Here is a 121896-nt window from a genome sequence, read left to right as displayed (position 1 = left end):
CCCCACACTGCAAAAGACAAACTAGAAACAAAAAATCAAAATAAGCAAGAGAATGGTAAGAGAACACCTATCTGGCCTTGAAGAATATAAATCACTGGGACCCGACAGATGACATCCCAGAGTTCTGAAAGAGCTGTATTTTACTTTTGAGGGTGGTGTAAAAACAAAAATGCACAGTCAAAAATAAACAGTCCAAGTCATAAACAATAGCAACAGTCCAAGGAGTAATCCAAACTACAAAGTCTTCTTACCAGTCCAGAGGTCAATACACAGTTCAGGTTTACAACAGTAGTAAACCAACAGCAGAGCAAAAACAGTAGTAGAGATCAGTGAATTCAGAGAGAGAGAGAGAAGCTACGTTCCTAGCTTCCTCTTATGGCCATGAGAACACTTACACACCCATAGGCCAATTACTGAAGCTAAAACTCAAATACTTTGGCCACCTAATGAGAAGGAAGGACTCACTGGAGAAGAGCCTAATGCTGGGAAAGATTGAGGGCAATAGAAGAAGGGGACGACAGAGAATGAGGTGGCTGGATGGAGTCACTGAAGCAGTAGGCGTGAGCTTAGATGGACTCCAGAAGATGGTAGAGGACAGGAAGGCCTGGAGGAATGTTGTCCATAGGGTTGCGATGGGTCGGACACGACTTCGCAACTAACAACAACAACAACAACAGGCCAATTAACTTCTTAAAGACATAGCATTATGGTTAATATATTTTCAACCCAACATTGTAGGCTAACACCATATGCCTAACACAGAGGTTATCTCAGAACCGTTGCACCACATCCTCCATAAATCCTGGAGCACCAGGGAAGTGCCCGAGGATTGGAAAAGGGCTGATGTGGTCCCCATCTTCAAGAAAGGGGGGGGGAAACAACCCAGGAAATACAGACCAATCAGTTTAACATCAATACCTGGAAAGATCCAAGAAAAGATCATCAAAAAACAGATCTGCGAGCAACTAGAAGCAAAGAACGTTATAACTAGCAGCCAGCACGGGTTTGTTAAAAACAGACCGGGCCAGACCAATCTGATCTCATTCTTCGATAAAGGGACTAAACTAGTAGACCAGTGAAACGTAGTATACCTAGATTTCAGTAAGGCATTTGACAAAGTAGACCACAACCTACTCCTTGGTAAGCTAGGAAAAGGTGGAATAGACAACATCACCACCAGGTGGATCTGTAGCTGGCTGACAAACCGTACTCAACGAGTAGTCCTCAATGGCACTACATCCACATGGAGAGAAGTAAGCAGTGGGGTACCACAAGGATCCGTCTTAGGCCCAGTAAACTCTTCAATATCTTCATAAATGATTTAGATGAGGGAATTGAAGGAGAACTCATCAAATTCGCAGATGGCACCCACCTGTCAGGAGTAGCCAACACCCCAGAAGACCAACCCGGGATCCAAAAAGATCTTCACAAACTTGAACAATGGGCCCTGTCCAACAAAACGAGTTTCAACGTGGAGAAATGCAAAGTCTTACACTTAGGCAGGAAAAACCAAAGGCACAAATACAGATTGGGCGAGACCTGACTCAAAAACATCAACTGTGGGAGGGACCGTGGAGTCCTAGTGGACCATCACTTGACCGTGAGCCAGCCGTGTGCAGCAGCAGCCCAAAAAGCCAATACAATCCTGGCTTGTATAAACAGAGACATAGAATCAAGAACATGTAAAGTATTAGTACCGCTTTACAAAGCCCTATAGTAAGGCCACACCTGGAATACTGCAGCCAATTTTGGTCACCATATCACAAAAAAGATGTTGAGAGTTTGGGAAAAAGTTTAGAAAAGAGCAACTAAGATGATCCAAGGCCTGGAGGCTAAAATATACAAAGAACGGCTGCAGGACTTGGGTCTGGCTAGTCCAGGGGTCAGCAACCTGAAACAGTGAAAGAGCCACTCGGAACTGGCTCCCTCACAAAAGGAAAAACTGGGAGCCGCAAAAAATGTGTGCACATGCGCGTACATGCGCAGAACAGGGTTTGACTGAAGAGTGGAGCCAAGGCGAGATATGCACCTACCCTGCATATTTGAATTGATTGGTTGAACTTTTTTAGTCCCACTTTTTTTTTTTTTTGGACTGCACATGGCAGAGGACTGGGAGCCGCAGGAGACGGCTGAAAGAGCTGCATGCGGCTCTGGAGCCGCGGGTTGCAGACCTGTGGGCTAGTCTAAAGAAAAGAAGAAATAAGGGAGACATGATAGCAGCGTTCCAGTATCTGAGGGGCTGGAAGCTGATCAAGGAGAGAAGCAACCTGGAATTAAGGAGAAACTTTCTGACAGTGAGGACAATGAACCAGTGGAAGAGCTAGCCACCAGAAATCGTGGGCGCTGCATCACTGAAAGTTTTTATAAAGAGACTGGACAATCTTGTGACTGAGACAGTATAGGTTCTCCTGCTTGAGCAGGGGGCTGGACTAGAAGACCTCCAGGGTCCCTTCCAGCTCTATTCTGTTCTGTTCTGTTCTAGTCCAGTTGCCTCGTGAAAAAAGCCCCTTTGGGATAACCAGTTTCAAAATGATAGAATACCTAACAATCTGTTGGGTCTTTTTCCTTACCTGATTCAACTTTTTTGTAACCCAAAAGTGGTGGTTACAACTTTGTAGGAATGTGAACTTCTTCTTCTTTTTATTTATTTCACTTATGTAACTTCCAGCATGGATGTTCTGGCATAGATACAGAGGTTCTTTCCAAGTGAACTTTTGGCCAATCAATGCTCAAGGCTAAATTCTGACTGGTTCACTCTGGAACATCTATGTTCTGCAAAGTTTACCCGGATTCTACATCTTGGTTAATCCCAAGATTCTGGTGCAAAACCAGAGCTTGAAAGGCCACAACACATCTGTGCTGATAACCCAGATGGAAGACGTCCAACAGTATCTCTAAGATATGCCCTATCCCTTTGTACATCACACCTGCTTTTGAAGTTAAAGAAGGAGAGAAGCAACCTAGAACTGAGGAGAATTTTCCTAACGGTGTCAGCAATCAACCGGTGGAACCGCTTGCCTCCAGAAGTTGTGGCTGCTCCATCACTGAAGACTTTCAAGGAGAGATTGGACAACCATTTGTCTGAAATGGTATAGATCAACAAAATTACTCGACAGTAAGTTTTAGAATCAGAGAAAATGCATTGTAACGTTACTGTCAGAGGGAGCAATTTTTCTGCTTTATGTTCCCCATTTTAATTCACATTTGGCGGGGGGGGGGATTTCAGAAGTACGTCAAATTGGACTCCCAAGTCCTTTCAGGACTGTTTCTATGAGGTTTTTCTGCCAGCAGTATTGAAAGTTGTCTGAAATGGGGTGTCAAACTGCCGGCCCACGGGCTGGATGCGTCGTGCTGAAACCGCGCCCACCCCGTTGCCGATAATGAGGGAAAAGTCACGATAGGTCATGACACATCAGGTGACGTTGCGAGTTTGACACCCCTGGTATACGGTTTCCCGCTTAAGCAGGGGGTTGGACTAGAAGACCTCTGGTGTCCCTTCCCACTCTGTTATTCTATGTATTATGTTCTAAGTTTCATCAACCTTCCAGAACTAATTTTGAAGGCTGCAAGAGAAACGCCAGCTGATTTGCGTTCTCAATGGAAACAGAACCTTAGATTATGTCCAGAATTTTCGCTTTTAATTCGGTTATTTTTTTCCTTCTTTTCACTATCAGCTATGTGCCTAAAATATAAAGTTTCTTCTACGTGGCTCATTTTATTAAAACCCATTTATGGCCAATTGAAAATATGTCCAACTTCTAATTATTCTGATAAGCATGTAAAGGCTATTCACCATGACATGACATGTTCTTGGAGAACAGTTTTCAAAAGTGTAGCTGTGTCATTTGGAACCAAAAGACAAGTACAACCTGGATCCCAGAAGGTAAATAATTTTTAAAATAAATGTATTTGTCTTTAAAGTATTTTCAGATTTCTCTATTGTTCTATATATGGGCTGACTCAAGAGGCTGATCCTAATACCAGCCCAGGATTAAATAAAACTTCTACTCCATTTATTAACATGGTTATATTTTTATAAAATGCAAGAAATTACAAGAAAAGGCCATACATTAAAAACCCAAATACATGTTTATTCTATAAATAATTTGTATGCAATAAACATACCACTAAAAAGTTAGATAGCATTCCAGGAAAATCTTTTAAGCAATGAAGACAGGGCTGATTACAAAAGCTTACTCTTTTAATGATGAAGTTTTCTCCCGCTTTCAAAGTTGATGAGGCTTCCTGGTTGCTAATCGCTTTTATCTTCATTTTGATAATGCCTGTATTCCGGCTTAAGTTCCCAAGTACTTTTGTGTGGCCCCTTAAAATTGTAGATGCCTATTTCTCTCAAAATTTCCTTTAAATAGATCTGAAAGAAAGCAGAGAGACTGACTGAACGTGGTATGAACACGGGACGTCATTACGTTGAAGCCAACCGATCCCCTATTCCAGACCAAGGACAATCTCCCTTCAGAGAATACATTTACACCAAGTTGAAGGAGGAGGTTAATTCATTTTTCTTCTCCCTCAGAATTCAATGTTGAGCAATGTGGTTTTCAAAACACCAGAGGGCAGGACAAGAAGCAAAGGATGGAAACTAATCAAGGAGGAAAACAACCTGGAACTAAGGAGAAATTTCCTGACAGTGAGAACAATTAAACAGTGGAACAAACTGCCTCCAGAAGCTGTGAATGCTCCATCACTGGAGGCTTTTAAGAAGACAGGCATTTGTCTGAAATGGTACAGGGTTACCTGCCTGAGCAGGGGGTTGGACTAGAAGACCTCCAAGGTCACTTTCAACTCTGTTATTCTAAATTCTATCTATCATCACTATCCTATCTAACATATCTATCATCTATCTATCTATCTATCTATCTATCTATCTATCTATCTATCTATCTATCTATCTATCTATCTATCATCACTATCCTATCTATCTGTCACCTATATCTATCTATCCATCCATCTATCTATCTCTGCATTAGAAATTGCAGAATAACATAGTTGGAAGGGACCTTGGAGGTCATCTAGTCCAACCCCCCAGCCCAAGCAGGAGACCCTATACCATTTCAGACAGGTGACGGTCCAGTCTTTTCTTAAAAACCTCCACGGATGAAGCACCCACAGCTTCTGGAGGAAGGCTGTTCCAATGGTTAATTGTTCTCACTCTCAGAAAATTTCTCCTTATTAATAGGTTGCTTCTCTTTTCAAATTAAAACCGACAAAATTAAAAATATCTCTTTAATTTTTTAAAGAAAAAAAATAACAATAAACCCATCACGTTTGCCCAATTTTTAATGGGAACCAGCTCTATTTTTCTAAAAAATAATAATGAGAATAGAATTGTTGCTACGAAGCCAGAGGCCTTCATCCTACAGTGGATAGACAATGGCTAAAATGATGATGATGGTGGTGATGATTAAGCCAGAGATAAATCTCTTTAATATCTGGCTTCATGGAAGATAGTTGGATCTTCCTTGCAAGCATTCCCTCTACTGGCTGAGGAATTCTGGGAGTTGAAGTCCACAAGTTGTGAAAAGGCCACGTTTGAAGACCCCTGTTCTACACGTTTCCAAAATAGCTGTAGATTCAAAGCAGCTAACGCTTAAGATGGGGGATTCTGGGTGTCAGCTCCCCAAATATTAATCATACAGTAGAGCATCAACTCCCCACAAGGGGGCAGCAACTTACCACATCAGTCCAAAACAATACATTTGTTGGTCAAGAACCAGCAACTGGACTTTCTTATTATGCTTTGAAGACGTCTCGCTTCTCATCCCAGAAGCTTCTTCAGCTCTGACCGGATGGTGGGGAAGGGAAGGATTTATACTCCTTGCAGACCGCTGGTCATTTGCAATTTTTTAGAGAGTCGTTGAGGCCACTTGGAGGATTGATTACCTGTGTCCTCAGGGGTCACCTAAGTGGTGCAAGTGGGGGTGGAGCCTTCTGGGGACTGTTGCAAGAAGGCTCCACACCCATTTGCACCATTCAGGTGACCTCTGAGGACGCAGATAAACCTCCAAGTGGCCTCAATGACTCTCTAAAAGGAGGCAAATGACCAGCGGTCTGCAAGGAGTATAAATCCTTCCCTTCCCCACCCTCCGGTCAGAGCTGAAGAAGCTTCTTGGATGAGAAAGGAAGCATCTTTGAAGGAAAAACAAAGTCCTGAAAAAAAGCACTTTTGGGATAACTGTGACCTGGATGACTGAGGATCTTCTCAAAGGAGATTGGACCTGTCCGGGCATCCTTGTCCTTTTCCAACTTGGAATGTTTAATTGGGTTTTTTCCTGAGTGGAGCAAGGCCAAACTGGGCTATGATACTCAAAGCAAAACCTACGGCCAAGAGAATACTACAGCTAGTCCACCACAAAGAAGGGGGGGGTCTACCTATTCTCCAAAGCACCCGAAGGCAGGAGAAGAAGCAACGCATGGAAACTAGTCAAGGAGAGAAGCAACCTGGAACTAAGGAGGAACTTCCTGACAGTTAGAACAATTAACCAGTGGAACTACCTGCCTTCAGAAGCTGTGGATGCTCCAACACTGGAGGTTTTCAAGAACAGACTGGACATTTGTCCCATCATTTGTCCATGATGGAATAACAGGACAGGACTTCCAACCCCATGTTTCTATGACTCTATGATATTCCCAAAGCAACTCCATTGCAGGAAGCTCTACTATTTTCTCCATTTTTTAAAAAAAAGAAGGCTAATAAGGTCTTTAAGAAGAGACTGGACAGCCAGAGTGCTCGAGGGTCTCCTGCATGGGGGTGGGGTGGGGGGGTTGGACCAGAAGGCCTCCTCGGTCCCTCCCAACTCTGCTATCCTGTTATTCTGATTTCAGCACAGCTGGGAACGACTGATTCTCATAGATTCTTGGCCTGGAAATAGACTCTCCCTCTTTCTTCCTCCCTCCCTCCCTCCCTCTCTTTCTCTCTCTCTCTCCCTTTTCCTCCCTCCCTCTCTCTTCTTTCTCTTCCTCTTCCTCCTTCCCTCTCTCTCTTTCCCCCTCCCTCTCCCTGCATCCCTTTTTTCTTTCTCTCTTTCTCCCTCTTCCTATCTCCCTCCTTCTCTTCTTTCCCTCTCCCTCCCTCCCTCTCTTTCCCCCTCCCTCTCCCTCTGTCCCTCTTTCTCTCTCCCCCCCCCACCCCCCCTCTCTCTCTAGTGCTCTGTAATGACTGCCTTCCTCCAGTTCGGTTTTCTTCTGCAGTCAAACAGGCTTTTGCCATTAGGGAAGAAAAGGAAAGACAGAAACAATGTGACGAAACCAGTAATTAAGAGGAACTGATTAATTAAAGGACATTAATTAAAGGACATTTCACTTGCCTGGTCTCGCCAAGCAGGAAAAAAAATTATAGTTAGAAGAAAATGTACTTTCCAGAGGAGGAACGTTCCAATTTCAAGATGTTGGGAGCTGCAACTGGGTGCTTTAAGTAAGAGAGATACTTAACAAGTAGGCCTGTGCTTATCGCTTGTTTAGATGTACGCCACCTTCCAACTAATGGGTCAAGGCTCAGTTGACTTAGAAAGAAAAAAAGAGGATGGGCTGCCTTTGTGGGAAGAGGAGAATGTGGGGCCCTCCGTGTGCTATGAGTCTGGTGGTTTCCTTGCAAATGTTTCGTGACCCAACTAGGGAACATCATCAGGAGGAGGAGGAGGAGGAGGAGGAGACATCCATGATCTCAAAGACCACGGATGATGAAGGCAGAAGAACATGGAAGGATGAAGGAACGGTCTCGCACGGGTTCCTATCAAAAGCGTGGAGAATCTAGGATGGCAATTCCAGACTGCACAGCTCATGCAGGGACATCAGAAGCCTGATGAGAAGGTCCTCAAGTGCAACAAGTAACACTCCCCCCCCCCGGCCAAACAATCCAAGGTTACACCAGCGACACAACTTCAGTGTGATCCTTCTTGCCTTCAACCGCCCCGCGCAAACTGCCTTCTCAGCATCCTTCATCAGTTACTACAGATATTAGAAGGGACGGTGCCTGCCGCAGAGGGACAAGAGCAGGACAGCAATGTCCTCCGCCCCGGAAGCCAAACAGCGGGGTGTGTGTGTGTGTGTGTGTGTGTGTGTGTGTGTGTTTGGGTGTATTTTGGAGGGTTTTAGCAGGCAGGAGCTATTTCTATCCAGGGGTTGGGGGTCACGCAGATCATACTGTTATAGTCCAAGATTTCTCGCAGCTCGGCTTCTCTCACGCAACCCCACGGAAAGAAGCGTTGAGCATTTCCGACAACGCAGCCACACCTTAAACTCAACTCCTGGCTGAAGGGCGGACCCTAAGAACCTCTGAAGACGTCCGCTGGATACTGCATGCAAGCAGTCCTCGGCTTACAACGGTTCGTTTAGTGACCAAAGTTACAACGGCACCCCTTTTTGCACTTACGACCGCTGCAGCACCCCCAGGGTGATTGACCTTTGGGCGCTTGACAACCGATTCACATTGGTGACGGTCACAGTGTCCTGGGGTGTGTGTGTGTGTGCGTGTGCGCACGCGCAGGTGTGTGTGGCGTGATCCCCTTTTTGCGACCTTCTGACGAGCAAAGTCCACGGGGCAAACTGGATCCGCTTAACAACCGGGTTACTAACTTAACAACTGCAGCAATTCGCTTTAACAACAGCGGCCAAAAAGGTCGTAAAATGGGGCGAAACCCAAGGCAACAAATTCTGTTCGCTTAGCAACTGGGCCCAACTGTGGCCGTAAGCTGGGGGGATTACCCCCACTACACAACGCGTAAAATTCTGCCTGCCAAGCCCCGCAAGGTGCCGGCGACGGCTCGCGTCCTTCCGAAGCGTCAGTTGGAAAGAGAGACAGGTGGGAAATTGGGCAGACTTTGATTAGTTTTTGTCTCTGTTTATCCTTCGAAATGAATGTTCGGCTTTCTCTATCCATTAGAAGCCTCCCACACCGGCTCCTGGGTGGATCTTCTCCTATTTTTCTTGCCTTTCTAACGAGAGGAGCAAAATCAATATCTGTCACGGAGAAACAAAACAATTAGTCAGCTACTTATTTTGTAGGAGGCGAAGGAGTTAGAACAGCAGCCGCCAGAGGCGAGGCGGCATGGAGGAATAAAACAAGTATCTACAATTTGCCTTCTCTACAGCAGGGGTCCCCAACCCCCGGTCCGGGCTGCGGCATGCCAGCAACCGGTCCGCACAAACAAGCAAATCCCCATCCTTGGGATGCAGACAGCACACAAAACCACGCACCCTCCGGTCCGCGGAAAAACCTCTCCCCACGGAACCGGCCCCTGGTGCCCAAAAGGTTGGGGACCTCTGTCCTAAGCGATCATCTAGTCCAGGGGTCCCCAAAACCCCGGGCCGTGGACCAGTACCGGGCCTCGACATGCCAGCAACCAGTCCGCACAAACACACAAAGTAACACCTGCGAGATGCATGCAGCACACAAAACCACGCACCTTCCAGTCCACAGAAAAAAACCTCTCTCCACGGAACCAAAGGGTCCCTGGTGCCCAAAAGGTTGGAGTCCTCTGTTCTAGAGCAACTGGCTCACCGCTGCAGGGGAAACATTTCAATTTATGGCAACGGGTTCCTCAACAGCCACAACTCCGGACCCTTCGACGTGGGAGAATCAAGGGGGCTGATTCAAAATACACAGCGTAATTAAGCCTACTCCACTGAAGGTAACTGCAGAATAACTCGCCGTAGAGATCTCTTTGTTCCAACTGTTTTAAGTGGTGGTGATGAAATTTAGCACGACAACAATATTACGTGGGGAACTGTCATCTACAGATGCTTCCAAATTGGGGAGTGGGCAAAGGCTCTTGAGAGTCTGCAAGAAGGCCCAGTCGGTCAGCCCCAAAGGAAACCAATCCTGAGCGTCCTTTGGAAGGACGGAGACCAAAGCTGAAGCTCAAATACTTTGGCCACCAAATGAGAAGAGAGGATTCAATGGAGAAGAGCCAGGTGTTGGGAAAGATGGAAGGCTGAAGGAGAAGGAAGACGACGGAGGAGGAGAGATGGTTAGATGGTGTAACTGACACGGTGAACGTGAAGTTGGGCAAACTCCAGAAGACAGCGGAGGTCGAGGGGAGGCCCGGCATGCTGTGGTCCATGGGGTTGTGTAGAGTCAGGCATGGCCCAGCAACTGAACCACAACCATGTATAGCTGAGAGAGCTGGACCGCGAGGAAAGCTGAGCACCAAAGAATTGTGGTGCTGGAGAAGACTCTGAAGAGTCCCTTGGGCTGCAAGGAGGTCCAATTGGTCAACCTTGAAGGAAACCAACCCTGACCATCCTTTGTAAGGACAGGGACTGAAGGTGAAGCTCAAACACTTTGGCCACCAGAGGAGGACTCCTTGGAGAGGACCCTGATGTTGGGAAAGATGGAAGGCCGAAGGAGAAGGAGATGGCAGAGGAGGAGAAGATGGTTAGATGGTGTCATCAGTGCAACGAACGTGAATTTGGGCACACTCTGGGAGACAGTGGAGGTCAGGGTGGGGACAGGGGTGGCTCAGGAATTCTGGGAGTTGAAGTCCACGAATCATAAAAGAGCCAAAGTTCCCCACCCCTGTCCTAGACCCGTGGCTCCTGCTTAAAAAGCAAGTACTGGGGGTGGGGAGGTTGGTTTGCACAGATTTGTCTTGTGTGCCAGTTGTGTTTGATCCTGGACTGGCCAGCTCAGCTCAACTGGATTACTGCAATATGCTTTTACACGAGGCCTGGAGGCTAAAAGACACGAAGAACGGCTGCAGGAACTGAGTTTGTCTAGTCTAGAGAAGAGAAGGGTGAGGGGTGACATGATAGAGGTGTTCTGATACGTGAGGGGCTACCACAAAGAAGAGGGGGGTCGCCCTATTCTCCAAAGCGCCCGAAGGCAGGACAAGAAGCAACGGATGGAAACTCATCCAGGAGAGAAGCAACCTGGAACTAAGGAGAAACTTCCTGACAGTTAGAACAATTAACCAGTGGAACAACCTGCCTCCAGAGGTGGTGAATGCTCCAACACTGGGAGGCTTTCCAGAAGAGACTGGAAACAGTTGGAATAAAGTCTTCTGACTTGGGCAGGGGGGTGGGGTGGACTAGAAGACTTCAGAGGTCCCATCCAGCCCAAGGTTTCTATGCAACTCTACGATTCCTCTTTTCCAACACTGTGCATAATTTGTTCTCGCAACTGTCAGCACAAACCGTGATGCTTTTCCTTTATGTCTTCTGGGACTGTACCCAATAAAGCTATTTGTGGTTTCAGCTCACATTTTATTTTTAGGATTGACTTACCACGGGCTGTTTAGTTATATCCACCAAGTCTTTAATATTGTAATACTGGTGTTTCTCAAAAGCGGAGAAGAGCATGTCCAACACCTGCTGCTTTTCAGCCCGGGCCCGCTTCCCGTCCTCTTTTTTCTTCTTTTCGTAGTCAATCTATTCATTGAAATGACAGCAACAACAAAAATACGTATTTTCAAACTAGTTGGGGAGCGTTGCGTTTAACAGCGGAGAGAGAAATAATCAAGCTCCCTTTCGTTTTTATGGTAGCGCGAAGAGGGATTTTTAGGGTATTTTGATAGAACTGGGTTTAATTTTTTAAAAAAAAGGTTTTTATTTATCCCATAAAGCAATTCAACGCAATGAATTGATGTGACATTCAAAAGCACTCTTCAGCCAACAAACCAATTTTAATGTGGCAACAGAGGGGAATATATCTGTAGCTCGGGGTTCAACTGTGGGGTCCTTGATGCTCTCTGAGCTCAGCTGTTTCTTGCAGACGTTTCATTACCCAACTAGGTAACATCATCAGTGCTAGAAAGGAGTTGAGGAGGAGGAGAACTGTGGGGTCTTTGGTGCTCTCCAAGCTCGGTTGTTTTTTTTGCAACTCCCCTCCCTTCCCTCTCCCCATGTCTCTTTGGCTGTAAGGTTTCATTTCAACATTTTATGTTTTAACTAAGATGTAACCGTAAGCCGCCCAGAGTTACTCTATGGTAAGATGAGCGGCCAATAAATTTAACATCCAGACATATATTATACACACACACATATATTACACACACACACACACACACACACACACACACTCACTCACACACCAGCAGCTCCCAACCTTTTCTATACGCCGCACCCCTAGAGCGCTTCTGATAGATTCTCACACCCCTTACAAAAGTTCGAAATAACGGCAACGAGTTATGCATATACGCTATAATTTTGAAAACTCTAGTTTTTGCACCGCCTGGAATATCGCCTCTCGCGCCCCCGGTTGGGCACCCCTGACGTCCATCCATACAACACCCTTACTAAGTGGTGTGCGATGCTGAACGATCATATCCGGCAACCTGTCTGAGTTGAAGAGCCAGAGTAAAAAAGGTGAAAAGCGACTCACGTTGTACTGATGATTAGACACGGGCTTGTAATTGGTGGTCACCGCCTTGTCCAGCTGCACCGTCCAGCTAACTGGTTTAGAGGATTCTTCTATCTGCAGCCTGAAGAAGGAAATGGAAAAAAATCAGAGAGGAGATCAAGAATTAATTAAGGACTACGCTGCATCCTTCCGTTTGTGATTAGTTAAAAATCGTCTGTGAAAGGATGCGGATAAAGAGCAAGTTTGTCAAAGTAAAGTAACTTTTTTGGATTAGACCTCGGAGGCCTTTGTCTGGGGAGAAGGCATCACGAAACAAATCTGAGGCAGTTATTAGACAGGAAGATTAATTTCTTACTGATGAACAATTCAGTGGAAGCAACAGAGAAACGTGTGGGACAAAATCTCTCTTCGAGACATAGGGAACAAAGTGGTGGTCACTTTACAGTGTGGAAATTGTTAAGAATCATTCAGATTCAAGGAGAGAATCAACCTGGAACTAAGGAGAAACTTCCTGATAGTGAGAACAATGAACCAGTGGAACAACCTGCCTCCGGAAGCTGTGAATCCTCCAACACTGGGAGGCTTTCCAGAAGAGACTGGACAGCCATTTGTCTGAAATGGTATAAGTTTCCTGCCTGAGCAGGGGGTTGGACTAGATGACCTCCAAGGTCCCTTCCAACATCATCTTCTCTTGCACTGTCAACATGGGGACACGGGGACTGCGAGCTCCCCTAGTATGTCTTAGTGCCGTATTTCCCAAAGGTGTTTTTTCAAAAGGCACTGAAGAAGCTTCTTGGCTGGACGAGAAGCGAAAATGTCTTCAGTCCTGACGAAGCTTCTTGGGCGAGAAGCGAAACGTCTTCAAGGAAAAAAGCAAAGGAAGTCCAGCTGCTTTTTCAAAAAGCATCTTTGGGACAACTCGATGTGGAGGACTTGAGAATCTCCAGAGGTATACAGCATTTCTTCCTTCTAGTCAACTCTTAGATGACAGATGTTGCCACAGAAATTGTGGCAACGCTGCAATGGTGGACTGCTGCTCACTCACGTTGTTAATGACAGTGGCAAAGGAAAAGCTGAAGGGGCTAGTTTGGTCTAGCGCAGGGGAAGGCCACCTTGCCTCTTTTACGACTCGTGGACTTCAACTCCCAGAATTCCTAAGCCAGCGTGGCTCAGCTTTGGAAACCTCTCCCTTTTCCCTCAGCATGGCTGGCTCAGGAATTCTGGGAGTTGAAGTCCACCAGTCATGAAGGGGCCATAGTTCCCCCACGCTGGCTCAGGAATTCTGGGAGTTGAAGTCTATTGCCCTAATTCAGGGGTAGGCAACCTTGGCTCTTTTACGACTCGTGGACTTCAACTCCCAGAATTCCTGAGCCAGGCGCGCTGAGGGGAAAGGGAGACTTTCCAAGCTGAGCCATGCTGGCTCAGGAATTCTGGGAGTTGAAGTCCACGAGTCATAAAAGAGCCCAGGTTGCCTACCCCTGGTCTAGTGGTTTAGGCATCAGACTGGAAACTGGGCGAGGGCGAGTTCTAGTTCTGCCTTAGGCGCAAAGCCATCTGGATGACCTCCAGCCAGTCATTACTCTTAGCCGGTCAGGCCCAAGCCAAGAGAGGAGGTCCACTCAAGACCGGTCCTTTCTTTGCTCGCGCCTAAGAGACAGAATTCCCCACCATCCCGTCAAAGCTGAAGAAGCTTCTGGGGTGAGAAGCGAAACCTCTTCAAAGAAAAAAAACAGAAAGTCCAGTTGCCTCCTGAAAAAAGGCACCTTTGGGACGACCGTGACCTGGAGGACGGAGAAGCTCCACAGACGTTTCAGAGACAAAATCTTGCCAAACTAAAGCAATAACTTTCTAACCTACTAGATTGTCAGGTGCAAAGCAGCCAGATCCACACTTGGGAGAGTTTTCAAGCTAACTACTTTATTGCATTCCACCTATAATACGAGAATCTTCCCAGGCTGCTCGCCTCCTCTTGGGAATGGAAAGATAAGGCTCTGTGGAGCTGGTGGTGTGTGTGTGTGTGGGGGGGGTGTCAGTTCTGGACGTCTTGTAGCTGCACAAGGATGCAAGGCTAATTCCCTGCTTAAGACCGCCTGCCTACCTGTCTCGGTGTTTCCCAATTTAGATATATCCCGAAAGAGTCCAGGGTGTGGCTAGCCTAATCCTCTTCTTCCCCTCTCCCCATCCAGCAGGAACTGCACAATCTTTTAATTCAGGGCTCCTTATGAAAAGGCTCTCTAAGTTGGCCAAATCCAACACACACACACACACACACAGAGAGAGAGAGAGAGAGAGAGAGAGAGAGAGAGAGAGAGAGAGAGAGAGAGAGAGACAGGTGCACATTCCATCACACATCCCTAGGAAGGAGACCAGGGCAAACCACCTCTAAAAAGCTTGCCAAAAATCCTGCAGGGATTTGTCCAGGCAAGTAGACGTGTCGAGGACTTGTCCAAGAATTGGACATGCTTGAGCAGAAGAAGGGGGGAAAATTGCTTGGTTTTGGTAGAGTAAGGTCATCAAGACATTTAGGAGTATTGATAGCAGTCTTCCACTATCTGAGGGTCTGCCACAAGGCAGAAGGGGTCAGGTTGTCCACCAGAGCACCAGAGGGAAGGACGAGAAAGAACGGTTGGAAGCTGATCAAAGAGAGAAGCAACCTGGAATTAAGGAGAAACTTCCTGACAGTGAGGACAATTAGCCAGTGGAACAGCTTGCCACCAGAAATGGTGGGCGCTCCGTCACTGGAGGTTTTGAAGAAGAGGCTAGATGGTCACTTGTCTGAGACGATATAGGTTCTCCTGCCTGAGTAGGGGGCTGGACTAGAAGACCTCCAGGCTCCCTTCCAGCTCTATTCTATTCTATAACAAACCTTAGCTACCAACATGGGGGGGGTTCCCCCTCATTTTTGTATACACAAACCTGCCTAAGGAAACTCTTCCCGCCCCGCACTCATCCGACATAATGTTGTCAAACAAGCCATATGTGAGTCCCAGCAAAGCTAGTTCGGAAAAGTTAAGTTCTTGGGGGGTGGGGAGGAAATGTCCCAGTTTCTGTGCAGAAAAACAAACATTAAAAGAATTTAAGATGTAAAAGAATCTTTTCCCCCACCCCACCCGAACCTGCCACTGTGTACCACAACGGATGGATCATGAAAGACAGCTCAGAAAGAAGCCGCCGAGAAAAACAATCAGGTGTTTTCTGAAGGGCGAAGGTAAATTCTTGGAAAAATGATTCAGGTTTTCAAAGGAGAGAATTAGCTGTCTCCAATGCCTCCTCCGCTTCTTCAAATTGCCGGTTAGACTGTTTTGCTCAGCCACCGAGAAAGTTGTGGAAAGGCCTGGTTGGGTCCCTGCAAGGCGGTTCGAATGAAGGTCCCCAAATTTCAGAAGTAACAAACTCCGGGATTTTGGACCCCATTCTGTAAGTCAGCCCGTTGCAGGTAGACCTGGGTTCAAAAACTAATAATAATAAAGTTGGAAAGGACCTTGGAGGTCATCTAGTCCAACCCCCTGCTCAGGCAGGAAACCCTACATCATTTCAGACAAATGGCTGTCCAGTCTCTTCTTAAAAACTTCCAGCGTTGGAGCAGTCACCGCTTCTGGAGGCAGGTTGTTCCACTGGTTAATTGTTCTAACTGTCAGGAAGTTTCTCCTTAATTCCAGGTTGCTTCTGTCCTTGACTAGTTTCCATCCGTTGCTTCTTGTCCTGCCTTCAGGCGCTTTGGAGAATAGCTTGACTCCCTCTACTTTGGGGCAGCCCCTGAGATATTGGAAGGCTGCTATCATGTCACTTTTAGTCCTTCTCTTCATCAAACTAGACATACCCAATTCCAGCAATTGTTCTTTATACGTTTTAGCCTCCAGTCCCCTGATCATCTTTGTTGCTCTTCTCTGGACTCTTTCTAGAGTCTCAACATCTTTTTTACATCCTGGTGACCAAAATTGAGTGCAGGATTCCAGGTGTGGCCTTACCAAGGCACTGTTGCCCTATGAAATACCATCAGGCCTAGTTAAAAGTCACAGCAACACAAGTAAGAATACAGGTAAGTCCTCCCACTTACGACCACAATGTAGCCCCAAATTTATGCTGCTGAGACATTTGGTTTGCCCCGTTTTACGATCTTTCTTGCCGCAGTCGAGAAGCGAATGGTTGTTAAGCGAGATATTTGTTAAGCGAAATTTCTCCTTTTCTTTGCAACCTTCCTTGCCTTCCTGTCACTAAGCGAATCACTGCCATTCTTAAGTTAGTAGCACCCTGTTAAGTGAGTCTGGCTTCCCCACTGACTTTGCTTGTCAGAAAGTCATAAAAAGCATGGCTGGGGAATTCTGGGAGTTGAAGTCCACCAGTCTTAAAGTGGCCACGTTTGAGGACCCCTGGTCCAGACCATGGAAATGTTTAAACACGTTGATTTAGCTGCATTAAAAAAATATTTTGGAAGAGATCAAAATGCACCCCCCCCCCAAAAAAAAAACAGTTTTAAAATTCAATCCAGGGACATTCTGTTCTGGAAATTACTAGGCAATACGCATTGATAAACTGATTTTTTTTTTAAAAAAAAAAAGTCTTCACCCCCAGATTGTTGGGGGCAATAAGCTGACTTTGTAATAATGCCGCTTGGGGGGGGGGCGAAAGCCCTAATAAGCAGGCATATACATAGAATGAAGGCTACTGCTAAGCACATTGGTTTGTGCTTCTTAGATCGTAAGCCGCCCTGAGTCTTCGGAGAAGGGCGGGATATAAATGGGATTAAAAATAAAAATAAAATAAAATAAAATATTTAATAAGCAAGAACTGAAGCTTCAGTCCCCTGACGAGTCTCGGTTCGTCTTTTCTGCTTTCAAATCAGTTCACGCTGATTTAACTTGGGGAATGGGATCCTTGAAGTCAACGAGCCTGCAATTATATGGGCTGGTTGGTGTGGAGGTGTTGCAATTTCCTGATATCTGACTTGTAGCCGGTTATTTATTTTATTTATTTATTTATTTATTTTCATGTAGGTGAGTGGGTGGATGCACAGCTTGTTGCAGCGCTGCTCTCTCAAGTTGAGGGAGTACTGAAGGATGAGTTAAACCTGTGCAATTCACACAATGATCACAAGCAGAAAGACCCAATCCCCTGGCAGACCCAGACTTCAACTTGTGTCTCATCAACTCTGTAATCAGAACAACAGAGCTGGGAGGGACCTTGGAGGTCATCCAGTCCAACCCAAGCAGGAGGCCCTACACCATTTTGGAGAAATATTTTGTCCAATCTCTCCTTAACAACTTCCAGTGTTGGAGCATTCACAACTTCTGGAGGGAAGGCGTTCCGCTGGTTAATTTTTCTCGCTCCTGGCAAACTTCTAGGTTGCTTCTCTCCTTGGTAAGTTTCATAATCACAGAGTGGGAAGGGACCTCAGCGGTCTTCTAGTCCACCCCCTGCCCAAGCAGGAGACCAGCCTTGGTGGAGCAGTGGGCTAATGCCTCCTTAAGTAACAGCAGCTGCCTGCAATTAGTGCAGGTTCGAGTCCCACCAGGCTCAAGGTTGACTCAGCCTTCCATCCTTCCCAGGTAGGTAAAATGAGGACCCAGATTGTTGGGGGCAATAAGCTGACTTTGTAATAATGCCGCTTGGGTGTGTGTGTGAAAGCCCTAATAAGCAGGCATATACATAGAATGAAGGCTACTGCTAAGCGTGTAAGCCGCCCTGAGTCTTCGGAGAAGGGCGGGATATAAATGGAATTAAAAAAAAAAGTTACAACAGCACCTATGACCATTTCTCAGAGTTACGACCTTTGCAGCCTCCTCAGGGCCACGTGAGCAGAATTCACTCGTAGTTATGACGGCTGCAGCGCCCACAAAGTCAGGGGAACCCCTTACGCGACTTTCTGACAAGTCAACGGGGAAGCTTAACGGCCGTGTGGCTAACTTATCAACGGCAGCGATTAGTTTACCAGCTACGGCAAGAAAGGTTGTGCAAACGGGGCAAGACGCACTGCACAAAAGTCTCGCTCAACGACAGAAAACGGTCGTTAAGTGGAGGACTACCTGCCTGTGCATGGTTTTTGCCAATTCTGGACCGAGCTTCCAATGAAGCATTCAAAAGTGCGATGCAGGCGTTTTAACTATCCCCTAAGGGACCTTCTTAGCCCATAAAATCTGGAATATTTCTTCCTCGGGAGAAGCACAAAAGGGACTTATTTATGTCATAAAGCACCAGGCTTCTAAAAGCATGATGTCCTTTACACCTCCTCCAAGAGAGAGGCTTCTAAGCCAGCGTCTCACGCACCGTCCAGATTGAGCGGTGAGTCATTAAACGCTCATATTTTCCTGACTTTCATTAAAATGATAACAGACATCTGCTAGCACGGCATGAGGCATAAAGCTAGAATAGGATTGAACAATGCTAGGAGTGTGTTTTGGTGTGTGTGTGGGGGGGGGGGGAAAGAACCCAATTAAATCTCCACCTGAAAAACTTCGAAGAACACCTAATTTTGCACTAGGAACTAGCAACAGCATCCGTCCAAATTAAAAAAAAAATTATTAAAAAATCGAGAATAATATTGATGTTAGCTGATGTAAAAATAGCGGTGTAGGGATAAAAAAAAACGTTGCATCAGCTACAGGAAGATGACAGTTTTTAATTAAGGAACGATAAATCTTGCAGCATTAACTCTTCCAAGATGCAATAAGGCTAGGGTTGAGAAATATCTATTTTGCCGAACGGGGAATGGAATCGCAACGTGTTGCGGTATCTCGTGGGCTCCTTGTCCAAGCTAGCTAGCGAGAAGAGAAAAGCAGCAAACCTTTTGCTGCCTTCCAGCACGGATGATGTTACCTAGTTTGGTAATGAAACGTCTGCAAGAAAGCCACCTTCAGGAATTGCTTGGAAATTTACTTCCTGTCTGCAGTCTTAAAATGGGTCCTTGGTGATCTCTGAGCTTGGCTGCTTTCTTGCAGGTGTCTCGTTACTCAAAGCACCGATGATGTTGCCTAGTTGGGTCATGAAAGGTCTGCAAAAAGGCCACCAAGCTCAGAGAGCAACAAGGACCCCACATTTCAACTCTGGGCTACAAATATATTCTCCTTTGTTGGTAATCTTAAAACGACAACTAGTGTTCTGATTTTCCTGCTAGGGAAAGTAAAAAGGGGGTTTTTTTGGGGGGAAAGGAAGACAAAGATACAAACATGCCACCAGGAGAAAAAGTCCAAAGGAAGACACAATGGGTGCCCCAACAATGCCCCGAAGGTGTTAACCGTGTTTCGTTAACACTACCATTAAAGATATGTGTACAAACTACCAGCATTTGTTCGATGCTGCTCTGCATTGTCTAACTTGTTTACGACTATCTCTCCCCAAATCCATCTTTGCTGCTGCTTGGGTGGGAGGCTGCAAATTCAGGCATTCAGCATAAATCAAGCCCCTTTCCCTGCAATACACACACACACACACACACACACACACACACACACACAGAGTCCATTCAATCCATCCCCATCTGCCACTCTCCCTGCTCCCTCTGCCTTCTCAAAGCACGAAGCTGGCGGGCTCGTGAATTCTCAACAGCCTGAGACGGTGTGTAGAGTCCTTCCACGGGTTTTAGGAAGACTAGTTACGTTTTCTCACAACTGGGGTGGGGTGTCCATAAATCCCTCACAACAGGAGAGGGAAGGGCTGCCAGGTTCCTAGTGCGCGATAAGGGAGGGAAATGGAAGGAGGGAGGAAATATAGAAAAAGAGAGAAAGGAAGGAAGGAGGAAGGAAGGAAGGTGAGAGAGGAGGCAAGAAGCAAGGAAAGAGAAAGAAAAAGAAAGAAAGAAAGAAAGAAAGAAAGAAAGAAAGAAAGAAAGAAAGAAAGAAAGAAAGAAAGAAAGAAAGAAAGAGAAAGAAAGAAAGAAAGAAAGAAAGAAAGAAAGAAAGAAAGAAAGAAAGAAAGAAAGAAGAGAAAAAGGAAGGGAGGGAGGGGGAGAGAGGAAGGAAGGAAGGAAGGAAGGAAGGAAGGAAGGAAGGAAGGAAGGAAGGAAGGAAGGAAGGAAGGAAGGAAGGAAGGAAAAAAGGAAGGGAGGGAGGGAGGGAGGGAGGAAGGAAGGAAGGAAAAGAAAGAAAGGAAGGAAGGAAGGAAGGAAGGAAGGAAGGGAGAAAAGAAGAGAAAAAGGAAGGGAGGGAGGGAGAGAGAAAGAGGAAGGAAGGGAGAAAAGAAGAGAAAAAGGGAGGGAGGGAGAAAGAAAGAAGAAGGAAGGAAGGAAGGGAGAGAGGGAGGGAGGGAGGGAGGGAGGGAGGGAAGGAGAGACAGAGAGAGAGAGAGGAAGAGGAAGAGGAAGGAAGGAAAAGAGAGAGAGAGAAATGGACCAGGGCCACAAAGAGCGTGCTACAGACCCTGAAAAGCGTCTCGTTCAGGGAAAAGGAGAGGGAGGGAGGCAGCACCTGGCTCTCTCTGATTTCCCACGGAACCCTGGAGCTACCAGCAGCGGGACTCCTTCTGAAGCTGAGGATTTCCCGGTTCTTCTTCGGTGGAAGTTGGAACTGCTCCCTCTTCCCCTTTCAGAAATGCCAGAACTGGGTGAGTTGGCGCCAGGAGATGTCCCGACATCTCGCCCAATCCTTCCCCTTCTCCATCCACGGACCTTGCCCGAGGCTCATGAGGACTAGCCTTCCGCTCACCCAGCAGGTCAAGAAAAGACGGCAGCCTCGATTTAAAGTGGACTGAACTAGCAGAGGTGGCCAAATTAACTGTCTTGGTTAGCGACAATGGACTAGTCCAGGGGTCTTCCAACTTGGCCCTTCGATGACTTGTGGACTTCAAACCCTCTAGTAGTTCAGAGGAAGAAACTAGGCAGAAGCCAAATGAAAACAGTAGGATTTGGTCACACCGATGGAGGAGGAGAAGATCTGTAGCTCAGGGCTGAACCGTGGGGTCCCGGGTGCTCTCTGAGCTGGGTGGTTTCCCTGCAGAAGCTTCGTGACCCAAGTAGGGAACATCATCAGGGCTACAAGGGAGAGGAGTTTGCAGAGAGGAGGAGAAGGGGGGAGGGGGAGAGGAGGAGGAGGAGGAGGAGGAGGAGGAAGAAGAGGAGGAGGAGGAGGAGGAAGAGGACTGTGGGGTCCTTGGTGCTCTCTGAGCTTGTTGATTTCTTGCAGACGTTTCATGACCCAACTAGGGAACATCATCAGTGCTAGAAGGGAGGAGGAGGAGGAGGAGGAGGAGGAGGAAGGGCTGTGGGGTCCTTGGTGCTCTCTGAGCCGGGCAGTCTCCTTGCAGACATTTCATGACCCAACTACGGAACATCATCAGTGCTGGAATGGAGTTTGCAGAGAGGAGGAGGAGGAGGAGGAGGAGGAGGAGGAGGAGGAGGAGGAGGAGGAGGAGGAGGAGGAGGAGGAGGATTGAAGGTCCTTGGTGCTCTCTGAGCTTGGTGGTTTTCTTGCAGGCATTTCATGACCCAACTAGGTAGCATCATTAGTACTAGAATGGAGAGGAGTTTGCAGAGAGGAGGAGGAGGAGGACTGTGGGGTCCTTGGTGCTCTCTGAGCTTGGGGGTTTCCTGGCAGACATTTCACGTCCCAACTAGGGACCATCATCAGTGTTGGGAGGGGGTGAGGTTTGTGGAAAGAGGGAGGGAGCTCTGTGCTCTCTGAGCTTGGGGGTTTCGCTTCTCATCCCAAAACCTCTAAGTGGCCTCCACAACTCTCAGAGGGAGTGCAAACAAGAAGAGGACTGCAAGGAATCTAAACCCTTCCATTCTTCAGTCAGAAGCGAAGAATCATCTCGGATGAGAAGCAAAACCTCTTTGAGGAAAAACAAAGTCCGGTTGCCTTTGGGATAACTCCAGAGAATACGGGCAGAGGCCAGCCGTTGCTCCATCTTCAACCGAGAAGCCCGGGGATCCGAGTTAGATTTTGGAAGGCGTATCGGTGGTTGTGGACTGGAGAAGACAACACGAAGGTTCCTGGGGACGAATAAAAATTCCTCTCTGCAATCGCTCCAGGTGCTCTGATTTAAAGGAAAGCCAATCGTTTTATTTTGCAGCACCTCTACCGCTAGGAGTTCACGTGGAGAAATCTGCTAAAATGAGTCTTCTCCAGGGTTTTTTTTTTAAATTTTCTTTCATGCTCAGATGAAAAGGATCTTTACCTCCTCGGAAGAACTTTGAAGTAAGTGGTTCCTGGTATAGGGCAGCTTGGAAAAAGGACTAATGAATTCCACGTCTTTCGTGAAGCTCTCACGATCGAACTACAAAGCTTCTGGAGCCTTTAATTTTCAGACCTTTCTTCTTGAAAATATAACTTTTAAATGGAAATCTCTTTTAAAAAACCAGACACTCGAAAATGGAGCTTTAAACTTTAAACAGCAAGATTCTCCTTTTTTTCTCTATTTCTTTTCAGAAACAATATAAGGACTTCTAACAATAAGTCCTCAACTTATAACCGCAATGGAGCCCCAAATTTTTGTGGTTAAGTGAGACACTGGTTAAGTGGAGTTTTGCCCCATTTTATGGCCTTTCTTGCCACCGTTGTTAAAGTGAATCCCCCTTGAGGGGGCTTTTGGTCTTGTGGGATACATTAGCCCTGCAAGGTCAGGATCAGGCCCATGCGGAGTCTCCTCACGTCGTCCCGTTGAGTGACAGGCAGTCCTCCACTTATCACCATTCGTTTAGCAACCTTTTGACCGTGCGCACGCTGCTTATATGTAAGGCTGTAGGTCTATACGTATGTTGTATATAGTACGTTTAAATGTGCGTTATATATGTGTACACTTTGAGAGCAAGCAACTAAATTTCATTTTTAATGGGTGCCACTGTGCCCACAGTAAAAAAATGACAATAAAGGTCTATCTGTCTGTCTGTCTGTCTGTCTATCTATCTATCTATCTATCTATCTATCTATCTATCTATCTATCTATCTATCTATCTATCTATCTATCTATATCTATCTATCTATCTATCTATCCACCCATCCACCTATTCTCTCTATTCTCTTTCTATCTATCTTATCTATCCTATCTCTATCTATCTTTCTATCCATCCACCCACCCATCCATCCACCTATCCTCTCTATTCTATCTATCCTATCTATTTATCCACCCATCCACTTATTCTCTGTTCTTTCTATCTATCCTATCCTCTCTATCTATCCATCCACCCATCCTCTCTATTCTATCTATCCTCTATTCTATCTATCTATCTATCTATCTATCTATCTATCTATCTATCTATCTATCTATCTATCTATCATCTATCTATCTCAATCCATCCATCCACCCATCCACCTATTCTCTCTTCTCTCCATTTCTCTTTCTCTCATCTGTCTGTCTGTCTGTCTGTCTGTCTATCTATCTGTCTGTCTGTCTGTCTGTCTGTCTGTCTATCTATCTATCTATCTATCTATCTATCTATCTATCTATCTATCTATCTATCTATCTATCTATCTATCTATCTATCTATCTCAATCCATCCACCCATCCACCTATTCTCTCTCCTCTCCATTTCTCTCTCTCTCTCTCTCTCTCTCTCTCATCTCTCCATCTCTCTATCTACCCTCTGCCTGCCCATCCACCCATCCTCTCTGTTCTATCTCTATCGATCCATCCACCCACCCACCCATCGCGCCATCCCCAAAAAGGGGAGCCTCACCTTTTCAGTTTCATGTAACTTTCGTTGGCTGCCGGTCGGCATTCTGCCCGCTGGACCACGATTCCTTCCAGGGAGAGTTTTTCTAGAACAGAAGGAGACCCAAATTAGCACCAAGTCCCACAAAAAAAGAGAGAGTTTTTTGGTTCTGCAAAATACAGGCAGTCCTCGACTTAGCAGCAGTTCGTTCAGTGACCGTTTGAAGTTAAATCGGCACTGAAAAAAATTAGCAACTCAAGACCCTTGTTCAAACTTACGACCACTGCACCATCCTCGTGGTCATGGGATCAAAATTCACTGTCACGACCCACCCCAATCCACATCTTAGGAAAACAAAAACTCTTGGAGTCAGTTCTAGTCCAAAAGGAATTTTTACTAGGACATGTTTGGTTGTGGAAATACAAGACAGGACCTGGTATTGTTTTACAGATTGAAACTTTATAAACAGTTCCTGGTTCAACCCCCCCTTCCCTCAACCCCATTTGGTCAGCCCCCCATCATTTTACTTCATGTCATCCCTTTCGTGGGAAAAAGGGAACTTCAGATCTTTATGGTTATTGCCTTCTTCCTTTACAGATTCAAATGGAGACACAGGCCAGATGCCTCCTTCCCTAACCCTCCCCTTTGTTCCCCCAGTTCAAAAGGTTTCCCTTGGTCTTTGAAATAACCTAAGGCAGGCTGAATCCACATCCGCTCCTCCTTCCTCGGGAGATGGCAGAATCCAGGGGGGGATAATGTTTTAAACATACATTTATGAATGTGATATAAATGGATTCTGATATTCGGACAGTTGGCAACTGACTCACATGTATGACGGTCGCAGAGTCCCAGAGGGATCACGTGACCCCCTTTTGTGACCTTCGAACAAGCAAAGTCCATGGGGGAAAGCCGGATCCGCTTAACATCTGTGTTATGAACTAAACAGCTGCAGTGATTCCTGAAACAATTGTGGCAAGGAAGGTCGTAACAAAAGGGGGGAAATTTCCCTTAACAAATGTCTCGCTTAGCAACAGAAATTTTGGGCTGAACTGTGGTTATAAGTCAAGGACTACCTGTATGTATCCTGAAGTACTCTTCTCAAGACTTCGCAGAATTATTATTTTTTTTGGGGGGGGAGGGATGCTACAGAACCAGTTGATTCAACGATTCTAGTGACATAAACCCATTAATAAATACAGAAGACATTCCCCGACGTTATGAAAAGAATCAATCTGTCTTCTCTCGCACAGGTGTGCCAAATACACAATTCCGTGTTTTCGTCCAAGTCATATCAGCACATGGCTTTGTTCCACCGGAAACGCAGGACTAAGCGGCACACAAATAACTTCGCTGTTAATACAGCAGCTATTTTATAAGGTAGCTGAATAATATTTGCAGGGAAAGGAGTCTACGTTCTTTAAATCTGCTAATTTAATATGCCAATCAGCACGCACCTTCCTTACAGCAGGCTAACGACTAAAACCCGTGGCAGGAATTCACACGACTGAGGGCAAAAGCTTGGAAACCGGAAGCGTTGCGCGTGAACATTCCTTTAGCGTCATGTGTTTGCTTGTATATATTTAGTTTTGCGCAGTTTGTAGACCAAAGTAAGTGAAAAGAGACTGGGAGAAAACCAAGAGGAGAAACAGCCGACGATGGGAAAGGAAGCCCGTGAATGAATTTGTTACTATATACTTAAAAGCTAGCTAGAAAGCCCGTTTGGGGGTGGGGGGTGGATTGGATTGGATTTTAGAGTCTAAATTTTAAAAAAAATTAAATTTTAGAATGTATTTATTGGTTAGGGCTATTGATTTAACCTTATTTTAATATACCTTGTGTGTTGTTAGCGTTTTAATTGCCCTGTACACCGCCCCGAGTCCTTGGAGAGGGGCGGTATATAAATCTAATAAAATAAAATAAAATAAAATAAAATAAAATAAAATAAAATAAAATAAAATAAAATAAAATAAAATAAAATAAAATTAAAATAAAATAAAATAAAATAAAATAAAATAAATAAAATAAAATAAAATAAAATAATAAAATAATAAAATAATAAAATAAAATAAAATAAAATAAAATAAAATAAAATAAAATAAAATAAAATAATAAAATAAAATAAAATAAAATAAAATAAATATAAAGAGGAGATTCTAGTTGTCTCCTAGGCATGGAACTGGCCAGGTGACTTTGAGTCGGCCACTCTCAGCCCAATACTGGGAAGTCAAAAAAACAGAACAAAACACAAAAACACAACCAACACCATCCATCTACCAATCCGCACTGTGCAGTACGGTCAAATGTGGCCCATGATCTTCAGCAAAGGTCTCAGACTGCAGTGGATTGGTGTATGAGTGTGTGTGTGTGTGTGTGTGTGTGTGTCTGTGTGTCTGTGAGTGTGTGTGTGAGAGAGAGAAGAAATAGCAAGAGAGAATGAGAGAAAGTATGAGAGAGAGAGAAAGGGGAGAAAGAAAATAGGGACAGAGTAAGAGAAAGAGAGAAAAAAGAAAAAGAGAGAGACAGAGACAGAAAGAGAGAGAGAGAGAGGGAGAGAGAAAGAGAGAAAAAGAAAGAGAAAAAAGAGTAAGAGAGAGAAAGAGAATAGGGACAGAACAAGAGAGAGAGAAAAAGAGAGACAGAAAAAAAGACAAAGAGAGAGAAAGAGAGAGGGGGACAGAGGGAGAGAGAAAGAGAGGGGGAGAGAAAGAAAGAAAAGAAAAAGAAAAAGAAAAAGTGTGTGTGAGAAAGACAAAGAAAAGAGAGAGAGAGAGAAAGATTAAGAGAGAGAGAGAAAAAGAGAGCAAGAGAGAGCGAGAAAGACACGGAGTGCTTTTTAACAAATCTGATTGTATCCACCTGTTAGAGACGGCTGACCTCCGCAGCGTCTCAGGTCTAACTTCATTTCCAAGGGCTGCTTTAAACTCCACAGGTGGGGGGTGGGGAAGGCGCCCCCCCCATGACTAACTGCAGAACGCTCCCATCTTGCCTTGTGTGGCTGCTATGCATGGTTGCGGGGGGTGGGGGTGGGGGGGAGAAAGACGCGGCTGCTTTAAAGCGTGGGGCTCGGAGACGCCGCTTGGAGACCCCCTCCGGAGGGCTGCGCTGCTTCCGTCAGGAACGGTCCAGCCAACGGAAGGCTCCGTGCGGGAAACAGTTGTGGGTTGTCGCGCCTCTGTGACACCACAGACCCTCTTGCAACCCAGAGGGAAGCATTAAAACACCTGAAAAAGTCTGACCCAACACAGGCGGTCCCCAACCTCAGCGACCGTTTGAACTAACAACGCCATCAAAAGGGACCCCCTGGTGTCTGTTTCACGCTTACGACCGTCGCAGCATCCCCAGGCTATTCGGATTAAAATTTAGAAGCTCCTATTTAGGGACGGTTGCCGTGTCCCGGGAGGGGGGTGGGGGGTCCTTCTGACCAGCAAAGTCAAGGGGGGGGGGAAGGAAGTCGGGTTCATTTAACCAACGGGTTGCTAACTTAACCCCTGCAGTGATTCGCTTAACAACTGTGGCAAGAAAGGTGTAAGATGGGGCAACCTTCGCTTAACAAATGTCTCGCTTAGCAATGGAAATGTTGGGCCCAGCTGTGGTCCTAAGCCGAGGAACGCCTGCAGCTGGAAAGCCCACCTTGACTCCTGGTTCTCCGATTCTGACAAATACAACCCCAGCTCCTCCTACCTTCCTTTCGAAGGCTGCCTCCCGGGAATCGGAATCTGCGCTGCTTCTGGTCTGGCACGGAGACCTGCCCGTTTCGATTCCCCTACTCTTCAAGGGATCTCAGCCGTCTCTTTTCCTGCTGACACCTTGGTGCAAATGTTTGCCTTTTTCAAAACTCAGCCTCACAGCAGCTACAAACCGAAGGAAGCCAGTGGCTTCCCTCGCCTTTCTCCAAACCTGAAAGGGTTACTAAGGGACTGTGCTATTGGCATGCCAAGCTTTGACCAGCCAAAATCCTCTTATCCACAGAGAACAGGAATCCCATTTTTGCTGGAAAGAAACCGATCAGTCGAATAGACCTCCCCATGAATCCAATTTTCAACAAGTCCTCTTTTCTGTTGCAATTTGCAGGCGAAGCGTGGCTTTCTATCCTAAATCACACACACACACACACACACACACACACACACACACACAGAGAGAGAGAGAGAGAGAGACACAGAGAGAGACACACAATGCAGTCCTGTCTCTCAGGCTCTTTGAAAGCAAATTTCACCCCAGCAGCCCTACGTAAGTAAATCCACACTTCTTGGTGAGGATTTCAAAGCGGAGCTGCGGGATTTTTTAATGTTTTAATTGCTGCCTTTGTCTACAAAGATGCCCCCAGCTGACAAGGCAGATACAAAGCTCTCAAAAAAAACAAACCCCGAGTCTGCCGTCTTAAACGGAACGGGGTTGTTGTTCTTGTTCTTGTTATTATATTATTATTATTATTATTATTATTATTATTATTATTATTATTATTATTATTATTATTATTATTATTATTATTATTTTTATTAAAAGAACGCTTACGAATCCCTCAAAAAGGTATCTCGAGAAGCTGTTGCACAAAAGCACGGAATGAAATAAAGGCGTGCTCTTTGATTTCACCGTTTGCCCAAATCTAGCTTTCTGCCTGAAGGTTTCCCCCAGGCGGGCATTCACTTTCTTACTTTCCGCATCCCAGAAAAAGGAAAAGGAAAAGAAAAAAAATCTCCCTTAATAATGTCAGTTCTGGGGACTTCAAAGGGAAAAGAAAAGCCACTTTTTCCCTCTCCCTCCCCCCCCCTCCCCGCCTCAAGCATCCTCTTACCCTCACACGGTTAAATGCAAATTCAGCTTTCCAGACCTGCGCCTAGGAACGCGCAGCGCACACAGTTCCTACGCCACCTACTGCAAAGCTGAGCTGACAAGCTCATGCAAAGCTTAGGGCACTTCCTTCCAAGCCTCGCTTCCCGGGTTTTCGGAAGGAAATCTGGCCAAAGCAGAAAAGAGGGGCAAGGCGAGGCGGCCAGCCGGCCAGGAGGGCGATCCTAGCCATCACCGGAGCATCCCAGGCCGACAAGCCCTCCGGCGTGAAATGGAGAACGGGAAAAAAGGCAGCCAGTCGGAAGGCAGCGATCAAGGCAAGAATTCTAACACGTCTCCGGTGACTCTCAACGTGGGGGGCTACCTCTACGTTACCCAGAGGCAAACTCTGGTCAAATACGCCGACTCCTTCCTGGAGAGACTGGTGAACGGCAAAACGCTCTGCCCCTTCGACGCGGAGGGCCATTTCTTCATCGACAGAGACGGTCTCCTATTCAGGCACGTCTTGAACTTCCTCAGGAACGGGGAACTACTCCTCCCCGAGGGCTTCAAGGAAAACCAACTCCTGGCCCAAGAGGCCGAATTCTTCCAGCTCCACCTCTTGACCGAGGCGGTGAAATCCAGGTGGCAGAAGGAGCAGCTGGCATCCCGGGAGGCCACCTTCCTGGAAATCACCGACAGCCACGACCGTGCCCAGGGCCTGCGGATTTTCTGCAACGCGCCCGACTTCATCGCCAAGATCAAATCCCGCATCGTTTTGGTCTCAAAAAGCAGGCTGGACGGCTTCCCCGAAGAGTTTACGGTCTCTTCCAACATCATTCAGTTTAAGTACTTCATCAAGTCGGAAAACGGGACCCGGCTGGTTTTGAAGGAGGACAACACCTTCGTCTGCACCTTGGAAACGCTCAAGTTTGAGGCCATCATGATGGCCCTCAAGTGCGGCTTCAGACTGCTGACCAGCCTGGATTGCTCGAAAGGGTCGATTGTCCACAGTGACGCGCTTCATTTCATCAAGTAATGTCCCTGGCACCAAAGGCCTCAAAGCATGCAGCCGGTCGGCCTCCTTAAAACTTCCAAACATCGCCCGGCGGTTTACCCGGCGCTGCCAATCCCGGAGCCCGGCAGCTAATCAATTCATGAGAACTTGCGGTATGTAACATTTGTAAAAATCCACCTGCCAAGGTTCATTCATTGTGTCCGTTTTAATAACCGCCACCGTAATAAATAAGTAAATAAAAAGGTGTCTGTTAGATGTGATCAACAGCCAAAGCGAACGCTGAAGCCGTCTCCATCTGTGTTTGCTGGCTTTTGCTTTTCTCACGCAGATGCCAGGGGACGAACAGGCTGGTCTGCAATTCAGCGTGGACAGAATGCGCGGCTTCTTCCTCCGCTGGAGAACGATCAAAAAATGCTTCCTCGTCCTGACTGTTATTTATCTTTCTGGGCCGATCCTGGTTCAAGAGGGGGAAAACTGTGTGTCTCTCTAATGGTTGATGTTCAAATATGCAGCGCGGGTGCAGGAATTGGGCAGGTCTAGTTTAATGGACAGAAGGAGCAGGGGTGACATGATAGCAGTCTTCCAACATTTGAGGGGCTGCCACGAAGAAGAGGGGTGGGGTCCACCTCTTCTCCAGAGCCCCTGAAGGCAGGACGAGAAGCAACAGATGGAAACTCATCAAGGAGAGAAGCAACCTAGAACTGAGGGGAAACTTCCTGACAGTTAGAACAAATTAACCGGTGGAACGGCTTGCCTCCAGATGTTGTGGGTGCTCTGACACTGGAGGTTTTCAACAAGTGACTGGGCAGCCATTTGTCTGGAATGGTAATAGGGCAGGGGTCTTCAAACTTGGCCCTTTTATGACTTGTGGACTTCAACTCCCAGAATTCCTCAGCCAGCCAAGCTGGCTGAGGAATTCTGGGAGTTGAAGTCCGCAAGTCATAAAAGGGCCAAGTTTGAAGACCCCTGTAATAGGGTCTTCTGTCTGAGCAGGGGGTTGGACTAGATGGCCTCTGTGGTCCCTTCCCACTCTGCTATTCTGTAAATCATGCTGCGAGGTCTAAGAGATAGTGGGATTTGAAACCGTACACAGGCATCCACTTTATTTAAACTAGCCATACGGAAGATGCTAGACCATGTATAGTTCGGGATGTCATCCTTTTAACTATCCAAAGAATAGGAGGAAAGGAAAGGTGGGGAAAAATATCTAATCTAATCTCCTATTAACTTTGGTCCTTTAGAGAACAATAATTTAGAGAGTACACTGAGACAAAACAGTTCATGGTCCCAGAAAAGACTTTGATGTTATCTTTTTACATTTAAAAAAAAAATCCCCCCTTTTTTTTTAGAAAAGACAGGTAGTTCTGGACCACGATGGAGTCCAACATTTTCTGTTGCTAAGTGAGACATTGGTTGAGTTTTGCCCCATTTTATGGCCTTTCTTGCCACAGTCATTAAGGGGATCACCGCGGCTGTTAAGTGAGTAACATGGTTGTTAAGTGAATCTGGCTTCCCCTGCCTGACAGAAGGTCGTAAAAGGGGATCGCACAGACCGTCATAAATACAAACCAGTTGCCAAGCATCTGAATTAACCAGTGGAACTACTTGCCACCAGAAGCTGTGAATGTTCCAACACTGGAAGTTTTTAAGAAGAGACTGGCCAGCCATTTGTCTGAAACGGTATAGGGTTTCCTGACTGAGCAGGGGGCTGGACTAGGTGACCTCCAAGGTCCCTTCCAACTTCTTCTTCTTCTTCTTCTTCTTCTTATTATTATTATTATTATTATTATTATTATTATTATTATTATTATTATTATTATTATTATTATTATTCTTATTATTATTATTATTATTAATTATTATTATTATTATTATTATTATTATTATTATTATTATTATTATTATTATTATTATTATTATTATTATTATTATTATTATTATTTTTCATTACCTGATCATGGGGATGGTTAGAAGTTGTAACTGGGGGGGGGAAAGGTCACAAAAACACTTTTCCCAGTGCCGTTGTAACTTTGAACGGTCATTAAACGAACCATCCAGGACTACTTGTACACATTTGTGCCAAAATAAGAGGGGGCGGGGGAATCTAGTTAACCCGGCAGAGGAGAAGGCTACACATGGTGAAATGTGAGGTGCATACCACAACTCAACGCTAACACTGTCGAACAAGACAACCAGGTTTTCAATTGTTTCCCTTCTTAAAAACTCAAGGTTTTCCATCCAAACTACAGCAATGAAGTCTTCTGTTTTTTGTTCTTTTGTTTTGTTTTATCAGCAGGGAAACACGAAGCTTAAGCGCGTTGTAGTCGGGCGCTGATTCCCATTTACTACGACTTCCAATTATTTCTGCCGTTATCTTTGAGAGTTGACTTCGCTCCAGGGCAGCTTAGAGTAACCTGCTAACATATTAATCCGCTCACATTTTAAGCCGTTTAAAAACATCTGGATTATTTCCCACGGGGGGGGGGGGCTGACTGGTGTGTGTGTGTGTGTGTGTGTGTGTGTGTGTGTGTGTAGACAGGGGCAGGTCCCAAATTATTTTCTCACCTGTCTCCTCTTCCTACAATCCCCATCTCAGAACAAGGAACAACAGCAGCAGCCTCTATTACGTCGTCTCGAGACGAGAAGCCGATGCCGCAACAGGTGTGTTTGTGCACTCTTTGCTGAAAGGGAGGAGTCAGCATGGCTTTCCCTCTGGAAGCTTCCCACCGGGTCAAGCTGGCATTTATGGCCCTGTTGTACTGGTGGTCCTCAACCTACGACCGCGGCGGAGCCCAAAATTTTCATCGCTAAGCGAGACAGTTGTTAAGTGCCCCATGTTCAGAGAATCCCTGCAGTTGTTAAGTTAGTCACCCGGTTGTTAAAGTGAATCTGGCTTCTCCCGTTGCCTGTCAGAAGGTCGCAAAAGGGGTTCATGTGACACACATACACACACACCACGGACACTGCGACCGTCGTAAATAGGAGTCGGTCGCGAAACGTCTGGATTTTGATCACGTGACCCATGGGGATCCTGCAGGGGTCGTAAGTGTGAAAAAATGGTCATAAGTCACTTTTTCCCGCGCCACTCCTAACTGAACGGTCCCTAAACGAAAATGGTTGTTAAGTGGAGGGCTTATTGTGGTGGACCAGGACAACTCCACACTTTATAAGGCCTCCTGACGTAGTGCTTAGTCCCCAAACTCAATTGTGAAATTCAACTTTCATTTAAAGATTCATTAACCAGCCCAGTTCTTGAAGCTAATAAGCCTCTCTCCTTTCAGTCCCGGAATTTGGTTTTATCATAAACTTCCTAAAACAATCACACTAATGGGCACTAAGCGGGGTTCTTTTGCTTGCTTACATTGTGCCTTTGTTACTTTTACAAACAACCCAAGGCCGCAAACGTATACAACACAACGTCCTCCTCCAGGTTTCCTCACAGCAACAACCCTGTGAGGACTAGAACTCCCCGTCTCCCGGTGATTGGTCCAAAGTCACCCAGCTGCCTTTCACGGCTAAGGCGGGACTAGAACTCCCCGTCTCCCAGTGATTGGTCCAAAGTCACCCAGCTGCCTTTCACGGCTAAGGCGGGACTAGAACTCCCCGTCTCCCGGTGATTGGTCCAAAGTCACCCAGCTGCCTTTCACGGCTAAGGCGGGACTAGAACTCCCCGTCTCCCGGTGATTGGTCCAAAGTCACCCAGCTGCCTTTCACGGCTAAGGCGGGACTAGAACTCCCCGTCTCCCGGTGATTGGTCCAAAGTCACCCAGCTGCCTTTCACGGCTAAGGCGGGACTAGAACTCCCCGTCTCCCGGTGATTGGTCCAAAGTCACCCAGCTGCCTTTCACGGCTAAGGCGGGACTAGAACTCCTCGTCTCCCGGTGATTGGTCCAAAGTCACCCAGCTGCCTTTCACGGCTAAGGCGAGACTAGAACTCCCAGTCTCCCGGTGATTGGTCCAAAGTCACCCAGCTGTCTTTCACGGCTAAGGCAGGACTAGAACTCCCCATCTCCCGGTGATTGGTCCAAAGTCACCCAGCTGCCTTTCACGGCTAAGGCGAGACTAGAACTCCCAGTCTCCCGGTGATTGGTCCAAAGTCACCCAGCTGCCTTTCACGGCTAAGGCGGGACTAGAACTCCTCGTCTCCCGGTGATTGGTCCAAAGTCACCAAGCTGCTTTTCATGGCTAAGGCAGGACTTGAACTCATGCCCCCCCCCGGCCTTAACCACGAGACGAAAGTAGCTCTCTTAACTCTGCAGGGATGAAAAAAGAGACATTTCTTCCACCAATGCTTTGTAAAGATTCCAGTCTAGAGAAGCCGCGCTCTCTTAGCACTCTGGCGTTTCTGTCGTCAAAAAACCTAAACGGCGAAAGAAGACAAAAGTTTGGGGTAGAGTAAAGGGATCCACTACATTTCTCAAAAAAACGTCTTTGTCGCCTGCTTCTGTCCAGGATCCTAGGTCAGTGGGCAGCTCTATTTCCTGTCTCTAGAACACATTTGACACACAATAGTGTGATTTACATCCGAGGAGCGAAAAAAGAATGGGTGTTTTAAGTTTTACGTTTTATAGGGTGTGATGCTGGACCCCCCCCTTTCCGAAACTCAGAACACATTCTGTTAAATTCGCAGATGGCACCAACCTGTCAGGAGTAGCCAACACCCTAGAAGACCAACCCAGGATCCAAAAAGATCTTCACAAACTTGAACAATGGGCCCTGTCCAACAAAACGAGTTTCAACGTGGAGAAATGCAAAGTCCTACACTTAGGCAGGAAAAACCAAAGGCACAAATACAGACTGGGCAAGACCTGACTCAAAAACAGCCACTGTGAGAGGGACCGTGGAGTCCTAGTGGACCATCACTTGACCATGAGCCAGCCGTGTGCAGCAGCAGCCAAAAAAGCCAATAAAATCCTGGCTTGTATAAACAGAGACATAGAATCAAGAACATGCAAAGTATTAGTACCGCTTTACAAAGCCGTAGTAAGACCACACCTGGAATACTGCAGCCAATTTTGGCCACCACGTCACAAAAAAAGATGTTGAGAGTTTGGGGAAAAATTCAGAGAAGAGCAACTAAGATGATCCAAGGCCTGGAGACTAAAACATACGAAGGACGGCTGCGGGACTTGGGTTTGGCTAGTCTAAAGAAAAGAAGAAAGAGGGGTGATATGATGTAGCGGTATTCCAGTACTTGAGGGGCTGCCACGAGGCAGAGGGGGTCACATTATTCTCCAAAGCACCAGAGGGAAGGACAAGAAACAATGGTTGGAAACTGACCAAAGAGAGAAGCAACCTGGAAGTAAGGAGAAACTTCCTGACAGTGAGGACAATTAACCAGTGGAACAGCTTGCCACCAGAAATCGTGGGTGCTCCATCACTGGATATTTTTAAGAAGAGACTGGACAATCATCTGTCAGAGATGGTATAGGTTCTCCTGCTTGAGCAGGGGGCTGGACTAGAAGACCTCCAGGGTCCCTTCCAGCTCTATTCTATTCCAAATTATGCTTTGGCCTTACACCCTGGGCCACGATTACAGCTAAGCAAGTATTTTATCCTACAGGAGGAAGGCAGCAGCCACCGCTAAAAGCGACTTCTGTTTTGCAAGCTACACAGCGCAAAACGTAAAGAACTGTGAGCAAACAGTACAGAAAAGGCATTGTAATTAACAGGTCTGCCTTCTCTGCTATTAGTAATTTCCTGATTTAAGGAGCGAATAGAGTGTTCAAATAAAGCAGTTTCCCACTTTTTTTAAAAAAAATTAAAACACAAGGAAAAATTGGGTCCTGCTGGTGCACCATCTGCTGTCATCTCACTTCTAATACGGCAAGCTTCTGGGACTAACTGCCACGCCAGAGATACAGATCCCAAGGGAATGTGTGGTGAAGGGTTGGGAGTCTCCAAGGCAGTTGGCCCTTTTATGACTTGTCGTGGTGTTGTTGTTGTTGTTAGTTGCAAAGTCGTGTCCGACCCATCGCGACCCCATGGACAATGTTCCTCCAGGCCTTCCTGTCCTCTACCATCTTCTGGAGTCCTTTTAAGCACGTGTTTTATTCTATTCTGTTCTGTTCCATTCCATTCCACTCCATTCCATTCCAATATTCTATTCTATTCTATTCTATTCCATATTTTCTATTCTATTCCATTCCATTCCATTCCATATTTTCTATTCTATTCTATTCTATTCTATTCTATTCTATTCTATTCTATTCTATTCTATTCTATTCTATTCTATTCTATTCTATTCTATTTTCCATTCCATATTTTCTATTCTATTCCATTCCATTCCATATTTTCTATTCTATTCTATCCCATTCCATTCCATTCCATTTCTATTCAATTCAATTCTATTCCATTCCATTCCATTCCATTTTTTCTATTCTATTCTATTCTATTCTATTCTATTCTATTCTATTCTATTCTTCTATTCTATTCTATTTTCTATTCTAATTCCATTCCATTCCATTCCATTCTTAGCACAATGCCTCACGAGGTCAGTACCCCAAAGAGTGGTTTTAGGAAGGATGGAGGGACTTGGAGTCCCATCTGCCTTTAGAAATAATATGTCACGGTATCCAAATAGCGAAATCTGCTTAACCCTTTCTCCAAAAAAACAAACAAAAAAAAACCCAGGATCTGAAACCAGTGGATCCTTTGGTTTTTAATTTGAGGCCAATTACAGCTGTCATAGAGAAGCCATTGCAGAGGGAAATTGCGTTAGGAAAGAAGTGGAGTGCTTGAGGCTTATTTGACAATAATTACTCAATTCAGTAATTAGTGGAGGGAAATGCACAATTCTGGTAAATTGAGGGCAGAGAGTAAGCACAGCCTCTCTTCCAACAAAAGAGACAAGCTTTCCCTGCCAACATAACTCCATCTACCCAATTTTCAACTCCTGAATGCAGGTATCTGAAAAACACATCACTGCTGAGAAAATAGGAGTGGAATAAAAATCGAGAAACAAGATTTCTTAAAAATATAAGAGTGTCAGAATGTTAATTCTCATCGCACGTCTGGATTGAGGTTCGTGAGAAGTGGTCAGGAGAAGCTTCCAAGTGCCAACTCAAAATAGATTAACAGCCTGAATATAGAATAACAAGAGATAGAAGGGACCTTGGAGGTCATCTAGTCCAACCCCCCGCTCAGGCAGGGAACCCTGTACCATTTCAGACAAATGGCTGTCCAGTCTCTTCTTAAAAACTTCCAGTGTTGGAGCATTCACCGCTTCTGGAGGCAGGTTGTTAACAATAATAATAATAAAGTCGGAAGGGACCTTGAAGATCATCTAGTCCAACCCCGGCTCAGACAGGAAACCCTACACCATTTCAGGCAAGTGGCTGTCCAGTCTCTTCTTAAAAACTTCCAGTGTTGGAACATTCACAGCTTCTGGAGGCAGGTTGTTAATAATAATAATAAAGTTGGAAGGGACCTTGAAGATCATCTAGTCCAACCCCCTGCTCAGACAGGAAACCCTACACCATTTCAGGCAAGTGGCTGTCCAGTCTCTTCTTAAAAACTTCCAGTGATGGAGCATTCACCGCTTCTGGAGGCAGGTTGTTAATAATAATAATAAAGTCGGAAGGGACCTTGAAGATCATCTAGTCCAACCCCGGCTCAGACAGGAAACCCTACACCATTTCAGGCAAGTGGCTGTCCAGTCTCTTCTTAAAAACTTCCAGTGATGGAGCATTCACCGCTTCTGGAGGCAGGTTGTTAATAATAATAATAAAGTCGGAAGGGACCTTGAAGATCATCTAGTCCAACCCCCTGCTCAGACAGGAAACCCTACACCATTTCAGGCAAGTGGCTGTCCAGTCTCTTCTTAAAAACTTCCAGTGATGGAGCATTCACCGCTTCTGGAGGCAGGTTGTTAATAATAATAATAAAGTCGGAAGGGACCTTGAAGATCATCTAGTCCAACCCCGGCTCAGACAGGAAACCCTACACCATTTCAGGCAAGTGGCTGTCCAGTCTCTTCTTAAAAACTTCCAGTGTTGGAACATTCACAGCTTCTGGAGGCAGGTTGTTAATAATAATAATAAAGTCGGAAGGGACCTTGAAGATCATCTAGTCCAACCCCCTGCTCAGACAGGAAACCCTACACCATTTCAGGCAAGTGGCTGTCCAGTCTCTTCTTAAAAACTTCCAGTGATGGAGCATTCACCGCTTCTGGAGGCAGGTTGTTAATAATAATAATAAAGTCGGAAGGGACCTTGAAGATCATCTAGTCCAACCCCGGCTCAGACAGGAAACCCTACACCATTTCAGGCAAGTGGCTGTCCAGTCTCTTCTTAAAAACTTCCAGTGTTGGAACATTCACAGCTTCTGGAGGCAGGTTGTTAATAATAATAATAAAGTCGGAAGGGACCTTGGAGGTCTTCTAGTCCAACCCCCTGCTCAGGCAGGAAACCCTACACCATTTCAGGCAAGTGGCTGTCCAGTCTCTTCTTAAAAACTTCCAGTGTTGGAACATTCACAGCTTCTGGAGGCAGGTTGTTAATAATAATAATAATGTTGGAAGGGACTTTGGAGGTCATCTAGTCCAACCCCCTGCTCAGGCAGGAAACCCTACACCATTTCAGGCAAATGGTTGTCCAGTCTCTTCTTAAAAACTTCCAGTGTTGGAGCATTCACAGCTTCTGGAGGCAGCTGTGTTGTTCCACTGGTTAATTGAAGACCAGCACCATCATGGTCCATGTTCTGAAAGGTCACCATCATGCTGGAACTGGAGATACCTTAAAAAATTCCTACAGGATTTAGACCCCAAAGGTGGACTTTCTTGTTTTCCTTTGAAGAGGTTTCGCTTCTCATCCCAGAAGCTTCTTCAGCTCTGACCGGAGGGTGGGGAAATGGCAGGATTTATGCTCCTTGCAGACGGCTGGCCATTTGCATCCTTTGAGAGTCCTTGGAGATTTAGCTGTGCCCTCAGGGCCACCTGACCCCTGTCCTCTGCAAAGGGCACGGCTAAATGTCTACGGGTTGTCCCAAAGGTGCTTTTTTTTTCAAGGAGGCAACTGGACTTTCTCACTTTTTTCCTTGAAAACATTTCGTCTCTCATCCAAGAAGCTTCTTCAGTTCGGAAGCTTCTTGCATGAGAAGCGAAACATCTTCCAGCCGAACAAGAAAGTCCAGTTGCCTTTGGGGGCAACTATGACATGGATGACTGGAGAATCTCCACAGACACGCTCTTTAAATATTAGTTCTTCCATCTGAAGCAGCATCTTCATCAACCCACACTGGAGGGCTCGCACGGACATTAGTAAAGAACATCGGAAGGAAAATGCAGGATATCTAACAGAAGGCAATCATCATGCATCACATTTGCTGAACGTAACTATTCTTTCTAAAACCCGCTAAGGTTTCCAAAAAGCATTTTCACCTATAGGTTGACTTGGGAAATAGCCCATTGTGAAAATGTCACTTTAAATCTGCTCAGCCTGGCACTTTAGGAGAGAAAGGCAGGCCTATTCATCTGACATTAAGCTTCTTTTCCTGTGGAACAAATGCCTTACAAAGCTCTTTGAAGGGACTTAAGTAAGAGATGCACTTGTAATTATCGCTATGAATTAAGTTCTCTCGAACGTGTCGAGAAAACTAGGCCAACGTTAGGTTCAAAAACGTGACGACGTTTTAACCAAATCAATTCTCAGGCTTGGGGGGGGGGGGAGAAAAATCAGGATCTAAGCAAGAAAATGGAAAGGACTTTGCTCCATAACCATTGGTTAAGTAAAATTTCAGTGGTTCCACCAACAAAACGTGACACATGGGATAGAATTGAGAATTCTACTTACGAAGCCAGGAAGAGGAGATTTGGGCAAACAGGAGCCAAGAACATGACTTCAACTTTTTTGGACTCTGAGATATTTAATTCTACTATCTAGGATCTTCCTGTGGAATTCTGGAGCCAACAAATTAAGACAATGGGTGTCTACTGGCAACATTGAGGGACGTGCTGAAGTGGACGTCTTGTCCTCAAATCAGTTAGAATAAATGAAGAAGGATAGGATAGGATAGGATAGGATAGGATAGGATAGGATAGGATAGGATAGGATAGGATAGGATAGGATAGGATTGGATTACGATTAGAATTAGAATTAGAATTAGAATTAGAATTAGAATTAGAAATAGAATAGAATAGAATAGAATAGAATAGAATAGAATAGAATAGAATAGAATAGAATAGAATAGAATAGAATAGAATAGAATAGAATAGAATAGAATAGAATAGAATAGAATAGAATAACAGAGTTGGAAGGGACCTTGGAGGTCATCTAGTCCAACCCCCTGCTCAGGCAAGAAACCGTATACTCTTTCAGACAAATGGTCATCCAGTCTCTTCTTTAAAACTTCCGGTTTTTAAGAATCACTACCTCCAAGGTCCCTTCCAGCTTTTTATTATTGTTGTTGTTGTTGTTATCTTATTCTTTAAAGAATAACAAAAGTTGGAAGGGACCTTGGAAGTTCTCTAGTCCAGCCCCTTTGCTCAAGCAGGAGATCCTATATACCATTTTAGACAAATGGTTGTCCAATCTCTATTTTTACCTCCAGTGCTGGAGCACCCACAGCTTCTGGAGGCAGGTTGTTCCACTGATTAACTGTTCCCACTGTCTGGAAATTTCTCCTTGGTTCTAGGTTGCTTCCCTCCTTGGTTATCTCTTTTTCCCAAAAGGCTTTCCTTTCCTTCCTATCTAGGATTATTTTCACTTAGCCAGGCATGTTGGCATGACGGGCATGCAAAAAGGGGCAAAACTGCCATCATACCTTTGTGGCCGCCACAACGATCTCTTTCCAGGGACCCCTCTGGAGCTGGCCATTTTTACAGAACAGCCGAGCTGTTCTATAGTTCCACAGGATTTTGTAGCCGTTGGCTGCCTCGTTTGGGAATTATCTACGGAAGAGGCTGCCTCTGCCGTGGGAAACCCTGAAAGCCGGTCACAACGAGGCTCAACCTGTCACAATAAAACCTTCCGTCTCGTTCCCAGAGAGTAGGAAAGCCAAAGCTGTCTCCTTTTTAGCAAAATGAATAATGACAGGAGAAGAGAACAAAACAACGAGCTGGGATCCAAAAAAGCATCTCTGGTGCTCAGAAACATGAGGTGTCAAACAAGCAACGAGGGTAATTGATGGTCCTGGACAACCCCAGCCGAAGAAGACAACTAGCCAAGGACACTTTGCTCAGTTCTGCAGGAACCTCACGACATTGAAATGGAACATCTCGGTAATAGGGAAGTCCGTTTGTGTAGCAGCTCCACACAGATGGCCAATTCGCCATGGGCGGTCAGGCAAACGGGACCACCTCCCCTCCACGCGTCCACAAATATTTATGCAGACACGTGATCCTTCGCAAAATCTAACTCACGATAAAAGCCCCTCCCAAAAAAAACAGCTTCTCGTTAGGAATTTAATATGTATTGTTCAATAAAACAAATAGACCCAGACAACACGTTGTTTACGAAGCACCTATGAATTGTAAACTCAGAAAACTAATAAAATGTTGAATAGGGAAGAAGATGACGTTTAGGCCACCACTATATTGTTAGTTACGTTTTCACAAAAAGAAATGTGCAGAGACTCAATTAGGGAATAAGCTATGTAAAGTAAGATTTCAAGTAAAGGTTAGGGCACAATGCTGGAAGGAGGGCTGTAGAGCAGAAGTATCCCTACATCTGTGTGCTTACTCCTAGAGGTATGCTAGCAAACCACAGAGTGTATTTAGTAGCAAAGGTTGCAATGATCGCTTGGAGGTGGGAGGTACTCCTAATGTAATCTACCGGATCCCCTGAATAGATTGCCCCTATGACTAGGTAGGACTATGTAGGGGAGGAAGCTAACTACCAGACTGCAAGAATGCAAGCGAGTGATCAGACAAGGAGAGCCAAACTCGTTGGTCACCTCACATTGCAATGAACAAGGACATACATTCAATTTCGCACTGACTAAGATTGTTGGACAAGCAGGTACAAAAACAGCCAGGGAAGAAATTGAAGCCTGGGAAACAGGAGTGCTGATTTACCACCAGCTTATTAAATATTTAGGAGGTGAGGGCTTGGCAGCACAAGGAAACAACAACCAACGACTTACTAGTCAGCCATCAACACCCCAATCAACCAATAAGAAACCACACTCAAATAGACACCACGTAAATATGACACATAGAATAACCCAAAGCACACATTCCAGTAGAGAGAGGTTTCCTGAAGATGGCCTCAAGCAGGAGTACCAAAACTCAGAAGACTAAGCCACTGGTCCTAGTGACCAACCTGATTAGATCTTGTATTTAGTAGCTATCGGGGGGGGGGGGGAATAGGGGATATCAGGACTATCTGTGGCCCCAAACTGCTAGGCCCCCCAATTACTTCAAAAGAGATAATAAATATGCACAATGGCTAACCACATGTAAACAATACAACTCAACCTGTTCCATGTAATGTAACATTGATAACCACCATATTCACCTATGACACAACCGGTTGTTGTTGTTGTTAGTTGCGAAGTCGTGTCCGACTCATCGTGACCCTATGGACTATGTTCCTTCAGGCCTTCCTGTCCTCTACCATCTTCTGGAGTCCATTTAGGCTCATGCCTACTGCTTCAGGGACTCCATCCACCTCATTCTCTGTCGTCCCCTTCTTCTATTGCCCTCAACCTTTCCCAGCATTAGGCTCTTCTCCAGTGAGTCCTTCCTTCTCATTAGGTGGCCAAAGTATCTGAGTTTCAACTTCAGGATCTGGCCTTCTAAAGAGCAGTCAGGGTTGATCTCCTCTAGGACTGACCGGTTTGATCGCCTTGCAGTCCAAGGGACTCGCAGGAGTCTTCTCCAGCACCAGAGTTCAAAGGCCTCAATTCTTTGGCGCTCAGCCTTTCTTATGGTCCAACTTTCACTGCCATACATTGCAACTGGGAAGACCATAGCCTTGACTATACGCACTTTTGTTGACAGGGTGATGTCTCTGCTTTTTAGTGTGCTGTCTAGATTTGCCATGGCTTTCCTCCCCAGGAGCAAGCGTCTTTTAATTTCTTGGCTACAGTCCCCGTCTGCAATGATCTTGGAGCCCAGGAAAATATAATCTGTCACTACCTCCATTTCTTCCCCATCTATTTACCAGGAATTGAGAGGGCCGGATGCCATGATCTTGGTTTTCTTAATGTTTAGTTTCAACCCAAGTTTTGCACTCTCCTTCTTCACCCGCAACAAGAGGCTCTTTAGTTCCTCTTCACTTTCTGCCATTAGAGTGGTATCATCTGCGTATCTTAGGTTGTTGATATTTCTTCCGGCAATCTTAATTCTAACTTTTGATTCATCTAGCCCTGCCTTTCTCATGATGTGCTCTGTATATAAGTTAAACAGGCAGGGTGACAGTATACAGCCTTGCCAGACTCCTTTTCCCAATTTTGAACCAATCAGTGGTTCCGTGTCCAGTTCTCACTGTTGCTTCTTGCACAACCAGTACAAAAGCACAAATACTTGAAAAGCAGAATCAGCAAGGACAACAGAAAGTGATTTTGTTGAATTATGTAGCGCAACATAGCACAACCAAATGGCAGATGTTGAACGGTAGCAGCCATGCATATTCAAAAAGGACATTTCCAAAGCGTATTTCAAGACCTAAACCTCAAAACAATGAAACACTACAGAGTAAAAGCTACAGCTGTTCTTTCTTTCCCAAGAAATAATTTAGAGACAGAGATTGCACTAGACAATAAAAAAAATTATGTCTTGACTCTAGAAACACAAAGAATTGGGAAGTATCAGCGGTATCCTTTGGAACATTAAATTTGGTTTCAGCCTCCTCTAATGCTGATGAGGCTAGTCCACAGGTCTGCAACCCGCAGCTCCGGAGCCGCATGCGGCTCTTTCAGCCGTCTCCTGCGGCTCCCAGTCCTCTGCCATGTGCAGTCCAAAAAAAAAAAAGTGGGACTAAAAAACTTCAACCAATCAATTCAAATATGCAGGGTAGGTGCATATCTCGCCTTGGCTCCACTCTTCAGTCAAACCCTGTTCTGCACATGCGCGCATGTACGCGCATGCACGCACATTTTTTGCGGCTCCCAGTTTTTCCTTTTGTGAGGGAACTGGTTCTGAGTGGCTCTTTCACTGTTTCAGGTTCCTGACCCCTGGGCTAGTCAAACAGAGAAATCTCAAATGAAATAGTAATATTAACAAGACAGCAACTGAGTTTTTTTAAAAAAGTTGTGAGTCGCTCCTTACTTAAAAAAAAAACAGCAGAAAAACCTTCCTTTCACCTGAAACCCACCAGTTATTCTCAGATGCGATACCTGATTGATGGATGAGTTTATTGAAAAACAGAAATCTGGCAACAAATGGCCATTTGCAGTGTGAAATGAAAACGCTGGCTGAGGAATTCTGGGAGTTGAAGTCCACAAGTCATAAAAGGGCCAAGCTTGAAGACCCCTGATCTATAAGAACAACTTACAGTAGCTTTTCTCAACTTTGGCAGCGTTGATGATGTGTGGACCAACTCCCAGAATCCCCCAGCCAGCATGCTGGCTGGGGAATTCTGGGAGTTGAAGTCCACACATCGTCAAGCAGTCAAGGTGGAGAGACACTGCCTTGCAGATCCTATGCTTAAAAGGATATTTGGTTTGCAAAACGATAGTTAAAAACTGTACTTATTGTCTCTGGCGTTCCCTTAACTTTCCCCCGAAGGTAAGCAAATTGCTTATTAACATTTAAATGAAAGGAACGAAGGACATTTTCTTCCCATGCCTTAAACGCCAGCAAATGCACTTGGTGTAAGCTTTCATTAAGTTTCAGAAATCGTTTAAAAGATGCTAAGGAATTCTTCTCTCTTTCAGAAACACCGCATTTTAACAATTTAAGCAATTTAGAGCAATGAAGGCATTTGAATTCATACTTTCGCCCCAGCGGTTCTCCTTATGCTCTGGATGAAGCTTGAAGAGGTAGCCTAACGCCAACATTAAAATTGAAGAATTGTTATGAATATCGTTAGCCTCATAATCCAAGAGGTTGGAGGCACTACTTACCGTTATTGCTGCTGTCTGATTTTTCATCTGTCTGGCTCTCTAGAAAGAAGGATAAAAACAAGAGTGAGGATTTTTTTCAGCTTCATTGTTATTAGCTATTAGCACTAGTTACTAACTGTTATAAGTTAGTGTCGGCTCACAGACTGTAACTATAGGGTCCTTGGTACTCGCTCAGCTCAATGGTTTTCTTGCATCACCTTTGTAAGACTGCAGTTATTTTTAATCTAAGTCTATACTATATTATGGCTGTCAGCTCATCATGCCTCAGTAGAAAAATTCAGTGTATTCCTATGATAGAAAATCAATTTCCTGCCTTTCTGCAACCGATTCAACGTCCCTTGGAAGTCTATCCTGATTCTCTTCCCATACTATAAACAATGGACACGTTTGCCCAAAATGTTGCCATAAACCAAGGGGTATGATGAGAGGAAATGGTTGATGGCTTAAAAACGATTGGAAAAATCAAAAATAAGGGGGGCGGGGGGTGTCGTAGCTCACAAAAGGAAAACAATGGAGGTTGCAAAGAGGTTTAATGACATATTTCAAAAGCGAGGATAACGGCTGGGTATATTAACAAACTGCAAGCTATAAAGTACAGAGAAAGAGTAGAAAAATAAACAAAAGTGATACATCTGTTCCTGCAGGTTTTGCAATGTGTAGGGTTTTTTTTTTAAAAAAAATTGGGTGCCCAACGTCATCTGCTTCACAAAGTTAAAATATTTTTCATGGCTGCTCCTTAGACCCTGAGAAAACGCAGTTTAGAACATATTGCTGAAGCTAAAAAGCCATGACTACAAAAACAAGGAAGAACTCAACAGTTCTACTGCGTTTTATTGCCAAAAATGTCTAAAATTGTATGATCAATTATTTTAATCAACATAATGGATTTTATATATTGTTATGCTTGAAGAAGTCTCTGGGTGTTGGTTAGCCTATTCAATAAAGAAATTGGCCTTCTCCAACCCAGCGGTATCCAACTGGGATTAAAATTTGGACTCACCGGCCGTGCTGGTTTAATTACAGAAACGGGAATGACATTCCCATTAAATCTGGAAGGCTGAAACAGAGCAATGAAGGCTTCACGTAAAAGGGAAACATGACTGCTTCTCAAAGGAAGTCACTTTAAAATCGGAGGCTTATCACTGGATTTATTGTTTTCCTTTATTGTTGGTATATATTATATATCGCACATACTTCTTCTGCCGTGTATTTGTGTGTATGAAAAAGGAAGTGCCACAGAGCCACCCAAATAGGCCTATAAACAGAAGGCTTATCCTGGAAGATTTCGTATCGTGCAGCATAAAGAAACAACATTAAGACCAGACTCCTAAGATGACTCAATAAGAGATGGTTCTCAAAATGCCAAGTGGTTAACAAGTCAGATAACTGGACATGGTCCTTGTTCAGTCACTAAGACATGTTGTGTTTGACTCTTCGCAACCATCATGGACCCCAGCATGCCCGGCCTTCCCTCTGGCCTCCACTCTCTCCTGGAGTTTGCCCAAATTCATCTTCATCGCGTCAAGGACACCATCTAACCGTCTCCTCCTCCGCCGTCCCCTTCTCCTTCGGCCTTCCATCTTTCTCAACATCGGTCTTCTCCAAAAGTTCCTCTCTTCTCATCTGGCAGCCAAAATATTTGAGCTTCAGCTTTGGTCTCTGTTCTTCCGAAGGACGGTCAGGGTTGGTTTCCTTTAGGATCGACCGACTGGATCTCCTTGCAGCCCAGGGGACTCTGAAGAGTCTTCTCCAACACCACAGTTCGAAAGCCTCAATTTTTCGGCGCTCAAACTTCTTTATGGTCCAACTCTCGCAATCAAGTGGATAAGGTTAAGGGCGTTCAAATGGAAACTTAAGAGATGTGAGATGATGTTATCTCAGCTTTGCCAAAAGCTCTGAGAGGGTGTGAACTAACAAAGGAGAACATTTGTAGCTCAGGGTTGAAATGAGGGGTCCTTGGTGCTCTCTGAGCTTGGTTATTTTTTGCAGACGTTTCATTAGCCAAACTAGGTAACATCATCAGTGCTACAAGGAAGTGGGGTTTGTGGAGAGGAGGAGGGGGAGAGAGGAGGAGGAGGAGGAGGAGGAGGAGGAGGAGGAGGAGGAGGAGGAAGGGGAGATCCTTGGTATTGAGCTTGTTTTCTTGCAGATGTTTCATGACCCAACTAGGTGACATCATCAGCGTTAGAAGGAAGTACAGTTTGTAGAGGAGGAGGAGGAGGAGGAGGAGGAGGATTATTATGGGATCCTTGGTGCTCTCTGATCTTATTTTCTTGCAGACGTTTTCATGACCCAACTAGGTAACATCATCAATGCTAGCACTGATACTACGTGAACTTTCAGGGCCATGACACAGAAGACGATAAGAGTGCAAGATAGGAGTTCTGGTCTCAGATCATTAGGCTCTCCAACCATGTTTTGCCAGCTAGATTTTGAATCGGAGACGGGTGCGTGAGTCAAGCTTTTAGTTCAGAAAGTGAATTATGAAAGCTGTAAACCTGTCTTTATTTCAATGTGTCTTGAGCCAAGAAGAAGCCCTGGAGATATTGCAATATCTTTCATGGGGAGGTTTTGAGCATCACTTCTCCCACCCTTAGCTGGGCCCATCCATTTCTTCTTAAGCAGGTCGAGGATCGTCTGGGTCTCTTTTGATAAAACAATGCACCATTTCCTTTTAAGTTGTTGTGATTCAGGGTCAGCCTGTGGGTTCGGCAGTTGGGTCGGACGATTCAGAGGAGGAGGGGGGTGTTGGAGAGGTTGCTGAGGGGGTTGGAGAGCTTGCTGATGAGAGCCCTCAGCCAGGCCCCTCCCACCTGGTCACGACGCAGACCCAGCTGTGTGAGCCTGACAGCGTGGATGAAGATGACCCACAGCTGGCCCTGTTCAAGGACGCCCGACGCAGGAGGCAGTCAATCAGGAGTAAACAGAGGAAGGCAATGGGGCACCTCGGAAGGAGGCAGAGAGAAGCCACGCCCTGAACTGTATAAAAGGGGAATGCGTGGGAGGGCTGGTTTGCTGAAGGCAACCGCTTGAATAGCTCCTGTTTCATGGTTCGTGTCTTGTTCTGTTTGCTTTTGTGTCCATAAATTTGGCAGGCTTACTTCCAGCCTCTTGCCTTCTTGTAAAAGGGGTTGTCCCTGCCTTTTCTGCAGGGCCGGTAGCAGGCTGATACAGAACAGGTTCTTTTTTCCAACCATTTATAAAATAAATTCCAGCTTTCATAATATTCTGATTCTTCTTTGTCTTTTAGTCTCATAGTTAGGTCTGTCCATCTCTGCGCATTCCAGTATGTTCTTGATTACCTCTTCTTCTGACGGTACTAGTTCATTTTTCCAGCATTGTGCATAGTTTATTCTTGCTATGGTTATGAATGTGAAATAATTTTATAAACTTTATGTATGATTGACTTGCGAGGCCGGTGTGTGGTGCAATTAGCTCACATGGTGTAATAAGATGGTGGTGTTGTGATTCAGGGTCAGCCTGTGGGTTCGGCAGTTGGGTCGGACGACTCAGAGGAGGAGGGGTGTTGAAGACCTTCCTGAGGGGGTTGAAGACCTTGCTGAGGGGGTTGAAGATCTTGCTGATGAGAGCCCTCAGCCAGGCCCCTCCCACCTGGTCACGACGCATACCCAGCTGTGTGAGCCTGACAGCGTGGATGAAGATGACCCACAGCTGGCCCTGTTCAAGGACGCCCAACGCAGGAGGCAGTCAATCAGGAGTAAACAGAGGAAGGCAATGGGGCACCTCGGAAGGAGGCAGAGAGAAGCCACGCCCTGAACTGTATAAAAGGGGAATGCGTGGGAGGGCTGGTTTGCTGAAGGCAACCGCTTGAAAAGCTCCTGTTTCTTGGTACGTGTCTTGTTTTTGCTCTGTTTGCTTTTGTGTCCATAAATTTGGCAGGCTTAGTTCCAGCCTCTTGCTTCTTGTAAAGGGGTTGTCCCTGCCTTATCTGCAGGGCCGGTAGTAGGCTGGTACAGAACATAAGTATTAGGGAGAACACCTGTCCTTGCAAGAGAAAAGGTCTTAATGGTGGTGTCGTAGCTTTAACAAGTCACATTATATCCAAGCTCTTGTGGGAGCAATTATCGCCACGACCACTTCTGAATCCTTAACTCGCTTCCTTTTTAAAAGTCACAGCCATCCTATCATGACATTTACAAATAGATTGCTGAAATTAAGAGTGTGCCTCAACCACAAAGACATCCGTAACACAACCGTAACGTGAACCAGGTCACTTAGCCCTCTTTCACTTATTCATGCAGAACACAAGCCGTGACAACTTCACTGTCGGCTGGAAGACAGTCCGCAGGGGAGCACCAGCAGCCAAATGCAGAATGGGTTTAAAACTGGAGCCCAGAACAGGCGGCCAAAAAAAGATATGGCAAGAGTAGCCACATCACCAACTATCAACGTTGCTCCGATCAATAGGAGTTAAGTTAGATTAGCAGGTAGAAGAGATAAATTATTGATGAAATATACAACGGAATTACAAAAATACTTCCCATCAGAATTGTGATCTTAGTACAAGTTTTTTTTTTAAAGAAAAGATAGGTTAGTGGAGTATATAACCATCAGATAGATAGGTAGGTAGGTAGATATAGATGATACCGGTAGATGTTTGATAGATGATAAGAGATGATAGATGATTGATAAAGATGATATAGATATAGATATAGATAGATGATTAATAGATGATAGAGATGGGCTCCAAGATCACTGCAGATGGGGACTGTAGCCAAGAAATTAAAAGACGCTTGCTCCTGGCGAGGAAAGCCATGGCAAATCTAGACAGCACACTAAAAAGCAGAGACATCACCCTGTCAACAAAAATCCGTATAGTCAAGGCTATGGTCTTCCCAGTTGCAATGTATGGCTGTGAAAGTTGGACCATAAGACAGGCTGAGCGCCAAAGAATTGAGGCCTTTGAACTATGGTGCTGGAGAAGACTCCTGCGAGTCCCTTGGACTGCAAGGCGATCAAACCGGTCAGTCCTAGAGGAGATCAACCCTGACTGTTCTTTAGAAGGCCAGATCCTGAAGCTAAAACTCAAATACTTTGGCCACCTAATGAGAAGGAAGGACTCACTGGAGAAGAGCCTAATGGTGGGAAAGATTGAGGGCAAGAGAAGAAGGGGACGACAGAGAAGGATGTGGCTGGATGGAGTCACTGAAGCAGTAGGCGTGAGCTTAAATAGACTCCAGAAGATGGTAGAGGACAGGAAGGCCTGGAGGAACGTTGTCCAAAGGGTCGCGATGGGTCGGACACGACTTCGCAACTAACAACAACAAAGAGATGATAGATGATTGATAGTAGGTAGGGAGGGAGAGAGAGAGAGAGAGAAGAGAGAGAGAGAAAGAGAGAGAGAGACAGACAGACAGACAACCTTGTCATTTTTTCCTGTGGGCACAATGGCACACATTAAAAATGAAATTTAGTTGCTTCCACTCACAAGTGTACAACATACATTTGTTTTCATCCACAGGGTGTCCGTCTCTTATGATAACTGCGCCCAAAATTTCTCTTGCTACGGCAGCGGAGTGAGTTTCACGGCATTTTACGACCTTCCTTGCCGCAGTTGCAAAGTGAACCTCTGCAGCTGTTAAGCCAGCCGCATGGTTGTTAAGTGAACCGGGCTTCCCCATTGACTTTGCTTGTCAAAAGGTCACAAAAAAGGGGATCGCATGACCCACAGGGACGACACTGCAACCATCGTAAATGCGAGTCAGTCGCCAAGCGTCTGAGTGTTGATCACGTGACCCATGGGGGATGCTGCAACGGTCATTAAAAGTGTGGGAAACGGCCATAGGTCGCTTTTTTTCCAGTTGCCATGGTAACTTCGAACCATCACTAAATGAACTGTTGAAAGTGGAGGACCAGCTGAGCTGCAGAAATATTTTCCCCTCTCTCTGGAGGAAAAAGAGAGAGAGAGAAAGACACGACTTCTCCAATCGTTTCTGCAGCTGCTGGAGAGGCTGAGAAACAAAATAGTCCGCCGGATGGGCAATTAAATCATCTCACATTGTGTGTTGTCAACCCACAAAGGTGAGCCAAGCGAGAAGGGAGAGGGAGGGTGGAAGGAAAGCATGCCAATAAACAAGCAGATAAATCACATTTCCAACACACGGGCTCCGGCTGCACAGTAGGCAAGAGATGTGGGCAAGGGCTAGAGGTTGTGGCTATGTTATTTTTAAACACGTAGTAGGTGTGTATTTTTCTCCAAGATTTCAATCTCTGCTGCTAATACAGCAGGAAAGCAGCGCAGGAGGTTTGCAGAGGAAATGTGAGCGCGTAAGTACACATAAAAGACTATTAATTGGGCCAGCGTCAGCTGCGAAAGACTGGGTACTGCACGGGAAGGTCCAATCAAACTGATTTATTGCCGAGATATTTATGCAGAGGAATCTTCTCAACTAATGGTTAGCACCTGCTAGGAGTTAGGTAAGGAGCAACTGAAATCACGGGAGGTAGGACTTAGTTTTTGCTTGTGGCTACGTAGGGATTCTAGGCTGAGCCCTTTTTTGACTCCACCCGCCCCCACGTTCAGCCAGCCCTTCTCCTACAGCTAGTCCATTACAACCAGACTTTTTCTAAGATTGCAAGTGGAGTCTTTTGAATTACCCTTTTTCCTTCTTTCAATATTTTATTAATTTTTTTTGTAATCACATATCCTTAATATTTTATCTGGGTTCCAATGTTTAGTTTACTAATACATGTTAAGCTCCTTTCTCTCTACCTCGTTTTTTTCTAGCCACCAATAAAATGTATCCCGTGTTCTAAAGTAATCTGAATCTTCTTTCTCTTTCATTTTTTGTGCTAAGTCTGTCCATTTCTGCACAATTTAAAATTTTCTTCATTTATCTCTTCCTCCACCGGCAATTCTTCATCCTTCCAATGTTGAGCAAAGGCAATTCTCACCGCAGTTAATACACGTAACATTAAGCAGACACACTCCTTCTCATAATTTCCTACAATTATACCTAAGAAAAATAATCTTGGCTTAAAATCCATGTGTTTTTTTAGTCATTTTCTCTAACCATGTGTGCGTTCTTGACCAAAATCTTTTGGCTTTAGGGCACGTCCACCAAAGATGAGAGTATGGGCCGGGTTTTTGTTGAACTACCTGTTAACTGGAGCTTCCCAACTGTGGGAAGTAGTAGTCTCAGGGTGGGTGAAGAAAGACAAGAGTGGGAAAGTTCTGGAAACAGGCAGAATCGGTACTCTATTTATAAAGAGGACCCAGATTGTTGGTGGCAATATAGGCTGACTCTGTAAACCGTTTAGAGTGGGCTGGGAAGCACTGGGAAGTGGGATATAAGTCTAAGTGCTGAAAGTTATACCTACATGCTTTTAGCTTCCATCCAGAACATATGGACGGCCATTTGTCTGAAATGGTATATAGGGTTTCCTGCCTGAGCAAGGGGTTGGACTAGATGACCTCCAGGGTCCCTTCCATCATCATCATCATCATCATCATCAACATATTATAAAACTTTCATTCATAAAACATCAAACTCAGTCAACCGAACACTCAAACTGACTGGCACTCATGGTTGACACGGGCTGCTGCCAGCGTCCTAGGTATCGACCAGGTATCTCCTTAAAATGTAAGATGTTCTGAGTAGCGCAGTTTTTTCTACAATTGCAGCTTCCTGCAATAACTCCAGCAAAGCTACAAAAAACTGCGCTACTCGGAACTAGATGACCTCCAAGGTCCCTTCCATCATCATCATCATCATCACATTATTATTATTATTATTATTATTATAAAACTTTTATTCATAAAACATGAAACTCAGTCAACTGAACACTCAAATTGACTGGCACTAATGGTTGACACGGGTTGCTGCTAGCATCCTAGGTATCAACCAGGTATCTCTTTAAATTATTATTATTATTATTATTATTATTATTATTATTATTATTATTATTATTATTTATTTCTACAGTCAGACTCTGTGCTGCTTTATAGGCTTGTCAACACAGCAGCCCTGGTGACTCAGAAAAGCTGATTTTGGGCTGTCAGAGTGGAAAGGCCTTGGGGAAAAGGAAGGAGAGCCACTATCAAAGGTCAGATAAGAAGAGGTCTGAGTCTGGAACAAGAAGACAGCGTGAGTAAACATCTCAGATAAGGCCTCTCTAAAAGGAAAGAGGGGAGAAGCCGGTCCAGATTTGTAAAGGTCTGCTCCTACCGCTTTACTATAACATAACATTGATTTACATGCCATTGGTTTGCTAGTCTGGCCTCTCCGGAAGGGCTGGCCATCATAGGCTAACACAGCTCTCCTCCAACCAGTCACAGGTAGTCCTCGGCTTAAGACCACAGTTGAGTCCCAAATGTCTCTGTTGCTAAGGGAGACATTTGTTAAGGGAATATGGAATATGGAAAATAGAGTAGAGTAGAGTAGAGTAGAGTAGAGTAGAGTAGAGTAGAGTAGAGTAGAGTAGAGTAGAGTAGAGTGGGATAGGATAGGATAGGATAGGATAGGATAGGATAGGATAGGATAGGATAGGATAGGATAGGATAGGATAGGATAGGATAGGGTAGGGTAGGATAGGATAGGGTAGGGTAGGGTAGGGTAGGGTAGGGTAGGGTAGGGTAGGGTAGGGTAGGGTAAACAGAGTTGGAAGGACCTTGCAGGTCATCTAGTCCAACCCCCTGCTTAAGGAGAAGACCCTATACCATTTCTGACAGATGGCTTCCAGTCTTTCTTGAAAGCTTCCAGTGATGAAGCTCCCAGAACCTCTGAAAGCAACAGAACAGAACAGAAAATATGAATGGAATGGAATGGAATGGAATAGAATAGAATAGAATAGACATAGACATAGAAATAATAGAAAAGAATAAAATAGGAATAGAATAGAATAGAATAGAATAGAATAGAATAGAATAGAATAGAATAGAATAGAATAGAATAGAATTAGAAATAGAAATAGAAATAGAACAGATTGTAGAATAGAATAGAATAGAATAGAATAGAATAGAATAGAATAGAATAGAATAGAATAGAATAGAATAGAATAGAATAGAATAGAAAAAGAACAGATTGTAGAATAGAACAGAGCAGAGCAGAGCAGAACAGAACAGAATAGAATCTGGAAGGGACCTTGGAGGTCTTCTAGTCCAGCCCCCTGCTTGAGCAGGAGACCCTACTAAACCATAACAGACAAACGGCTGTCCAGTCTCTTCTTAAAAGCCTCCAGTGATGGAGCACCCACAACTTCTGGAGGCAAAGCTGTTCCACTGGTTAATTGTCGTCACTGTCAGGAAGTTTCTCCTTAGTTCCAGGTTGCTTCTCTCCTTGATTAGTTTCCCTCCATTGCTTCTCGTCCTGCCCTCAGGTGCTTTGGAGAATAGCTTGACTCCCTCTTCTTTGGGGCAGCCCCTCAAATGCTGGAGCCCTGCTATCCTGTCTCCCCTATTTCTTCCCGCAGCCGTTCTTTGTAGGTTTTAGTCTCCAGTGAATTTGGCCCTGTTTTACGACTTTTCTTGCCACTGTCGCTAAGTGAACCTCTGCAGCTGATAAGTTAGCCACACAGTTGTAAAGTGAGCCTAGCTTCCCCATTGACTTTGCGTGCTGGAAGGTCGCAAAAGGGGCTCGCGTGACACCCACCGGGACGCTGCAACCCTCGTCAATACGAGTCAGCTGCCGAGCGTCTGAATTTTGATCGCGTGACCACGGGGAGACTGCAACGGTCGTAAATGTGAAAAATGGTCACGAGTCCCTTTTTTTTCAGTGCCTTGGTAACTTTGAATGGTGACTAAACAAACTGTTGTAAGCCGAGGACTAACCTGTACTCTAAACCTTTTGACTCGTCAACAGGGCAGGTCTACTGCTAAGCAGCTAAACGTGTCGGTTTTATTGCAGATTAAATACCCTTGTTCACCAGATTATACTGTGACTCTCTATTTGTGTGTGTGTGGGGGGGGGGATGCACAATTTGCCCAGCCTGTCTGGTTAATATTGAAATATATTCCCAAAAATCTAGAAATGGAGCAGCCTTAAAGGCAAACTAAATGGGTAGCAAAAATTGGACTGTTGCATGGCAACCGGTGATGTACATATGGTGATTTTCGCAGAACAAAAACATGGTTTATATTTCATGCACAAACAGCAAAACAGCCCAGCAAAGATAATAACTGGGTCTTCCCCTCCACCAGCTAACACTCTGGTCTTTTTTTTAAAAAAAAAAGAAATTGCATTCCGCTATTGCAAAATATTAAACTGCTCCTTAATCTTTTTTTACCACGCTTTGCCTACCGAGAAAGCTGACCTAAATGATAATGGATTAAAACCGTTAACGTACATAAAACAAGTTCAATCATTGACAGCCCTGAAACACTGACCATCCAAACACAGAGAGGAACAAAGAGAGGGGTGGGGAAGGGAAATGCAGAATTCCTTACGGAAAAGATGTTACGAGCAGCTTAAAGTTTGGGGAGCTTCTGCAAGGCGGGAGAACTCTCAGCAAATCCCACCCAGCCTCCTCCTCCTCCTCCTCCTCCTCCTCCTCCTTCCTCCTCACTAATTGAGTTACATGAAGGACTGGTGACCCAGGAGGCTTTTGCTTCATCGTGAGCTTGCCTGTGCCAAGGGTGCTATGATTTCAACTCCCCAGAGAAAGCAGACAAATCAAAATACATTTTCTCAGAACTTCACACAGAACTCAGATTTGGTTTCCATAAGCCCAGAAAATATCTGCCAGGCATTCTGAACTAGACGCATCACGGCAGCCTCCCAGCTTAGGCGAAAGTCAAGCTGGGTTTTAAAGAGGACAAGGTTTCAAAGGATTTCCAAGGGAGGGAGGGAGGGAGGGAGGGAGGGAGGAAGGAAGGTAGGTTATGGAAGGAAGGTTATGGAAGGAAGGATAAGGAAGGTAGGAAGGAAGGAAGGAGGGAGGGAGGTTATGGAAAGAAGGAAGGAAGGAAGGAAGGAAGGAAGGAAGGAAGGAAGGAAGGAAGGAAGGAAGGAAGGAAGGGAGGGAGGGAGGGAGGGAGGGAGGTAGGTTATGGAAGAAAGGATAAGGAAGGAGGGAAGGTAGGAAGGAAGGAAGGAGGGAGGGAGGGAGGTTATGTAAAGAAGGAAGGAAGGAAGGAAGGAAGGAAGGAAGGAAGGAAGGAAGGAAGGAAGGAAGGAAGGAGGGAGGGAGGGAGGGAGGGAGGGAGGGAGGAAGAAAGGAAGGAAGGAAGGAAGGGGAATATAACCTTGAGAGCAGCTCAATAAGCTAGGTTTTCTAGCCGAATTATATCGGATGAACCCTAATCAAGCTAAGATTATCAATGTAGGGTATTTGGACAGCTTTAGACCACAGTGCGAGAGCACCAGCTGAATAAGTGTGAGAGAAACTACAGGTTTGAGCATGAAACCTTCTGCTTAAGACGAACTCATGCCTAGAATAGGAATAGAGAGTAGAGTAGGGTAGGGTAGGGTAAAGGAGAGAGGAGTTGGAAGGGACCTTAGAGGTCTTCTAGTCCAACCCACTGCTCAAGCAGGAGACCCTATACCATGAGGGTGAAGGTTTGTTCATGAAGCTTGTGGGTTCATAAACTAACCCATAAGCTCAGACAACAAACCTTCGCCCTCATCCTACACCCGAGCTGCAGATATTCACCACTATTGCAAGCCCTAGACCAGGGGTAGGCAACCTCGGCTCTTTTATGACTCATGGACTTCAACTCCCAGAATTCCTGAGCCAGCCAAGCTGGCTCAGGAATTCTGGGAGTTGAAGTCCATGAGTCATAAAAGAGCCGAGGTTGCCTACCCCTGCCCTAGACCCATGTTGGCGAACCTATGGCACGCATGCCATAGATTGCACGCAGAGCCCTCTCTGTGGGCAGGCGCGCCGTCGCCCCAGTCCTAGGCCTTCAGCTGGCTTTTATAAACCCTTTTCGCTTTAGGCCTCCACCTCCGTGTCGGGGGGGGGGGAAGGTTTAATCAATGTCAACTTCTCGCGGGGGAAAAAAAAAAGATCTCGCAAAGTCGGAATTGGTTGATGGAACCTTTCAGTCCCACCCAGTCGGCCATTACCACCGCAGCCACGCCCACCCAGTGAGCCAGGCCCACCCGGCACCCGACGATGCCTAAGTGGGTTTTGGGTTGCAGTTTGGGCACTCGGTCTCTCAAAGGTTCGCCATCACTGCCCTAGACCACTTCAGACAAACGGCTGGCCGGTCTCTTCTTGAAAACCTCCAGTGTTGGGAGCATCCACGGTTGGTCAGGACCGACCCAAAGGCGCTTTTCAAAAGGCAATTAGACGGCTTGGGTTTTTTTCCTTCAAAAACATCTCGCTTCTCAGAACTGAAGCTTCAATTCCGAGAAGCGAAATGTTCTCAAGGGAAGAAAAACAAACTCGGAAAGTCCAGTTTTCTTTTGAAAAGCACCTTTGGGTGAAGGAACTGGATGAGGTTGTCGGCAGGCCCAGAGGAAGAGAGAGAGGCTTTTGGAGGAGCTGGTGGCGGCGGCGGCAGCAGCGTGCTCCAGGGGCAAAAAGAAGCAAGGAAAAGGTGGAAGAGACAGGATCAGAAAAAGGAAAGGAGGAGAGGTTGTCGTGCAGGAATACAAGCTAATTTCAGGGCTTGTCCACATGGAGCTCCGTTTCCACCTGTCCTGTTTGCCATCGTTCGCTCCCTAGAGACTAAAATGGACTATCTGAAACTTGAGCTGGCCACGAACAAGGAGTGTATACCACCAGAGGTGGTGACCCTTTGAGAGCTGTATGTAACAAAATTTCATTTTGATGTATGCCGATTGGTGTACATTCAAAGTGACAATAAAGTTGTTGTTGTTGTTGGGTCATGCCTAGAAACGACACAGAACGCTGTGAGGTTTTAGGCTTTAATCCGTCTTAGATCTCCACCTGCTCCAGCTTATAGCAAACTAGATCCCAACTTATTCATCATCATGTTCATCCTCTAGTCTAGAATTTCAGTTCGGATTCAGGCTAGCTGACTCTTTTACCTTTCACGGTGATTCCCTACAGCCCAGGATGCTTCAAAGAAGGTTGCAAAATCAAATTAACCTGCGGCTGGAAAGACATTATCTACTATAAAGAATCTATGGGTGGTGCAGACGGTTTTTCCCAAAGCAAAAGAACTCAATTGGTAAACTATGAACTGTGGGTGGCCTGGAGGGGGAAAAGGGGGGGGTTACCTATGTGGATTTTCACAGGGGGAAAAAAACCAGAATTCTTTTTGCTTCCGCTGTGCCTAGATGGATCTTTCAAAAAAAAAGCTACACTCTTGGTCAATCTAAAGATCCAGGAGTTTCTTTTTGTTGAATGTGCCAAACGAGACGGTCGATATATATCATCTGCAATTTTGCCAGTTTAGGGATGATCGAGAGCATCCAGTCATAGGGCATCGCGGTCTGGTTTGGAAGCATCCCTGCTTCGGACAGGAAGGCGGTGCAGAGAGTGGTGAGGATGGCAGAAAAGATCATTGGCAGTTCCCTCCCTCCCATCCAGGATGTGGCATACAAGCATTGCTTGAGCAAGGTCCACAGGATTGTCTGGGACGCTACACACCTTCTTCACGACCTGTTTTCCTTGTTACCTTCTGGGAGGTGGGGGCTTCGGGGTATCCGAAGCAGAACATCCAGATTCTGCCAGTTTTGTTCCACAGACCATCAACCCTGTGAACTCTCCTCTTTCCGTTATGTATTCAAGATGGGCAGTGATTAATATTTGTATGTATTTATATGTAAGGGTGTAGGTATATACATATGTAGGTATACAGGTGTGGTGTATGTGTACACTTTTGGAAGCAGGCAACAGAATTTCATTTTTTATGTGTGCCAGTGTGCCCACAGTAAAAAATGTCAATAAAGTCTATCTATCTATCCATCCATCCATCTATCTAATCATATCTATATCTATCATATCATATAGTTTCACTTTGAGAGCGGGCAACTAAATTTCATTTTTGATGTGTGCCGTTGTGCCCACAGTAAAAAAAAATGACAATAAAGGTTATCTTATCTATCCATCCATCTTATCTATCCATCTTATCTATCATATCTAGCTATCGGTCTATATCTATCATCTATCAAATCTTATCTATCATCTGTCTCATATCTATCTATATCTATCATATCCAGCTATCTATGTATCTATCATATCTAGCTATATCTATCATCTATCTATAACTATATCTTATCATCTGTTGTGATTCAGGGTCAGCCTGTGGGTTCGGCAGTTGGGTCGGATGACTCAGATGAGGGGGAGGAGGGGGGTGTTGAAGAACTTGCTGATGATGGCTTTGAGGCTCCGCAGAGCCCCCAGCCAGGCCCCTCTCACCTGGTGGAGACCCAGCTGTGTGAGCCTGACAGCGTGGATGAAGATGACCCACAGCTGGCCCTGTTCAAGGACACCCGACGCAGGAGGCAGTCAAGTAGGAGTAAACAGAGGAAGGCAATGGGGCTTCTCGGAAGGAGGGAGAGAGAAGCCACGCCCTGAACTCTTTATAAAGGACTTGTGTGGGGAGGGCTGGTTTGCTGAAAGCAACCGCTCAGATAGTGTTTCAAAGCTCCGGTATCTTGGTTCGTGTTTTGTTTGTTTTTGTAATAAATTTGGCAGACGTATTCCAGCCTCTTGCCGTCTGTAAAGGAGTTGCCTTTTCTGCAAGGCCGGTAGCAGGCTGGTACAGAACATCATCTATCATATCTATCTTATTTATCTAACATCTATCTATCTCATATCTATCTATATCTATCATATCTATCTATCCATCCATTCATCCATCCATCCATCCGTCCGTCCATCCATCCCATCCCGCTTACCTCCAGAGCTCTCGGTAAAGACGGTTAGGGTCTGTCCTCCCACATTTTGTAAAAGAAAGGGGTGGTCTCTGGGCGCACTGATGGACGTTGCCTTCCCCCCAATACCGTCGATGTTTGCGAGGTCTTCGTTCAAGGTGAAAGATACCTGACAACAGAAAACAACGTTTCGCGTTTATGAAGAGGCTCGGTGGGTGCTTGCAAGATCTGGAGGCGGGTGGGTGGACCATTTGGCTGCCTCCCACCACAGGGGAGTCCTAATCTTAACAGCCTTTCATCCAATCAACCCCTGGGGGCAAATGGATCAGGGTCACCATGCAGTACAGCGAATCCTTGATTTATCACCCTTCATTTAAGTGCCCGTTTGAAGTTACAACGGCACAGAAAAAAAATGTTTTTCAGACTTACCACCGTTGCAGCAGCATCCCCCAGGGTCCCGTGATCAAACTTTGGATGCTTGGCAATGGCATATGGAGGCAGTCCTCGACTTACAACTGCCCCTTTAGTGACCAAAGTTACAATGGCATTGGAAAAATGGACTCGGGACCGTTTTTCACACTTAACGAACTTTATGGCATCCCTGTGGTCACGTGACCAAAATCCAGATGCTTAGCAACTGACTCATACCGTGGCTGTGTTCCAAGATCAGTTGACCCCCTTTGGCAACCTTCGGACAAGCCAGGTTCACCTAAAAACCAGGTTACTAATTTATCAACTGCAGTGATTCGCTCAAGAAGCGTGGCGGGGAAAGCCATAAAAACGGGACAAAATTTGCTTAACAACTGCCTTCCTTAGCAACATGAATCCGGAGGTCCCACTGTGGTCGTAAGTCGGAAACTACCCATACCATCTTCTCTAAGACAGGGAGAAAATGCGTCTGGACGAGGGCATGAACTGTCCCACACAATTTAAAGGATAATCCGTTGCTTTGTCAGATGCAGCCGGTAGGGAGACGTGACTGGAATTTCAAGTCCGGCCTCCCCAAAAGACGATCCCTTTGTTTTATGGCTAAAAAGCCACTTCGAGAGCCCTTCAAAAATGCATGTTATATATTTAATACATCATTACACCGTTGCTGCGTAGGAGAAGGGCAGAATTTGATTGCCGGGTATAATTCATTCTGATTTATTTCAGTCCAGAGTGACAGCTTGGAGACGGCCTGCTGGGTAAGGAGTTAATATGTATGGAAATTCAGTTTTTCCATCTCTGCGTGATCATTTAGTCTCTCGGCCCTATTAGCCTTCAGAGCCCCCTTCTGAATTAAACCTTGGCTTCAAAATTACTCTCTCTCTCTCTCTCTTTGGCTTAGCTCTTCCTTTCCCTCCATTTCCCTATCCAGAAAAAAAGTAGAGGGCTGAGCTGAAGAAAGCATCATTTTATTCTGTTTGCTATTTTGCAAAGGCTCTTCCTAGCCCATCCCTTAAGCCCTTCCTTGGGAAACGGTGAGTAATCAAATTACTACGTTCAATGGGGCAGCCTATGATCACTCCATCGTTACTCAGAAATAGATCGGATTCCTTCATAAAGAAAGCATCTGTTTATTTATTTTTTTGCTTCCAACATTTAGAAAATTGGCTTTCATCTTTTTTTTTCTTTTTTTTCAGAGTGCCTTTCACGTTGTTAAAAGGCGTTTTAGGAAAGTTCTGGGTTCAAAACACAACGAACCTAGCATGGGCCTGGATTTGTATGAGAGACCACTAAGAGGCTATGCAAAAAAAAAAATTCTAAGGGAAAAAAAGGGCTGTGATGATTTGGCATAGCTCTGTATCAAAATACAGGCACGCATAAGGATAATCGTTCATCTATTACTTACTTCTGTTCTTCCTTGATTTCTGTAAAAGAAACAAACAAGGTTATTTTAGGGCTAATCTGTCTAGTAATGAGAACACAAAGCAATACATCCCCAAAAAACCTGTTTAAATTTCTAGGCAGTTTGGTAACATTTTTACGGAGGTGTCAGCTCCTCCTCTTCGTGTTATTGTGGTGTGCTTTTGTCAGATTGTGAAGCAAAACAGTTGCCTCACATTTTGCAGCCGCTCGGCTATCATTTCAAGCCTTAACATTCTGAAACTCCCTAAGGCTGCCCCCTTCCTGGAATATATAAAATATAAACTTTCTTACTTGGCAATTCTTAGCTTTCCTACTTCGCCTCTTCCTAAAGCTTTATTCCACTGCTGAGACAAGTATTTTGGGACCTAAAAGAAACGGGGGGGGGGGGGGGGGAGAGAAATAATCAAGAAAAATCTGCAACAAAGAGCAATAAATTGCAAATAAATCAGCACCCGGGTGGATGGGTTCCGTTACAGTGGCGACAAATGCACGGGGGGTGGGGAGACCTGAAACAGGACAGGTACAAATCATCATGGAGAAAAATCTTTCTATATGATCACTAGGACTTGAAGATGACTTTGCTAGGACACGATCGATCCAGGAGCCTCTCGCAGCCTCGTCACTAACAGAAAAATAAGTAGTTTTCAAGCAGGGCAATTTACACGTTATACCATTTCAGAATTTTAAAAGCAGCTTTGGGAAGCAAAATGCCTACAATAAAAACTATTAGTAAACACCTAGATACACGTCCAGAGAGATAAGTCTTCTTCCAAGCAGTCACTTAGCAACAGTTCGAAGTTACAAGAGGACCCCAAAAAGGGATTACACAACCCAGATTCAAAGTCCCGATGGCTAGCCACGGCCCCTGCAGTCACGCGATCACGTTTTAGGCGCTCCGCAAACAGCCTGCATTTATTGCCATTTGCGGCATCCTGCGATAACATGACTGCAATATACATGTGTTTTTTTGTTTTTAGCAGAAACTAACATATATTTCTGGTTTTTATAAAAAAAATGTCCAGTGCAGAAAATGTCTTCGCTTAATGACCGCTGCATGTGGCTTAACCATCGCTGCGAAAAATAAGTAAATAAATAAAAAGTCATAAAACTGGGCCAGGAAATGTGCGTGTCTTGATTTAGGGTCATCGTGACATAGGAAGGAAATTCTAGGCTCCATTAAGGTTGTTAAGTCAAGGACTGCCTAAACTATATATTATATCCTCCTTACCCTAACCTTTCACCACAAATTCCTTGATCTGTTCCACTTTGCCCTTGCAAATAAGAATACATATATTTGAAAAATTTGCTGTCCGATAACCATAGCTATATGTGGACAATCCCTTAAAGAGGAGCCAGCTGTGTGCTGCAGCTGCCAAAAAAGCCAACACAGTGCTAGGCTGCATGAACAGAGGGATAGAATCAAGATCACTTGAAGGGTTAATACCACTTTACAAGGCCTTGGTAAGGCCACACTTGGAATACTGCATCCAGTTTTGATCACCACGATGTAAAAAAGATGTTGAGAGAGCAGAGAAGAGCAACAAAGATGATCAGGGAACTGGAGGCTAAAACATATAAGGAACGGTTGATGCAATTGGGTATGTCTAGTTTAATGAAGAAAAGGACGAAGGGGGACATGATAGCAGCCTTCCCATATCTCAGGGGCTGCCCCAGAGAAGAGGGAGTCAAGCTATTCTCCAAAGCACCTGAAGGCAGGAGAAGAAGCAACGGATGGAAACTCATCCAGGAGAGAAGCAACCTGGAACTAAGGAGAAATTTCCTGACAGTGAGAACAATTAAGCAGTGGAACAACCTGCCTCCAGAAGTTGTGAATGCTCCAGCACTGGAGGCTTTTAAGAACAGACTGGACATTCATTTGTCTGAAATGGTATAGGGTTTCCTACCTGAGCAGGAGATTGGACTAGATGACCTCCAAGGTCCCTTCCAATATTATTATTATTATTATTATTATTATTATTATTATTATTATTATTATTATTATTATTATTATTATTATTATTATTATTATTATTATTACTATTACTATATTATTATTATTATTATTATTATTATTATTATTATTATTATTATTATTATTATTATTATTATTTTTCCACTAATCTCATTGAATGTGTGTCTGTGCACACACACACACACACACACACACATATATATTCCACAGCTACTGAGCCCAACATTTCTGTTAAGTAAGACAATTGTTCATGTGGGTTTTGCCCCGTTCTACGACCTTTCTTCCCACAATTGTTAAGCGAATCACAGCGGTTATTAAGCTAGTAACACAATTGTTGAGTGGATCTGGCTTTCCCCATCGACTTTCCTTGCTGAAAGGCCGCAAAAGGGGAACAGATAATCCCGGAACACGGCGACCGTCATAAATACGAGTCAGTTGCCAAGCGTTTTGAATTTTGATCACGTGACCTTGGGGAAACGCTGCGATGGCCGTAAGGGTGAAAAACGGTCCTGCGTCGCTATTTTCAGGGCGGCTGTAACTTTGAACGGTCACGAAATGAACCGTTGTGAGTTGAGGACTGCCTGTAGCCTTCTCCAGTGCGTGTTAAAATGTTTTTCTCCCTGTCTGATTGCAAAAAAAATATATTCTGACAACTTCTCCAGAGGGAACACAGCTCGCTCCTCCAGTTACTTGCTGAGGTTTGTCTGTGCCTGAATCACCATCTTAAGACCAAAGCACGTTATTTTTCGGTAAAGGGAAAATGTCTCCTGAAAAATTATCTTCCCCACTGCTACCTAAAAGCGCTCGATCCGCTTTTAAGTTGCAAACGTCACAGCACCGTAGAGAGAAGTGCATCAAGCAGAAGGTTTTGGGCAGGTGGAATCCAAAATCCAGACGATTGTGTCAGTCCCCAGTTGGGCCAAGAAAAGAGTCTCGTTTCTGACCGGCTGATGCCCCTGGCTCTTCCTTCCTCTCTCTTCCAGTCTCCCCAGAATATTTCCAACACATTTCTTGCTGGCTTGGCCTTGGCAAAGTCCACCAAAGGCTATCTCGTGCTAAGATAGGGGGGAAAAAAATCAGATTTCTGATAGCAGCGCAGGCCAGCGTTCAGACAGCAGCAACGAAGTGATAACAGGATTATTTCAGGCTAATACTATATCCCCTTCTCTACAGCAAGTTTATAAAGCACACTTGTCTTCATTGGGGCAAATAAAGCAGCATGTTTGGCTGCTGTATTAGGTTAACATTGATTTCTGCTCTGGCTTGTAAGGCAGTCTTTTCTCTTGCACTAGGAACGTTTACATCCAAGGGCTTAGACTTATTATTTATTTGTTTATTTTAATTCCATTTATATCCCGCCCTTCTCCGAAGACTCAGGGCGGCTTACAAGCTTAGCAGTAGCCTTCATTCTGTGTATATTTTTATTTTATTTATTTATTTATTTTTATTCCATTTATATCCCGCCCTTCTCCGAAGACTCAGGGCGGCTTACAAGCTTAGCAGTAGCCTTCATTCTATGTATATGCCTGCTTATTAGGGCTTTCACACACACACCCCAAGCGGCATTATTACAAAGTCAGCTTAATTGCCCCCAACAACCTGGGTCCTCATTTTACCTACCTGGGAAGGATGGAAGGCTGAGTCAACCTTGAGCCTGGTGGGACTCGAACCTGCACTAATTGCAGGCAGCTGGTGTTACTTAAGGAGGCATTAGCCCACTGCTCCACCAACAATTGCTAAATGAATGCTGGAAGCCAAGGCATGCCTGTATATCTGCAAGTAAATCTAATGCGAGTCACCCAAGAAAAATGTCATTAATAAGACCACAGATCCAAACCTCTGGCTGGATCACGCCGATACCAAAGAACAGCAAGCTGCTGGACTCAACTTACAACGGTTCCTTTAGTGACCCTTCAAAGTTACAGCAGCAGTGCGAAAGGTGACTTACGACCAGTTTTCACACTTACAACCGTTGCAGTGTCCCCCCCCCCAGGGTCGTGTGACCAAAATTCAGCCACTTGGCAACTGACTCCTACTTACGACGGTTGCAATGCGTCCTGGCGGGTCACGTGATCCCCTTTTGTGACCTCCTGACAAAGTCGACGGGAGAAAGCTGGATTCACTTAATAACTTGGGTTTTATAAATTGATCTTAACTTTTTAATCTGTATTGATTTATTACGGGCATTGCTGTTTAATTACTTTTTAATTTTTGTATCTTGTTTTTTATTATGTATTGCCCTGTTCACCGCCCTGAGTCCTTCGGGAGAAGGGCGGTATATAAATTAAATAAATAAATAAATAAATAAATAAATAAATAAATAAATAAATAAATAAATAAACTGTGTTACTCGTTTTAAAAATTGCAGCTTAACCACCGTGGCAAGCTGGGTCGTCCAATGGGGCAAAACGCAACAGCTTTCTTGCTTAGCAACGGAAATCTCGGGCTCGGTTTTAAATCGAGGACTACCTTGTACAGTAATGACAACCAAGAGAAGATTCTTTTTTTTTCCTCCCCCAGATTTTGAAGGAGACAAAAGAGCAGCGGAGGAGTGGAATCCCCCACTGAGAAACTGACAGAATAAGAAGCTCTTGGCCGTTAAAGCAAACAGAAAGAAAAAAAATCAGCCTCTTTCTGGGTTTTGCCCCCAGCTGTAAAAAACAGTTTAATAGTTCCCTGGTTGTAGAATTTGAAACTCTGAATCTATCAATATTATAAAACTGTCACCCATATTATTCATCTGCGTAGGTTCTTCCTTCTGAGGGCCCCCCCCCCAATGATAGCTAAAAGGAAAACCATTACAACAATCTATCAAACAAACAAGGAGACCAAAAAAACAGAACAAAAAAACCGACCACAGAGAAAGCTGTGGAGTCTTCAGAGAAATTTGCTGGAAAAGCAGGATGAGACGAGAGGCCGCAGTTGACTCACAAATGCCTACAGCCTGTGAACAAACACATCCGTTGGCTGGGCAAATCTCCCCACCCTTATCCAAGTGATTAGCTTCCGTAATTAGGATGGAGCCGCCATGAAACTGGGCTACAAGCAAGCCCCCCCCCCGGGACTCGTGTTAATAGAACAGTTATTGCAGCGACGATATTGGTTGTTGGAGGACGTCTGGGTTGGTTTAGCTCCTGGCCTGCTTAGAGCTTTATAAACTAATAGAAACACTGTGGTAAGTTACTCTCAGGAAGCCGAAGCGTTAACGTTTGGGATTAGGGAATTTCTTATCGCTGCTCCACATTTCTCCTCCTCCTCCTCCTCCCTTCTAGCACTGATGACATTCCCTAGTTGGGTCATGAAACGTCTGCAAGAAAACCACCAAGCTCAGAGAACACCAAGGACCCCACAGTCCTCCTCCTCCTCCTTCTAGCACTGATGACGTTCCCTAGTTGGGTCATGAAACGTCTGCAAGAAAACCACCAAGCTCAGAGAGTAACAAGGACCCCACAGTCGTCCTCCTCCTCCTTCTAGCACTGATGACGTTCCCTAGTTGGGTAATGAAACGTCTGCAAGAAAACCACCAAGCTCAGAGAGCACCAAAGACCCCACAGTTATCTTCCTCCCCCTCCCCCTCCATTCCCTTCTAGCATTGATGACATTACCTAGTTGGGTCATGAAACGTCTGCAAGAAAACCACCAAGCTCAGAGAACAGTCGTCGTCCTCCTCCTCCTCCTCCTCCTCCTCCTCCTCTTCCTCCTCCCCTTCCTTCCTTCTAGCCCTGATGCTGTTACCTAGTTTGGGTCATGAAACCTCTGCAAGAAAACAACCAAGCTCAGAGAGTAACAAGGGCCCCTCATGTCCACCTAAGCTTGGCTAAGATCTCCTTGCCAAGGAAGACGCCAGAAGCTTGGAAGCCTCCAAGGATTATCTCAACCATAAAAAAAACCAGTTTCCCAGTTCTCAAACCTGGGAGCTGTGTAATTTTGACCTGTTCAAGTTTTACTAAGTATCCTACGATGTCATCGGGTCAACCACATCAGGACAGAAACACAATTCGTCAGCTTTGCACACGACTGTAGCGGAGATGAAAAAAAAAAGCTACTGACTGCTGCATTTGCCATCTGACTCGGCTACTTTTTTTTATGCCTACTTACTTCCTCCTGACTGCAAAGTGAAACATACTGAAAAAGAGGAAGGAGGAAGGGCATCCTTTTAAAAGCTAAAAGTCAAAATGAATCAGTGAGGCCTGCCAGATCGAAAGCGGCCCTCAGCTCCTGGAGGAAAGTGCTTTTTCGAACTGCGACTGTTGAAAATTAATGTGCAGTTCCTCAGCACTGCAGCCAGGAATCACACGGGCCATGACAAGTTTTATAATAAGATTAAAGCATCTGGGGGAAAAAAATCCAAAGAAATCCTAACCCCGCGTCTTTTATCATCTTAAAAAACAATCCTGTGAGAAAGAAAGAAATCTCAATTCTGTCCACATGAGGGACACATCCTTCCCAATCCTGAATCCCAAACACTTATTCAATTTGTATCTCTTCCTCCAGAAACCCCCAAGCATTAAATGTGATACTTAGTGGCCAAAATATTTTTTTCCCCTGTTTTATTTACATCTTTGTTTTCCTGCAAACCTAATAATAGTACTTCTGTTAAGGCTTGTCTGCTTTTTTTTTTTTACTCTTTTATGAACTACTCTATAAAGAATAATACATTATACAAGAAGAAACACAAATACAAGAAGAAACACTGAAAAAAGATTTGTGTGCGCATGTATAACAGATAAATAAACCAGAGATTTAAAATACGAAAACAGCTTTCTAGATTATTTTGTTATATTTAATACTTAAATATTATTAATTCATTAGAAGTACTGATTAATGCGTACAATTATGAATTATTAGTGCACATAACTTCGCGCTAGGACGCTAAACATAAGCTAAAAATGAAAGGCTGCACCCAATGAACTAGAAATCAAATGAAATTCAACTATTCTGATTTAGATGTTTCACAAAAGTGGAAATGCAGATTTTACGCACTGAAAAAGACTATATATAGCTGTGAAATCTCGTTTCAGAAAAGGATTTTTCCTCATCTGAAAAGGAGCTCTACAATTTCAGATTTCAATCTCCTGCAGCTGCTACCTAATTAAGCTTAATTGGAGTTAGTGAAGCACCCAAAGATTACTTTCCAGCTTGAATGTTCCAGCCCAGACCATTTCTTCTTTATGGTATGTTCCCCCGTCCTACTTGATGAAAATTGCTAGTAATTTAGATTGGTTATATTATTTTTTTATTATTTTTTTAATTCCATTTATATCCCGCCCTTCTCCGAAGACTCAGGGCGGCTTACAAGCTTAGCAGTAGCCTTCATTCTATGTATGTGCCTGCTTATTAGGGCTTTCACACACACCCCAAGCGGCATTATTACAAAGTCAGCTTATTGCCCCCAACAATCTGGGTCCTCATTTTACCTACCTGGGAAGGATGGAAGGCTGAGTCAACCTTGAGCCTGGTGGGACTCGAACCTGCACTAATTGCAGGCAGCTGGTGTTACTTGAGGAGGCATTAGCCCACTGCTCCACCATATGTGTGTATGTATGTGTGATGTTCTGGACAATCAGGTCAATGAAACAATAACAGGATAACAGAGCTGGAAGGGACTTTGGAGGTCTTCTAGTCCAACCCCCTACTCAAACAGGAGACTTTCTCCCATTCTGGACAAACGGCTGTCCAATCTCATCAAATCCTTTGCTGAAATCAAGTCGATATTAGGACTATTGCACTCCCACTATTAAGAAAGCTATCCTTACAAAAAAGTAAAATAAGGTGAAAGAGACAAACCTACGCTGATTTCTTGTAATTACTTTGGAGGTAAGCTGAGAACTATACTACTATGCCTTGCAAAAGGATGCTATTTATCCCTGCTCTGATATTCACCTTTTAGAAGTCTTACAGCATTGAGAATGCAGAGTTTCACTCTTCCTTTGCAGAACGCTAAACAGAAGCTGGTTACTACAACACCATGGCTAAAAAAATGCAAAGCAGAAATAAAAGGACCTTATGAGGCTTTAATGTGGGGTCTGATCCATCATGGTTTACCCAGTATTCAGTGAAGCCCAGAATAAATAAATTCCCTCCCCTCTCTCAATATATAGTGCAAAACACTATAGGACAGTTTATGGAGTTTACAAGTAGTCCTTGACTTACAACGATGGATGGATGGAATGACAGAGATGACAGATGATAGAGCTCACAGATGATAGATGATTGATATAGATGATAAGATGATAGATGATATAGAGATGATAGATGATTGATAGATGATAGATGATATATATAATCATATAGAAGATAGATAGATAGATAGATAGATAGATAGATAGATAGATAGATAATATAGATAGATAATATAGATAGATGATAGACAGACAGATAGACAGACAGACCTTTATTGTCATTTTTTACTGTGGGCACGGTGGCACCCATTAAAAATGAAATTTAGTTGCTTGCTCTCAAAGTGTACACATACATAACACACATTTGAACATCCTATACACAATATATGTATAGACCTACAGCCTGACATATAAGCAACATATAAATATTAATCACTGACCACCTTCAATATGTAACCGAAGGACGCCGCTAAAAGAAATGACTTATGACCATTTTTTCACACTTACAACGGTTGCAACAGTCCCCATGGTCACGTGATCAAAACTGAGACCCATAAAGGGTAGTTTACCTTTCATTTAGTGACCATTTGAAGTTGCAACGACACTGAAAGAATTGACGTATGAACATTTTTCACACTTACAACCATTGCAGGATCCCCCACGGTTACGTGATCAAAATTTAGGCACCTGTCAACTGACTCATATTTATGATGGTCGCAGCATCATCCCAGGGTCACATCATCCCCTTTGGTGATCTTTTGACAAGTCAATGGGGAAGCCAGATTCGCTTAACAACCATGTCGCTAACTTAACAACTGTAGTGATTTACTTAATAACTGTGGCAAAAAGATCGTAAAATGGACCAAAATTCACTCAACAAACGTCTCACTGAGCAACAGAAAATTTTGGGTTCAAATCTGGTCGTAAATTGAAGACTACCCGTATAGGCTAAGTTTACCTTTCATTTAGTGACTATTTGAGGTTTCAAGGCCTGATGACCGTTTTTCACACTTACGACCACTGCAGCATCCCTGGTGTCACATGATCGAAACTGAGACGCAGCTGACTCGTATTTAGGACGGTCGCAGCGTCCTTGGGGGGGTGGCATCACGTGATCCCCTTTTGTGTGACCTTTTGACAAGCCGAGTCAAGGGGGAAGGGGAGGTTCACTTAAGACACCACAACTGCACTGATCCGCTTAACAACGGCGGGAAAGAAAGATCGCAAGAGGGGGCAGAATTCACTTAGCCGCTGTCTCGCTTAGTGACAGAAATTTCGGGCTCCATCGCGGTCCCATGCCGAGGACCAACCGCCCCCTCCCCCCGCATTTTGGCGGGCTTCACCCCAACCCCATGCCAAAGGGCTGCCCAGTCCTTGATGTCAGCACTGGATAGGCCCGCTGCTCCTGGCCATGGAGGCTCCACTGCCCGCCTTGCTGAGCCCAACGCTCCTCCTGGGGAGCCGCTTCCTCACCCACCGGCCACCCTCAAACCGCGTCTCGTGGCGGGGAGTTCCGCAGATTAACTGTCTGCCCCCCCCGCCCCCCGCCCCCAAATCGTGGGCGCTCCACCGCTGGAGATTCTTAAGAGGCCAGACAATCACCTGTCTGAGACGGTGTGGGGTGGACTAGATTCCAACCTTGGCAATGTTTAGACGGCTGGACTTCATCTCCCAGAATTCCCCAGCCAGCATGGCTGGCTGGGGAATTCTGGGAGTTGAAGTCCAGTTGTCTTAACATTGCCAAGGTTGGGAAACTCTGGACTAGAAGACCTCCAAGGTCCCTCCCGGCTCTATTCTATTCTATTCTCCCGGCAGGACCTGGCTGGGAAGAGGGGTAGGGAAGCCTCTCCGGCCTCTTCTCCCGCCGGAAGGCCACCTTCCCCCGGGCAAGGACGCCCTCCCCGCTCCCGGCCCCCGAGGCTCACCTTGACCAGCCACATCCCCGTGTTCTGCTTAGCGCCCGTCAGATCCAGCTCCCCCTTGTCGCTCATGGCGGCGGCGGCGGCGGCGGCGGCGCCGGACTCTTCCTATCCGCCCGGAGTCGCGGCAGCCACCCGGACAGCAATCGGCGACGGACCGGCGGCGACGGATCCTCGCCGGGGCCAAAAAAACCCAAAACCTTTCACGCCCGAGCGCGTAGCCGGCTCCTCGCGCCCGGGCGGCGTTCGATGGGGGCGTGGCTCCGAGGAGGGCCGGGCTAGGGGGAGGGGGGAGGAGCCGAGGGTGGGCGTGGCAGAAGGGGCGGGGACGGAACTTTCTGCCAAGAGTCTGTCATTCCAATAAATAGATTTACAATTGCTGCGGTAGGTATAAAAAGTGCTGGAGCAGGCAGCTTCGCGTTAGTCCCATCTAGAGTGAGTGAGTGTGTTTTGCTTTGCTTTAATAGAATTTAATTTATATTTTTATATATTTATTTATACATTGATTAATATTTATATGTTAGTTGCATGTAAGGGTAGGTCTATACATATGTTGTCTATAGTTTGTTTAAATGAATGTTATGTATGTGTACACTTTGAGAGCAACTAAATTTCATTTTTAATGTGTGCCATTGTGCTCACAGTAAAAAATGACAATAAAGGTTATCTATATCTATCTATCTATCTATCTCCATCTCTATCTATCTATATCTATCTATATCTCTATATCTATCTATATCTCTCTATATATCTATTTCTTATTTGGCTAATTTTGCTCACTTGCTCTAATAGAACAATTTTCTTTAATTAAAATACATTAATCAAACATATTAAACAATACATTAATTAAGCTGCCGTTTTATTCCATTGCAGGCCACCCACAGTTGGGTTTCGTGAGATGGACGACCATATCAATGTGATTAAATTACTAATTTTATTTATTTGGTGGCTTAGCAACTTCAGTACTCCCAACTCACTTGGCTGGGGATGCAAAACCATGTGTAAAGTCAGAAAAAGGGTGAATCCAATTAGCAAATTATGTTTCTCAGTTGCCCCCCCCCACAAAGCCTTACCCCAACATCCTAGAATTTAGTTATTGGCTATTTCAAATCGAATTTGAGATGGAGACGCATTGATTTAGATACTTTCTGTGGCCTGAATCTTATTGTTTATTAATTAGGTTGCTTTTTTTCATGAGGCAACTGGGCTTTGTTTTTCTCTGAGAATGTTTCGCTTCTCCTCCAAGAAGCTTCTTCAACTCTGAATGGACTGTGGGGAATGGGAATAAAAAACAGCATTTGTCATTACAGTGAACTAAAACTAAACCAGCCTAACTATTGATCCCTTTCTCATTAATACTGTACAGCAGGGGTGTCAAACTCAATTTCATTGAGGGCAGCATCAGCATTGCAGTTGCCCTCAGGGGGCCGGGTGGGTGTGGCCAGGGTGGGCGTGGCCTACTGGGAGGGCGTGGACAGCTCTACATCGTTCGCATCAAGGGTGCCTATGGGGGCCTGGGCAGGAGTGGGACAGATCTGAGGGTCTCTGGCAGGAGGAGGGTCTCTGGGCCAGGGCCAAGGCAGTGGGGGTCGTTCCCTCACTGTTTCCAGGATGGCTTCGCGGGCCCCATGAAACCACTTCGCGGGCTGGATCTGGCCCCCGGGCCTTGTGTTTGACATGTCTGCTGTACAGCAATGCAACATCTTTGGAACAAGTATAGTTGTTCTGAGTATTAGAAAATCGAATAATAGAGCACCCAGTTCTAATTTTGGAATTTCCTTCCCTCTTTCCTTTCCCCTTTGATTTTGTTCTTTTAAAAAGTCAGGGAAGATTTGAAAGGGCTTTTCGGAACCTGAAACACTCGGCAGCTTCTGTTTCTGGACCTTCTTTGAAGGACCGACACGACTGAAAGAACGGCCCAGAATTTGCCCTTTTGGTGAAAGGGATCCTCCACCATGTGACTGATGACCTTATCTGTGAGCAAACCTACTTTTGACATTTTTGCCCTGAGTAAAGCAATGAAATGTCAGGGCAAAAGCCACTTTTCTGGAAGGATTAGAAAAAATTGAGTTTTAGAAAAAACGCCTAGCATAAGCAAAGCCACTTCAGAAGATATAAAGTGGTTGGTACCAAAAGCAAAACCTGCCAAGCATAACCAAGATTACAATTTAGTTGGTTGGTTAGTTAAAATAATAATAATTAATAATAATAATAATAATAATAATAATAATAATAATAATAATAATAATAGTAGTAGTAGTAGTAATAGTAATAGTAATAGTAGTAATAAAAAGTTGGAAGGGACCTTCGAGGTCATCTAGTCCAACCCCCTGCTCAGGCAGGAAACCCTATACCATTTCAGACAAATGGCTGTCCAGTCTCTTCTTAAAAACTTCCAGAGCATTCACCGCTTCTGGAGGCAGGTTGTTTCACTGATTAATTGTTCTAACTGTCAGGAAGTTTCTCCTTAGTTCTAGGTTGCTTCTCTCCTTGAATAGTTTCCATCCATTGCTTCTTGTCCTGCCTTCAGGCGCTTTGGAGAATAGCTTGGCTCCCTCTTCTTTGGGGCAGCCCTTGAGATATTGGAAGACTGCTATCGTGTCCCCACTCGCCCTTCTCTTCGTTAAACTAGACATGCCCAATTCCAGCAACTGTTCTTTGTATGTTTTAGCCTCCAGTCCCCTGATCATCTCTTTGTTAAGATTTCCCCCCCACACACACACCTCCATTTCTCGTTCAGGGGAAATATTCTATCCTGCCTCTTTTAATATTCCCCAAAATATTTCATTCTTGTGGTGGGAGAGGTTTGCTGACTTCCTGCATTACTCAACTATGCATACCAAATAGATAAATATTGATCTTTCCAAGAATTTCAGACAAGCAAAGTCAGTGGGGAAGCCAGATTCATCTAACAGTTGCATGATTCAATTAACAATGGCAGCGATCTGCTTAACAAATATTGTAAAAAAAATAATTATAAAATCAGGCCTGACTTACTTAAAAACCCGCCTTCCTGAGCCACAGAAATTCTGGTCACAGTTGTGATTGTTAAGTCAAGGACTATCCGTCTATAAAAATCAGTATTGTCTTCCATTGTTTCTCTCTGGGAGCAACACAGCAGAAGAATTGAACTAAATTTCAAGGAGCAGGAAAACTACTGACCATATGGAAATGTAATCACAATCCACAGGAAACCCTATATAAGGAATCCTTCCAGAATATTGTTTGCTGCAGAAATCCATAAGAATTCAAGGAGTTTCTAAATTAAATGGGTTTAAGATTAGGGAAAAAAAGTCTCGTCTACTCCCTTCTCTAGGGACGCGGTGGCTCAGTGGGTTAGGATGCTGAGCTTGTCGATCAGAAGGTTGGCAGTTTGGCCGGTCGAATCCCGAGTGCCGCGTGACAGAGTGAGCGCCTGTTACTCGTCCCAGCTTCTGCCAACCTAGCAGTTCGAAAGCACGTAAAAATGCAAGTAGAAAAATAGGGACCACTACGGTGGGAAGATAACATCGTTCCGTGCGCCTTTGGCGTCTAGTCATGCCGGCCACATGACCACGGAGATGTCCTCGGACAAGCGCTGGCTCTTCGGCTTTGAAACGGAGATGAGCACCGGCCCCTAGAGTTGGAAACGACTAGCACGCATGTGCGGGGGAACCTTTACCTTTACCTTTACTCCCTTCTAATTACTTATTCAACCGTGATCTTCTTGATTTGCTAGCAAATAATCAACTTGGTAACAGGAAAGCTGTGTTGGTCCTGTGTTAGGATTTGGCATCACATTTTCAGATTAACCCATTTTATGGAAAGGCATTGTGTATGCCTTTGAATAACTGTTCATCCCAAAAAGTTGATACAAGATTTCTGATGTTTAGCAAATAATAATAAGAAACTTCTGGATCCAGGTAGTACTTTGTCTCTTTTCTTGCACTTTCGGGTCCAAAAAGGTGGTTTTTTTTCTCAAGAGGTAACTGGACTTCCTTGTTTTCCTTTGAAGACATTTTACTTCTCATCCAAGAAGCTTCTTCAGTTCTGACTGGATGGTGGGGAATGGAAGGATCCATTCAGAGCTGAAGAAGCTTCTTGGATGAGAAGCAAAACATCTTCAAAGAAAAACAAGAAAATCTAAATTGCCTCTTGAAAAAATACCTTTGGGATAACCATGACCTGGATGCCTGAGAATTTCCAGAGACACTTGTAGGCTGTGCACAATTAAGCAAATGGTAAACTAGTTCAACCATTAGGATTTAAACAGTACACCAACACGCACAAATGGACTAAGCTTAAAAGTTAACCTTGCTTGTCCTGCAAAAGTCAAGATTTGTTAACTGTCTGGGTTAACCATGTTGTAGAAATCTAACTAGCTTTATTGCCAAAGGAAGGAGAAATGATTTGGCTTTTAGTACCGGATGCTTTGAAGCAGGCACATGGACATCTAATAGAAATCTCACTGTTGGGAGCTTAAAATATTACTTTTGCGACCCAAGGCTAACACAACTCGCTTCAACTGTTCTGCCTTCTTCCATGCTGGTTTTTTTTCTTTCCAAAAACGCCTTCACCAATGTCTCTGTGATTTTTAATTGCTTGCGAGCGATTCGAGCAGCATCTGACCCCTGCAATGGGATGCATTCACAGCTCTCCAGATGCTCTCTGCTAGCAAGAATTCCCTCCGCCCGGATGGTTGCCAGGGAGACCGTGCGCTTGTCTCCTACAGCCTGACATCAGCTTTTGCAGCCTTGACTGTTTGTTCCCTCTGGGCTGACTGACATTCCAGCCGAGGCTTCAATACTTTTGAAAGAGTTGAACTCTTTGTGATCGTGCTCGGTATGTTAATCGGGAAATGAGAAGGCGACAACAGAAACGCAGCGTCTCCTCCTCCTTGATTCCAGCGTTGTTCGTTCCCGTTGATAAACCGTTCAGAGTTACAACAGCACGGAACAAAAAAGTGACTTATCACCGTTTTTTCCACACTTAATGACCTTTGCTTGGCAACTGACTTGTACTTAACGACCGTGTCCGTGTCCCGGAGGGGGGCGATGGGATCCACCTTTTGCAACCATCTGACGAGCCAAGTCAGCGGGGAAACCCAGATTCACTTAACAGCCGTCTTACTGACTTATCCACTGCGCGATTCGCTTAGCAACGGTGGCCAGAAAGATGGTAAAATGGGGCAAATCCTGCTTAACAAATGTCTGGCTTAACAACAGAGATTTTGAGCTCAACTGCAATTAACGGTTTAGTGATCCCAACGGGGTGTTACATTGACACGCAAGGTTTTGTAGCATGTGTGTTGAGTGTGTCTACACTGAGGGTGTTGCTGATTCAGCAACTTGGAAGATAGCGGAAATCTCAAAGATTATTTGAGATGGCGAAACTGGGAAGCCTCTTCGTTTGACAACTCGCAAAGCTAACAGAATCCTAAAGGAAAGTTCTAGACTTCCACAGATAGTCCTCCCCTTAGCGACCATAATTCAGCCGAAGAGAATGAGGTGGGTTTTGCCCCGTTTTACAACCTTACTTGCCACAGTTGTTAAGTGAATCACTGCGGTTGCTGAGATATTAGCACCGTTGTTAAGTTTAACCTGGCTTCGCCCGTCGACTTTGCTTGTCAGAAGGTCGCAAAAGGGGATCATGTGACCCCGGGACATGGCAATTGTCATTAAGTACATGCCAGTTGCCAAGCCTCTGAATTTTGATCATGTGACCATAGAGGATGCTGCAACAGTCAGAAGTATGGAAAGGCGTCGTAAGTGCTATTGTAACTTCAGTGCTATTGTAACTTCGAAGAGTCATTAAATGGATGATGTAAGTCGAGCACTAGCTGTATTTCTTTTACTTGTTCCTCTTCCATCTTTAAGCTTAACACGTTTGTAAAGTTTTTAAATCAGTTTTTTCATCTGTTTTCAGCAGTATCTGGTTAAAAAATTCTGTTCTTTGTAAAAATCCCATTGTTTTAACAGATTTTTCGTATCTTGTTTGAATTTGCAAATATGGCCACCATGATAGATCAATAGGGCTCTTCTAAATCTTGTCTATATTTCAATTTCCCTTCATTATCCAGAATATCTTTATAGGTCACCACTTTCCCATAATTGATCAAGTTTGGGCCAGCAGACGCTTCCATTGTTGAAAGCCATCCAGGTATTCTAATATAAATTTTTGCTTTTATTTTTTTTCCCATTCTAAGAAAAGTGCATTTCTGACACAACGATTTTGAAAATATCTTTTATTCTTCCCATACCACAGAAAGGCATGCCATCCAGGTTGTAGGTCATGCCCCTCTAGGTATAATAATCTTTTGTCTCTAAGTGTTATCCACTCTTTGATCCATGTTAATATAGTTGCTTGGTGGTATAGCGTCCAGTCCGGTAATCCAAATCCTCCATTTTCTTGCAGCCTTTTCAGTCTTAATTCAGTCTGTATTATGGGGAGGGGGATTATTCTTACGCTACTTCTGTTTCCCCCAGAATGACTAATCGATGCATCAAGCCAGAATTTAGAAGCAAGATTTATAAATTAGATAACCAATTCATTGCTCAAAGCATGAGTCAGATTGACCCTCACATGGTATCCCAGCAGGGAGAAAATTAACAAGCTTAGATAATCAAAACATGATCTAGTTTCGCTCCATTCCGCCACCTCCACCTCCTTTCCTAAACGCTACCTACTACCAAGAGAAAATAGGAGAAGTGATGCAACATGGTCTTCCTTTACTACTTTGGACTTGAGAGTTTGATCAAAGCAGACCCAACTTTCTGGGGACAAGGAATTAAGACCAGGAACAGGTGATTTCTGTTGCTAAAAATTGGGAGAAACGGAAGGAACACACACTGGCTGAGTTCAGCTGTTCTCTAGACCAGCGTTTCTCAACCTTGCCCCCCTGGAAGAGGTGTGGACTTCCATTCCCAGAATTCCCCAACTCAGTAGGCTGGCTGGAGAATTCTGGGAGTGGCCTCCAAATGGCCCAAGTTGAGACAGACACACTGGTCTAAACCAGGGGTCTTCCAACTTGGCCCTTTGATGACTTGGGGACTAACTCCCAGAATTCCTGGAATTCTGGGAGTTGAAGTCCACATCATCAAAGAGCCAAGTTGGAAGAACCCTGGTCTAAACCAACGTTTTTCAACCATGGCAACTTGGAGAGATGTGGACTTCCACTCCCAGAATTCCTCAGCCAGCTGGCTGGGGCATGCTGGGAGTGGAAGCCCACCCATCTTCACCCACTATCCACTGAAATCCAGGAAGCCTCTTTGGTTGTCTTTAGACATCCATTGAAAACTCAACTCCAGGCAAGCTTCACATCCGCCTGGCTGTAAATCTAAATTCAAATAATATCTCTTATTTGAGATGTTGAGATGTATCGGAATGGCAAAAATACAAGGCACAAGACTTGAGATCTTTATTGAGGACAAGCATGAAGTCATACACAGATTTTGCAGGACGCTTCAGCAAGCCGATACAGCACTAACTTCCAGGGGTTAAAATCCACGTATATTGTGCCTACTTTTCCTAGTCCCCGGCTGTTTGGCTATCATCAAAGCAGATAGATCCGTTTTTGCTACTCCCGTCCATTCTATCTTTTCACCCAGGACTTCCTGCCAAGGACACAGGAAGCACGTCTGCCCGCTCCACCTCTTCCCATCCCCTTTTTAATGAATTATGTTTTGGGTTTAATGTTTTACTTCATTCAGCGTATTTTTTATTATGGATGCTGGTGCTGTTTTCATTCTGAAGCGCTTCGAGATGCTCTGCGATAGGATGGGCTTTTAGAAATAAATAATAAAATCTATTCCACCAGAGATTTTCAGAGAAATCTAGGGGAAAACCTTAGGAGCCGAAACCTTTTAAACGAATTGCAATTCAGTTTATCGACGGCTCCTGTCCGTCAACTTGAAAAAAGCAGAAGAGAGAGAACTGGGGGGGGGGGGGAGAGAAAAAAAGACCATTTGGGACCATTTTAACAGAGATGGTTATGCTTTATTCATCACCGTGTCAAATGCACAGGTAAAGTTAATAATCTTCCCTGTGGTGATAATCACGATCGGATCCCAAGCTGTTTGCAGCAGCCATCTGATTTTCTCTCTCTCTCTCTCATCGACTCCACAAAATGCCAAGTGACACGCCTAGCATTCCAACCTTTGAAATCCCAAAATAATCCGAGCTGAAGACATGTGCACACCTACAGGTTATTTGAAACTTAAAAAAAATATTTCAAACGGGCTTCGTTTTCAGAAAAATGTAAAGGAAATCCCCTCCAGGAAAGGGTGACAACTCAGCCTTCCGCCATTCTTGGGGAAGGAATCTATACAGCAAAAATCACCGGAACAAGCATAGCAATTATTATTTCTACGTTTGTGACAGCTGAAGGGGAACAGAAGTCCTTTGTGGGGGGGGGGCAAATTCTACTGTTAGGTTCTCCCCTGACATCAACAGCTGGACTCGTGCACCCCAAATTCAGCCACCCGCGCAACAGAACGTAGGGCTCCAATTTAAAGGAACGTTAATCTTTCACCTGCGTGTTGCGCGTACACAGAAAATGTTTTTATTTGGCGCGCTTGCTATTTCGGTAGGCACCCAGTTATAAAAACGTATTGCATTTGCCATGGGAAAACCTAGTGTTCAAGTCCCTAGACTGTTTTATGATGGCTTTCTTTCGGGCTTCGTCAATCTGATGGACGTGAAGGTCCTGATCACGGTCAAAGGGCCTTCTCTCCTGGGGTTTATTCTTGTCTTCAGCGGTTTTACTCTTTAGCTTCTTCCGATGGATGTCCAGCAGAGATTCGGATCGCTGAGTGTCCTGGGATTTAAAAACATTTGCCAATAAAGGGTGAAACGGTGCAAGAGTTAGAATACCGGAAGACAGACGCAGCGGGACAGAGAGCTGTCATCCAAATACTCTTAAAAGTCCTTTGAACTCAGTGACGTTACCGTTGCTCATCACCTGATCAAAAGTGAATGAAATTTAAGACTAGCCCCAAATGAAAACGAAGTTGCTTACATATCTGTATGTGACAAGGGGAAGTAAGCCCCAGGAGCAGGTGAAACCACTTCTTATACCGCTTCTCTGTGCTTCTATAAGTGAATTGTTAAGTGAATCACTGCAATTCTTAAGCTGGTCACACGGCTGTTCAGTGAATCTGGCTTCCCCCATTGACTTTGCTTGTCAGGAGGTCGCCAAAGGGGATCACGTTGGGGAGGGGGGGGCAGGCAAACCACGACCTGGTCAGCCACTACAATGGACTAAAGGTAAAGGTAAAGGTTCCCCCGCACGTGCGTGCTAGTCGTTTCCGACTCTAGGGGCCGGTGCTCATCTCCGTTTCAAAGCCGAAGAGCCAGCGCTTGTCCGAGGACATCTCCGTGGTCATGTGGCTGGCATGACTAGACGCCAAAGGCGCACGGAACGCTGTTACCTTCCCACCGGAGTGGTCCCTATTTTTCTACTTGCATTTTTACGTGCTTTTGAACTGCTAGGTTGGCAGAAGCTGGGACGAGTAACAGGCGCTCACTCTGTTATGCGGCACTCGGGATTCGACCCGCCAAACTGCCGACCTTCTGATCGACAAGCTCAGCGTCCTAACCCACTGAGCCACCGCGTCCCTCAATGGACTACATCATGCCAAAACTGAAGTTGTGACTGAAGACAAAGTCCAGTGACCAGCGTTGACCGATCAAGTGGCCAGCTCATCAAATGAAACCTTTCTTCCCCCTTGGCAGGTATTCCCATTATATTTAAGAAGCGAGCATCTTCCAAATATACGGATTTCAGCTCTCAGAACCCCCCTGCCAGCAAAAGCCCTGGCTAAGAATTCAGACCTGGAGCTGCCATCTTGGAGGAAAATGCTTCCCCCCCCCAAAAAAAAACAAACCAAGATGCTGTCAATTCTCATCAAGTAAAAGTAGGGTTTGTACTACTACTACTACCGTCGTGGCTTGTGTCTGGGTAATAATTTGCTAGAATGCCTTGTATGAATATGTTTCCATAGAAACACAGAAAAAAGAAATTCTCGTTCAGTCTTGGCATTTCTGAAACCAACCAAGAGTTTTCTGAAAAGACAGAAAGAGAAACACAGAAAGCGGCATCGCCAGATGAAAGGACACCTACATTGTGCGAGGATATCTGCTCAGCCAGCCGTCTGTCTCTCTCGGAGAAGAAGCCTTCCGCATTGTCCTTAGCGATGGGCTTTTTGGCTTCCTGAAAGACCAGAAAAAAAAACAAAAAACCAGAATGGTTAGCAGGTGCACGAAGAAATGCACAAGTCAAAAGAGAATCTTGGTTAATCGAGGTCTACTTTAGGCACCCAAATCATCAGATCTAAGGGCGATTTTGCTTCTCCTGGCAGAAAAACCGGGACTGCCCAGCCTAGGCACGCATTGTTTTAGTTAGGACAAAGAAAATTTTATTTATTCTGTGCTGAGAATTTTCATCTATTCACGCTGAGGATGTACCCTGTAGAGCATAGAAATAGGATTGACTCAAAGGTTCCAGCTGAGAACCGTTTTTAACCTCTCCAGGATCAACCCTCAGAAGCAGACTGGGAGGCAGGCTTTAAAATGCCCATTTCTACCTCGTCCTTCCACAGGGAACGAGTCCTTGCTTGCTGAAGGCCAGTGAGGTCCTGCAACTTGCATTTGGGGTGGGGGTGGGCGACGTTTGTTTCTACAGCCGTGCCGAGCTGCTCCGATGCGACTGGAATCCTTAAGCAGGATTTCCGCTGGCGTCTCAAAAAGCTTTAATTGGTAAGACAATTCAGTTTGACCTTTCTATCAATTTGAAGAGTCGTTATTGACCGGATCCAGTTTTTCACCCCGGCTCAGGGAAAAACAGCCATCGAATCCAACCCGGAGCTTCAATTCGGTGGGGCTTATTCGATGGGAGAAATTGAATTGGCACCTGATTTCCAAAGCGAAGCTTTCTACGGCCCTATTCACCCCAAATCTATTTCCTTCCAGAATTCAAATTATTTGCCTTGTGATTCTCCAGAATTTCATAGGCTCTTTCCCACTTTTTTCCCCCCTAGCTCTGAAGTTCCTTCACCAGTCAGATCTCTGCTTTGCTGAACCGAGATAAATCGTTTCCCCTGCATATGTATCTATTCTACGTTTGGGGCCTGCCGTTCTGCTGGGTAAGAGGGGGCGGAGCATGGGATAACTTTCGCTTTCTGTTTTCCCTCATCCGCCTCTATCCCCTTGAGCAGGGGTCTTCCTGGCTGAGGAATTCTGGGATCTGAAGTCCAAAAGTCATAAGATGGCCAAGTTGGAAGACCCCCTGCACTTGAGAAAGGAATGTGTCTCCCTCATCAGGGAGACGGTTGCAGAGAAACGAAGGCTGGAGAAGACCTTGAGATGCGTGCCAACGGTGCCAGTTACCCACACAGGTGCCACCTACCGCCTGTGGATTGGCTGGATTTCAAATGGACATTATGACTTCGGCGGGAGGAGGTAACGATTGCTAGCTCAGCTATACCATTTCCGTGGATTTCCCCCCAGATCTCGCCTTGACTTGCCTACTGTCACTGACCTCCAGTGATAAAAGTTTCCTTTTGAGACAACGCCTGTTCCAAGGGTTCCGCTTTCTTGGGTGGTTAGCTGAGGCGGGTCCTTACGCTTCTATTGGGCCAGGCGTGGCGGGAAAGTCGGACAGCTGTACGCACAGGAGGCGTTGCTTTTCACGAATTAAGTCAGCTTAAAATCTTGGGGAAGGAGAATCGTGACACACCCTCAAAAGTTCTTGGATCAGCTGTCTCGGCAACGAAACCGCACGGCTAATCAGAGGAATTAATTGGAGAGTTGGCACAGAACCAGACTCTAAGGGACGGCAAAACTAGCGACAGAAAAAAAGACAAATGTTGCAGGATCCAATCTGGGTCGGTCCCCGGGATCCGAGGTTTAGTCTTCCGAGCTTTTGGATTGGTGCTGGAAACCACCTCTCTCCGGCAGAGAAAAGTTCCCCGACGACGAGCTCCAGCAGGAATCCGAAAACTTGTTAAGACCAAACCTCTGGTCCCAGTGGCTGGCCCAGACTGGATCCTGCCACATCATCCTGGGACATGTAGATTTGCCTTCGTTCATAAAAGACCACATTCTTGAAATAAAGCAAGGAAAGATGTTAATCAAATCAAATCTGCCTGCCTGACGAGTGGCGGTAGCAAAGGATTTGTTCTGGGTCCTCATTTTCTGGGACATGGAGGTGAACATTTGCTTCTGGGTTGCTTCTATGAGGGGGAATGCCCGCGTCCCCCCCCCGGTCTGTGCCCTCCCCCTTGATCTTCAGAAAGTTTCTGAGGCTATTTCGAAGAGCGTTTGAAGACATAAGAGATATTGTTGATTGTACTTGGAATGGCTGACATTGTATGGAAACTAATCAAGGAGAGAATCTAGAACTAAGGAGTAATTTCCTGACGCTGAGAACAATTAAACAGTGCAACGACCTGCCTCCAGAAGCCGTGAATGCTCCAACCCTGGAGGTTTTTAAGAACGAGACTGGACAGCCATTTGTCTGAAAATGTATAGGGTTTCCTGTCTGAGTGGGGGGCTGGACTAGATGACCTCCAAGGTCCCTTCCAACTCTGTCGTTCTATGATTCTGTAAGGGTCTCCTGCTTGAGCAGGGGGCTGGACTAGAAGACCTCCAAGGTCCCTTCCAGCTTATTATTATTATTTATGATCTTCATTATTTGGCTTTATCACGATTAGATTTACTAATGTTGCATTGGTTGGTTTTCTTGCTTGGGAACCGTTTAAGAATCAGGAAGACTGATGGTCATAAAAGCATTTCTGCTGAGCAAGAAATCACAATCCAAAGGAAAGTTTGAGAAGCTAAAAGGCACGCCAGTAGCTTGAACTTTAAACTTTTCAAACTTTTCCTTGGCTTATTGCTAGATAAGTAACCGGATCTGCCAACCCACAACTATGAGCGAAGGGTATTTTTCACTGACAAAGCACGTGGCACGGCAGGCTTACCTTAGCTTTCTTTTCTCTGTCGGCCGGAGTATCTGTCCAAATTGACCTGTCTCCAGAATCATCGTTGGCTCGTCTCTTGAACGTTCGTGGGCCGAGCCCAAAGTTTTTGAGTTCCGGGGGAAGATCGATCATCCAGGACTCTCTTTTGGATTCTTTGGACCCATCCTTTTAACAGGAAACAAAATTGGGAAGACTCCGTTAAGGACCGGCCAGCGAATGCCTTCACAATGCTGCTGATGTTTTGAGAAAAAAGCAATGCAAATGAGGGACCGAACTCACGTCGTCATGTCCCAGGAGTCTCTCTTTCATTCTCCGAGCCCGATCCTCAATCTCAGCACCTGGGTTGGATTCCACCGATCCCCTGGCTGGCATAGGGCCAAATATGTCTTCCTCTTCCTCACTACTATCGCTCGCCTTTAGCACAACACGGAATAAAGACAAAAGCCCGCCGATTCAGCACGATGGAGATTTTTTAAATAATACGAAAATGTTTATGCAGCCCTTTGGCCTCTAAAGCTTTGTGTGCATCACAGTCCTTACCAGACTACTGCAAGAGAAGGGTGTTCTTGCCCTTCATAGCACTCCTACATGCAGTTTTCTGATTTACATTTGTAAAAAAAAACTGTGTGTCTTTTCAAGTGGAGAAACTGACTCTTGTTGTAAGAGACGTAAGGTTCAAACACACGTTATGCTGAGAGAGCAGTTCCCTCAGGATGGGCTCCAGCATGGGTCTAAAACCTCAGAAGAGTAAACCTCCGATCCCGGTGACCGATCCAGATTGGATGCTGCAATATTACCCTGGGACACGTATATTCGCCTCCGTTCATAAGGTACAAACTGTTCTTGTATCCTTGCTTAAAATCATCCTCTTCCACAGCTGTTGCCAAGGTCTAAACTCAAGAGCCATCTCATATATTTTTTTTAGAGAGAGAATTAAGCAAAGGCGTTAATCTATCACGACGATTGCTTGTGATTACATTGCTTTAATTGAGATTCACAATTGTCTATGTCAGGGGTAGGCCACCTTGGCTCTTTTGTGACTCGTGGACTTCAACTCCCAGAATTCCTCAGCCAGCATGGCTCAGCATGGAAACCTCTCCCTTTCCCCTCGGCGTGGCTGGCTCAGAAATTCTGGGAGTTGAAGTCGATTGCCCTAATTCAGGGGTAGGCCACCTTGGCTCTTTTATGACTCGTGGACTTCAACTCCCAGAATTCCTGAGCCAGCCTGGCTCAGCATGGAAACCTCTCCCTTTCCCCTCAGCGTGGCTGGCTCAGGAATTCCGGGAGTTGAAGTCCACGAGTCATAAAAGAGCCAAGGTGGCCTACCCCTGGTCTATGTTCATCCTTTTGGATCCTAAATTCCAAATAGTTGTATCGTCAGACACCTGCTGAGGTTCCATGTCTCCGTGAGAGCTATTGGGGTTGTGAAGGTAGCCAGCGACAGGCTCAGTTAAGAGAACAATCAAAAAGAAACTATAAAGTATTAAAAGCTAATTCAATCCGTTAGATGGCCAACCGGAAGAGGAGGATTTTCAGTGACACAGCATGGTTCTCTTGGCCCTGACAGAGTGACGCGTCACAAAAAGAAAAGGCGGTATGTTTGGGATTCAGAGAAAGAGCTAAGAGAAAATAGGCAGGTATAATCATAACTGCCTTTCTTCAAACAAAGGTCGCATTTTATCAAAGTTTGCCTCACATTTCTGATTTTTTTTTCAGCCGTTCTATTACTATCATAAGACATGAAAGGATGCAGAGATATTCTTCGCATACACAGGGATCTCCTGCATATTTTAACGTCCGTGAAATAGAACAGTGAACTGAGAACACACATCATTTGACGAACCGCTAGTTGTATCTGAAGCCGTTGCTTGATTGTTCACCCAGTTCTTTCAAAGCTAGCAACTGAATCGCACCAAAGAATGTGGGTCAAAATGTTTTGTTACACACACACACACCACCAGCAAATGTTGTATTTGCTGTGTTATTTCTCATACCTGGCTTTTGTAGCATGGTTTTTCTTCAGCATCTTCTGACAATTTCTTAAAGCCTGGTGGTAAAGCTGGGCCTATAATAGGTCTCAAGAATAGAATTAGATTTTAATAACATTCCTCTCTGCAGCACACCAAGAATGGCTATTAAAAATTGCTGTCAAGCTAACTTTGCAAGCATACCCTACTTACACAGATCTGGCCCTGCATTCTTCCTGTGACATTAATGTTACAGAAGAATTTGGCCTGCTTACAAGAATCATGGGTTCCTTGCTTGCCCCTTCAGTCCAGGGGGGTCTTCAAACTCGGCTCTTTTATGACTCATGGTCTTTAACTCCCAGAATTCCTTAGCCGGTGTGCCTGACTGAGGAATTCTGGGAGTTGAAGTCCATGACTCATAAAAGGGCTGGGTTTGAAGACCCCCCTGGGTGAAACCGTCGGTGGGGTTCTAACATCCTTGTCTGAGTTACCTTTCCGGTGATTCGTCTTGCTTTTTAAATCCAGGAGGAAGAGCAGGCCCAAAAAACCCATCGTCATCCTCTTCCTGACATCTTCTCTGTTTCCTTGGAAGGCAGAAATAAAGATGATTGAAAGACCAATAGCAGTTTGCCTGCATCTCAAAGAAAATCCAACAGCTGGAACTTTTTACACAGGGAATCTTCCAAGGGGAGTACCTCCAGGTTGTGCTAACTGAGAGATGAACTGAAGGGAAAGTTTTGAGGTGCGGCAGTTTGGCAAAACCAAGAGGATCGAGCAGGGCAAAGGTTGGAAGAACAACCAAATGCATACCAGCTTGGGGTTAGAGGAACTTCAGTCATAGCATAGTGAGTCAGAATCCTGAAGCAGAAATTTTGAGCAGGAAGTTATAGAGAGAGAAAACAGTCTTGCCTCTCCTCACAAATTCTTCTTGTGAATCTGCTCTACCAAAAGCCTGTGTGAATTCAACGTTCTCTGGTCTATGCTATCTCAGGGGCTGCCACAAACAAGAGGGGATCAAACTATTCTCCAAAGTGCCTGAAGGCAGGACAAGAAGCAATGGATGAAAACTAATCAAGGAGAGAAGCAACCTGGAACTAAGGAGAAACTTTCTGACAGGGAAAACAATTAACCAGTGGAACAACCTGCCTCCAGAAGCGGTGAATGCTCCAACACTGGAAGTTTTTAAGAAGAGACCGGACAGCCATTTCTCTGAAATGGTATAGAGTTTCCTACCTGAGCAGGGGATTGGACTAGATGACCTCCAAGGTCCCTTCCAACTTTATTACTATTATGATAAGAGTTTGTGCTTTGTACAATTTTTTAATTTAATCAGTTCTATTCCCAAATGGGATAAAATTACTTGCTGGCCACTGAACATTCAATAGGGGGGATTCTGAGCAATAAAAGCCCTGATCCATGCTTGTTCATTTAGGCCTTTTACTGTTAAGCATACAGCAGCATTACAGGCCCAAGTGAGTCACTTGGTAAAAAAATACGAAGGGCAAGTGATATTTCTTATATGTCTAAATGATTCCAGCTCCTGTCATTTAATCACTGCCATGTATCTACTAATTATTCACGCTTGCATCATTACACTTTGGCTCGAGTTGATCCATATCCCTTGGGATGAATGGCATCAGATAATTATTGTCCTGGATGCCTTTTTTCATACTTTTATGCCTGGGAAGATGTCATGTCTCTCTGTTCAGGAAGAATCTTTGAGAGAAGCCTGTTCTGAGTTCTCAACTGAGACCAGGACCTGTTCTGAAAATTGTGCCTCCTTGTTGTGAGAACATCAATTTACGACGTGAGAGAGTATGCTCACTGGCAGTGTGTACTTGACTCGTTCTGCACAATAATCCAGAAGCATCTACTTCACTTTCCATCCTGTTGCTTTCCCAACTTTAACATCTGTTGCCAGATGTTGTGTGTCAGGTAGATGTGTTTGTGGGAGAGGTTTTTTTTCTTCCAACAGATTGCATCCCTTTGCTGGAAGAAGGAAAAGAAAGAAAGTGCCCTAATTTTTATGTTTCTGTTCGAGAAAGAGACAGGCCAATAAAGAAGAGGCTGCATGTATCTGTGGGAACAGGTGCCATAATTGTGCAAAGTTTGTAGGTGTTGAGGGTCCCCCTAAGGCACACTGGCATCAGGAGCAACAGAACACAAAACCTAACTATCACTCACATACTGACATCAACTGCCCCTTAAAACAATTCCAAACTTTCGAGCCAGTTCACTGACCTGGGAACTGGACTCGGATCTTTATCCTCTTCAGAATCCAAATCTGTTTCTTTGCGCATCTGAGCAGAGACATATTTCTCCCCGCTATCAAAGTATTTAGAGTTTTCCTTGTAGCCAGGAGGCAATGCCGGTCCTGCAACTAAACATTTTTGTATCACAATATATGTCGTGTGAATGTTGCTTTCTTTGTTTTTGCGTTAACTTATTCAACTATTTGTTTTTCTAGGAAAAGATTAGATTGTTTTAAGTCAGTGCTGATCTATAATCTATTCTTATCTTTGGCTAACTGATTTGTTAAAGTACAATTTAAAGTACCACAATTTGGGTTTTGTTTTTGTTTTTTTTGCTTTTTGGTACAATAGATTGACATAGACTCCTAAAAATTAATCAAATGCAGTTAAGAGATACAGGGTAAAAAAAAAGTCAAATTTGCCCCCGACACATATTTGTTGTCTGCTATTTGTTTCTAGGATATTGTGTTGAGAAAGCGACTCTACACTGCAGTTGCATTTAGATATTTCCTGCTACTTGTCTTTTATTGTTTCCAAAGTTCTAATAAAAAGGAATTTTTTTCCAGATATAGTGTTAACTTTTGTACCAGATCCCTCAAAACTGAGTTGAGTGCCTGTTTGGTATAACAGTTAGGGTGCTGACCTACAAACTAGGAGACAGTGAGTTCTAATCCCCTCTTAGGTATGCAAACCAGCTGATTGGCTTTGGGGATCCCCCTCTCTAAGCCTAGCCCGCCCTCACAGGGTTGTTGTGAGGAGGAGGAAAGGAAGAGATTTTAACAGAAAAGGTTTGACACTACTTTCCCTTTTTTCTTCCAGACTAGCCTGGATTTCCTGACAATCTCCCACCCGGCCACTTGGGTGTAGTGGTGAAAATGTTAGGCCTTAAAACCAGGAGACGGAGAGTTCTAGTCCCGCCTTAACCATGAAAGCCAGCTGGGTGACTTTGGGCCAATCCCCAGGAGACGGGGAGTTCTAGTCGCACCTTAGCCGTGAAAGCCAGCTGGGTGACTTTGGGCCAATCCCCAGGAGACGGGGAGTTCTAGTCCCGCCTTAGCCGTGAAAGCCAGCTGGGTGACTTTGGGCCAATCACCGGGAGACGGTGAGTTCTAGTCCAGCCTTAGCCGCCAGCTAGGTGACTTTGGGCCAGTGCGTCCCACCTCACTGGGTTGTTGTGGTGGGGAAAAAGAAGTAAAGGGACATTAGATGCGCTCGCCTTAAATTTCATTTTTGATGTGTGCCCTTTTTGATGTGCGCCACAGTAAAAAAAATGACCATAAAGATTACCTTATCTAATGACATATAAAGTAACCCAAACACCGACTAAGCCACTCGGGCAAGCCGGCCTGGCCCGCATTGTCGGGACCAGCCCAGGGGAGCCTTTTATCCTCCCCATTTACCCTCCGGCCCCAGCGCTCCTCCGACCCCCTCCCTCCCAGATTAGGTCAGCCGGGCGCCAAGAGGGGTCCCGGGCGGGCTCTTTGGCCCTCCGGAGCGACGGACTCGTCCTTCTTCTTACCCGGCCCGGAGTCCACCGAGGCGGCGGCGGAGGCGGCTAAATGCGGGGGCAGCGCCGGCCCGATAAGATCTCGGGACGCCATGATGCCAACGAGAGCGCCGCCGCGCCTGCGCAGTACGCTCCCCGCGCGCCCTTCCGGCCTGTGTGCTTCCGGCGTTTTCCGCCAACGTCGCACTTGGAGCGCCGGACGTGACGCCATCGCCGGGGCGACGCGCGCGCCGAGCGTCCCACGTGCGGCCCAGCCGAGCCATGGATCTCTGGTACCCTCCGCCTGCCCCGCCGCCTCCCTTCCCAGCCTGGGGCGCCGCCGGGCCCTGGCCGCCGGGACCGCCCGGGCCCTGGCACTGGGCCTCGCCGCCGCCGCCGCCGCCACGCCCAGGTCGGTTCCAGCCCCGGGAGAGCCGCTGAGCGCTCAGCTGGGCCGGCCTACCTCACAGGGTGGTTGTTGTCGCAGCGGAGGGAAATGAGGGGAAGCCGGCCGAAGGGAGCCGGAATCCACGCACGGGACCTTGCTGTTAATAACTGCAACAATAGTTGTAATAGCTGTGGATGGGCTTTTATCCCATCTCCCCCGTCTGGATATTCTGCTCCCTGCCTGGTATTGTACTGTGATTGGGGTGTGTGTGTGTGTCTGTGTCTATGTACGTGTATGTGTGTGTGTGTATGTATATGTACGTAGGGGTGTGTGTATATGCGTGTCTATGTATATACACATATATACATATTTATATACATACACACACACATACATACATACATACATATATATATATATATATATATATATATATATATGCATTTGTGTGTGTGTGTGTAGTGTATGTATGTATGTATGTGTATACGCACGCACACATATACACACACATACATACACACACACACACACACACACACACACGGGGTTCACGGTTCTTTCCTGAATAGAACTGCATTTAGATTTCTATTTTGTTTCCGTTTATTTATTTTGTAACGCTTAATTCCGGATTCTGATTGAAGGCAGGCATCATCATTTTGGGGAAGACTGGCAGGTGAAACCAACTGGACTGCCACAAGCTGGAGTCTGTCAAGGCAGGAAGCACAAACAGAAGGTATTGCAACTTGAGAGTAAATTGCATGGTGCCACTTTTCTTTGTATTTCCGATTTCCACAAAAGGAACAGAGGCGTTTTCATAACTAGGCGTTTTCATGCTAGTAATGGCGTTCAAAGCCCTCCATGGCATGGGGCCGGAGTACCTCAGGGAACATCTGCTGCCGGCATCAAGCTCCCTGCGCCCTGTGCGTTCCCACAGAGAGGGCCTCCTCAGGGTGCCACCGGTCAGAGAATGCCGTCTGGTGGCCCCCAGGGGGAGATCCTTCTCTGTGGGCGCCCCGGAGCTATGGAACCAGTTACCGGTTGAGCTCCGGACGGCGCCCGATCTGCGCTCCTTTCGCCGCGATCTGAAAACATACTTGTTCGAGCAAGCCGGCCTGGCCTGAGGGGGGATTGGTGGGGTTTTTATCATTTTTATTGGGGTTTTTATTATGTATCAATTGTATTTTAATCGGGCATGCATTTAATTATTTTTTAATTTTTGTAAATTTCTGTGTTTTATTCTTGCCCTGTACACCGCCCTGAGTCCTTCGGGAGAAGGGCGGTATAGAAATGATAATAAATTAAATTAAATTAAATAAGCATGCAGTAGAGAGAAAGAGATGGACTGGTGCAGTGGTTAGAATGCAGCATTGCAGGCTAATTCTGCTGACTGCCAGCAATTCAATCCTGACCAGCTCAAGGCTGACTCGGCCTCCCATCTTTCCGAGGTCGATAAAGTGAGAACCCAGATTGTTGGGGGGCTGACTCTGTAAACCGCTTGGAGAGGGCTGTAAAGCATTGCGAACCGGTATATATGACTTAGTGCAGCTGCTGCTGCTATTATTATTATTATTATTATTATTGTTATTATTGTTATTATTGTTATTATTGTTATTATTGTTATTATTATTTATTAAATTTATATGCCGCCCTTCTCCCTAAGGACTCAGGGCAGCTCACAACAATAAAAAATAAAAAAACATAGAATACAAAGTTTAAAAAAGAATTAAACAATAAATACAAAAATAAAGGACAATTTAAGCCGATAAAAAACCATGATCAGTCCAGGCCCGCTTGTTGGAACAACCATGTCTTCAGGTCACGGCGGAAGGACTGAAGGTCAGGGGCCATCCGCAGCTCCGGAGGCAGTTCATTCCAGAGGGTTGGTGCGCCCACAGAGCAGGCTCTCCCCCTGGGGGTCGCCAGCCGGCATTGCCTGGCCGACGGCACCCTGAGGAGGCTGACTCTGTTACTGCTGAGCTGTTTGGTACTATTACTATCCTTACATATTTATCCCAATTTTATAGTTGTTAGCATTGTGGACATAGGAACATACCATGTGTGGTAAATGCTCTTTTGTTATGAAAAAGAGAACTTGACTTCTCCCTTTGTAACTGCTGGGCTTGTTTCCCTGCTACTGAGGAAGAATAAAAATAATGCCATAGTAATGGTGATTCAGTAGCCTATCATGATGTCATGTTAAGCTGTCATTTAATTCTAATTGCACAAAAAGTACAGAACCTGGGTGAAATAGAGTTCTCTCCCAAGAGGAAATCAACAAGAATCTAGGGCAGGGGTCTTCAAACATGGCCCTTTTATGAGTTGTGGACTTCCAACTCCCAGAATTCCTCAGCCAATATGCCTGGCTGAGGAATTCTGGGAGTTGAAGTCCACAAGTCATAATAAAAGGTCCACGTTTGAAGACCCCTCATCTAGGGATTCACTGGATTTGGTATTGATTGATTGATTGATTGATTGATTGAATTCATTTGCTACCCATCTTGTATCAAATGACTCTGGGCAGCTTCCGGCTTCTTTGGCTTATAATTGATGTAAAAAAGGATTTAATTCGTCAATTAATTGGATTGCTTGATTTATATATAACACCAGTGCGATGGAGAAGAATATTCAAGATTCAATTTTAAAACCACAAATATTAGCGGAGACGTGTAAAGTATTAAATGTCACTGAGAAAGACAACTGGCTCCTGTGAACGACCCAGTAGTGAATTCTTTTTCGATTGTGATTCTTGGTTTACAGGTAACACCAACAGTTTATTAAAGTGAAACCAGCTTTAATTCTCCTCCTGGCTACAGAGATGGGCGTGGATAATCCTAGAAGCATAAATGAACCTCATTCTGTTTGTACATCTGGGACTGAACTATTTGTTGTTGTGTTTAGTTGTTTTGATAAGTCACCTATTCATCACAAAAGGAACAAACTGCACGCATAACACACCCTTCCCTTTCCTTCAAGGATGGCTGCAATAAGATTGAAGCTTTTTCTTTATGCTTTGATTAACTGCAGATAAGCACTTTGTCCAAAGGCTAAACCGTGTCTAATTTTAACAATGGATTCTTTAAAACAAACTAGCTTCACAGGCCATAATTTGAAGTTGTTTTGTTTCGCTAAAACGGTTCAGATTGGGGGCACTTTTATTATTTTGGCAAGCAAAGCAGGAAAGGAAGCAAAGACGAGAGTCATTTTGGTCAAGTGGTTAAGGCGCCAGACTAGAAAATGGGAGACAGAGAGTTCTAGTCCCACTTTAGCCATGAAAGCCTAAAGAGGAGGGAGAAACTATTTTGAATATGTTCGTCACCTTGAGTTATTTGTAAAAATAATAAAGACAGGATACAAATAAATAAAATATTCTAGACTCTGTCATTTGCCATGGCTTTCCTCCCTAGGGAGGAAAGCCATGGCAAATCTAGACAGCACACTAAAAAGCAGAGACATCACCCTGTCAACAAAAGTGCGTATAGTCAAGGCTATGGTCTTCCCAGTTGCAATGTATGGCAGTGAAAGCTGGACCATAAGAAAGGCTGAGCGCCAAAGAATTGAAGCCTTTGAACTATGGTGCTGGAGAAGACTCCTGTGAGTCCCTTGGACTGCAAGGCGATCAAACCGGTCAGTCTTAGAGGAGATCAACCCTGACTGCTCTTTAGAAGGCCAGATCCTGAAGCTAAAACTCAAATACTTTGGCCACCTAATGAGAAGGAAGGACTCACTGGAGAAGAGCCTAATGCTGGGAAAGTTGGAGGGCAAGAGAAGAAGGGGACGACAGAGAAGGAGGTGGCTGGATGGAGTCACTGAAGCAGTAGGCGTGAGCCTAAATGGACTCCAGAAGATGGTAGAGGACAGGAAGGCCTGGAGGAACGTTGTCCATGGGGTCGCAATGGGTCGGACACGACTTCGCAGATAACAACAACAACAAGACTCTATCATTTTGCTGGAGACATGTTAAGCAGAGTGATCCTGGTCTCATTTTGTCCACCTATTTGCTCTGATTGTTTTCAAAGACCACCTGAAATTACTCATTCTTGGAATAAACCATGGTTGGTCGTGATGACCGAATGTCACCTTCGTAAGCTTATATTTAAAGGTTGATAACATTGCTTCAGCACCAGCACGAGGCATCCTTTGGGATGGTTTGTGATGCCAGCGATGGCATGTTGTTTTGCATTCGTTGTAAGGCCCTTTGAATAGGGCCAGTCCCCCAACTTGCCATTAATGCCTCTTTTCTTTTTTTATAGAACAAGAAGAGAAAGGAACCTGTGTTTACCCATTATTGTGATACCTGTGATCGTGGCTTTAAAAACAAGGAGAAATATGAGGAACACACCTCTCAGCACAAGCAGGTGTGTTATAATAGCTGTAGGCAGCCATTGCACAAATTGGAACAAATTATTGAGTTGAATAATCGTCTAACCTTTCAAAGCTGGTGTGGAAGCTTGAAACAGGAGCCTGTTTCACACATAAGCACTGCAAGGCAGGATTTTGGTTTGTTCCACCTTGGGTGATAATTTTCCTTCCAGCTGGAAGAGAAGCCCCTTTTCCAGAAATGACATTTGGTGTCCTAGGTAACACCAGACTTAGTGTCCGTAGATTTACAACTACATTCTGTAGAATTCCAGCTATAAATAGCAGAGGTTACTGAAGTGACCCACGCCTATGTAGTTTGAAAATTTAAATTTATTTCAGTCTTTGATGTCAAGATTTGGAATAATGATTATCACAGGTTGCTCAGGTAAGCTAGAATTAAGTAGCAAACTTCCCTGGAATTAAGAGTATAAATGCATTTTGAAATAAGAGGAGAACGAGTAGCGATGAGGATGCAGAAGAAGTAAAGGGAGAGGGGGGGAAAAAGGCAGAAATCAAATTGTAATTTCAATATGTACTGCCCCTTTTTTAGCTTGCTAAACTGATTTTAACGTCTTTATTCTTTCAGTGTACTGAAGATGGCTGTAACTTTAGAGCGCATGAGAAACTGGTTCAGATCCATTGGAAAAATGTACGTATTTGCCTGGTTCAGATTAATAACTCTTTTCTAGGAATTTTTCTTGTGAGTTTTCTTATCTTATACATCTTGGAGGGTTTTGGGGGGAATTTGCCCGATGTATCTGCAAGTGTTTGTCAAACAGTTACAGTGAATAAACAGGAGAACAACTTTGTGGAGCTGTTTTGAAGGCTGAGCAGTGAGCTTTGGCCATGGTGTTTTTTTTAATCCCATTTATATCCCGCCCTTCTCCGAAGACTCAGGGCGGCTTACAATCTAAAGCACAAACTAATGTGCTTAGCAATAGCCTTCATTCTATGTATATGCCTGCTTGTTAGGGCTTCCCCCCCCCCCCGCAAGCGGCATTATTACAAAGTCAGCTTATTGCCCCCAACAATCTGGGTCCTCATTTTACCTACCTCGGAAGGATGGAAGGCTGAGTCAACCTTGAGCCTGGTGGGACTCGAACCTGCACTAATTGCAGGCAGCTGGTGTTACTTAAGGAGGCATTAGCCCACTGCTCCACCAAGGCTGTGTTGTGATACTGCTTTAAAAAAAACCTTCAGTAATGCAACCAACTAACCCCTCTAATGGCAGAAAGCGAAGAGGAACTAAAGAGCCTCTTGTTGCGGGTGAAGAAGGAGAGTGCAAAAGTTGGGTTGAAACTGAACATTAAGAAAACCAAGATCATGGCATCCGGCCCTCTCAATTCCTGGCAAACAGATGGGGAAGAAATGGAGGTAGTGACAGATTTTATTTTCCTGGGCTCCAAGATCACTGCAGATGGGGACTGTAGCCAAGAAATTAAAAGACGCATGCTCCTGGGGAGGAAAGCCATGTCAAATCTAGACAGCAGAGACATCACCCTGTCAACAAAAGTGTGTACAGTCAAGGCTACGGTCTTCCCAGTTGCAATGTATGGCTGTGAAAGCTGGACCGTAAGAAAGGCTGAGCGCCAAAGAATGGAGGCCTTTGAACTTTGGTGCTGGAGAAGGCTCCTGCGAGTCCCTTGGACTGCAAGGCGATCAAACCGGTCATTGAAGCAGTAGGCGTGAGCTTAGATGGACTCCAGAAAATGGTAGAGGACAGGAAGGCCTGGAGGAACATGGTCCATGGGGTCGCGATGGGTCGGACACGACTTCGCAGCTAACAACAACAATGCAACCAATGAAAATTGCCTTGAATCTTGGAAAAGGGAAGGGAAGGAAGGAAGCAAGCTGTAGAGAAGCAGTTCAGAGATTTGATTTAGTACTGTTGATAATATCCACCAATCTATAATCTCATTTCCTATGCATATTCATGTCAGATATTCCAGAACCTGATCACTGAGGTAAGAGAAGCCAATAACAAGATCTTCTTGATCATCAAATATTTAAAACACAAAGCAAGCATGATATTAACTAAGGAAAGGAGCGTACGTTGATCTCTTAATGATAATTTAACCCATCGCTCCTTTGATACTTTCACCTTTCGGTCACATTCATTCCCAACTGTTAGGATCCCTCGCTTATTCTTGTGACCCTTGAACTTTGAGAGAATTGTTCTTCCTCCAGCAAACATGAAACCTTTCAGTTTAATGGAGATTGCCTTCCTGGGTCTCTCCTTCACCGTTTCTGTTTTTCCCCTCCCTTTCCTTTTTGAGCAAATATATTCCAGAAAGCGAATTCTCTCTCGCTTCCTGCCAAGCCATACCTGTATAGAACAGACATGGGCAGGGGTGGCTTTTATGCTCCGGATTCTCAAGGGAGACATTTTTATTTATTTATTTATTTAAATTTTTATACCGCCCTATTCCTGAAGGACTCAGGGCGGTTTACAGGGCAGCATAAAATACAATATAAAAATAGTATAAATTAAAATAGATTAAATTACATAAGCCCAACAATTAAAACAATATTAAAAGCTAAAACCCCTTCAGTCCAGGCCTGATAGATCGAAAAACCAGGTTTTCAGATCCCGGCGAAATGAATGCAGATCGGGGGCGGTCCGAAGTTCCACCGGTAAATCATTCCAAAGGGCAGGCGCGCCCACAGAGAATGCCCTCCCCCTGGGGATCACCCGTTTTGCCCTCCTCCTCTTGCGAATCACACAGGTTTTAAAACCCAGCAGCCTTCCCTCCAAAGAGTTACACCTATTTTGCTTCAGAAAGGCTTTGGAAGAGATTGCACTGCCTTCCACTACTGTCCACAAGAGAAATACAGTAGAAAAAGGAGCCATTGTGGCTGTTTTCTCCAATCTTATTTTGCTTTTTTTTAACAAATTATTTTAAAGAGAGCTGCACGTTTCCTCTTGCACTGAGATGTTTCCGTGTCTTCCTCCTCAGATGCACTCTCCCGGTGCCAAGCGGATCAAGTTAGATACCCCAGATGAAATTGCTAGATGGAGGGAAGAAAGGAGAAAGTAAGTATGTTCTGTACCAGCCTGCTACCGGCCCTGCAGAAAAGGCAACCCCTTTATAAATGGCAAGAGGCTGGAATGACGTCTGCCAAATTTATTACTACAAAAAACAAACAAGACACGTACCAAGATACCGGAGCTTTGAAACACTATCGGAGCGGTTGCTTTCAGCAAACCAGCCCTCCCCACACATTCCCTTTATAAAGAGTTCAGGGCGTGGCCTCTCTCTGCCTCCTTCCGAGAAGCCCCATTGCCTTCCTCTGTTTACTCCTACTTGACTGCCTCCTGCGTCGGGCATCCTTGAACAGGGCCAGCTGTGGGTCATCTTCATCCACACTGTCAGGCTCACACAGCTGGGTCTCCATGGTGACCAAGTGGGAGGGGCCTGCCTGAGGGCTATCATCAGCAAGATCTTCAACCCCCTCAGCAAGGTCTTCAAGACCCCCCTCCTCCTCTGAGTCGTCCGAACCAACTGCCGAACCCACAGGCTGACCCTGAATCACAACAAAGTAGGACTTAATTGGTAACGATACAAATGCCGGTTTATTAATGGCAGAAGAGGAAGTGGGCGCTTTTTCCCTTGCTTTTTTCTCTCCCCCAAACTACTCTCGGTTCTCTCTCTCTGATTTGCAGAATGTAAATTTAATTTGCAGGATTTTTTATTTTTATTTTTCCTGGAGCAATTCTCAACTTGCCACCACAACCGAGCCCAGAATTTACGTTGCTAAGCAAGACAGTTGTGAAGAGAATTTTGCCCCATTTTATGACCTCTCTTGCCACGCTTCTTAAGCGGGTCACTGCAGTTGTTAAGTTAGTCACATCGTTGTTAAGTGGATCCGGCTTCCCCCTTGACTTTGCTCATCAGAAAGTCGCAAAAGGGGATCACGTGACACCCCCCCCTCTGGGACTCTGCAACCGTCATGAGTCCATGCCAGTTGCCAAGCATCCAAATTTTGATCACGTGACCCTGGGGATGCTGCAACGGTCCTAAGTGTGAAAAACGGTCCTAGGTCCCTTTTTTCGGTGCCGTTGTGAGTTCAAACGGACGCTAAACAGTCGGCTGCAAGTTGAGGACTATCTGTAATAGAGGAAAGCTGATTTAAGGTTGTGAAGAGCCGCCCAAAATGAATGAATGTAGCAGTCTGATTGATGGTGAGGCCCAATGGTCAATTTTTTTTTTTAAATTCCATTTATATCCCGCCCTTCTCCGAAGACTCAGGGCGGCTTACAAGCTTAGCAGTAGCCTTCATTCTATGTCTATGCCTGCTTATTAGGGCTTTCACACACACACACCCCAAGCGGCATTATTACAAAGTCAGCTTAATTGCTCCCAACAATCTGGGTCCTCATTTTACCTACCTCGGAAGGATGGAAGGCTGAGTCAACCTTGAGCCTGGTGGGACTCGAACCTGCACTAATTGCAGGCAGCTGGTGTTACTTAAGGAGGCATTAGCCCACTGCTACTGAGCATTTTATTGCCCTAAATGGATTGCTTAACTAAGCATCTTCTGCATCTTCTGGCTGTAGAAATTTCCCAACTTTGGCAAATATCGAAAAGAAGAAAGCTTTGAAGGTGGAAAAAGAATGTCGGGGAGAAGTGCTGACAACGCTACAATTTGGGTAAGTTTTGTTACAACCTCTTGGGTCTTCTTAGTAAACTGGGAATGCAACCAGCCAGTCTGTTCCCCCCTGCTTTAAAAAAATAATAATAATCCAATTTTTTGACCTTTCGTGGCCTACGTCGAACTCTTAGGTAATGCTGGAAGCATCATCTTAAAATGGCTGCTGTTTGGGGTGTGTGGCTGTTCTCTGGATGGGTGCAGATTTAAAACCCGCGTCAAGAACCACCACTTCCACTTTTAAAGATTCAGAGGCAGTGCCCTCTTGCCAGAAATTGGCTAAAGGAGAACAGAGTCTCACTCTTCACGCTGGGACAGAGAAATCTTCCGTTGTTCTTCTGGATTGAGATTTCACGTTTGTCGGGGTTTTTTTTTCAGATTCTTGGCTAGAACTGTGAACGGTGCAGAAGGTCTTGCGAAAAGAATCAGGGATTTGGGGCCTATGTGGAAGATGGTGCTTACTCATCTCACAACTAATCCGGAAGCGGTCTAGAACCTAAATGTTTTGTCTTTCAGCAAGATGAAGGGAATGTGGAAGCCTCCAAATGGAGGTTCTATGCAACCAGGGAACACACAGAGAAGAACAAATCGGCGCTGGAATAAATCCAGGCATGCTGCTAACAACAAAGGCGTCCCGTCGAACACTTTGACGGGGACCACTTCCGACAGCCCTGAAGCTGAGGAGAAGGTTACAAGAGAACCTTGTGGAGTTGCAGAAGACCCCATGACACAGAAAGACCCCCTGAGCATCCTGGCCAGTAGCGATCCTGGTAAGATAACTTCTTTTGGTTTAGTTCACACTTCGTTAAGCAACGATGGAAGAAATTGTGTTTGCGTTTCACCAATAAAGTAAACCCCCGTGCCATTATTTTTTGGGCTCAGAGTTTAAGAGAAATTCAGTTTGAAGGAGAGGGAGAAGAGATTTGGGACTTGAGGCAACCATGTGAAATTGGCAGCATTCGCAATCGCGTAAGGAAAAGAAGTAATCCGTCTGAATGAACCTCTTCAGCGTCTAAAGAGGGATTGAAATAGCTCATGATGTTGGTTAACTAAGACTCTAGAAGGAGACCATGTGAATAAACTAACCTATTACTGTAAGAAAGCTTGTTTGGCTTAAGCCAGGGCTCTTCCAACGTGGCCCTTGGATGACTTGTGGACTTCAACTCCCAGAATTCCTCAGCCAGGCAAGTGTGCCTGGCTGAGGAATTCTGGGAGTTGAAGTCCACAAGTCATCCAAGGAGGGCCAAGTTGGAAGACCCCTGGCTTAAGATAAGAATAATTGGTTTGATAAACCAGGAGAACTGTTTGACAGCTAAAAGAAAACCAGACGAACACCGGTGCAGAAGAAAAAATTTCACAGCTGCATTTAAGGAAATCTAAAGGAAAGATATTAAATAAGCTAATAAAGCAAGGCTTTACTTTTTTAAAGAATGATTTATTTAACAATATCGATAAGCGAAGCCAAAGGGATGGTTGCCTTGTAGGTAAAGAGAAGTTATTCCACGCTCTTCTCTTTTTTTTTTCTTGGTAGTCGTTTAGAAATCTTTTACCGTAGAGCGTATAAGACTACTTTTTAACCCATGAAAATCTTCTCAAAAGTCAGGGGTCTTATACGGGTGCTGAAACTTTTAGGGACAGGGCTGGCTGGAAAACCTGGAGCGGATCTTCCATTTAGTCTGCGCAGGGAAAGCGGGACCAATTGGAGTAGAAGCTGCAGTCTGTGATTTTTTACAGGCTAGGGTCTGGGCTTTTTTCCTTCTAAAGTTGAAGAGCAGCTGTAGGCAGGTGGGAAATGCAAGAGCAACTTGAAAGGCAGGTGGGGAATGCATAGCCAGAGCAGCAGCTTAGCTCTAAGGACACATTTGACTCAGGAACTGGGCGGGCGGGCTGGAAAACCTGGAGCGGATCTCCCATTTGGTCTTTCTTTTTAATCCCATTTATATCCCACCCTTCTCCGAAGACTCAGGGCGGCTTACAATTTAAAGCACAAATCAATGTGCTTAGCAATAGCCTTCATTCTATGTATATGCCTGCCTATTAGAGCTTTCACCCCCCCACACAAGCAGCATTATTAAAAAGTCACTTATTGCTCCCAACAATCTGAGTCCTCATTTTACCTACCTCGGAAGGATGGAAAGCTGAGTCAACCTTGAGCCTGGTGGGATGAGAACCTGCACTAATTGCAGGCAGCTGGGGTTACTTAAGGCTCTGCGCAGGGAAAGCTTTAGAGTGAATTAGGAAAAGTGAAAAAGTGAATTAGGAAAATAGGAAAAGGGTTGCTGGAATTGGGTATGTGTAGTTTAACAAAGAGAAGGGTGAGGGGTGACACGATAGCAGTGATCCAATATCTCAGGGGCTGCCACAAAGAAGAGGGAGTCAAGCTATTCTCCAAAGCACCTGAAAGCAGGACAAGAAGCAACGGATGGAAACTAGTCAAGGAGAGGAGCAACCTAGAACTAAGGAGAAACTTCCTGACAGTTAGAACAACTAACCAGTGGAACAACCTGCCTCCAGAAGTGGTGAATGCTCCAACACTGGAAGTTTTTAAGAAGAGACTGGACAGCCATTTGTCTGAAATGGTATAGGGTTTCCTGCCTTAGCAGGGGGTTGGACTAGATGACCTCCAAGGTCCCTTCCAACTTATTATTATTATTATTATTATCATTATTATCATTATTATTATTATTATTAAGTTTAATCCACTTGCACTGTTTTATGTTTACATGTTTGATGACAAACAGCCTTATGTTTATAAGTGACAGTTTTCCTACTAAGTACCTGCATGTCATAAGCATTTGAATTAAAATTACCATATTAAAATCAAATCTGATGTTTTTTAATTTTTATTTGGTGTGCGTTGGAAGAGGGGTAGTCTTATACGGCGAGTATAGCCCAAACCCTATAATTTAACAGGAAATGTAGGGGGTCGTCTTATACGCCCAGTCGTCTTATACGCCGGAAAATACGGTAACCCATAGTAAGGTCACCTGTGGTCAAAGCTCCTACATTCCCGCAAGAAAGATCGTGTCCCGGTTGACACCATTTTTAGACCCCTGTGAAGGATTTCCAGAGGGTATTGTAGATCCTGTGGCTTTGCTGAGAAGCAAAGTGACCACTCGGGCTACGTCGTCCCGTAGAAGATCCCTTGCCCGGTCTTGTCTGGAAACTCTTCGTTCCCGATTTCAGCGTGCCTTCTTCCCACAACACATCCAGCCCTTGAGCCTTCCCAGAGGAAGCCCAAAGTCTCTGCTACCGTGCCACTCACTTTTTAACTCCTCCCCTCTTTGTTTCTGGGGCCAGCTCACCCACGTTTTGCCCAGACGTCGCCATCGCTAGCTTGCCGTTGGCGTGTCAGGTCAAGCAGTGGATAAAACCGTGTCTTGTCTCTTCCCAGAATCCGACAAAGAGGCGGGGACTTCCAAAGATCAAGCTCTGGAAACTAGCGTTGTTCCGAAACAGGTGACCTCAGCCCTGAGCTCCTTGGTGGTCAACTACGGCAGCTTGTCTGAAAGTGAGAGTGAACGGGACGGTAAGAGCCTTGAGCTGTCTTCCATCCTGGATGTTTAAGGAAGCGGGGGAAATAGAAAGGTGGGGAAAATAATCCCCAAATTGTTGTGGTGGGGGACAGGCTGACTCTGTAAACCGATTAGAGAGGGCTGTAAAGCATTGTGAAGCGGTATATAAGTCTTCACTGCTATTGCTCTCCTTCCTTCTCTCCCTCCCTCCCTCCCTCCCACCCACGTGCTAATGTAACACAGGTGGTACGCGTCCCACCGGTTGAAGAGCCCTGAAATAGATTATACGTCGTTATGATGACTGATCTATGAAAATGACATATTCAGGCCAAAAATTTTTTCTTCATACTGTGCATGCATGACTGACATGGAGAATTCACCGGAAACAAAGTGCATAGCATTTGTTTAGCTACTTATAGATGAAGATTAGACCAGTTTAGAGAGCATATGAGCTCCTACCACCAGATGGAAGGAACTTGGATTATCTGCTATGAACATTTCTTTATGAATCAGTATTGAGTAAAAAGTTATCTGAGCATAAAATAATTCTATATGAAGAAAATAATAATAACAACAACATCATCATCATCATCATCATAAAGTTAGAAGGGATGTTGGAGGTCATCTAGTCCAACCCCTTGCTCAGGCAGGAAAGCCTTATACCATTTCAGACAAATCATTTTCTAATCTCCTTAAAAACGTCCAGTGTTGGAGCATCCACAACTTCTGGAGGCAGGTTGTTCCACTAGTTAATTGTCCTCACTGTCGGGAAGTTTCTCCTTAGTTCCAGGTTGCTTCTCTCCTTGATGAGCTTCTATCCGTTGCTTATTGTCCTGCCTTCAGGTGCTTTGGAGAATAGCTTGACTCCTTCTTTGGGGCAACCCCTCAGAGATTGGAAGATTGCTATCATGTCCCCCCTCGTCCTTCTCTTCATTAAACTACACATCCCCAATTCCAGCAGCCGTTCCTTATATGTTTTACCCTCCAGTTCCCTGATCATCTTTGTTGCTCTTCTCTGTGCTCTTTCCAGAGTCTCAACATCTTTTTACATCGTGGTGACCAAAACTGGATGCAACATTCCAAGTGTGGCCTTACCAAGGCCTTGTAAAGTGGTATTAACCCTTCACGAGATAGCTGTCTGATATTCAGTCTTCAAGCGATGTGATTTTAAACTCATAACAGAACACGCATTAAATATAAAAGTAGATCCAATGAAGTGCATGGATATCCTTGACACCTTTCTAAGAAATACGAGTAAAGTGAGCTTTAATTTTGTGCTAGCCTGTGTTAACTATAACAACGACACCTTGATCCATCCGGTACAAATAAAGCCTGCCCTACAATACTCATATATCTTTTCATTGCTGTTTTTTTTTTTAATTTGGAGTCCTTGCCTATTAATTCGTTGCTGAACCTTTTGGTGTTTGTTTTTGTTTTGTTTTTAACCCTAGAGTCCGTCGCCCCCTCAGCAAAAACGGTCGCTGAAAATGAGCCCATTTCGAGAACCGTCCCTCAGTCATCCAGTAACTCTCAAAGCCGCACACACGAGAATCGCCAGGAAACTCCGGGCGACCCGTGTAACGGGGCCACGTTAGGGAGATGGAAATCGCATTCCAGGAACACGAGGAATCAAAAGAGGCAGAAGAAACCGCTCCCTGCATTGCCAAAGCACCACCCAACTTTGCTGGAAATGGTAAGAGGCCTAACCGTTACAGTAATCACACAACGACGTTTGTGGCCTCCCCCTGGTCACGTGATCAAAATTCGGACACTTCGCCACTGACTCCTATTTATGACGGTTGCAGCGTCCCGGTGATTGTAATTATTTCAATCATTTTAAAGCACTTTTCAGAATCCAGCTGGCCTGTGTTGTGATTCAGGGTCAGCCTGTGGGTTCGGCAGTTGGGTCAGACGACTCAGAGGAGGAGGAGGGGGGTGTTGAAGAGCTTGCTGAGGGGATTAGACAGCTTGATGAGAGCCCCCAGCAAGGCCCCTCCCACCTGGTTACGACGGAGACCCAGCTGTGTGAGCCTGACAGCGTGGATGAAGATGACCCACAGCTGGCCCTGTTCAAGGACGCCCGACGCAGGAGGCAGTCAGTCAGGAGTAAACAGAGGAAGGCAATGGGGCACCTCGGAAGGAGGCAGAGAGAGGCCACGCCCTGAACTGTATTTAAGGGGAATGTGTGGGAGGGCTGGTTTGCTGAAGGCAACCGCTTGGATTGTTCCTGCTTCTTAGCTCGTGTTTTATGGTTGGTGTCTTGTCTTACTCTGTTTTATGTGAATAAATTTGGCAGGCGTAATTCCAGCCTCTTGCCGTTTCTAAAGGGGTTGTCCCTGCCTTTTCTGCAGGGCCGGTAGCAGGCTGGTACAGAACAGCCTGGAATTTGGCAGAAATATTCTTTACGGTTTATTAAATTGCTTATGGTTTGTTACATTACTTTGTTGGTTATTGTTTATTGAGTGTCCATCTCGCTGCGAGGCGATGGCTCTTAGTAACTTTAAAAAAAAAAAATAATCAGATTGAATGAGGACTTGGAATAGACCTCCTGAAAAGCACAGATGTGCCTTTAGCATCATTCCAGCATATCAGAAGTAAAATGGAACGTGCGAAAAGGTAGCTCTTTTGTGGAAATGCTGATTTAGGCAGTCTTTACCCGCAAATTCTTTTCTCAAACTATACACTGCAAAAACAAGTTGGCTTTATCCAGTATATATTAAGGCAGATTGTTTGGTTTGGGCTGAGTGGGTTGTGTTTATTCAGCCAACTGCTTTTGCGCATGAGATATAAGCTTAGCTGTAGAGCTCAAAAATCTCCTTTGAGGGAAGCCTGATAAACTTGAAACCTCTGTCCTGGGCCTTTTTACACCTGTAAGGCAGGTGAGCAGCTTGCTTCACCCTGCCCGTTCAGAAAGCCTCAAGGTTCCGGGCTGTGCCTCAATTTAAAAAACTCTGTGCCTTTCCAGCCTATGGGGCTCAACTCGGATTTATTTATTATACGCATAACAGGAACAATACATTGCAACGAAAAGCAGCTGCAAAAATTCATGGGGGGGGAAGTCTCTCCGGCATTGTCAGTATCACAAAAAAACCAGGTTGACTAATGTGTGTACAGAATGTTAGGAGTAATAGAAAAATTATGGTATGGTAAAGGTAAAGGTTCCCCCGCACAAGCGTGCTAGTCGTTTCCGACTCTAGGGGCCGGTGCTCATCTCCGTTTCAAAGCCGAAGAGCCAGCGCTTGTCCGAGGACGTCTCCGTGGTCATGTGGCCGGCATGACTAGACGCCAAAGGCGCACGGAACGCTGTTACCTTCCCACCGTAGTGGTCCCTATTTTTCTACTTGCATTTTTACGTGCTTTCGAACTGCTAGGTGGGCAGAAGCTGGGACGAGTAACAGGCGCTCACTCTGCTACGCGGCACTCGGGATTCGACCCGCCAAACTGCCGACCTTCTGATCGACAAGCTCAGCGTTCTAACCCACTGAGCCACCGCATCCCTAGTTATGGTATAGTAGTGCCATACAATTACTGCATTGCTGTATGCTGTTCGTTTACAACGGGGGTCTTCCAACTTGGCCCTTTTATGACTTGTGGACTTCAACTCCCAGGATTCCACGTGCCCGGCTGGGGAATTCTCGGAGTTGAAGTCCACAAGTCATAAAAGGGCCAAGTTGGAAGACCCCTGGTTTAGAACAAGAGCACAGGTGTGCATATTTTGAGCATTGCAGTCAGTTCAACATATTTTGCGGCCTGAAAGGGCCGCGTTGTAGCTACCTGGACCACGTCTTTGGATATCCTGCTTGAGAAGCTGCTTCCGCAACAGGACGCTTCTTGAATTCCACGTGTGCGCTTAACACAAGTCCCCGTTGTGTAGCACCTGAATGAGGTCTCACAGCTCATCCTATACCCGTGGCCCATTTCATTGTGGCATCTGGTATTAACTCTGTGGGCCAAAGCCAGACCAAAGTGACCCTCCCACATGGAGCTGCAGTGGGCGATCTCTTTCCATTCCTGGCTGTGCTTCAAAGGTGAAACTCTGCTCTGGGTTGAAAACGCATTTGCTGAGGTTGCTTGTTTGTAACACAGGCAGTCCTTGACTTAACAATTCATTAGTGGCCGTTTTAAGTTACAGCAGCACTGGAAAGAGTGACTTGTGACCGTTTTTCGCACTTAACAACCGTCGCAGCAACCCTGCGGTCACATGATCAAAATTACAGTGTCCCGGGGTCACGTGGGCCCCCTTTTGTGGACCTTCCGACCAGCAAAGTCAATGGGGGAAGCCGGATTCACTTAACGACTGTGTCACTCGCTTGCCAAATTCACTTAACGACCATGTTACTAGCTTGCCGGATTCACTTAACAACTGTGTTACTAGCTTTGCCGGATTCGCTTAACAATCGTGTTACCAGCTTAATAACTGCAGTGATTGACTAATCAAACTGGCGAGAAAGCATCGTCAAATGGGGCAAAACTCACCTCAGCTGTCTCGCTTAGCCACAGAAAATTAGGGCTTGGTTGTCGTAAGTCAAGAACTACCCTTACTTTGCGCCTTTGTTTTAATACAGCCTTTTGGAGACTATAACAGACGGTCTGCTTTTTCTTCCTTCCCCCCACAGCTTCTGGCAAAGGACATTCGTCGCGAAAGGAACGTGATCCTCCAGTGCATCCGCTACATTCTGCAGAGCGAGGGCCTCGGCCTCCACTTCGGGAGCAATTCAGACACTCCGTCGGATGGCAAGGCAACTCCTGAGCGCGCACACAAGCTGGCAGCAGCCGGGCCTTGCCAATGCATCCACTTTCGCGGCTCGGACCGGAATGAAACGGAGCCAAGCGAAGCGTTTCAAAGCAAGGAAGTCTCTGCTTCTCCTGCCGTTGATGAGGATGTTTGGGAATCTACAGGGATGGCTGGTGAAGACGACTAATAATTATATTTTATTTTATTTTATTTTTTAACCTATGCGTGGATAACCGTTACCCACCTTCGGATGCTTGCTGAGACTCCTTAGACTGTAGATTGCATCCAAAGAATTTAAATTAACTCTGGAGGGAAAGCGAAAACTCGGTTATGACATTATGACCTTGCAATACCGTTCTTCAGGGAATCGGGTTTTTTCGCTTACTGTAAGTGTGAATAAAAATCATATCAATACTGTTTTATTTACCTTTTATGTCGGGGATGGCCACAAGGTGTGGTCAAAAAAAGGTAGTAGCCACGATGGGAGCTGTGTCTGTATTTTCAGGGTGACACCCTCAACGTATCATCTTTGTGCTGTTTTTAGATTTACCAAAATAATATTAGCAGTTTCACGTGATACTAAAAAATCTCTTTATCAGCAACAAGCTTTATTATATTAAAAGAAAAACATGCAAGAGAAAAGCTTCAGCAAGTATTCTGCCGTAACGTAGCTTGAAAATAATGGGCACATTCTGCAAATGTTTTGGGTATGATCTTTATGGCTGCTTTGCTCTCATTCCTGTGGTGGAAAATGTTCATCGGGGAACGAAAACATGAGGAAAGTGTTTTATTTGCTCAGATTGGGCTCTGGTTTTAAAGTTGTAATACATGTGAAATATTGTTTGAAATAAGAGAACGCAGGGTAACAAAATAAAGATAAACCTGGATCCCTCTAAATATTTGGACAGAGATCTTGAGAATATCCCGAGTGTGAATAGATTTGCACTCAAAACAGCCTGCCGCAAATAAGTCTAAGCTGAGTGGGACATAGCTCAGCACATAAGGTTGAACTTTGGGAGTTACTGCTGCACTTTGATTATTTTTTTTATCATTATGAATTTTTAGCTTGTAAATTAATATTCAGGGTGCTTTTTGAAGAGAAATGGAAACAAATCTCAAGTGCAATTGAGTTTGAAGCAATGATATGATGATGATAATATAATAATAATAATAATAATAATAATAATAATAATAATAATAATAATAATAATAATAATAATAATAATAATAATAATAATAGCAGCAGCGTATTCCTGACTCCTTCGTTATTTTCACAGCTAACAAGTCCCAAGAAATGTTGCCTTTTCTGTCTTGAATCTCTAGGGCACAACTGAAAAATATCAAAGGATAAAATAGGCGTAGCACATTAAGTGAAAATTATTTCTTTTTATGCAGAATGTGGTACTTAAAGTGTTCAGGAAAGGGCCCAGAATTCAACCAGGCAAAGACGTTTTATGATTTCAATCAAATTCCACCTCATTTTGACAGTTTCTGAACATTTCATAAACAATACGTAATTACTCGTACGTTGTCCCATTAGAAGCGGTGTCTCGCACCCACAAAATTGTCCAGGGAAAGATAGTTAAAAAGATAAAAGGGCTGAGTGGCTGAGTTTTTTGTTTGTTTGTTTGTTTTTTAAAAAATCATGCTTAAGAGAAACGTGGTCAAGAAAAGAGCCATAGAGTGCTACCCTCCTCTTTGCAGATCTCTTGAGTACAACACAGATAATCCTTGACTTAATGACCGATGGCTTAGCAATGTTTGAAGTTACAACAGACCCTCCCACTCCCCCCCCCAAAAAAAGGTACTTAAGACCTGGATTTGAGGTTCTGATGGCCGATCACCATATTGCATTTACAGCTGTCTGTCCTGCAGCTAGGACAGGGGTAGGCAACCTCGGCTCTTTTATGACTCATGGACTTCAACTCCCAGAATTCCTGAGTCAGCTATGAGTCATAAAACAGATTAGGTTGCCTACTCCTGAGCTAGGAGGTAGTCTTCTGCACTTTGGTGATTCGATCCTGACCTGCTCAAGGTTGACTCAGCTTCTGAAGTCGGTAAAACGAGGACCCGGATGGTTGGGGGCAAGAGGCTGACTCTAAACCGCTTAGAGAGGGCTGTAGAAAAAGCAAGAGCACTTAGACTTATCTACCGCTTCACAGTGCTTTTTTACAGCCCTCTCTAAGCAGTTTACAGAGTCAGCATATTTGCCCCTCAACAATTTGGGTCCTCATTTTACCGACCTCGGAAGGACAGAAGGCCGAGTCAACCTTGAGCCGGTCAGGATCGAACTCCTGGCAGTGGGCAGAGTCAGCTTGCAGTATTGCATTCCAACCACTGTGCCACCAAGGAAGGAAGGGAGGGAGGGAGGGAGGGAGGGAGGATAAGCATCAACACTTAGACTTATATACCGCTTTGCAGTGCTTTACAGCCCTCTCTAAGTGGTTTACAGAGTCAGCCTGTTGCCCCCAACCATCCGGGTCCTCATTTTACCGACCTTGGAAGGACAGAAGGCCGAGTCAACCTTGAGCCGGTCAGGATTGAACTCCAGGCAGTGGGCAGAATCAGCCTGCAATACTTTCACTCTAACAGGAAGGAAGGAAGGAAGGAAGGAAGGAAGGAAGGAAGGAAGGGCAGTAAACACTTAGACTTATATCCCGCTTTGCAGTGCTTTACAGCCCTCTAAGCGGTTTACAGAGTCAGCCTTTTGCCCTCAACAATCTGCGTCCTTATTTTACCGACCACTGTGGCACAGTATATTACATCTAAGTGCTGTTGCTAGTGCTGTTGCGACTGTGATTTATACCTTTTTTTTTGCCAAAAATGTTGGAAAAAATAATAATGAAAAATGTCCTTTGTGGACAACGGTTCGCTTAATGATTGTGATGTTCACTTTGTGACTGCTGAAAAAGAAAGAAAGAACATAAAATTGGGTTGTTTGCCTGATGATTCCCTTAAAGACTGGCAGAACTTACCCCTGTCATTCTGGTATCAGATTACTGTCGTAAATCGAGGATTAATCTGTAAAGCCTTCTGATCTGTCTATTGAGCCAGCCGGCCTTGGTGCCTTTAATACGGGCTTCAGCCTATGGACTGAAGTAGATCCTGGTCCTACTAACCTTTGAGTGCCTTTTAGCTACTGAATATTTTCTTGTCACACAGCTACGGCCTTTGACCAATGTTGTTTGTGCGGTTCACACTCACTTCCACTCGTGTTCCAGGTATGATTCCAGTTGCAAATGTTCAAGAAGAATCGCAAGTACTGGAGGTTTTCAAAAACAGACTGGGTAACCATTTGTCTCCTGCCTTGGGCAGGGGGTTGGACTAGAAGACCTCCGAGGTCCCTTCTATCTATCTTCCAAAACCTACTGGGAGTTGCTTCCACGAAAGCTATCCCAACAGAAAGAAGAAAGGTCCGCTCCAGAGTTAAAAATTCACAAACCCACTGAGACCCACTTTAGAAAGTGTGTGTGTGCGTGTGTGGGGAAGACGTTTAAAAAGTCATTAAAATCGTGAGACATTGTCGGGGAAACAGAAAAACAGAACAAAACAGGAAGCAGAATGTGATTTTAATTTGTGTCCTTAAACCTGCATTGTTAGAACATTCATGCCCATTTTGTCTCCAAATATGCCAGGCTGCTCAGTCCACACACACCCTTTTAAGAACGTATTGGATAGTTTGTGATGGTTTTCCTTTTAGACGGCATTGTTGTGTGCTCAATTGTGTATTGTTTTCCACAGCTATGGTAACCCTATCTTGGCGTTGATCAAAGGCTAATAAAATTGTGAATTGCTGGCAGTGCCATCTTAAATTAAATTCGAGAACTTCAAGGCAGGCCAAAAAAAGAAGAAGAAAAAAGGGTTTCGTTTTCTGAAAATGGAAAACAATCTTATTTTATGCCAAGTCAGCGATTAAAGGTGTTGTCTGTCTCTGCAGCCTAGCAGAACTGGTAAAATTAACTTGTTTGCTTAAAAGAAAAAACAACCATTACATCTATGGGTGCCTGGAAACCCCCTTTTTTGCTGGAAAAGAATAAATGAATTTGTGGTTTATAGTTTGATTATTAGAAAGGGAAGCTTACCAAAAACGAAATTACAAGAATGGATAAAATATAAATTAATGTATAATGACTGACAAAAAGATTGGAAATCCTTCCTTCCTTCCTTCCCTCCCTCCCTCCCTCCCCTCCCCTTCCCCTCTCTCCCTTCTTTCCCCTTCCCCTTCCTTCCTTCTTTCCTTTTCATCCCTGCCACCCTCCTTTCCTTCCTTCCTACAGTATTTCCATTTTCCTTCTCTTATTCACTATTATTTTTCTTTGTTATCTTTTTACTACATTTTTTTAAAAAAAAACTTCAGTAAGAGAGGCAGAAGGAGAGAGAAATAACATTGTTAGCCTGCGGAATTTGCTGCCACAGGGTCACTAAGACATTTTGAGAGAGGATTGGTTAAATGCACGGAGGACAGTATCAATCTCAAGATGGGTCCCGTTGTGGGTAGCGGGCAAACCCCCCAATAGCAGTTTAGGGGTGCAATCGAAACATCAACGTCTTCTATTACGATCCTAGATCAGAACATTGTAAATTTTAAAATATAAATTACAGGTGGGGGGGAATGAAATTAATTTGAGGGTGTCCATCTTTGCTGCCATGAGTAGCAACTCTCCTGGTTATCAATTCTCAATTCTGTTGGGGATTGCTGGAGGCTTACCTTTGGAGATCTCTGTCGTAGTGGCAACAAAGGAGGGCATCGTCAATTTTTTCCTATGTCTCCGGAATCACAAGGACACAAGATTTCATGTCTGCCTGTTTAATTGTGTCTGTCACAGGGAAGAGCAGAAGGTAATCCATTATGCAAAGCTCTGAGAAATTCTGATTAGTTTGCAGGTTTCCAGGTGTTCACAGGGATGGGCGTTCTGGAGGCCTGGGTGAAACAGCTAATTTGGGTTGATAATTCTACATTCTCCAGCCTTTTAAGGTTACGACAGAAGGAGAGACATAGGCCCGCGTTCAACCACTTGATAAGGTACTGGTTGATCAAGAAAGAAGGGTTTGATCCAGGTTGGTTGGATCAAGTTGGAATAGGAACAGAAAGCTGAAGGCAGAAAAAGACACAATGGTGCATACAGAATAACAGAGTTGGAATGGCACAGGAAGCCTTGTGCCATTTCAGACAAATGGGTGTCCAATCTCTTCTTAAAACATCCAGTGTTGGAACACCCACAACTTCTGGAGGCAACTTCTGTTCCACTGGTTAATTGTTCTGACTGTCAGGAAGTTTCTCCTTAGTTCTAGGCTGCTTCTCTCCTTGATTAGTTTCCATCCATTCCTTCTTTTTTTTAATTATTATTTTAATTCCATTTATATCCCGCCCTTCTCCGAAGACTCAGGGCGGCTTACAAGCTTAGCAGTAGCCTTCATTCTATGTATATGCCTGCTTATTAGGGCTTTCGCCCCCCCCCCCAAGTGGCATTATTACAAAGTCAGCTTAATTGCCCCCAACAATCTGGGTCCTCATTTTACCTACCTCGGAAGGATGGAAGGCTGAGTCAACCTTGAGCCTGGTGGGAGGCATTAGCCCTCTGCTCCACCAAGGCTCTTTCTTGTCCTACCTTCAGGCGCTTTGGAATATAAGGTGGACAACCACCCACCACCCCTCTTCTTTCTGACAACCCCTCAAATATTGGAACGCCGTTATGATGTCCCCACTGGTCCTTCTTTTCATTAAACTAGCCATACCCAATTCCAGCAACTGTTCTTCCTATGTTTTAGCCTCCCAGTCCTCTGATCCAGTCTTTTGTTTTTGGATTATTTTTATTTATTTTATTTTCTGCATTACAAATTTTAAAAGTCTATATATCTTGGTGGGCCTAATGCCCGAGCTTCTCGCCAGGTCTAGTAGAAAGAGAAGACTGGTTCTGCCAGTCCTCTACTATCATTTCTGAAGATCTCTCCGTGGTGACTCATTTAGCTCCAACCCACTTAGATTGCCCTTGTTTATAACGTAAACATAACAGGATAGGCAGCTTTGTGTTTCAAAATGTTGGGATAATTCAGTTGTCCGGATCGCTTGCAATCCATATGAATGTCATGCAGATTAGTTACAAAGTGCAACTTCCTTGTTAAAACAATACAACTGACAATCACTCAACCTAGAACTAAGGAGAAACTTCCTGACAGTTAGAACAATTAACCAGTGGAACTACCTGCCTCCAGAAGCAGTGAAAGCTCCAACACTGGAAGTTTTTAAGAAGAGAATTGGACAGCCATTTGCCTGAAATGGTGTAGGGTTTCCTGTCTGAGCAGGGGGTTGGACTAGATGATCTTCAAGGTCCCTTCCAACTTTTTTATTATTGTTGTTGTTGTTGAAATGATTTCAAGGATTTATAAAGCCCTGTACAACTTCAGACACACATTATTTGAACTATGACTTTTTTAAAAAAAAAAAAAGGTTAGGAAAAGAATCACTCATTTTCAAAGAGGCTTGCTGCGTTCCTCCATTTTCATCTGTCGCAGGCACTCCGCTGCCCACTCATGAAAAACCCGAACTTTCCAAATATCGTTTTTAAAGAGTTAACCCAGCATCTCCTATCAGAGGAGATAAAGAGGCAAATTTCAGTGTCTCTTCCTCTTGCAGCTTATCAATTGTTGTTAGATGTGTATTCAATGGATACAGTAAATGATAAAACAATGGAATACATATTTTCCAGCTTTTGTCCCATTCCCCAAAAAGGAGGATATTGAAATGATTACCTGTTTTGCCCAATATCTCAGATTTGGAAGTGGTAATCATTTTTAATGGAAGAGAGATAATGCGGAACTGATGCTCATGAACACACCTGTGCCCATCTTGCCTATGGTTTTTCATGAGTGTTTTTTTAATTTTTAAACCTACATATTTATTTATTTTAAAAAGTAAAAGGTAAAGGAGTCCCTGCGAATTTTTACTCTGCTAGTCATTGCTGACTATATTTATTTATATCCTGCTTTTATTTGACATGACTCGTATGGGATGGAATGGAATGGAATGAAATAATAGAATAGAATAGAATAGAATAGAATAGAATAGAATAGAATAGAATAGAATAGAATAGAATAGAATAGAATAGAATAGAATAGAATAGAATAGAATAGAATAATGAAGAACAGAATAGAATAAATGAAGAATAACTAGAATAGAATAGAATAAACTTTATTGTCACTTTAAATGTACATTAGTCAGCATACATTAAAATGAAATTTCATTGCATTCAGCTCTCAATTGGTAACCAGCTCCAATATACACTACATAAACATGACAAAAGATTATGCATATACCCACTTACACGCACATCATATATGACACAGAGAAACAACACAGTCTAGTTCGGATGTATACATATGCATGGTGAGAAAAAAGAATTCCTGCCAATTTACAAGACAGATGGCATAAGGAACAAAGAAGGGATTCAGAATAGCTTTTCCAATCCCAACTTTACCAAAAAAAACAACAAACCTCTGTCCATTATTATTTCAAATAGTGTTTTAAAAAATAAGCAAGGTGATACCATCATATTTTTTTTTGGGGGGGGGGAATTCTCTTTTTCACCAGAGTTCTACAGTTACATGGATCGGAAAGGGCTTAAAAACAGGAAACAAGACAATTGTCGCTTTTGTTTGTGGACACGTGTGCCCTTTTATCTTTCTGCTGGCAGATGTTCAAAGCAGCCTTCCTGCTTGAAAAAGGGATCCGAGCAGCTCCAGAATGTCTTCATTAGTCAATTAGTCTCTTCCTGCCTCTCCTTCCCAGAAAGTCTGGCCGCCCCCTGGGGGTGCCAGGTTCAAAAGATAACAGGCCTTGCGCAGGCCTCCCCCTTTCAGTGCAAACAGCCTTCTCTGTTCTTGCTAACAATGTCCTTCTCCCTTGGCTCCCCCTCCCGCCTTCCTGTGGCCCTCATTCCCTGCCATGCGGGCTTTGAATGAGAGGGATGCACAAATGGCCCTCTCAGGGTCAGCTGCTCTGGCACCCTGTTGCGTTGGGGGGGGGACCCCAGAACTAAAAACTTGGAGAGGGAAACAGATAGATAGACAGACAGACAGACGGACGGACGACACAATTAGAAAGAAGTAGCTAGGTAGGTAGAAGTAGATAGAGGTAGATAGATAGATAGATAGATAGATAGATAGATAGATAGATAGATAGATAGATAGATAGATAGATAGATAGATAGATAGATAGATAGATAGATAGAGGTAGGTAGATAGAGGTAGGTAGATAGATGGATAGATAGATAGACAGACAGACAGACAGACAGACAGATAGATAGATAGATAGATAGATGGATGGAGGTAGATGGATAGATAGATATAAAGAGATAGAGATAGATAGATAGATAGATAGATAGATAGATAGATAGATAGATAGATAGACAGACAGACATAATTAGATAGAAAGAAGTAGGTAGGTAAATAGTAGATAGATAGATAGATAGATAGATAGATAGATAGATAGATAGAGATAGATAGATAGATAGATAGATAGATAGATAGATAGATAGATAGATAGATAGATAGATAGATGATAGATAGATAGATAGATAGATAGGTAGATAGATAGAGGTAGGTAGATAGAGGTAGGTAGATGGATAGATAGATAAAGAGATAGAAAGAGAAAAAGAAGTAGGTAGGTAGATAGATACAAACATACATGCATAGATACATAGAAATAGGTAGGCAGGTAAGTAGATTACTGATAGACAAATATCTATATAATAATCTACATCTATAAATCTATCATCTGTATCTATCTATCTATCTATCTATCTATCTATCTATCTATCTATCTATCTATCTATCTATCTATCTATCTATCTATCTATCATCTGTATCTATCTATCCATCTATCTAAATCAAGGCAGTGAACATATCTAACACACCTTCCTATTTTCCCCACAATAACCTTGTGATGTAGGTTGGACTGAGAGGGGGACTGGCCCAAAGTCACCCAGCCACTCTCATAGCTAAGGCGGGACTAGAACTCCCCGTCTCCTGGTGATTGGTCTAAAGCCACTCAGCTGCCTTTCATGGCTAAGGCAGGACTTGAACTCACGGTCTCCTGCTTTCTAGCTTGGTGCCTTAACCCCTGGACCCCAGCCTGCCTCTCTGACCAGTACAGGCACATCATGTGTGCTGATACCAATGATACAGGGGACATCATGGCAAAGGCCCTCTTCCTCTATCCGCTGTGACTGATGGGGTTTGTGCTCCCCCATAGGCTGTTTCTGCTACTTCATAAATCTTTGCATTCCTGGCACCTGTGGTCCATTTTATTTTAGGGTGTCCTCTCCTGGGGGGCTCTGGCCCCTCCACAACACTTCCTCAAGGTGGTGCTAGTACAATTCCCAGCTGGGTGGGAATTGAGGAGTTTATAACCGACAATGTTAGACAAGTGTGCAAGAGGGAAGCGCACGATCAAAACACCTGGCAGGTGTCCTTGACATCTCAGGTTGAGCAATGAATGGCAACACTTAAGAGGAGCAGCTCATAAGTGAACATTTGCATCCCTTTAAGTCTGCGCCATCAGGCTGGTGTTGACTTGGAGCAACCTCAAAGGAGATATGGATGTTCTCCAGCATTAGCCAAACTAGGTAACCTGGTGTTGTGATCCCTTGCCAGCCTGTGGATCCAGCAGCTGAGTCTGAGGAGGAGAGGCCTGGAGTGACATCAGAGTCAGAGAAAGGCTCTGAGGAGCTCCAAGACTTACAGTCAGACGAGGAGCCTGGCCCCTCTACTCGCCTTCAGGCTGAGACACAGCTGTGAGTTGGACAGTGATGAAGAACAACTGGGAGAAATCCAGGATGCACGAAAATGCCGGCAAGAGAAGCGAGCAGGACAGAGGGATGCAGTGGGGCGGCTCCAAAGGCAAAGGAGAAGGCATTAGGAAGCCACACCTGGGCTGAATGATAAAAGGGAAGGCGTGGTAGGTGCTGGTTGCTAAAGGCGGCCGTTCATGTTGAGGATGGAGTTTCTGTGAACTGTGTTTGTTTTGCCTTGGACGTTGACTCAGGCCTGTGAGAATAAAAGTTGTTTTTTTTTCCTTGCAGTTCCTGCCTGTTTCTTGGAAGAGGGGTTTCTCCTTGTGAGCATAACCAGGACTCACCTAGGCTGGGACAGAACACCTGGCCACTCAGCCCTGCCAACCCCATCCCCCCCTCCCTGCTGTAATTTGAGTCCACCCACCTGGCTGATTTTCTGCACACTGCAGAAAGTGAATTTGAGCCTGGCGGTTTGCATCTCAGGATTTTGGGTTGACTCGATCCACAACCCAGGCATTGTTTTCTTTGGCTATCCCTGGTACTCTCCAAGAAGAGAATAGTCTTTCTCCCCTGCTTCTTAAAAACTCCCGTTTGCACTCCTAGAGAGCAATTTAACATCCTGTCCCATCAAGAAGGACATCTGGGGTCCTTGGCACTTTCTGAGCTTGGGTGTTTTTTTTTTGTTATGCAGATGTTTCATTACCCAACTAGGTAGCATCATCAGTGCTAAATGGGAATGGGGTTTGTGTAGAGGAGGAGGAGGACTGTGGGATGCTTAGTGGTTTTCTTGTGGATGTTTCATTGCCCAACTAGGGAACATCATCAGTGCACTGATGTTTGGGTGATCAAACATGCACAAGAAAACCACCAGGGTCAGAGAGCACTAAGGACCCCACAATCCTCCTCCTCCTCTCCACAAACCCCGCTCCCTTCCAGCACTGATGTTGTTACCTAGTTTGGGTCATAAATTGTGGCAGTCGTAACGAGGGTCAATACTGACCGGGCCAGGCACTAGAATATGAAATGAAAGCAAACCCCACTCTTTACCAGCACTGATGATGTCACCTGGTTGGGTCATGAAAGGTCCGCAAGGAAACCACCCAGCTCAGAGAGCGCCCAGGAGCCCACAATCCTCCTCCTCCTCCCTGCAAGCCCTCCTTCCTTGTAGCATTGATGATGTTCCCTACTTGGGTCATGAAAGGTCCGCAAGGAAACCACCCAGCTCAGAGAGCCCCAAGGAGCCCACAGCTCCACCCTACGCCAGACATTTTCTCCGAGGAGGACAGAGTCTGGAGAACATTGGAGGCCTGGATCCAACTGGCTCCTTCTTTACTGCCGGACTGTTTTTGGAGCAGTGTTAAAGCCAGCTGGCAAGGAGCCGGCACAACTTGCACGTCCGGTTCATCAGAGGCAGAAGCCCCCGGGGGGGGGGAAGTGGGCCTCCCCAGCAGTGGAAGGGCAATCCGCACAGCCCCTCCGCTTTCTTCAGGAAAGGGTCCCAGAGGGTCTCAGAGCCGGCCGGCCTGCCTGCCATCCGGAGGGAAAGGCTGCCATAAACCCATTTGCCGCAAATCCCTTTGTTGCAGAGGCAAAGGAAGGAGCCAATGGGGGGGGGGGTTATTTGGAAAGGCTGCGGAAGCACCTCTAGGATCAGCCACGAGCGGTGGGGTTTTTTCGGGGGGGGGGAGGAAAACCTTCTTTTTTGGGGGGGGAAACCTTTCTGGATTTTTTGGGGAAAAACTTTTCTGGATTTTTTTTGGGAAAAAACCTTTCTGGATTTTTTTTGGGGGGAAACCTTTTTGGATTTTTTTGGGGGGAAACCTTTTTGGATTTTTTGGGGGGAACCTTTCTGGACTTTTTGGGGAAAAACTTCTGGATTTTTTTTGGGAAAAAACCTTTCTGGATTTTTTTTGGGGGAAAACCTTTTTGGATTTTTTTTTGGGGGAAACCTTTTTGGATTTTTTTGGGGGGAAACCTTTTTGGATTTTTTGGGGGGAACCTTTCTGGACTTTTTGGGGAAAAACTTTTCTGGATTTTTTTTTTGGGGGGGGAAAGCCTTTCTGGATTTTTTTTTTGGGGGGGGGAAACTTTTCTGGATATTTTTTTTGGGGGGGGAACCTTTTCTGGATTTTTTGGGGTGTGTGGGGGAACCTGCTTTCCAGATCTGGATTGTGGGGGCCCAGCGCTTTCCGGATTTGCTTCTGGCTGTCAAAGAGAGCCGGCGGGACGAGCCGCCCCCTGCACTCCCCCCCCCCGCAGCCCTTTTCTTTCTCCCTCCCCTGCAGGGGTCTTGCCCTGCCGCCGCCCCCTCCCAGCCCCTCCCGGGCAGCCCAGAAGCGCAGCGGGGCCGGCCGGCCTCGGCCATTTCCGCCAGCGGAGCCGAAGCACTTCGGGCGGCCTCGCGCCCTCCTCCCCTCTCTCCTTCTCTCTGCGGCGGGGCTGCGTCGCGGGGGAGGGGGGGGAAAGAGGAGTTCGGCCGTTTCCGCCACCCGAGCCGAAGCCTTTCGCCCGCCCCGCCCCCTTCCCTCCCTCCCTCCCTCCCTCGCTGGCGACAGGCGCTCGCTCTGCGCCCGGAGCCCTCCCCCCTCCTTCGGCTAGCCTCGTCTATTTCCGCCAGCGGAGCCGAAGCCTTTCGGCAAGCCCCCTCCCTCTTTCCTCCTCCCGACTGACCCCCTCCGCCCGTTATCCGGCCAGCTTCGGCCATTTCCGCCGGCGGAGCCGAAGTCCTTCGGCCAACCCCCCCTCTTCCCTCTTCCCTCCAGCCCGACGGGCTCTTCCTCTCTGCGGCGGGGCTGCGCTCGGACATCCCCTCCCCTCCCTCCCGTGGCCAGTTCGGCCATTTCCGCCGGCGGAGCCGAAGCCCTTCGTTCGTCCTCTTCCTCCTCCTAACTCCCCCTCCCCCCCCACACGCTTTCCCTCCTCCCGACGGGCCCTTTCTGTCTGCGGCGGGGCCGCGCCTGCGCCCTCCTTCGGCCGCCTCCCCCTCCCCTTCACTCCCCCCCCCCCGCGGCCCAGCCAGCCCGCCGAGCGGAGGCGGGGCGCGCGGCGTCTCCTCAGCCCGGCGGAGCAGCCCGCCAGCCCGCCCGCCCGGCAGCTCCGGCCTCGCCAAGGCGGCTCCGACGGGGAGGCGGCAGCGGCTACAGCAGCAGCCGGAGGAGGCGGAGGAGGAGGAGCGCGAGGCGGGCGGGGGTCCTGCCCCGCCAGGCGGAGGCGGCGGAGGCGGCGGCGGCGGCGGCTGCTCTGGATGGGGCCGCGGCCGTCGGGGGCTGCCGCGCGTCCGCGTCGCCAGGGGCGGGTCCGGCGCGCGCGCCTTCCTCCTCCTCCTCCTCCTCCTCCTCCTCCGGGGCGGGGGGGCGGCTGAGGCGGGCGTCGGGGCGTCGGGCCTTCCTCCCGCCGGCCCCAATGCAGCAGCAGCAGCAGCAGCAGCAGCCTGACTCAGCGGCAGCGGCAGCGGCGGCGGCGCGGGAGAGGAAGAAGATGGCGCAGCCCGCGATGCTGCCTCGCCGGACCGGCAGCGGCGCCGGCTTGGAGGACTTCCCGGCCGCCCTGCTGGTCCAGTCGCCGCCTCCGCCTTCCCCGGCCGCCTCCTCCTCCGCTGCCGCTCCCTGCCCGGCCGGGCCGCCTCCTCCTCCGCCGCCGCCGCCTGCCAGCCTGTCCCTGCTCCCGCAGCCCCCCCCGGCCGGCTCCGGCGTGGGCGTGGGCGTGGGGGGTCCGGCGGGCGCCCAGTTGAAGAAGAAGAGCGGCTTCCAGATCACCAGCGTGACCCCGGCGCAGATCTCGGCCAGCCTCAGCTCCAACAACAGCATCGCCGAGGACACGGAGAGTTACGACGACCTGGACGAGTCGCACACCGAGGACTTCTCCTCCTCCGAGATCCTGGACGTCTCGCTCTCCCGGGCCACCGACCTGGGCGAGCCGGAGCGCAGCTCCTCCGAGGAGACGCTCAGCAACTTCCACGAGGCCGACAGCCCCGGCGCCGTCTCCCCCAACCAGCCGTGCCCGGGACCCCCGATGCAGCAGCAGCAGCAGGCCCCCCGAAGCCTGGCCAACGGCGCCGCCGCCCACCCTCCCCACGGACCCCACTATGCCCACGGGCACCCCCAGGCCTCCGGGGGGGCCCCGCCGGCGATTCCGGGGGGCTCTCCGTCCAGCCCGTCTTTCCGGAGGCTGCCCGTCGCGGGAAGCTTGGAGAGCGCCAGGCCTGGTCCTGCCGTGGCATCCTCCGTGGGTACGCTGGCAGGGCCCACCGTGGCTCCCTTCCACCACGCGGGGGCCGCTTCCGCAGGGGCAGGCAGGGCCGGCGCAGCGTGGCAGGTGAGCAAGACCCTTCGGAGCCTTGCCACTGCCGGCAACGGCATGGCCTTGCCCGGAGGGAGCCACCCTGGGAACGTGGCGCTTGCCAGCGGGGTTGGCAACAGCACCGGGCCCTCAAACGCCGCCGGGAGTGCCGGTCCTACAGCTGCGGGGGCCACCGCAGCGGGCCATCTGCAGC

The 121896-nt window shown here is 45.4% G+C and overlaps 5 protein-coding genes across 9 annotated transcripts in view; 3 read left to right on the top strand and 2 right to left on the bottom strand.

Annotated features, from left to right (window-relative positions):
- Nucleotides 1-3131: 3131 nt before the first annotated feature.
- On the bottom strand, nucleotides 3132-71557 carry GTF2F2 (general transcription factor IIF subunit 2). The gene is made up of 9 exons (XM_081328024.1): nucleotides 71312-71557; nucleotides 61584-61657; nucleotides 61276-61294; nucleotides 59466-59610; nucleotides 44692-44730; nucleotides 23922-24003; nucleotides 12338-12437; nucleotides 11242-11385; nucleotides 3132-4372 (listed from the first exon to the last, which is right to left on the bottom strand). Exons 1-9 carry the CDS (start codon nucleotides 71375-71377, stop codon nucleotides 4253-4255), a joined length of 789 nt encoding a protein of 262 aa, XP_081184150.1. The 5' UTR covers nucleotides 71378-71557; the 3' UTR covers nucleotides 3132-4252.
- Nucleotides 28957-29706, top strand: KCTD4 (potassium channel tetramerization domain containing 4; the record flags this gene model as incomplete). Its single annotated transcript, XM_081328031.1, has 1 exon — nucleotides 28957-29706. The coding sequence occupies exon 1, from the start codon at nucleotides 28960-28962 to the stop codon at nucleotides 29704-29706; it is 747 nt and encodes a 248-aa protein (XP_081184157.1). The 5' UTR covers nucleotides 28957-28959.
- A 7130-nt stretch (nucleotides 71558-78687) lies between the features above and the next one.
- Nucleotides 78688-90151, bottom strand: GPALPP1 (GPALPP motifs containing 1). 3 transcript variants are annotated; one of them, XR_014026478.1, is made up of 9 exons: nucleotides 90000-90151; nucleotides 88470-88608; nucleotides 86720-86812; nucleotides 86256-86337; nucleotides 84541-84675; nucleotides 84262-84426; nucleotides 82821-83123; nucleotides 81405-81494; nucleotides 80017-80099 (listed from the first exon to the last, which is right to left on the bottom strand). XR_014026478.1 is itself a non-coding variant. In XM_081328018.1 (8 exons), exons 1-8 carry the CDS (start codon nucleotides 90079-90081, stop codon nucleotides 79881-79883), a joined length of 1005 nt encoding a protein of 334 aa, XP_081184144.1. In that variant the 5' UTR covers nucleotides 90082-90146; the 3' UTR covers nucleotides 78688-79880. The 3 variants fall into 3 exon arrangements, 2 of the variants coding, with proteins under 2 accessions (XP_081184144.1, XP_081184145.1); XM_081328018.1 differs by lacking the exon at nucleotides 82821-83123 and having other exon boundaries at nucleotides 78688-80099; nucleotides 90000-90146; XM_081328019.1 differs by lacking the exon at nucleotides 82821-83123 and having other exon boundaries at nucleotides 78688-80099; nucleotides 86256-86326; nucleotides 90000-90136.
- A 78-nt stretch (nucleotides 90152-90229) lies between these two features.
- NUFIP1 (nuclear FMR1 interacting protein 1) lies at nucleotides 90230-108030 on the top strand. Of its 2 annotated transcripts, XM_081328005.1 has the most exons (10): nucleotides 90230-90378; nucleotides 90996-91087; nucleotides 94605-94709; nucleotides 95300-95362; nucleotides 97671-97747; nucleotides 99272-99364; nucleotides 99880-100133; nucleotides 102758-102892; nucleotides 104330-104571; nucleotides 107495-108030. In XM_081328005.1, exons 1-10 carry the CDS (start codon nucleotides 90249-90251, stop codon nucleotides 107798-107800), a joined length of 1497 nt encoding a protein of 498 aa, XP_081184131.1. In that variant the 5' UTR covers nucleotides 90230-90248; the 3' UTR covers nucleotides 107801-108030. The 2 variants fall into 2 exon arrangements, with proteins under 2 accessions (XP_081184131.1, XP_081184132.1); XM_081328006.1 differs by lacking the exon at nucleotides 102758-102892.
- Nucleotides 108031-120105: 12075 nt separating this feature from the next.
- The window catches only part of TSC22D1 (TSC22 domain family member 1), a 55691-nt gene continuing 53900 nt past the window's right edge, over nucleotides 120106-121896 (top strand). The window contains exon 1 of one of the 2 annotated variants that reach the window (XM_081327997.1): nucleotides 120106-121896. This exon is cut by the window's right edge and continues 1531 nt beyond it. In XM_081327997.1, the coding sequence (XP_081184123.1) occupies nucleotides 120807-121896 (1090 nt within the window). In that variant the 5' untranslated portion in view covers nucleotides 120106-120806. The other variant, XM_081327996.1, reaches the window with a different exon arrangement.

This window comes from Vipera berus (genome assembly GCF_964194415.1).
Source record: "Vipera berus genome assembly, chromosome: 4".
Taxonomy (NCBI): domain Eukaryota; kingdom Metazoa; phylum Chordata; class Lepidosauria; order Squamata; family Viperidae; genus Vipera; species Vipera berus.
This window is presented reverse-complemented; position numbering and strand designations above follow the sequence as displayed.

Excerpts from the sequence above, each read along its gene's own strand:
- GTF2F2 (XM_081328024.1), bottom strand. The coding sequence starts at position 71,377 with ATGAGCGACAAGGGGGAGCTGGATCTGACGGGCGCTAAGCAGAACACG. Across the intron at positions 44,731-59,465 it reads CTTTACCGAGAGCTCTGGAG|AGAGCCAGACAGATGAAAAA; the intron begins GTAAGCGGGATG and ends CCTTCTTTCTAG. Across the intron at positions 24,004-44,691 it reads ATCAGACAGCAGCAATAACG|AAAAACTCTCCCTGGAAGGA; the intron begins GTAAGTAGTGCC and ends CTTCTGTTCTAG.
- NUFIP1 (XM_081328005.1), top strand. The coding sequence starts at position 90,249 with ATGGATCTCTGGTACCCTCCGCCTGCCCCGCCGCCTCCCTTCCCAGCC. Across the intron at positions 94,710-95,299 it reads ACACCTCTCAGCACAAGCAG|TGTACTGAAGATGGCTGTAA; the intron begins GTGTGTTATAAT and ends TTATTCTTTCAG. Across the intron at positions 102,893-104,329 it reads AAGTGAGAGTGAACGGGACG|AGTCCGTCGCCCCCTCAGCA; the intron begins GTAAGAGCCTTG and ends TTTTAACCCTAG.
- GPALPP1 (XM_081328018.1), bottom strand. The coding sequence starts at position 90,081 with ATGGCGTCCCGAGATCTTATCGGGCCGGCGCTGCCCCCGCATTTAGCC. Across the intron at positions 88,609-89,999 it reads CTCGGTGGACTCCGGGCCGG|TTGCAGGACCGGCATTGCCT; the intron begins GTAAGAAGAAGG and ends AAAAATGTTTAG. Across the intron at positions 81,495-84,261 it reads ACAGAGAAAAGAAAGCTAAG|GAAGCCAAAAAGCCCATCGC; the intron begins GTAAGCCTGCCG and ends CTGGTCTTTCAG.